Source organism: Hyperolius riggenbachi, chromosome 2, assembly GCF_040937935.1.
Source record: "Hyperolius riggenbachi isolate aHypRig1 chromosome 2, aHypRig1.pri, whole genome shotgun sequence".
Lineage (NCBI taxonomy): Eukaryota > Metazoa > Chordata > Amphibia > Anura > Hyperoliidae > Hyperolius > Hyperolius riggenbachi.
In genome coordinates this window covers 232155812-232299990 of record NC_090647.1, presented here as the reverse complement: position 1 = coordinate 232299990, position 144179 = coordinate 232155812, and the positions used below count along the sequence as shown (strand labels likewise).

General features: G+C 43.7%; 3 protein-coding genes across 3 annotated transcripts; 2 read left to right on the top strand and 1 right to left on the bottom strand.

The window, feature by feature from the left end:
• Window positions 1-29508: 29508 nt before the first annotated feature.
• On the top strand, window positions 29509-87864 carry LANCL3 (LanC like family member 3). Its single transcript, XM_068268309.1, has 5 exons — window positions 29509-30166; window positions 74730-74853; window positions 77243-77440; window positions 80775-80982; window positions 83458-87864. The coding sequence occupies exons 1-5, from the start codon at window positions 29636-29638 to the stop codon at window positions 83615-83617; spliced, it is 1221 nt and encodes a 406-aa protein (XP_068124410.1). The 5' UTR covers window positions 29509-29635; the 3' UTR covers window positions 83618-87864.
• A 17105-nt stretch (window positions 87865-104969) lies between these two features.
• On the top strand, window positions 104970-124346 carry XK (X-linked Kx blood group antigen, Kell and VPS13A binding protein). The gene is made up of 3 exons (XM_068268308.1): window positions 104970-105280; window positions 115130-115392; window positions 118691-124346. The coding sequence occupies exons 1-3, from the start codon at window positions 105036-105038 to the stop codon at window positions 119518-119520; spliced, it is 1338 nt and encodes a 445-aa protein (XP_068124409.1). The 5' UTR covers window positions 104970-105035; the 3' UTR covers window positions 119521-124346.
• A 14004-nt stretch (window positions 124347-138350) lies between these two features.
• LOC137544926 (uncharacterized) lies at window positions 138351-140984 on the bottom strand. Its single transcript, XM_068266023.1, has 2 exons — window positions 140514-140984; window positions 138351-139154 (listed from the first exon to the last, which is right to left on the bottom strand). The coding sequence occupies exons 1-2, from the start codon at window positions 140982-140984 to the stop codon at window positions 138351-138353; spliced, it is 1275 nt and encodes a 424-aa protein (XP_068122124.1).
• Between the last annotated feature and the right edge of the window lie 3195 nt (window positions 140985-144179).

Below are 144179 nucleotides of genomic sequence, written 5' to 3'. Positions count from 1 at the left end.
CGTCAGCTTATGTGTTGCATGCTGACTGTGGAGATTACACCTCCAAGCTTAACAGCTTCTTTTACTAACAGCATTTTCTGACTGTGATGAGTCCCTTATCCCATACCGCATATTCTTTGTACTGTTTTATTTTAATGATCATACGCTAGCCGGCTTATTAGCCGGCTCCGCGTATTGTGTATGTCGGCCATGGAGACAAGGAGTGTGTGGAACGCCCCCTGGTGACGTTACTATTCACGTGATGTGGTCACATGACGTTATGACGTCACAATGTTCAGTACAGAAAGCGGCTGGGACGCGGGATTAGACGACGGCGACCAGGGTGGCTGCATTAGGTAAGAGATGCGGAGAAGCGCATACATTAGCATATGAAATGAGCGGTTTTCTTTGTGGTCCGCTATGTGGATGGGAGGACTTAGTATGTGGGCAGGCTATGGATATTATGGGACGTTACTATTTGAATATTAGAGGCTGCAGTTCTCTATGCAGTCCGCCTGAACACTGCTACACTATGATTGGTCCGGGATTTTCACACTGGATTGGCTCAGGGGTCTTGTGGACACCTACTTACATAGGAATTATGTTGCCTGTCAGTATGATATGATTCTATCCAGCTTAAGAAAGGTCTTTGACCAAAACAGCGGGGCTGTCGCTGATTGGAAGATGTCATGCTACTATTTTAAACAATAAAGAGCTATTTATACTATACAAGGGGTGGCTGGATGGTGTAATGGTTAAGGGCTCTGCCTCTGACACAGGAGGCCAGGGTTCGAATCTCGGCTCTGCCTGTTCAGTAAGCCAGCACCTATTCAGTAGGAGACCTTAGGCAAGTCTCCCTAACACTGCTACTGCCTATAGAGCGCGTCCTTGTGGCTGCAGCTCTGGCGCTTGAGTCCGCCAGGAGAAAAGCGCAATATAAATGTTATTTGTCTATACTGCTGATGGTGCTGACTTGATTGAAGAAAGGACTGGTTGGAGTGTCTACTTGTGCAGAGGCACTACAAGTCCTAGCGCATCACATCTAACCACTCCGTGGGTGCTTGCTTAAAGGGGAACTGAAGTAAGAGGTATATGGAGGCTGCCATATTTATTTCCTTTTAATCAATACTAGTTGCCTGGCAGCCCTGCTGATCCTCTGCCTCTAATGCTATTAGCCATAGCCCCTGAACAAGCATGCAGCAGATCAGGTGTTTCAGACTTTAAAGTCAGATCTCACAAGACTAGCTGCATGCTTGTTTCTGGTGTTATTCCGATACTACTGCAGAGAAATAGACCAGCAGGGCTGCCAGGCAACTGGTATTGATTAAAAGGAAATAAATATGGCAACCTCCGTATACCTCTTACTTCAGTTCCCCTTTAACACTAAGACATTACATATTGTCGGCAGCTGCGCGACCAATCTCTATTGTCAGTCTGCTCACCGTACTTCCTGCGTATGCTAACGGGAGCAGATTAGGCGGGATTGGCACGCTCTGTCACATTAACTACCTTCTTCTGACGATCCAGCAACCGGTCTTTATTGTCAGTTTGCTCACCGTACTTCCTGCGTATGCTAACGGGAGCAGATTAGACGAGATCGCGGTCTGGATTGTCACATATGCTATTTTCAGATTGCGTTCTTCTGGGAAATAATCACATTATTCGATGTCTCGTGCAGTGAATACAACACTAGATTGTCAAGGGGATGTGCATATGTCACTTGCAAAGAATTATCTAACACAATTAATTGTACATTTCCCATGAGAATTTATATGCGAGAGGATTGATGACTGCTCTGCTGAGCAGAATTCCTCAGAGTTGACAGATTCAAATCAAGGTAGAAATACAGAAATAAGTGAAGCTTAAATAAAAAAGCTTATATTGATATATGATGTAGGACTTGGGAAATGCCTAATAAGAACTTTAGTGCTTATAGTGCTTTCATTATCTTAAATTAACAGTTACATGTATCTGTTGCAAGGTAATGCATACAGTTGTAAACAAACAGTTGCATAGGAATAGGGGATGCAGGGCCACTGCATTAGTGCTTCATTGATGGCGTAGTGGTAATGATCTATATGTGCTTTAAATAGTGATCATCACCATTTATAAAATGATTTCCTTACATTTTGTGGAAAGATAAAAGGGAGACACCAAGAGCCCAATATAGTGTAGTATGTACAGGATAATGTGTAAATGATAAACAGTGAGATATATATACTCACAAACAAAGGTTACCACTGTAAATGCAGGTGAGGAGATTAGACCTGTTCTTACTCAGGATGGACACAGTGTGTTTGCTAGAGAACATAGACGCCAACAGGATAAAAAGTGATAAAAACTTTAAAATTGCTAGGGAGGCAGTGGTGGACTTACCTCCGAAAAGCAGACATGAACAACTGTCTGAATCAAATAATTGTATTTATTAAGAGTACCCCATGAAATGCGCAACGCATTTTGCAGGCACAGCCTGCTTCATCAGGCAATAGAATAGGGGACAAAAAACAGTAGCTCCGTAGAAACACGAATAGCGTCTCTGTGACAGAGGCGCAATTCGTGTTTCTACCGAGCTATAGTCCATCTCTACATTTTTTTTTAGTAATTTGTTTATGGTTTACAAAAGCAATCCTGGAAGGCATCTGTACAAAGATGCAGGCGCCCCTTCCTTGTTTTCGCACTATTTTGCCAGTTGGACTGGCTTTTGAAAGTGCTTTTGAAATAATAATAATAATAATAATAAGAAGAAAACAAACCTGATAATCCCCATCAGTTAAGTCAGATTTCTACTACCTACTGTAAGTGACCACAACATAGGAGAAAATTAATTTAGCTCATTTTACTCTGTACTTCTTAGTTGTATGTGTTTACATGTATTTTTAAGTTTACCATTTTCACGATAATGGTCCTTTAGTAAATTAGTGTTTCAATCTCAATTCAAGAAGTCATATTGCAGTCAGAAGCTCTCCTGAAAACTGTTTAGAGATAATGAAACCTCTGATGGTTGTGTGAACACTTATGCTGGGAATACACCATGAGATATTTTGGCAGATGGTCAATAGATAATTTCCGACAAGTCCGATCTTATTTTCTGACCGAAAATAGAGAGAGAGAGAGAGAGAGAGAGATTGTAATTTCTCATAGAAAATGGGTATCTGCAGCATTTTTTTTCCTCCTCCCTAGCATTCAATTTCTGCAGGATTTCTGTGCAAATAGCAGTTCAATTAATTTTTGTGAAATTTTTGCTTGCAGCTTACTAAAATCCGTCAAGCAAGGGTCTAGTATCCATTTTGAGTATAATAAAATTTCAAAACAAAATCATGTCAAAAAATTAAATTAAAATTTCTAAAATAAACTTTTTAATCACAAATAGAAAAATCCTCCTCAAATATGGATGAAGAAATAAATACCGTACAGTATATATCTAAAACATCTCTCATGTGTGGTACAACAACTAAGGGCCAGTTCACACGCACACACTTTTTCCACTGTCTGGAAGTGGCACGGTCTGGTCGTTCTGGGGTCTATTAGCACCACTCTCCTGTGTCCACCTGCGGGATGATGGGAATCGCCGCACTCTTGCAGAAAAGCATTTGGACGAGACTCTGGTGGGCAGGTGATTAAAACATCTGCCTGAACCAGCCCTAATGGCCCATACTCACGGGCTACAATTGTCGCCGCAACACGCGGCGCGTGCGTGTTGCGGCGACAGGTCGCCCGTGAGTATGGGCCGTCGCACGAGCGCGCACCCCGAACTGTCGCCCGCCGCTGATGTCGCAAGGCGATTGAAAGTTTAAATCGCCTGGCGACAGTCGCCGCCGCAACTGTCGCTAGTCCGCGTCAGTACGCGGACTAGCGACAGCAACCTCCATTGAGAATGCGGAGCTTCGGGCGGGGGGAGGAGGAACGTCGGCGACAGCTTCCGTCGCGCCGCTGGTCCCTCTTCCGCGTGTGTACGCGGAGGGACCTGGCGAGGAGCTGTCGCCGGCCTGTCGCCCACACGCTCACGTGTGCTGGCGACAGGCAACTTTTGCTGCACGTGAGTATGGGCCATAAAGGTCCATACACACGCTCTTCTGAACTTTGAGTGGTGCACCATAACGACTACCATGGTGGGGGTGGTCATTATGGTCAGACCAGCGTGACTACATCAACAACAACAAATAACATTTGTAGAGCGCTTTTCTCCCATAGGACTCAAAGCACATAAGCATGGCTCAGACCATTGTGGTACAGAGGAAGAATTTTATAAGTCCGGAAATGCCAGGCTAAACAGGTGGCTTTTCAGTCTGGATTTGAATAGCTCCAGGGATGGTGCTGTCTTTACTGGGTGTGGCAGGGAGTTCCAAAGAGTAGGGGCAGCATGACAGAAGGCTCTATCTCCAGATTTTTTGAGGTGCACTCTGGGAGTGACCAAGTTTATAGAACTTGCTGATCTGAGGTTGTGAGAGGTGTGGTGCAGCTTCAGCAAGTCCTTCATGTATCCAGGGCCCAGATTGTGCAGGGATTTGAATGTCAGCAGTCCAATCTTGAAGAGTATTCTCCATTCTACTGGTAGCCAGTGCAGTGAGCGAAGGATCGGTGTAATGTGACAGTGGCGAGGCTGGTTTGTTAGCAATCTGGCAGCAGCATTCTGCACTAATTGCAGGCGACGCAGGTCCTTTTTGGGGAGGCCAGCATAAAGGGCATTGCAGTAATCCAGCCGTGATGTGATGAAGGCGTGAACTAGGGTTGGAAGATCCTCTGGGGGAATCAGATGTTTAATCTTTGCAATGTTCTTCAGATGAAAGTAGGAAGATTTAACTACGGATGAAATTTGGTTTCTGAAACTTAAATCCCCATCGATTAGTACGCCAAGGCTGCGCACAAGGTTGGAGCTGTTTATGTCCGAATTCCCAATCCTGATTGGTGTTGCTTAAGGATAGAGCTGTTTTGATGGCGAGCACTGGCTGAGGACCTCAGTTTTGTCAGCATTCAGTTTCAACCAGTTATCATTCATCCAAGCCTGTAGCTCAGCTAAGTAAGAGTTTATTTTTGGAGTAGGGTCTATTCCACCAGGTTTGAAGGACAGGTATAGCTGTGTGTCATCGGTGTAGCAGTGGTGCGTCAGGCCATGTCGTTGGATAAGTGTATCGAGTGTCAACATGTAGATTGCAAACAGCAGAGGGGATAGGATTGATCCTTGTGGCACTCCGAATTGTAGAGGTGCAGGTTTGGACATTATAGGTCCTAGGGATACTCTCTGTGTTCTGTCAGTCAGGCGCACAACGATTGCATGAAGATCCGGCGTGTTAGATTTTTAGCAATGCCCGAGCACAGCACAATAGCATTGGTCTCGCTGCTCCGACCACCAGAAACTTCTCCATTAAACACGCTCATCATTTCTCCACTGCCCCCTGCATAGCAAAAGACGCATGGTGTGCAAAGGCTGATGACACTTCTGTACAGTGTTGTTAGTGCCAGGGCTGTGGAGTGGGTACAAAAATCCATTGACTCCTCTAATTTGCATATTACAATTTTGTTGATTGAAAGTATGTAACATGAAATGCATCTCTTAACTGCCAACGCTTAGGAATTTTAAAAGACAACTGAAGTGAGAGGGATATGGAGGCTGCCATATTTATTCTCTTTTAAATAATACCAGTTACCTGGCTAGCCGGCTGATCTTCTGCCTCTAATACTTTTAGTCATAGATTAAAACTAGTCCTTGGTAAGAGTACTTGTAGAAGGTACAGACCGGAACAAAGAACATCTTTCAGGCCCTAGGCAATGTAACTGTGGGTACATGTAAGAGTGATGTGCAGGTACTCTGCAGGGGAATGAGGGGATTCTTCCTCTATTACACATTCTTCATGCACAATCTGAACATGGTGGGGATGTTCCCGTGTTTACATTGTCAACACTGTAATAATATCATTAAAGGTACTGTAGTATGTCACCCACGCACAGGGGTCCCTATTACATTAAAAGACTACGCCACATGTGATACTAAGGGAGTGGTATATTACATCAAGTGCCCTTGTGGCCTAGGATACGTGGGTCAATCCACAAGGGAGGTTAAAACCAGGCTCAATGAACACAAGAGCAACATTCAGGTACTCAAGAAAGCCGGAGAGGGGAACTTAGATAATAACAGTGTCCCCTTTAGAACGTCATTTTTTTTGTAAATAGGCATAATGTTAGTCAGCTCAGGTGGCAGATATTGGAGGTTGTTAAATTTCAGGAAGGTAAGCCCCATAGGAACACCCTCCTTACACGAGAGACTTTTTGGATGGAGCGACTGGGGACCCAATCACCTAATGGCCTCAATGAAGACTATAGTCTCAGATGTTTCCTTTGATAGGTATAGCCACTCTTTACCCTGGAAAGGGTTAAAAATCTTTTAAGTATGTGCCCGCCCCTCAATGCTTTGGGTGTGGTGTGTTGTCCAGGTCTATATATGTTGTATGATTGTGTCAGAAGTTTAAGCACTTGAGAAAGGGCCACTGCCTGAAACGTCGTGCTATCTTTGTATACTTTTTATGTCCGCAACAATGAAATAAAACCTAAAATTGGATATTACATCCCTGGAGGGTCAAGTCCTGTATAGAATGCGTTCTGCTTTTGAGACTGTATATATTGAGAGGTGTGATGGACCCCTCATCCTAATAGGACTCCCTGAAGAATTTGTATCATACATTCTGAGGCTGGTGGATCATTGCTTTTCAATCTGAACATGTATCAGGTCCTAGGCAATGTAACTGTGGGTACATGTTAGAGTAATGTGCAGGTAACTCTGCAGGAGAATGAGGCTATTCTTCCTCTATTTCACATTCTTAATGTACAATCTGAACCAGGTTTATGGGTGATAGACAACACCTCTGTGTTCAATGTGCACAACATTCTCAGTGGATTCCCTGCAGCTCTATGGGGAGTGCATATGTAGAGTATAGTACTACTGTGTAACAAAGTAAACCTGAGACAGATGAAATTATAGTTTTATACATACACAGGGCTTCTTCCAGCCACTTTCAGGCTAATCAGTCCCGCGCTGTCCTCCTCCGCCACCTGGATCTTCTGCTATGGGTCCAGGTACTTGAGCCAGTAGTAGTAGAGTAGTGCGCATGCACACACTCCTCCACTGAGAGCGTACTACACCTGCGCAGCACTATTGCGTAGGTGCAGAATGCTCCTGGCTTATGGGAGACGCACACGGACAGACTGTGCTGACTGGCTGAATTACTGGGACTCATAGCAGAAGATCCAGGTGATGGAGGAGGACAGCGAGGGACTGATTAGCCTGATGGGGCTGGAGGAAGCCCCAGGGATGTATAAAACGTATCTTTTCATCCGTCTCAGGTACTCGTTAATTCGTAATCACCAAACCAAATTTTAACAACATATCAAATTTTTTATTTCATGAGCAAAGGGAGTGCATACATTTGCATAAACTAGCATCAACGCATAATTATTTCCATCTCATTGACCATCTCTATTAGTGACACAGCTACACATCAGGCTTTATTCTTACTGCATAGATGTTATTTAGTATACAGTATATAAAAGATTCCTGTGTACACATCATACATTCAGTCACAATCAGATATGTATATCTGACGTTAAAAATAAGGGGACTGCTTTATTGAAGCAGCACAAGTAACTATTTTTTGATTGGTTTATTTTATTTTTGTGGACTAAGCACAGCTATTACTGTGTATATAAAAAATAATAATGATGACTATTATCTGAGAAATAGAACATCTTATCATATTTTCTATTTTAATTACAGTTTAAATTCATTAGGAGTCGGTGCAGTTTTTACCGACTCTGTCTCCAGGTACCCAAAAATTGCTCTGACTCCACGGCTCCGACTGCACAGCCCTGGTTAGTGCACTGTCGCCATTGGCTGATGACGCCTCTGTTGCGATGCACGGAAAGCGAGGGACGACAAGCACATCTGACTTAGCGGCTTCCAGTGGGTGGGGAGGTGCCAACAATAATGCCGTGGATCACACTTAGGCATAGCTAAAGGTCCAACATGCCAGATCTTTAGGGATCGTCATTGCGCCACTGTACACACTCTGGTCTGCTGCACAACTCTTAGCCATGGTGTCGTAATAGTCCGTCATGGTCAAGTTCAGACCAGTGTGGCAATAAGTGTCATTCTCTGTACACAATACAGTATGGTATTAGATTCCAGAAGTTTTCTGCAATGCTGTAATATGTGCCTACTGCCAGGCCAGTTTTCAGCTTGGACAAAGCTAACTCATCTAAACCGTTTGTAGCAAGTTTTTTTAACAACAAGTCAGCCTTGTCCTTACCACCTGGGAGGCTAATTAAACCGGAGCTGACATACAAAAAAAATAAGATGCTTACCTAGGTACAGGGAAGCCTCTTGATTGTCCAGAGGCTTCCTGTGTCCTCCTCCACACCACTTCCACGCTCAGATGCTCTGAACATATCTATCAGCCGCGCTTGTGCATGAGGAGGAGCACGGTGGAGTAAGAGTATGATTTTCAGGCCTCTTTCACACTGGCGTGTTGCGATAGCCTACTTTGCCACAGGCATATTTTTTCAAAACACTTCCTTGCAATTCGATTTTCAGCCACAGGAAGTGAGCGCTAGAGGCTATTAGGCTAATGATTCACTTCTTGCAAGTGAATAGCCTCTGGGTCCTCCCCCTGTACTAGGATTTGCGCTTACTTTGTGGGGTAATGTGCACTGTCGGTGTCAAGTGTTGCCATAGCAATACTCTGTTTCTGGTTACCAGAAGTTATGTCCAACCATTGGGGCCTGGAGGTGGGTTAATCACAGCAAACTGGAAGTGCATCTCCTGGTGAGACTCACATAACATCTGCTCTCTGCTCACTTCATTGTGCACACAGGCCTCGGAAGAAGCTGCAAAACGGTTATAAGGCCGTGCAACTCCTGGTGCCCACAGCTGCCTCCTCCACATCCAGCCACCATCCATGCGATAAGTAGATCTGAACGCTTATTGTACAATACTATTAGATTTGTGTAACGATTGGTGTCAGCAACCAGAGAGAGAATCTGATCCTTGGCGATCTGCAGTATCCCCAAGAATACAGATATATCCGATTATTGAGGATCTGCGGAATCGTCAATAATCAGATATGTCTAACCTCTAGACACCGGAGAGAGTGTAAGTGTTTGGTGCAACAGTAACAACTCTGAGTAAACACCACCAGAGGAGCTGGCGGCCTATACTCCTGAGGAATTCACCCCTGAGCGGTGGGTGATATTCCTGTAGCCTGTGGACCCCTGAGCGAGGGACCAAGGCTGGGTTGCAGGAAGCCCTGCTGCTAATATGTAAGGTTTTGCCCTGAACTGGGCTAACGTAACACAGTAATAACACAATCCTAGTCTGGGGTGTGAGGTCCGTATTCACAACACCCTGGAACTAGTCTGGAGTATAACATAAATGATAATACAGTTCCCTAGTCTTGGATGTGAGGGCCTTGATCTCAACACCCTGGAACTGGTCTAACAAATAATACAATTCAATTAGTACTTTAAGCTATCAAGAATCTGACTCAGTGTGGATTCCCAGCTCCAGCCGGTTCTGGCACACTGTCGGGTCTAGCTAAGGTCTGAGTGCCTTCACGCAAGTGTTAGCAATGGCAGACAACCAGCAACTGACAAGCAGCAGAATATATAGTTGCTGGACTCTGCCGCCCCGCCCGAGCCATTCAGCCAATCATGAGTCCTGCAGGAATCAGCTGATCTTCCTGATCAGCTGACACTTCCCCTGCTGGTATAAAGGTCCTGAGTTCAGGCGCGCGCGTAGCTCTCCATCTGCCTATGTGCACTAACAGACCCAGCCACACCAAGCACATGCTGCTGCATGCAAACCGCCGCGTTGGACGCGGAAACAGCCGCTTTGCTGTCAGGACATGCGGTGGCTTTTACGCATTCCACCATACTACCAGACGCGTGTCTATGCGTGCAAACCGCCACTTTGGACGCGGAGTCAGCCGCCTTGCTCTTGGCATATGCGGCGGCTTTTCCGCGTTTTCTCACAGTACCCCACCCCGAGGAGTGGACTCCGGACATCTCCTTCCAGGCTTTCCAGGATGTAAGTTAGAGAATTTTCTTTTTATCTCATACTCAGGCCGGCCATCAATCAACCCAGGGAGGGAGGGAGTGGAATCCACCTGCAGCGCTGACCCGGGCAGGGAAATTATTTCTTGTCAGCCTGTTTTTTCGGTGGTAGAATGGTTTTGGGCCAAAAACCCCTGTCTAAAGTGTCTGCTTTGGGGCTTTTGCTATCAGATTTATGCATGAGAGGTAACCGTGAGGAACAGGAACCATTAGAAATAACTGTACACTGTCCTGCCTTTCCTGCGACCTGTATCCTGGTTTTATCCACCTCACCCTTCTTTAAACAGTGCTCATGACAATGGGCTGACCAGTTCAGTAGCTGTCCTGAAGCCCAGTCAATCAGTGGAGAGTGAAGTTGTAACCAGGACATCCCGAGAACAACAGCAGAGCCTTTCATCGGCAGGACCAGGAACTGTAAACTCTCTTCATGCAATGCCCCTAAACAACATGACAGTAGGGGGGTTTGGGAAAGAAACTGGGCACTGCGCAATGGAGAGTCATCCACTGCAATGACCGAAATCTGCCGGTCGAGTGCAGATAACGGTATCCCCAAACTTTTGGCAAAATCGGAATCTATGAGGTTTGCTGACGAACCCGAGTCCACCATGGCTTCTGCGGACTTGATCCGCCCTTCCCATGTAACCGAACAGGGAAGGATCAGCCGACCGTCGTTCAGGGATGAACCCTGCTCACCTATGGTTTTGACTAATCCTAGGCGATAGCATTCGTCTGGCCTAGTGGACCCTTGTAAAGCGTTCTTCTTTGGGCTCATGCGACTCTTTTCCCCCAGACTCAACCTTGTGTACCCAATTTGCATAGGTTCGCCTGGGCGTGAGGGAGACCGAGAAGAATCGTGTAAGATAGACCTTCTGGCCACTCTACCACGAACCTGTCTCTGGTGGCGCAACCGGCGATCTATCTGTATGGCCAAAGAGATTGCCTTATCCAATGATTCAGGCTCAGGATAACCTATCATCACCTCATGAATAGTATCTGACAATCCGGCCAAAAAACAGTCTAGGAGGGCGAATTCATCCCATCTAGCCGAGACCGCCCACCTCCTGAATTCCGCAGCATAATTCTCTACCGGACACTTGCCTTGACGCAGAAGCCTGAGCTTCCGTTCAGAAGTCGAAGCGATGTCCGGGTCATCGTAAATCATAGCCATAGCCTCAAAAAATTCATCGGCTGAGGCCAGGGCCTGATGCCCAATAGGAAGACCATACGCCCAGATCTGGAAATCCCCCGACAACAGAGTCTCAATGAATGTAATTCTCTGTGCCTCGGTTCCAGACGAGTTAGGCCTTAACTCAAAGTATGATAACGCTCTATTTCTAAAGTTTCGAAAGTCAGATCTGTCGCCAGAAAATTTTTCAGGTACAGGCATACGTATGTCTGTGCTAAGAGGAGATCGCACTGATTGAAGTTCTGAAATAGCCCCAAATATCTGACATATCTGGGTCTGTTGGTTCAAAGCTGCCACGGAAAGTTGGTTTACCGCGGTGGTCAGGACTTCAACATGGCTATACAGTGCGTCCATTTGGGTTCGGTCTGCCTTTCTGTAACGATTGGTGTCAGCAACCAGAGAGAGAATCTGATCCTTGGCGATCCGCAGTATCCCCAAGAATACAGATATACCTGATTATTGAGGATCTGCGGAATTGTCAATAATCAGATATGTCTAACCTCTAGACACCGGAGAGAGTGTAAGTGTTTGGTGCAACAGTAACAACTTTGGGTAAAGACCACCAGAGGAGCTGGCGGCCTATACTCCTGAGGAATTCACCCCTGAGCGGTGGGTGATATTCCTGTAGCCTGTGGACCCCTGAGCGAGGGACCAAGGCTGGGATGCAGGAAGCCCTGCTGCTAATATGTAAGGTTTTGCCCTGAACTGGGCTAACGTAACACAGTAATAACACAATCCTAGTCTGGGGTGTGAGCAGTGCCGGCCCGCTCATGAGGCGGGGTGAAACTTTTGCCTCAGGCGGCAAATTTCCAGGGGCGGCACCCGCCCGTCCGTGGGTGCAGGGAGCCGGCCCGCCGAGCTGGAGGGGTAGCTGGCAGGACGGGGGTATTGGGCCAGCGGCGGGGAGGGGGGTCGGACCCCCCCCTCCCTCGCCTGGGTCCCCCGTCCTCCGCTCCCCTCCAGCCTAAATAGACGCAGCCGTATGTGTAAGAGGCACGGGTGGGGAGACACTCACCTCCTCCTCGCTCCAGCGTGCGCTCCACTGACATCACTTCCTGCAACGCTGCAGGAAGTGATGTCAGTGGAGCGCATGCTGGGAAGAGGTGAGTGTCCTCCCCGCCCGTGCCGACCCCCCTCCCCGCCGCTGGCCCAATACCCCCGTCTTGCCAGCTACCCCTCCAGCTCGGCGGCCCCCCAGAGCGCCGCCCCCCCCCCCCCCCCCCCCCCCGAGGGGGGGGGGGGGGCGGCAGTGGCAATTTTTTAAAAAATTTGCCTCAGGCGGCAAAAAGTCTAGGGCCGGCCCTGGGTGTGAGGTCCGTATTCACAACACCCTGGAACTAGTCTGGAGTATAACATAAATGATAATACAGTTCCCTAGTCTTGGAGGTGAGGGCCTTGATCTCAACACCCTGGAACTATGCTAGAGAATACACAGAAGATACACAGTATTCCTAGTCTGGGGTGTGAGGGCCTTGATCTCAACACCCTGGAACTGGTCTAACAAATAATACAATTCAATTAGTACTTTAAGCTATCAAGAATCTGACTCAGTGTGGATTCCCAGCTCCAGCCGGTTCTGGCACACTGTCGGGTCTAGCTAAGGTCTGAGTGCCTTCACGCAAGTGTTAGCAATGGCAGACAACCAGCAACTGACAAGCAGCAGAATATATAGTTGCTGGACTCTGCCGCCCCGCCCGAGCCATTCAGCCAATCATGAGTCCTGCAGGAATCAGCTGATCTTCCTGATCAGCTGACACTTCCCCTGCTGGTATAAAGGTCCTGAGTTCAGGCCCGCGCGCGCGTAGCTCTCCATCTGCCTATATGCACTAACAGACCCAGCCACACCAAGCGCATGCTGCTGCATGCAAACCGCCGCGTTGGACACGGAAACAGCCGCTTTGCTGTCAGGACATGCGGCGGCTTTTCCGCATTCCACTATACTACCAGACGCGTGTCTATGCGGTTCTCACAATTTGTTATTGCACTGGATATGCACTTTACCTGTCCACATGCAATTTAATATTAAAGCTATAGTGCCAGACATACATCTTTCTCTGGAGTTCATTAACTAAGTGTATAATACAAAAGTATTAGAGACACAGGATCAGCAGGAGAGTCAGGCAACTGGTATTGTTTTAAAAGGAAAAATCCATATCCTTCTCAGTTTAGGTTCCCTTTAAGTACAAACAGAGCAATAGGTAGACGTAGACACAGAGGCGTAGCAATGGGGATAGTGCATGGTGGGCTTTTATGAGGAAAAAGAGCAGACTTAAAACTTTTTAAGGAGAACCTGTCACTGATTTACATGCACGGAAATTAAAATGTTTATGAGAAATGACAATATTAAACTTTCTGTTAAATCATGGAGAAAAAAGCAGAGGGAGAGCCGGGAGCCCAATCTAGCATAATATCGTTAGGTCACCAGGACAGTACATAAAAGGCAAGAAGTATACTCTCAAACAAGGGTTGCTGGGTGAGGCAACCACTCGTCAGCGCTTGTGGGGAAGTACCGTCCCCACTCGGCCTTGTATGGTATGATGCTGGTCGCTGATCCAAAAAAAGGATTCTGTGGTTCACGGGAAAACCCTTTTAAACCAATCCCCCTCCAAAAAATAAGGGGTAAACGTTAAGTACTGTAAGAACTGGAGGTGCCCGTTTCTAATGTTGTTAAATGTACAGAGATCTCCAAAAGGCAGCATCCGACAATAGCTTATGTGGTGTCCTACCTTTTAGGTGCCGTAAACGGAACTACCCTGGTGTTAGGCACATTACTGACCTGAGGATGCTTTTTTTACCATGAAATGCGTTGTCGAGTGCACAAATACAGTAACTATTTTGAACTTTTTATCTGAATCCTGGTTCATATGTCTAGAACAGGAACCCTTAGGCCCGGTTCACATTAGCGTTCGCTATCCGGATTTTCCGGATCTGATCCGGACCGCATACTATACAAACGGAACGTACGTTCCGCATAGCAATGTAAAGTCTATGCGGACATTCACACGCTTCCGTTCCGTACGTACCGGAGCCAGATCGGATCCGGACTCCAGACTCTTTTCCAACATGCGCTATTTTTTGGGTCCGGATCTCCGGCCCACGCACCCGGACCGGAGCCGGACCTGAGCCTGACAGCACCATTCGGAACACAGAAACCAATGGGAAACGGAAGGCACAGAACACACGGCCTATAAAAACCTGACGTTCTACCCCACTTCCTATGCGTATCCAAGCGGCCATTTCGGATGGGGACACATGGGCCAAGCATGTCTGGAGTGGAGCAGCAGTGACAGACGTTCTGGAGCTGTTTGGCAGAATGTCAGAGGTGGAGGTGAGGCCTACAGCGGAGGAACCTGATTCTACAGGTGCACCAGGTGCACCTTCTGCTGACCCCAACATTTTTTTCTTAAAATTTCGCTATTTTTTGCCCACGGATCCGGATGGCAGCCTGATGCATGCCTGATGCAAACGGTCCGGATCGGAACCGTACGGTTCCGATCCGGATCAGGTCCTGATCCGATCAGGATCCGGTCCGTTTGCATGGCAAAACGCAAGTGTGAACGGGGCCTAAAAGGTAGGACACCACATAAGCTATTGTTCTATACTGCCTTTTGGGGATCTCTGTACATTTAACAACATTAGACAATTTCTAGCTTTAAAAGTTTTAGCCCTGCTCTTTTTCCTCATACCTGGGTATAATGCACTTTCATTAACACCACAAGAGAGGTTAATGTTTTGTTACTGATTGTGGCATTCAATTTCAGCGTGTAAATACGTTTTAGTTAGCTTTTGCATAACATGCCATTTATCAATGTGAAGCGTGATCAAGAAGTAAATGCAGTGTTCCAAATGAAATGGATGTTTCTAGGAAATCCTACCATAAAGCAACAGATACAATAACACAGAGGAATAGCAAGTCACATCTTGATTGTCTCCAGAGTCAATGTTGATTTACAGCATATATTTATTTTTTCCGGATCTGAATTTTGAATTCTATGAAGATTGTGCACAACAATTTCATATCTTGTTTATACACATAGTTAATGAACTCCAGAGAAAGATGTATGTCTGGCACTATAGCTTTAATATTAAATTGCATGTGGACAGGTAAAGTGCATATCCAGTGCAATGACAAATCTAACAGTATTGTACAATAAGCGTGCAGATCTACTTATCGCATGGATGGTGGCTGGATGTGGAGGAGGCAGCTGTGGGCACCAGGAGTTGCACGGCCTTATAACCGTTTTGCAACTTCTTCCGAGGCCTGTGTGCACAATGAAGTGAGCAGGGAGCAGATTTTATGTGTGTCTCACCAGGAGATGCACTTCCAGTTTGCTGTGATAAACCCACCTCCAGGCCCCAATGATTGGACATAACTTCTGGTAACCAGAAACAGGGTGTTGCTATGGCAATACTTGACACCGACGGTGCACATTACCCCACAAAGTAAGCGCAAATCCTAGTACAGGGGGAGGACCCAGAGGCTATTCCCTTGCAAGAAGCGAATCATTAGCCTAATAGCCCCAACAGTTGTGACGCGTGTGTGCGTCTGCGACAAGTTGGTACAGGAAAGGGAAAAAAGTTATGTGACTTGGTCAAAATTATTTGGTACATTGGCAGGATTGTATGGTGCATTTGTGCAATGTAAAGGAGAGTGGAAATGTGGCAGTGAGCCAAGATTACACATCGTAAGCAGCAGCCACCCACTGATTTAAAGAGACACTGAAGCGAAAAAAAAAATGATGATATTATGATTTGTATGTGTAGCACAGCTAAGAAATAAAACATTAAGATCAGATACATCAGTGTAATTGTTTCCAGTACAGAAAGAGTTGAGAAACTCCAGTTATTATCTCTATGCAAACAAGCCATTAAGCTCTCCGACTAAGTTAGTCCTGGAGAGGGCTGTTATCTGACTTTTATTATCTCAACTGTTCCTGGACTATTTACTTTTCCTCTGCTAGAGGAGAGGTCATTACTTCACAGACTGCTCTGAAAGACTCATTTTGAATGCTGAGTGTTGTGTAATGTGCACATATTATAGAATGATGCAATGTTAGAAAAAACACTATATACCTGAAAATAAAAGTATGAGAATATTTTCTTTGCTGCTAATCTTCTAGTAATTATTCATAGTACACAACCAATTCACTATATCATATATATTTTTTCGCTTCAGTGTCTCTTTAACTCCAAGTATTCACAATAAGGCAAACCTGTCACTTATAGATGAGCCTCTGGATGGTCCAGAGGCTTCCCATGTCCCCACCACCACTGACCTGGAACCTCTTCTAGCTTGCAGCCCTGCTTCCTTCTGAGTACCGATGTGCCTGCGCAGAAAGTTGTGATTTCTGAAGATGACTTTTAATTCAACTATGCACTAAATTCCTTCCTATAGCTATCAAGAATGCCAGAAACAGGATGCTTGCAACAGTTTTTCAGACCAAGGCATTACCATTTTTTACATTAAAATGAGGTCCATGTGGGAAGAGATAAGCAATGAAACACAGCAACTCAGCCCATCCACTTTCATTAAAATTGCTCCCATTCATGTTCATTAAAATCGCGGGAAAAATCGCTGCTATTTCACGATTTTAATGAAAGTGAATGGGAGCGGTTTTAAAAAACGCTAATCGATCGCAAAACACTCAGAAAAAGCGCGTCTAGTGTGAATGGACCCTAAAAAACTGATCTTGCCAATGGATTCTAATAGATCCTAAGGGGTGATTCAGCCTGCCATCATCTAACCAAAAGAGTTATTTAAGAATTCTTATTCTTCAAATCAACAGTTCCACATAAAACACTCCAAATGTGACATCTTTCTTAAAAAATAAAAACCGCAGACAAAGCCTGGTATAAGTTTTGCGGGTAAGAGACCACTTCTTCAGAGGCAAAATATTTCTAGTTCAGCACCGTTTCATTCATATGAAACCGGGACAATGACCACAAACCTCTCACTCTCCTATAGATATAGTGCCAAATTAAAAAAATCCACCTGGCTGGAGTGGAAAGCGAGAGGTGAGAGAGCCATATTTGAGGTTTCCTAATCAGATAATTTGACCTGAGTTTTAAATATAAAATGTTTAGAGCAGCAACAGTTGGCAGTACATTTGGTGTTGGTGAAAGTAATATTTCAATTTAGAATTTTCAGTCCCTCTATATATACTGTAATTGTACATATGGATATTTTTTTTTTACCAAAGTCCTGTTTTTGACTATTGCAACCACCACACCATGACTTTCCCAAAATCTTTTTTTAATGTGTACACATATGTATGTTGTTTAACTGCAAAGATGTTACAAACTAACACTGGTTCACACAATGTCGATAGCATTGGCAGGAAGGATATATGCTAGTACATAACTCAGGTACCACCTGCAGGTGAAGCAAGGAATTGCAAGCCACTTGAGGATGAAGGATAGCTCCTTTCTTGTGAACAGGGAAAGTTCAACAGTTTGCCACGTAATGCTGCCAGCAAGTAAGGCAAAACATTCCATGGTTTCTAACATGGACTTTTCTCAGAGAAACTATTAAACATAAAGTCTAGACAGACGAATTTACTTATCAAACACTTTTAATTAAACCCTTTAAGACCAAGTTATTTTTTTTTTCTTTAATAGTATTATGATTCACCTAATTTAAAAAGAAAACAACTTTATATCAGCTTAAATGTTATTAATGCATTCTATATAATGTACATACAATGTCACAAATGCTATCAAGGCTTTAAAGAGGCACTATGGCGAAAAAATGTTAAAATGTAATTATGTACAAACATATACAAATAAGACGTTCATTTTTTCCAGAGTAAAATGAGCCATAAATTACTTTTATCTAATGTTGATGTCAGTTACAATAGGCAGTAGAAATCTGACAGAAGTGACAGGTTTTGGACTAGTTCATCTCTTCATGGGGGGATTCTCAGGGATTTATTTATTTTCAAAATCACTTAGTGAATGGCAGTTGCTCTATCCAACTGCCAAAAAACTGTGTAGGGAGCAGGAAAGCTGGCCAGCATCATTATTTAAATCCTTTTTAGGGAAAATCTTTATAAAGAATAAAAGCCTTGCTGAGAATCCCCTGTGAAGAGATGGACTAGTCCAAAACCTGTCACTTCTGTCAGATTTCTACTACCTACTGTAAGTGACAGCAACATAGGAGAAAAGCAATTTATGGCTCATTTTACTCTGGAAAAAATGTACTTCTTATTTGTCTGTTTGCACATATTTTAGAATTTTAACATTTTTCGCCATAGTGCCCCTTTAACTAATGCAACATAAGTAAAGTTGCCAAGGTTATTCTACATCAATACAGGCAATAGTCTATGCTAATTTCTAATTAAGACATGACATTTCCAGCCTAGCATACCAACTGTATACATCAGAATAATATAAATGGAATACTAGCCATATTAGATTATTATCTAAGCTGCCTTGTTATCCAAAGTATACTTCATAAGGAAAAGAAATAAACTACAAATGAAATTTCTAAGAATAACCTGATAAGGGATACTAGATAGATCTCAAATCAATGAACTGCTTCCATCATGCCATGGATGTTCTTCAACAGAGATGTTATTAAAACCTTTATAAATATACAACCATACTGCCTGCAAAGAGGGATTAAATGGGTTTGTATTAGGTACATTTTGAGAGTTTAAAGGGCAACTATCAACGTTAGCTAAAATTTTAAATGCCACATATATTTCCAGTAATTACAAGCAAATAGCAATACAAAGGCTTTTTTTTTTCATCATTTCATTTGTGTGAAGAAAAATGACAGAGAAGAGTTCTCAATGTGGGTATTACTATGGAGGGCTATGTCCAGCACATCCAGCATACAGAAACAGTCCTCACTAGCAGTAATACTGTGAGTAAAATGAGGTCAGAATGAAAGAAAACAGAAATATACCTTCAAATATTGTACGTAAATAATCATCAGCTGCAGCAGCTGTGTGCCTGATCCTGTCTCTCTATGTCTCTCTGCTTCAGCAGTGTAAAGTAAACAGTTTACAGCCAGGGAGAAGTGTAACCTAACTACGGTACATAGTACATCTCCGTCTCCCCCTCCATCCGATGCCGACACAAATTGTTACAAACAGCTTATAAACAAAACATTTTTTTTCAAACAGGCTGTGCTGAGAGAAGCTTTCTAGTGTTACTGGCAAAAATCTCTAAAAGAATGTGGGGTTTACAGAAAAATTGTTTCTTTAACCTTCCTGGCTGTAAGCCCGAGCTGAGCTCGGGCTATGCCACCGGAAGGCACCGCTCAGGCCCCGCTGGGCCGATTTGCATAATTTTTTTTTTGCTGCACGCAGCTAGCACTTTGCTAGCTGCGTGCAGTGCCCGATCGCCGCCGATCTGCCGCTATCCGTCGCGCCGCAGCCGCCCCCCCCCCCCCAGACCCCGTGCGCTGCCTGGCCAATCAGTGCCAGGCAGCTCTATGGGGTGGATAGGAATCCCCTTTGACGTCACGACGTCGGTGATGTCATCCCGCCCCGTCGCCATGGCGACGGGGGAAGCCCTCCAGGAGATCCCTTCTTTGAACGGGATCTCCTGATCGCCGATCACCGGCGGCGATCGGAGGGGCTGGGGGGATGCCGCTGAGCTCGCTACATGAAAAAAAAAAAATTAAAAAAAAAAAGATTTGCTGCCCCCTGGCGATTTTTTAGCAAACCGCCAGGAGGGTTAATAGTTGTTCTTTAAGGTTGTAGTCACATTATGCGCATGGCAAAACACCTGATATTTTGCTGTGCAAAGAATCACTAATAACTATAGAGTTCTCTCAGGCTCAAAGCTAATTATTTGATTTGTTAGGAGCAGAATGAAACAGGTTTTACATCACAATGACATGGCTGCTGTGCACATTTCACAGTCAAAATATTACCTCCTACAATCGGTATAAATTTCTGAAATGCCAGGACAATTCCATATATTCTTGCTGCTACCCATACAATTAATTACCGTATTTTTTGGAATATAAGACACATTCCTCCCCAAAAAGTAGGGGGAAAGCAGGGCTGTGGAGTCGGAGTCGTGGAGTCGGAGCAATTTTGGGTGCCTGGAGTCGGAGTCAGGAAAAAATGCTCCGACTCCTAATGAATTTAAACTGTAATTAAAATAGAAAATATGATAAAATGTTCTATTTCTCAGATAATAGTCATAAATAATTTATATATGCAGTAATAGCTGTGCTTAGTCCACAAAAATGAAATAAACCAATCAAAATTAGTTACTTGTGCTGCTTCAGTAAAGCAGTCCCCATATTTTTAAAGTCAGATATACATATGTGATTGTGACTGTATATATAATGTGTACACAGGAATCTCTTATATATACTAAATAACATCTATGCTGTAAGAATAAAGCCTGATGTGTAGCCATGTCACTAATAGAGATAATCAATGAGATGGAAATAATTCTGGGTTGATGCAAATTTATGCAAATGTATGCACTCTCTTTGCTCATGAAATTAAATAATTTGATATGTTGCTAAAATTTGATTTGGTGACTACGAATTAAAGGGTACTTGAGACGGATGAAAAGAAAAGTTTTATACATACCTGGGGCTTCCTCCAGCCCCCTTCAGGCAAATCAGTCCCTCGCTGTCCTCCTCCACCACCTGGATCTTCTGCCAGGAGTCCCGGTAATTCATCCAGTCAGCGCAGTCCGGCCACGTGCCGCTCCTAAAGCCAGGAGCATTCTGCATCTGCGCAATAGTGCTGTGCAGGTGTAGTACGCTCCCGGCGGCGGAGTGTGTGCATGCGCACTACGCCCGACTGGCTCAAGTACCTGGACTCATAGCAGAAGATCCAGGTGGCGGAGGCGGACAGCAAGGGACTGATTAGCCTGAAGGGGGCTGGAGGAAGCCCTAGGTATGTATAAAACTTTAATTTCATCTGTCTCAGGTTTACTTTGTTACACAGTAGTACTATGCTCTACATATGCACTCCCCACAGAGCTGCAGGGAATCCACTGAGAATGTTGTGCACATTGAAAAAAGAGATGTTGTCTATCACCCACAAACCTGGTTCAGATTGTGCATGAAGAATGTGTAATAAAGCAAGAATCTCCTCATTCCCCTGCAGAGTACCTGCACATCATTCTTACATGTACCCACAGTTACATTGCCTAGGGCCTGATAGATGTTCTTTGTTCCGGTCTGTACTTTTTACAAGTACTGTTACCAAGGACTAGTTTTAGTCTATGACTAAAGGGAATAAATATGGCAGTCTACATATCCTTCTCACTTCAGTTGTTTTTTACAATTCCTAAGCGTTGGCAGTTAAGAGACGAATTCCATGGTACATACTTTCAATCAACAAGATTGTAATATGCAAATTAGAGGAGTTGGAGTTGGTGGAATCCTAAACTGAGGAGCCGAAGTCGGGGGATTTTTGTACCGACTCCACAGCCCTGGGGGAAAGTTAGTGCATCTTATATTCTAAAGGTGCAGCCAGGTCTCCTACCCTCAGCTCTTACCTATCCAGTCCTCCGTTCATCTCCTCCGTCCGTCTCCACCAGCTGTTATCAGAAAATGTCAACACTGTACAGGATAGTCTTCCATGGCCTACATTTTTCTTGGTTCACTGGCACCCTCTAGCTGCGCCCATCATGTGTGACCCTGGCCCACTTGCATGTCAGGCCATGCGCAGCTAGAGGGGGCCAGTGAACCAGGAATTACAGAGGCCACAGAACATGATAGTATACAGTGGTGGCATCTTCTGATTACAGCAGATGGAGATGGATGGAGTACTCAGCGCATCACTGGATGGGTAAGAGTATTTATTGTAGATATCAGTGTAATTAATGTAGCTGGCAATGTAGTTAGTGTAGACAGGAGAGAAGTGAGTGTAGCTGGGAGTGTATTTAGTGTAGCTTGGAGTGTAGTTAATGTAGCTGTGTGTGTAGTTAGTGTAGTTGGGAGTGTAGTGAGTGTACCTGGGTGTGTTGTGCGTGTAACTGGTGGGGGCAGCTTGGGTTAGTGTAGCAGGGGGGGGGGGGGGGCAGAGTTTAGTGTAGCTGAGATAGACAGTTTTGGGGGAAAAGGTTTATAAGATGCCCCTGCACCAGGTTTAGTTTTTTTCCCCTGATTTTTGCCATCTAAACCTACGTGCGTCTTATGGTCCGGAGCATCTTATAGTCTGAAAAAAAATATGGTATCTCTTAGGTTCTCTTCAGGTCTACTTTAAAAAATAATTGTAAAAAGTGATATATGTTTTACCAGAGTATTTCTACCTAAATATATCTTCAAATTTAAAGTAGCTTCTTATAATTAACGGATTTTCTTATCTTTAGATATTTGAATCTTTATTAATTAATTATTGCCCGCTACAGGGCCGGATTACCAACCAGGCAACAAAAGCAGTCGCTTGGGGCCCCATTCAGAGTCAAAGGGGCCCCATCAGCACCTAAACCAGCCCTCCGCATCCTGTCAGCGGTGGCTGGATGGTATAATGGTTAAAGGGACTCTGAGCAGTGCAGTAACTATGGAAAGATGCATATCATTTTAAAGCTCTCTTTCTCCTCTTTCCAATGATATATAAACGGTCGCCCTATGCCTTTTAGTTTTCGCTATTTTCGCGATTGAAATCGCGGCCACGGGACGACTTTTCTCCAAAGTCAGCAGCTCGATTCAGCACAATGCAATGAAAGGAACCCAGGGGGATATAATTACAAACATCATGCTGGTAGGTGTGAGGATGTAATTAATTTGTTGTGGGTATGCTTAAAGGCATACCCACGGGCACTGCTCGGAGTCCCTTTAAGGGCTCTGCCTCTGACACAGGAGACCAGGGTTCGAATCTCGGCTCTGCCTGTTCAGTAAGCCAGCACCTACTCAGTAGGAGACCTTAGGCAAGTCTCTCTAACACTGCTACTGCCTATAGGGCGCGTCCTAGTGGCTGCAGATCTGGCACTTTGAGTCCGCCAGGAGAAAAGCGCGATATAAATGTTATTTGTCTTGTCTTGTCAAATGATGCCGTGCACTGCTGATTGTCTTCAGAGCCAGGCTCTCCTCCTAGATCCCCCTCCTGCTACTGTGCGCTCTGCCACTGCCCACTCCTCCCTCCCTTCCCACAGAGAACCACAGCTGCAGCAAGAATGATAGCAACAGATGGCAAATGCTCACTCACCTATCCATGATCCAAGCGATAGAGATCCCGTCATCTGAAACCCATCTGTCTCTTCTACAGTGCAGCCGCTCGCCCTGAACTTCCTGATTCTCAGATCAGACAGGAAGTAGTAATAGTAGTAGTAACAGAGCGGCAGCACTCTAGAGAAGACAGATGGGCTCCGGATGACGGGACCTCTATTGCTTGGATCGCAATAGGTGAATGTGAGTCATCTGGTGCTGTCCTTCTCCCCCGCTGCGGCTGCCTTCTCTGCTGGACTATTGTATTCACTGGGATGGAGGCTGCATGGTGGCTGTCTAGTTTGGGAGGAAATCGGTTGTTCGGTGGTGGGGGTGGTTATGTAATTCTGTCTGGGGAACGGCTTCCGGTTTGGCGGTGTCCAGAGCTTTCTGCTATTGCCAGACTGGAGATGCTGGGGGAAAGTGCAGCTGCTGTGATATCTGGCGTCCTCTTCACAGGGGTGCCCCAGTCCTTGTGTGCAAATGTCCCAGCCATTCATCTCTAACTCTGCATTTTGCCGCTGCTATTCCCTGCATTGTGCACCCACAGAGGAAAGCGGGCTGTTGCCCATAGCAACCAGTAGCTCGGCTGCCCCGGTGTGTGCAGTATGTTGCTGTGCAGCTGCATCTTCTGATTCTATTACGACATGATGGGGGGCCCAAATCAGTTACTTTGCTTAGGGCCCCATTTAGCCTTAATCCGGCTCTGGCCCGCTACAGCAAATATCGTTAAGGTTTTTTAATTAATGATTTTAGATCCAGATTATATAAAGTTTTTCTAAACACATTTCAGTGGTCTGTTTTGAAACCCCCAGTTTGTATTAACACCCTGTGTGTGTTTATAGAGAACCACCTGTCTAATTCTCCCCCCTCAGCAAGTAATCACAAGTGCAACTTAAGCTGTCAGCTGTGTGCCGAGTTAAATGCTAGTATGTAAACACAGGAAGTTAATTCATTTTGTGCTACCATGAAACCAGGAAGTATACAGTGCAGATTTATTGTAGGAGTTCTGTAAGGCCCCATTCACACTTGCGTTTTGGTAAGTAAACAGACCGGATCCTGATCGGATCCTGACCTGATCCTGATCAGAACCATACGGTTCCGATCCGGATCCGATCTGGATCCGGTCCGTTTGCATCAGGCATGCATCAGGCTGCCATCCGGATCCGTGGGCAAAAAATAGCGAAATTTAAGAAAAAAATGTTGGGGTCAGCAGAAGGTGCACCTGGTGCACCTGTAGAATCAGGTTCCTCCGCTGTAGGCCTCACCTCCACCTCCGACATTCTGCCAAACAGCTCCAGCACGTCTGTCACTGCTGCTCCACTCCAGACATGCTTGGCCCATGTGTCCCCATCCGAAATGGCCGCTTGGATATGCATAGGAAGTGGGGTAGAACGTCAGGTTTCTGTAGGCAGTGTGTTCTGTGCCTTCCGTTTCCCATTGGTTTCTGTGTTCCGGATGGTGCTGTCAGGCTCAGGTCTGGCTCCGGTCCGGGTGCGTGGGCCGGAGATCCGGACCCAAAAAATAGCGCATGTTGGAAAAGAGTCCGGAGTCCGGATCCGATCCGGCTCCGGTACGTACGGAACGGAAGCGTGTGAACGTCCGCATAGACTTTACATTGCTATGCGGAACGTACGTTCCGTTTGTACAGTATGCGGTCCGGATCAGATCCGGAAAATCCGGATAGCGAACGCTAATGTGAACCGGGCCTTAGCTATAACAAAGAAATGTTTTTCTTTAAGGTTACTATGCTGTTGCTTTCTTTTGCAGCAGAGAGAAAGTTATGGGTTTAGGTCCACTTTAAGAATTACTACACATTCCCTGACCCCTAAATAGTAAGATAGAAAAAAAGCTTTAAAAGTATTTTTTATTCAAATGTCTGGGACTGTGAAAAATATTTGATGTTTCTACCCAAAGGTAGTGTTGATTTGGTCCAGATCTATTAAACTCTCCAATATACACAAATAACAGTTTCTAGGACCCCTAAGATATTATTTTTGGGATATAAACCAGAGAATATTTATCATATAATCTCATTTAGCACATCGCTCCTTCTGTCAATATTCATATAGCTACAAAATGGAAACAACCTAACGTATCCCTTAATCAGGTTCTCAGCTGCTTCAACCAGGAATTGACAGGTGAAAGAATCAACCTGAAAATACCAGACACACTGGCCCGCTTTCAAAAAGTTTGCCAACCTGGGCAGAAGGGTCAGACAGGGCTGTGGAGTTGGAGTCAAGGAGTCAGAGGTTTCATAAACTGAAGAGTTGGAGTTAGATGATTTGTGTACCCATTCCATAGCCATGCAAGGCCTGTGGAGTAGGAGTCAGAGTCGAGGAATCAGAGGAATTTTGGGTACCTGGAGTCGGTGTTGGAGTTGGTCGTTTCATAAACTGAGGAGTCGGAGTTGGATGATTTTTGTACCGACTCCACAGCCCTGGTGTCAGAAGAGGGAACACGCCATGGAGCGCATCAGAAGGGAGGCGGCTGCTTAGATGAGATCACCCCCGCATACACAGCAACAGCAAGCACCTCCGAGCACTCCAGAACAATTTTGTTTTTGTTTTTTTTTGCTGAATTGTTCTCACTCGTCATTTTTTTAAATATTTCAGTGAAGGTTTTTTTTTGTTCATAAGAAATAAATAAATATGAATTAAATTAATGTTCCTTAATTATGTGATAGACAAACTTATGAAATGGATTTGGGTATATACCAATATAGTCACATAATGACTATACAATATAGTCACATAATAACAACATGAACAGGTAGAGGACAGGAAATTCAGTACACATGTTTGCAGGCAACGCATGCAACATCACACCATCATAATCCAAGATATGTAATATTTGCTTGACAAATTCCCAAGATTAGTAAACGTCAAATGAGATGGCTTTTATCACTGAGATAGGAGATATATATGATTGTGTATGCCCTCCTGGTATGGGTGTTTTACTCTGACAGATCAGTGTAAGCATACAGCTTTATTTAGGCTTAGATGATAAATGCTGGCTGTGTCCCTAAGAGGGTACAGGATGGTGGTTTTTAAAATGCACTTGCTTCACTTTATACAAATAGTTACCGTATTTATGGTTTTATTACTAAAGCTCTTGGCTGCCCTGCCAAAAAAAGACTCAATAGCTTTTAAAATGGATTAGAGGTCTTAGAGATATGGCAGTGGATATTTCTAAAACTGCTGCAAAGGAAAAAATACAGTCATTCCACAGAAATATTCTCCATTTACAAAAAATATTCACCTTCATCTTCTAAATGGTATCTTGACAAATGCCAGAGGCACCTTTATAGTCTGCATAGAATCAGGTGAATTATTGATCTGCATCCCCAGCTCCCCATCTTTGAACTGGTAAATGGATCCTTTGAATATCACACCAGTAAGGAAAAACCTCCTCTGCTTCTCTTTAGATGGAGTGATAATTATCCCCCACTTTGGGATTCCATGCAGAATTAATTATGACTTTTAGGCCCGGTTCACATTAGCGGTTGTTTGCCAAACGGACCGGATGACCTGACCGGATCCGGACCGGATCCGGATCGGAACCGTACGGTTCTGATCCGGATCCGATCCGGTCAGGTTGCATCAGGTGTCCATCAGGATGCGATCCGGATCCGTTTGGCAAAAGTTACGTTAAAAACAAAAAAAATGTTGGGGTCTGGGAGGTCAGCAGAAGGGGGACCTGTGGAATCAGGCCCTCTGCTGTTTAGCACTCACCTCCACCTCCGACATGCTGCCAACATCTCCGGATCCGGATCCAGCTGTGCTGCTCCACTCCAAAATGCTTGCCCATGTGTCCCCATCCAATATCGCCGCAACAATCCCCATAGGAAGTGGGGTAGAACATCCGGATTTCTCAGCCAGTGTGTTGTGCGCTCTCCGGTTCCCATTGGTGTGTATTGGCCGGATGGTGCAGTCCGGCTCCGCCCCGGATACGGCTGCCGGAGGAGCCGGATGAAAAAATAGCGCATGTTGGAACGGAGGCCGGAGTCCGGATCCGGCCCGGATCCGGTCCGGCTCCGGCAGAACGGACGCATGTGAACGGACGCATAGGCTTTCATTGCTATGCCGTGCGTCCGTTCCGTCCGTTCTGCAAGCGGTGTGGCTCCGGTACGGCGATTCCGGAGGGCCACCGCAAGTGTGAACCGGGCCTTATCTCCATGGAGAATGTGTGAGAATGACAGCCCACTACTAGAGACACTTAGGAACCTATTTATAAAGTACGGTAACAGTGGAATACCTCTTTCCTCGGCTGGACCACTTTGCACTCCTGCACATCAAGGCGGTACACAATATTCAGTCATTTCTGGCATACTGTATTTATAAAGTGAAAGAGTTTATACAGCAATAATAGTCTCTTTGTCATTAGGAAACCCTATGCCACTAAACTAACAGCAGAAAGTTATAAATGCCATTTTACTCACATCTAGGTTAGAATTAGAGAAACTGTGCTTGGCAACAACAGGGAATGAAAATAGGAAGGTTTGAGGTCAAAGGACACAGGGCATATATATCACACTTTTTTCCTGGCAGACTCAGTGCCAGAGCTGCAGATACTAGGGCACGCTCAGTAGGCAATAGCAGTGTTAGGGAGTCTTGCCCAAGAACCATTAACAAAAAGATGCTAGTTTACTATCAACATTATTTTGAGTATTTTCTTGCTTGCTGGTGGATTACAAAGCATTTTATAACACATAGGAGAAAACTCAGGAGGAAATTTCATATGGGCCACTTGAGTTCAATATTAACCCTTGGCTCATGAATCAGAAAACCGTCAAATTCTTGCCACCATGACTTCTGATCATGAGGAGACATGTCATCTCTACTGTCTCCATAATCCTTGGAGTGCTCTGGCTTCAGGCCCATCATTTACTACTTGTCGGTGGTTTTCTAGAGAGATCCTATTATGCAACTACCAGCAAGCTTGTTTGTCATCTCTTGAATTCCTTAGTGCATGGACCCTGAAATTCGTTTGGCATTACTGACTGTCCCTATCTCTGCTTTAGGTCTACTAAATGCTGAGGTTCTAAGATTCAATTTAGAAAGTAGCAAACTGAAGTTCAAAGTTAATTTGTATTTGCTGTTCAGTGACTCACAAGCATTAAAGTAGACCTATACTCAGAACTTCCTCTCTGCTCTTAGGGCTTGTTCACACCTTGGGTGTTTTCGCAATATTTTCAGCACCGGCGGTTTTGAAAATCGCCTTAAAAGCACTTGTGCAATGAATACTTATAGGACTGTTCATATATGCGTTTGTCAGCTTCCCGCTGACCAAAGCGTTGCATGCACCATTTTTTGGCCGATTTTGCTACAATGAAAGGTATAGGAAAAATGCAAAATGCTCACAAATTCGCTTTTGTGGCGATTGCATTTGCGCTTTTAAGAATAAATACATTGTCAAAGAGTTTACTTCCAATCCTGACTTGTGTCAGGAAGTGAAAAAAGAAATCGCTCTGCAAAAGCGCTTTGAAAAGTGCTTTACACAAAATCATAGCGCGCAGGTAAGCGCCGGGAGGGGAAAATAAATCACGTTCAAAATCGCAAAACGCGGCCATCAGCGATGAATAAAGCCTAAAAGATACTCAACAGCATAATAACCTTTAAAGAAAAACATTTATTTGATACAAATCCTGAAATAAATCTACACTGTTTCTACTTTCTGTTTCAAGGAAGACATATTGGGAACATCCTGTGCTTTCAAATGAGCTTATCTGCCATGGCATTCAGGTGACACAGCAGAGAGATCAAATTACAACTTGTAATTAGACACAAATGAGGGGGATTAGACAGGCTAAACTCTGTAAATACATACAGGATGCATTTCTCTATATTTTCCTTCTGTCCTGTGCAAGAGTTCAGGTCCACTTTTAAGAAAATACTACAATCAATAGGTCCTCCACTTATCCTGGATGCAGCATGAATTGCACACCAAATGTTACATGTTGTTAAAAAAGAAGTCTGCAGCCAGGGATGTGAGAAGTTTGGAAACACTGAGGATACCAGATTGCAAGTGCTAATCATTCTTGCACGCCTGAATCACCCCACCTCCTGCCTATATATGTATCTGTACAGCGCTCCTCCCTGCTCCAGCATGCACAGACCTCGCCAACCCTGACAGCAGCATTGCTCTCTGCCACCCAGCCTCAGATCGTGCCCTCTGCAGTCACCCCATTGCTTTGCCACCTCTCATCTCAGAAGATCACCCACTCTGACCTGCTTTTCAAGATGGAGAACAAGCGCTGCTTTGCCAACCGCTTCTCTGACTACAAGGGCAGCCTGGTGCCCAGCCACGGCAATGAGCTGGGGGCTCCGACTATTCTCAAGACCATTGACTGCATCCTGCAACAGATGCCAGCGCAGGGAGGGCAGGAGGGTGGGCTGTACGGGGGTCTGGCCGGAGTGGCATACATGCTCTACCACGTCTCGCAGTGCCCTGTCTTCAGCGCTCACAAGGACACGTTCCTGCGCCGAGCCAGCTCTATCATCGAGTCGTGTGTGCTGTATTATGACCGGGAGCAGGACCGGGAGACGCGGGCATCCTTCCTCCTGGGGGGTGCGGGGGTCTATGCTGTGGCTGCAATGATCTATAAGGCTGCGGGACGGGCTGACTTCACCAAGGCGCTGGACAAATTCCGAGAGCTGTGTGACATCTGCGTCCCGCTGGGCTTCCTGGAGTGCGGATCAGACGAGCTGTTCGTGGGCAGAAGTGGCTACCTGTGCGCTGTGCTGGTGCTGAAGCAGAAGCTGGGCATAGAGGTAACAGGCAGTGGCACTAATGTCATTGCTGACCCCTGCTATCCTGAGAGACAGGTCCTGTGACATCAGGAATGGTGTATTGGTAACCAATTAGTCTATAAGCCTTGTACACAGGCTTGACCGCTGTTGCCCTAAAGGTGACCACTAATGGTCCAATTTCTAGCGAAAAATCGTTTTTCGCTAGAAATTCTGATCGGAAGAAAAATTGTTCACTACACCATCAACGAACCAATCTTTGCTTCCTATCTATCACAACCAATCAAGAAAATCCAAATTTTGGTTTGACAAAAATCCAGTCGGACAATTTTTTTTTAATAATCGTTCATAATCGATTGTTCCCATCAACTGAAATTATTTTCAACCTATCCGAACAGAATTTCTGATTGCTTAAATGATTTTTCGCTAGAAATTTCACTGTTAGTAGCCACCTTAAACAAACAAGATTGGACAGTCAAGACTCGTAAAAAAAAAAAATATTAAAAAGTGGTTCCACGATGGTAAAAGACAGCAATTATCGTCCTTATAGACCAATCCGTCCTGGCAGTGTGGGTGCGTACACACCACTGATTAATGGTCGGTCCGATCCCCTTAGGCAACATTGCTGGGCCAGGCTGCACAAACGAGAGTCAGCTGTGTAGCGGACAACGCGCTATGTCGGAGGGAAGACAGAGCGGCACGTAACATCACGCAGTGGGTGGGGGAGCAGCGTTAACAATGCTATTGGCGGTCGCTTGACGTGAGTTGATCCACTGGGCAGATCGCTTGAGGGGTCAGGGGTCTCGAGTCTCTATACACAACCCTGATAATCGACCGAGGTGGTCGTTATGGGGCTCCTCAGCTGACTTTAATCAAGCGTGTGTACAAGGCTTATGTCGTTCCTATTGTAGTTGGTATTGGATAATTACATATGATCAATTTATTCAAACTGCTCGCATGTTGCTAATTACGCACTTCCAGGTCCTTATTCTTGTGCTCCTGCTAATGATCCGATTGGTGGACCATTGCTGTGCTGTTGTTGAATTCAACCATGCTCCGACATCAAGAATTGCTTGTTTTCTGAAGACGCTGCCAAGTGTATGGAGCTTAAAAGGAACCCAAGGTGAGAGACATATGGAAGCTGTCATATGTACTTCCTTTTAAACTATATCAGTTGTCGGTCAGTCCTGCTGATCTTTCTGATCGGTAGGGTCTAAATCACACACCGGAAATAAGCATGCAGCTAATCTTGTCAGATTTGTCATAGACATCTGATCTGGAGGCGGCAGAAAGGAAAACAGGGGGAGCGGTGAGCTTCAGGACACCTCAGCGTACATGCCAGCTCCCCCCCCCCCTTTCTCATCTTAATTTGGGCTCTGGTATCCTTTAAGGGGGCTTAAAGGGACACTGAAGCCAGAAAAAAAAATGAGTTTTACTCACCTGGGGCTTCTACCAGCCCCCTGCAGCAGTCCCGTGCACTCGCAGTCACTCACTAATCCTCTGGTCCCCCGCTGCTAGCTAGTTTCGTTTTTGCCGACAGGCCCGTCAGGAGTGGCCACGCGTAGCTTTCTCCGCATTCCCGACTGTAATTAGCACTATTACGAACGCATAGATATGCGTCAATGCGTATTTTTGTACACGTTGCGGCCCGCAATAGCGCTAATTACAGTCAGGAATGCGGAAAAAGCTACGCGTGGCCAATCCTGATAGGCCTGTCAGCAAAAATGAAACTAGCTGGCGACGGGAGACCAGAGGATTAGTGAGTGGCTGCGAGAGCACAGGACTGCTGCAGGGGGCTGGTAGAAGCCCCAGGTGAGTAAAACTCATTTTTTTTTCTGACTTAAGGTTCACTTTAATGAGGCCATATTATTACTGCTTTTGTTATAAGGGTCATTATGGCTGCACCTGTATAATTGGGGATGTATTGTGGCTTCTTTTGTTGTGGCTGTACTTGATGCAGCACTGTGGCTGCAGTTTTTAATGAGGGGACATAATGGCTGTACTCATTTTAGGTAGTGCATGATTGCTGCACTCCCTATAGGGGGAAATTATTGACTGCTCGTTACAGGAGAATGTAATAGCTGCTTTTGTTATTTGAAGAACGTAGTGGCTACACTTTGCTAGACTTGTTATAGTGGACATAATAGCTGAATTTACTATAATGGCTGCTCTTGCCATGTGGAAGTGGAGTGTAATGAAGCCATTTATTACAGGAGACATATTGCTATGGTAGAACATTATGGCTGCATTTTTCATATAAAGTATTATTGCTGCGATTGTTATGAAAGGACACTAACATTTACTATAAACTCTAGTTAGTTTGGCACGAGTAACCGATAGTATAAACATTGGTAATTTGATACCCGTGTTTCCCTGAAAATAAGACAGTGACTTATATTAATTGTGCTAGGGCTTATTTTCAGAGGATATCTTATTTCTGGGGGAAACACTTGTAGTTTCCCTATACAAAATGTATATACTGCATGCCATGCTGAAACACAGGCAGCATGCACAGAGCTTGTGGTTTGCAGAAATTGGCTCTCACTTACAAGAAATTGATTCTACTGATCATGTGGGTAAGAGTCTATTTCTTGTAGGCAGAGAACTCTGTCAGGCTCCCCAGAGCTATGATAGGATAAGCTGTGTGTCATGGGAAAAAGTGAAGTGCTGCTGATGCTTATCACGACAGATCAGAAGGGCTGGCACACATTTCCTGACACATATACAGGACTGTAGAACTCACATTATACTGCTGCTCTCCTGTATCCAGGCTTTGTATTGAGCATGACTTGCTGGTGTCATGTGGGCTGCTGCTAGGGCTTACATTCGGGGGATGTCTTATATTTCATGCATGCTAGGAATTCCTGCCAGGGCTTACATTCGGGGGATGTCTTATATTTCAAGCATGCTAGGAATTCCTGCCAGGGCTTACATTCGGGGGATGTCTTATATTTCAAGCATGCTAGGGCTTATTCTCAGGGGATGTCTTACGTTAGGGGAAACACTGTATATTATGATATTATACTATTTATAACATAATGCTCACCCCAACTTGTTCTGATCCCTTCTCTCACACTAATAGTGCCCATACAATTAAAACGCTTGATTTTCCAGTTTATTTGACCAAAACAATTAGAGTGAAAATAGAAATTAATCTTTTTTTAGATCAAGAAAAAACAAACGATTATTCAATTTTTTCAATAAAAATCTGATCGGACATGTTGGAAAAGTCTGGGTGATTGTGAAAATGTATACTGAATTTTAGTTTGTATAAGAAAATGCTATTAGATCAACTTTGTATTCATATTTGATTGTTTTTCTCTGATTTTCAGAAAAATCGAATGTGTATGGTGCCTTGAAAAGAGTTTTAAAAACTATTCGACCAAATGGAATAATCAATCAGATTTCTCTGATCGAATTTTTTTTTACAAAAATTGTACTGTGTATGGGCACCATAAGGTGGTCACTAATGATCCAATCTTTTTCATCCAATTTTACCAAACCTATGTAGTACAAGGGTAAATTGAGTGAATATAATGAATGGATAATGTGCCTTCAATACAGGAATGGATCAATGAGGTAAAGTTTGTCTATCAGATGGAGTCTATGACTCATACATTACACGACAGGGATGAGATCTTCTCATGTACTTAGATCCATTGGAATATGTTTCCAGAGTCAGAAGAGTATCAACAAATCCCTTTAGACTTATAATATGACATTTCTTTCCCTTTGTGATGGGGTTAATTTACTCCCTTTGGCAAATCTTTATAATTTAGTTGGATAATGTGAGGTCAATACAGGTTGGACCGGCGTGGACCCTTTACCAGATCTTTTCTTCTTCTTACCTTCCTTGGATCTCCGGGATCCGGGGCTTCTTAGGGATCCATCTTTTCCTTTTCTTCTCTCCAGTTTCTATCTTTCTTTCTCCTTTCCCTCTTTCCTTCTTTTTTTCTTTTCTGCTACTCTCTTCTCTAGGAGCAGTACTATGGCTCCACCTCTTAATAATTGCCTTCAAGTACTAATATAGTACGGACTAACTTAAACTATGTTAATGGTTACTACACTTTACTGTTAAAAATAGGAGGTGCAATATTCTCCTTTTTTTCCTTTTTTCAACACCATTTTGGCTTTCAACTGGAGGTGGGAAGAGACACTTGGACTCAGGACATTAGTAGTATACACGTGCATACTTATGCATTCTATTATATATGATATATGATTCCTGGCCGGCAACTTCTCCCCCCTTCAAGTGCTATTGTTATGAGTATTGATCCATGTATGTTTGTATTATAATGTTTGAACTGCTCTGTATAACTTGTTCTCTATACTTAAATAAAGAATATTTAAAAAAAATATTAAAAAAAAAATATTGAATGGATCATTAAAGGACAACTATCAAAGTTAACTAAAATTCTAAATGCCACATATATTTCCAGTAATTACTAGCAAATACCAATACAAAGGCTCAGTTTCATCGTTTTATATGAAGAAAATATGACAATTACAGAGAACAGTGTTCACTGTGGGCATTACTATGTAGGACTGTGTCCAGCACATCCAGCATACAGAAACAATCTTCACTTGCTCTAATACTAGTTACTTAGAATGATAGGAAGCAAAAATATTGCTTCAGATGTGTGTAAATAATCATCAGCTGAAGCTCTGTGTTCCTGTCTGTTTGTCTCTCTCTGCCACACAGTGTAAAATAAGCAGTTACAGTGCTGCTCTGCCACCCGCTCCCCCAGATGCCAACACAAATTGTTACAAAACAGCTGGTAAACATGGCTTTTCATTAAGACTTAATTTACTGAGAGGCCTCCAAAAAGCATTTTATTGTTGCTGGCTAAAAGCTCTATAGGTGCAGTATGTGGGGTTTACAGAAAAACACCTTCTTGTTCTTTAAGACAGTCCCTTATTACATAAAAATGGTAAGATTGGATGAAAAAGTTTGGATCATTAGTGGCCACCATAATACTAATCCTGCTGCTCTCACTACACCTAACAGTATCCCACCTACTGCCTTCTAATGGAGATAACCAAAAGAACTAGTTTAATGAGAGAAAAGAGTAAAATGCTAGGGAGGTAGAAAAGGTTGCGGGAGGACGGGGTGGCTGTCATCTGGGGAAGTAGGAGAACAATATCTCCAGCCATGATTGTAAGTGATTAGTTGACTGCTAAAACATTCACAATTGAATGTATAAGACAAAAAAAAAAAAAGAAAGAAAAGGGGGTGGTCCTCCATGTATATGTAAATTATATAGTTTCAAATGGATCATCATCCTGATGTTGTTTTGCTAACAGTGTCTGATGACAGAGTTCAGCAAAGAACGCTTTTAATTCATCAATGGTATACAGAAGCTGGATCAGGGATACGTCTACTACCATCATCAGCCTGGAGAGCTCACACTGGCGGCTGCGTGGGATCGCCTCCAGTGCACTGCTGTTGCTGGCAGGGTAAAATCTGTTAACTAGCATCCTGTAGCATAAGGGACTGATAGAATCAGCTGTGTGGATATAAAAGCATTAATTGGCATAATACTATATTGTCATGTACAGTAATATGTTTCAATAAGGTTCACCCTCACTTCATCCAAGTTGTCAGGTTTGACAGTTATACTCTGATGAAATGGTTTTATATCCACTGAACTGGCTCCGTCCCTTATCCTACTGGACACTAGTTTACAGATTTTACCCAGTCATAACAGCTGAAGACTGGAGGCCATCCCACGCAGCCATTAGTGTGTAGCCGAGAGGCCTCCTGACTGATGACCATTGATCATATCGATCATAATGATGTATCCCTGATGTATACCATGGTTGAATTAAAAGCATACAACACTGCCAGCAACACAATAAGGTGAGGATGATGATTCATTTATTTGAAAAATATATCTTCATTTATACAGGGCGGACGCCAGCAACTCCCCCATCTTTTGTCATTCTTACCTATATATCAACAGATTATTAAAACCACGTGGACTCGGCGTCCTCACACCAAGTCCACATGGTTTTACATATATGCACATTGTTACAGCAGAATTGTTAGTGTAATTTTTAACTGATATTACTTTTAATAAACGGTATCACGCTATGGGAGCTCTATTTCTACGTTCTTAAAAGGTACTATTGGAAGAGAGATCGGTTTGGAGAGTCATAAGCGTCATTGCTGGTTCTGTAGGGAGTCAGCCTATAGATCTGGTGAGCAGCTTTTGATTACAATTGGTGAAGGGTTGATCCCAGTGAAGTCACGAATCCCTGCATGTAGTGCACTGGAGGTGTTATATTTATGCAGACAGTATTACGCTATGTGGAGTGTTTTCTTCTGTTGCATATAACTACTGGAGGAATACAAGGAACGGTGTGAAGGGGATGCCTGAGGGAGAACCCTGCTTAAGCACGTTTGCTGATCTGTGAAGTGGTCAGCCAAAGTATCTGGTGAGCGTAGTATGTTTCTTAGAGTACTGAAGGCCCACAGGAGACTTTTATGATATACTCAAAAGACTGGTGGTGTTTGATTTAAAGCAAGAATTGGGTCTAGGGAAATGGACTTTTAGCCTAAAATGGATTATTGAGTATTATATATGAAGATGTACCTTTGTTGAGCTTTACTAGTGGACAATGCTGGAACGACGGGTCCATTTTAGGAACGGGAAGGTTCTCTACTAGCCAGAGCCTTCTCTCTACTCACAAAAGTATCAAACTTAAAGTGAATTTTCTGACTTTACACACAGGGCTTGATTCACTAAACAGTGATAACTCATAGCACGGCAACGCTAGTGTTTTTGCATGCGTTTTCGTGCGCAATCGCAAATTTTCATGGAATTTTGCGATTGAGCACAAAAACGCTAGCATGCCGTGCTATGAGTTATCACGGTTTAGTGAATCATGCCGTGTGTGTGTGTGCGTACGTGCGCGCGTGTGTGCGAGCGTGCGCACGTGCGTGCACATGTGTATGTGTGTCCTAAACCTCAACCAATAGTTTCAGATAAATAACGTCTGGTACAGCCATGCCAGCATTCAGATTTAGTGCTAGAAGTAGTTTTTAGCCACTCAAAGGAGTGTTACGTAACGAAATGAATTTAATTCACAAAAAATGTGAAGAGATATGAGTTTTAATTGTCTGAAATACAGTGAAAATTCTTAGTAACCGGTTCAGTTTAATAATACTGTTTCTACTAAACCAAGTGAATTTTGGGTCATCTGAATGTCCAAGTCCAATTATGACTACACTCGTTATAGGGGGACATTATGCTTTTGCGTATTACAGGAGTCTGCAAAACATCCCTACATGATTTCAGTCCTTTAAAAAGAAGCAGCTTTTAGCAGACGTTCCCTGTAGCATAAAGCTCTGTAACAATGGCTGGAAATCACTTTGTGCAGTATGTTGCCACACTGCAATAATGAATTAGATACAGAGGGCAAGTGCCTCAATTAGTCCGGTCAGCTTCATTACCGTAGTCTAGAGAGCGTCCAACAGTTATTTTTGCAATGAACATTTAATCACATTCTGATTGGTGTCTGTGGGCGGCAATTATTATTATTTGGTTTTAGCACTCTTTTCGTGCATGAGTAACTGCTGAGATACACTGCGTGACAGCCATATTGGTATTACATGTGAATGGCTGCCAAATTATACTGTGTAATCACATAGTTATTATTATTTGTAAAGCACCTGGATATTATGTAGCTTTGTATAATAAATAAAATAATAATGTTTTTTTATCTTTTGTATGCACTGATGGAATATTAATAAAAGCCGACCTTTTTTCACCCGACCTCTAGTGTAGCAGAACCCCTTTTTCTACTGGATGTTCTCACGAGTTCTATGGATTCCTGGCTCCCTTTGGTATGAGTGTGTGTGGTTGTAGTGGGCCCAATCCTGTTCCATTGAAGAACCCTGTACTGCTGTGCTGAGCTGCTGATGTAAGACAGTAAAAGCCTCTCATGACCTCAGAGTTACTGCCGGAAGTAGCCATAGCGGGAAGACACTGCGAGAGGAGGAGAGCCCAGCAAGAGGAGTCTGCACGGGAAACGGGGCTACGTAAAATTACACTGGGGCACTACCTGGCTACCTATACTGCAGCACCTATAGGCTCACTTACTACACTGGCCCACCAACTGTACCTGACTATGCTGGGGCACCACCTGCACCTGGCTAATCTATTCTAGGGCACTACCTGTACCTGGCCAATCTATTCTGAGGCACCACCTGTACCTGGCCAATCTATTTTGAGGCACCACCTGTACCTGGCTAATCTATTCTGGGGCACCACCTGTACCTGGCTAATCTATTCTAAGGCACCACCTGTACCTGGCTAATCTATTCTGGGGCACCACCTGCACCTGGCTAATCTATTCTGGGGCACCACCTACACCTGGCTAATCTATTCTGGGGCAACACCTGTACCTGGCTAATCTATTCTGAGGCACCACCTGTACCTGGCTAATCTATTCTGGGGCACCACCTGTACCTGGCTAATCTATTCTGGGGCACCACCTACACCTGGCTAATCTATTCTGGGGCAACACCTGTACCTGGCTAATCTATTCTGGGGCACCACCTGTACCTTGCTAATCTATTCTGGGGCACCACCTGCACCTGGCTAATCTATTCTGGGACACCACCTGTACCTGGCTAATCTATTCTGGGGCAACACCTGTACCTGGCTAATCTATTCTGGGGCACCACTTGTACCTTGCTAATCTATTCTGGGGCACCACCTGCACCTGGCTAATCTATTCTGGGGCAACACCTGTACCTGGCTAATCTATTCTGAGGCAACACCTGTACTTGGCTAATCTATTCTGGGGCACCACCTGCACCTGGCTAATCTATTCTGAGGCACCACCTGTACCTGGCTAATCTATTCTGGGGCAACACCTGTACTTGGCTAATCTATTCTGGGGCACCACCTGCACCTGGCTAATCTATTCTGAGGCACCATCTGTACCTTGCCAATCTATTCTGAGGCATCAGAGGGGGTCAAAAAGAGGCGCAGGGAGAACAGAGATAATACGGGGAGATGAGGAGACACAGAGGGGGACAAAAGAGGCATAGAGAGAACAGAGGGGGACAAAAGAGAATGGATTCGGGTTAAAAATGGACACGGTCCTTATCTCATTTGTTAACCAGGGACTACCTGTATTTCGCTAGTATTTGGCTCCAACAACATCATGTAATGGCTACGCCCACTTTTTTGCCGCGGTGTGCTTTTTTTCGGTAGGGGGTACATTTGCCTAGGGATGGCTCACAAAGGGATACACGTGCTAAAAAGGTTGAGAACCACTGCTTTAGAGAATATTCAAGGTGATTAAATTATATACAGCTTTATAATTTGCCAGAGAGATTTGTCGGCTGCCGTAAAGATTCGTAGAGAGCACACTTCTCTTACGCCGACTGGCCGTGACTGTGAGGACGGTGGCATTGAAACGATCCGTGCGGATGGGGCTGGTGGAAGCCGCAGGTATGTATAATTCTTTTATATTAACTCATCTCTGGTTTCCTTTAACCACTTCCGGATTCTCGGTACGTATATACACGCCCCTGAATCCAGAAGTGTATACCATGGAAACGGCCGCTCGTATGAGCGGCCGTTCCATGTCAGCTCACGGAGGGTGTCTCCGTGAACACCCTGCGAGCCGATCGGCGGCTCGCAGGGTAAATGTAAACACACGGGGAAGATCTTCCCCGGTGTTTACATGTATACGGCGCTGCTGCGCAGCAGCGCCGTAGAGGAGATCGGCGATCCCCGGCCTCTGATTGGCCGGGGATCACCGGCATCTGATAGGCTAAAGCCTATCCCATCAGGCGCAGGACGGATTTCCGTCCTGCGCCGCTCACAGGGGGAGGGAGAGGGAGGGAAGGGGAAGGAGGCCAGGAAGCGCTGCGGAGGGGGGCTTTGAAGAGCCCCCCCCGCAAGCGCAAGCAGCCGGCGGCGATCAGACCCCCCCAGCAGGACATCCCCCTAGTGGGGAAAAAAGGGGGGAAGTCTGATCGCCCTGGCTGCTAGCTGATCTGTGCTGTGGGCTGGAGAGCCCACGCTGCACAGATCAGCATAAAATGTCATGGTGTGGAAGTGGTTAAAGGCCGAGTGGGAATGGTACTCCCTCACAAGCGATCATACTGGTTACAAGTTGGGCAGCCAGAAAGTGTGAGTACCCATCTTTTTGTTTTATTGACACTGATATGACCTTCACTAATTACTACATTAGATTGGGTTCCTGTTTTCCCTTTGCTTTTTTTTTCTTTGCATATAATTGATTGTTAATTGATGGAAACTTTAGTGTGAGTATGCAGTTTTTTTGTGCTTTGCCAAGCAATATCCATACTACTGTTTCAGGAAAAAATAGAGGACCATAACTGAGTGATAGGTGGACAGCAGCAGCAGGACTATCTCATTCTGTAAATGGCAATATTACTGTAGTTATTGAATCATGGTCATTGAGTGCGAAGTTTCCGTGGCAGCTAAGTATAATGGGGTGCCAAGTTTGTTTGTTCTAAGCAGCCTTGGCTGCTAAATTACAGTGGGTACCAAGCCGCATTTGGGACCAAGTGACAGTGGGCAGTAACATGCTTTGGGTGCTAAGTTGAATTTAGTGCCAAGTGTAGTGGGTGATATTTAGACCTGGGTGCCATGTGCAGTTGGTGCTAAGTAAATTTGTGTGCCAAGTGTAATGGGTGCTAAGTAGAAGTGCATACCAAGTGAAGTGGGTGCTCAGTGGAACTAAGTGCCAAGCTTAGTGGATATTGAGTAGCATTGGGTGCTAAGTGGTGGTCGTTCTAGAGGGACGGCACTCAACAGCCCTTGATGGTAGTTAAAGAGGTAAGTGGTGGAGGGTAAGATATCTTCCATAATTTATGATTGAATATAACAATCTAGCCTACATAATTCAATCCTTTTTATTGTATCGTGTGTGGCCACAATAAAGGAAACCTGTGAAATTTAAACAAATTAAAAGAACAGATACTTACCTGAGGAGGGGGAGCCCTCTGGAACCTCCAGTGGTCCCCTGGTCTCCACCAAGCTGTTCAAGAGCAGGGGTTCAAGAGCAGGGATCCCCGAAGTGCGGGTGCACTCCGCTGAAGCACAGTGGCATGGACCCGCTCGTGCTTCAGTGGAAATAACCAAGCCCTATTGAGTCCATGATACTGCACAGCTGCAGATTGCTCACGCATGTGCAGTAGCACAGACCCAATCAGACTCAGCTTTTTCTGCCAAAGACTGAGCAGGTGTATGCTAATGCGCATGCGTGTGCCATCAACAAGCCCTTGGGGACGCATCTGTGGAGGAGGCAGCACTGGAATGGCCTGGTGTCGGAGGACAGAGGATCCAGAGGTTTTCCTCTACCAAGGTGAGTACCCATTTGGGACTTCTTTTCCGTACAGGCACACTTTAAGACTGAGGTTAATGCAGCATATTAGTATTGTTTCATTTTGTTTTGAATGATTTCATGTTCACATTGAAGTACTGGTGGTGAGGATTCCCCATGTCATCCTTTTACATTCAATTTGTGGATTGTATTTCAATAAGATTTCTTCACGCTGCAAAATGAGTAATACAATATATAAATAGCCCTTCAAGACTCCTCAAACCATAATTAATGTCACAGCAAAAAAAGCTCTGTGACGTTCAGCATTTCCGTGTGCGACTATTTTTACAAACAAACAGTTTTGTGGAGCGTTCTAGAAGATTTTATTGCTTGAGTCTGCATTTGCATTGGAATGGGAACGTGAGGATTAGAGATCCCTGTTCCATGTATCTATTGCATACAAAATTGCTTCCTGCAATGCAAACCCCTATTTTAGGAATTTTTAATCTATTCTATTAGAGAACACTTGGCAGTTTAATCCATTACAGCATAATTCAGAATTAAAAATCACAGCGTGGGGATGGAGTGCACAACACAGAAGAAATATTAATTAGTTGGCCTATGGCAGATGAACATTGCACTACTGAATATCTCCGCTTATGCAGAAGCAGGCAAGACAATAGCTGCAAGCTTAATTAATAAAGATGCTTCTTTGAAGTGACTGTTACATAGCTAATTACTAAATGAAGTCAGTCTCCGGGCAGCCGACTCTTATAGCAAGACCTCTCTTTAGTTGATACGTTTAAACCAATAGCTTTTAATATGTGCTGTATTCATTTTACATTGGCATTTAACACAACATAGATTGTTTGGTAAACATTACATTGTCTGATGTGTCTTTATAATGTAGTTTCAAAGCCTTTAAAGGAATACTGTACGGGGTCGGGGGAAAATGAGTTGAACTTACCCGGGGCTTCTAATGGTCCCCCGCAGACATCCTGTGCCCGCGCAGCCACTCACCAATGCTCCGGCCCCGCCTCCGGTTCACTTCTGGAATTTCAGACATTAAAGTCTGAAAACCACTGCGCCTGCGTTGCCGTGTCCTCTATCCCGCTGATGTCACCAGGAGTGTATTGCTCAGTCCCAGTATGGTCTGTGCCTGTGTCTGGTCTGTGCCTGCGCAATACACTCCTGGTGACATCAGCGGGATCGAGGACACGGCAATGCAGGCGCAGTGGTTTTCAGACTTTAATGTCTGAAATTACAGAAGTGAACCGGAGGCGGGGCCGGACCCCGACCCCCCTACAGAATTCCTTTAAGGAAGAATTATAGTGAAAATTATATAATGAATAAAACTGCTTATTAATATTATTATTATTTACAATATCCATTTATATATTATTTAGTCAGTGTTTGCCAATTGTAATATCTTTTTTTTACCTTGATTTAAATTCTGAAATTTATCACAGGTTGCAACATGTTTAGCCCTGTCAGGGGATCTCTGCGGAATGTTCGTTTACCCAGAGCTGCAAAGCCAGTACAAAATATACCTGGTCTCTGGGAATGCTTTGGGATAATGCTAATCAACCTAGGCTAAACATCATAGGAAGAGCAGTGCTACATTCAATATATACAGCAATACATAGATATATGAAGTGTTTCTGATGCTGAAACCAAGAAAATTACTGTAAAAGTGGGTATCCTGAATAATTTGCTGCATTCTTATATATGTCTGTATAGTGCCTGTTTAAAGTGAACCTAAAGCCTACCAAAAAAAATTAGATTAACTCACCTGGGGCTTCCCTCAGCCCCCTGCAGCCGATCGGTGCCCTCGCAGCCCCGCTCTGACGCTCCAGGACCCGCCGGCGAACACTTCCGGTTCGGCCATCACCGGCCGACAGGCATGGGAACGCGAGTGACTTGCCCCTCAAACTAAACCACTTTTTGACACTTAAAACCAGCCACATATATATCAGTGGGGACATTAGTGAAAACACCTAGCCTGCTCTCTGTTTCATCTTTCACTGCTTGTTACCAGCCCTGATAAAATCCCAGACTGAGCATTCAGTCTGGCTTTGCTCAGGAATCATTATAGCTGAGTCTGTCTCCTCTGATGTCTTTTCAAGTCGAAGCCTTCCCTTTTCTGGCCCTGCTATAATGACTCAGCTATAATGATTCCTGAGCAAAGCCAGACTGAATGCCCAGTCTGGGATTTAATCAGGGCTGATAAGAAGCAGGCTGAGCATTGAAGAATGAAACAGAGAGCAGGGTATGTGTGTTCTCTAATGTTCCCACTGATATATATGGTAAAATACATGAGGGTGCTTCATCTCTGGTTTACTTTAAGTATGTTGGTACCATGGAAAGGGGACGAGTCAAAGGAGTCAAAGCATGCTTGTCCAAGATTATGGAAAAAGGAGTTTATCCCTTCATCTGGTGCTCATGAGGAGGGGGGCACCCTCGCCTGGCCCCAGAGAGGGACTTATAGTAGAATCTGGAAGCCCCCTTTAATATCAAGGAGATCCCCCGAGGTCTGCCTCCCCAGGTGAAATGAGTACAGGAGTACATTAATACCTATTTCCATTGAGGGTTAAAATTAAATAAACACAATGGAACATTTTTAAAAATATTTTAATATAATTAACAATACCTACTTGCTAATAAATACTCTTACCCGAATATCCTTCATAGACCATATTGAAGAACCCCCAATACAAGTCCGCAGCCACCACTGAAGCATAGTTATTCTCCATAGTTCCTGCTCTTATAATTTCCACTTGCTCAAGTCCCATTGGATGGAAAGTCTTGTAAATAGTCAGAATGAAAATAATGAGTCCTGACTTGCATGCATCATGGCATGCTGGTTGTATGGTATCACTTTCTAAACATTCCAGTCAATAAATTATATTACTGTTCTAAATTATGTATAGTCTTCCTATTCATTCAGATATAGAAATGTCAGTATAACTGATAATAAACTCAGACTTTACTTCCCTAGCTTGGCTTTTTAGCTAGCTGTGCTCTTTCAATAGAGATGCACAAAAAAGGAAATGTTCTTTTGCTTAGGTTTTCAAAATATTGGGGCATTTATCATTAAAAATGATTTTCAAGTGAAGTACAAATCATTGTAAAAAGCAACTAACTACAGGAGTTCTATATACAGCTTTAAAAAATGAATCTAGGCTTGCATATTGCGGAAGACACTTTTTTGTTGTTGTGTTTTACTACTGGTTTTCATGTTTTCCACACTGGGAACACACATAGAGGTTTATTCACTAATGGGGGCTGTTATGTAAACCATGTAGTGTAGTTTGCATAACTCACGCTATACAACTATGTCATGTCCAGGAGAAATGGAAAGGCATGTGATTTGTTTGATCAACCGGTGGATTTGAAAAGCTCTGATTTGCTGTGATCACATCCGGCTTTAGCAAGTGATCACAGACTACATATCTATCACCTGACCAAACTGATCACATGCTTCTCCATGAATTCCATCACCACGCACGTGCGTTTGACTATTTGCTTAGCGCTTCTTACACAAGCAACTCAATCTGAAGTGAAAATTGCATGGTTGTGCACCATGTCTTGAAGTCAAGGAGGAAAAAAAATCCCCCCCCCCCTTCTTCTCTAGAGCAACTACAGTATATGCATTCAGGGCCGGTTTAAGCAACAATGGGGCCCCAGGGCAAAATAAACCTGGGGGGCCCCCCCAACATATACCCCGGAACAAAAATCGGCATTAGGGGACCTTTTTTGCAGCTGGTATAACAGGGTGTGAAGTCCCAATCGGTCGGAGCTCCACGTTCTGGCTATCCCAGCCTGCATGGGGGACAAGGGGTTAAAAAGTTTCAGGAGGGGGGACCCCACATAATTTTTTTTTTTTAAATTCCCACACTCTAAACATAAAAAAAAAAATTGGGAAAATAGGAAAAAATGCCAGGGATCTTCATACAGCCATATTGCGGCTGTATAGCGATCCCTGGCCAAAGCGCTGCGGCTGCGTATAGACCCCCTGGAAACCCCGTCAGGAAATTTATTGCGCTTTCGTTTGATGCATGTAAAATTACACTACCGTTAGGTTTACTACTAAAAGTTACATTTACCGCATTGAAAAGTATACTTTTTTCCTTCGAAACTTTAAAATCCTTTTTCTCAAAAACTATAAGGTCTTTTTGAAAAATTGTTTTTTTCTCTTATTCCTAATGATCTTCTTAACATATCCTGCAAATTTAGGGTTTCTAACATTTAAGGTGGATTTGCTATTAACCATTAAAGTCGGCAGGTTTTTAAATGTGTATTTATTTTTTTTCCTTTGAAACTTTAAAATCGATTTTCTCAAAAACTATAAGGCCGATTTGAAATTTTTTTTTCCTCTTGTAGCCACTGGGGGCCCCTACAAGCTCTGGGGGCCTGGGGCAGCTGCCTCCTTTGCCTTAATGGTAGCGCCGGCCCTGTATGCATTATTATTGCAGAAAACATTACTGAAATAAATTACCTTCATTTTCCTCTGTCTGTCTCAGTACAGGAGATCAGTTAGCTGCTGACTGCAATTAGTAATTATTAATTGGCATTTAGGATTCAGATTTTCCACATCTACCCATTAAAATGTAAAAATGAATTGCAGGAAACTTAAAGATTTTTGGCTAGCGATGCACAAATAAGAATTGAGACATACTTTGTACAACACACAGTGTTCTGTCGCCATGGTAACAAATAAGCATAATTTGAACCCTTTTGCATGTCCCGAAAATCATAGCTGGCTGCAGTTTGAAATAAGATATTTTGATAACATTAAACTAAGAAATTTCTTGTCCATGATATATGTTCAGTGAACATAGAGTCATGCTTTAACCACTTGAGGACCCACCCTTTACCCCCCCTTAAGGACCAGCGCTGTATTATGTGATCTGTGCTGGGTGGGCTCTGCAGCCCCCAGCACAGATCAGGGTGCACACAGAGCGATCAGATCGCCCCCCTTTTTTCCCCCCTATGGGGATGATGTGCAGGGGGGGTCTGATCGCGTCTGCGTGCAGGCATGTTGCGGGGGGGGCACCTCAAAGCCCCCCTCCGCGGCGACATTCTCCCCCTCCCTCTCCTACCTCCCTTCCCCGGAGATCCGGGCTGCACAGGACGCTATCCGTCCTGTGCAGCCAGTGACAGGACGTCCCCTGTCACATGGCGGCGAACCCCGGCCGCTGATTGGCCGGGGATCGCCGATCTGCCTTACGGCGCTGCTGCGCAGCAGCGCCGTACAATGTAAACAAAGCGGATTATTTCCGCTTGTGTTTACATTTAGCCTGCGAGCCGCCATCGGCGGCCCGCAGGCTATTCACGGAGCCCCACGCCGTGATTTGACAGGAAGCAGCCGCTCGCGCGAGCGGCTGCTTCCTGATTAATAAGCCTGCAGCTGGCGACGCAGTACTGCGTCGCTGGTCCTGCAGCTGCCACTTTGCCGACACACGGTATAAGCGTGCGGTCGGCAAGTGGTTAAAGGGACTCCGAGCAGTGCCTGTGGGTAGGCCTTTAAAGAGGAACTCCAGTGAAAATAATGTAATTAAAAAGTGCTTCACTTTTACAATAAATATGTATAAATGATTTAGTCAGTTTTTGCTCATTGTAAAATCTTTCCTCTCCCCGATTTACATTCTGACATTTATTACATGGTGACATTTTTACTGTGGGCAGGTTATGTAGCTGCTGCTAGCTGTTTTGGCCGTTGGAGACAGCTGTAAACAGCTATTTCCTGTCTGTGAACCTTGTTACATTGTGGCTGTAATGGATTGCGGAGACACCGCCGCGCGGTCTGACACCGGGGCGGCTGTTTCCGCGTTCAGACCGCCGGTTTCCGCACAGCAGCATGCGTCTGGTTTGTCTGAGCCTAGTAGTGCACACAGATGGAGAGCTACGCGCGCGCGTGCTAGGAGGCAGGACCTTTATGCAAATAGGAGAGGGATCAGCTGATCAGGACGATCAGCTGATCCCAGCGCAGTGGGTGATTGGCTGAGTGGGACTGGGCGGCGCTGAGAAGCGCTGCACTATATATACTTCTTGCCTGTCAGTTGCTTGTTGTCTGCTGTTGCGAATACTTACGTGTGAGCACTAAGACCAGTCAGAACTCACAGTGTGACCTGGGAATTCACACTTAGCCAGATTATGTTTGTGTTATATGTTAGACCGGTTCCAGGGTGTTGTGACCACGGACCTCACACCCAAGCTTAGAGATACTGTGTCATTGCTGTGTTATCATTTAGACCAGTTCCAGGGTGTTGTGACCAAGGTCCTCACACTCAAGCTTAGGGATACTGTGTCATTGCTGTGTTATACTTTAGACCAGTTCCAGGGTGTTGTGACCACGGACCTCACACCCAAGCTTAGGGATGTAACGATCGGTGTCAGCACGCAGAGAGAATCCGATTATTGGTGATCTGCAGTATCACCAAGAATGCAGATATACACCCGATTATTGATGATCTGCAGTATCACCGACAATCAGATATATTGCTAACCTCTGGACACCTATGGTATTCGAGTGTTTGGTGTAACAGTAATACTTTGAGTAATGCACCTGCAGAGCAGGTGATCAGAAGCAGCCTGGAATACTGCTTATGCTGACACAGGAACCTTCCAACAGCCTGAGATTCTCCAAGGGGTGGAGTCAGGCTGAAGGTAGGAGGAACCTGCGCGGGAGTGACACCTGAAGGGTGAATGTCACTAGTAGGTCAGGAGACTATCTCTTAAGGGAGAGAGATAGTTCCCAAGGTAGAATAGATATCAAATAATGCCTAGTCTTGGTGTGAGGTCCGTGGTCTCTACCCCCTGGAACTAGTCTGATACATAACACAATGATAACACAGAGTCCCTAGTCTGGTGTGAGGTCCGTAGTCTCGACACCCTGGAACTAGTCTGAAGTATAACACAAATGATAATACAGTTCCCTAGTCTTGGGCGTGAGGTCCTTGGTCTCTACGCCCTGGAACCAGTCTGGAGCATAACACAAATGATAATACAGTTCCCTAGTCTTGGGCGTGAGGTCCTTGGTCTCTACGCCCTGGAACTAGTCTGGTGCATAACACAAATGATAATACAGTTCCCTAGTCTTGGGCGTGAGGTCCTTGGTCTCTACGCCCTGGAACTAGTCTATAACATAACATAACATTGACATCCGAGAGTATTCTAGCTCAGTGTGAATTCCCAGGTCCGTCCTGGTTCTAACACACTGTGGGATCTGACTATGGTCTGAATGTTTCCACGTAAGTGTTTGCAATGGCAGACAACCAGCAACTGGCAAGCAAGCTGTATAAATAGCTGCTGGAGTCTGCCGCCCCGCCCAAGCCACTCAGCCAATCATGAGTCCAGCAGGAATCAGCTGATCCTCCTGATCAGCTGACACTTCCCCTGCTGGTATAAAGGTCCTGACATCTGGGCCGCGCGCGTGTAGTTCTCCATCTGCCCATGTGAACTAACAGAACCAGCCACACCACCCGCACGCCGCCGCGTACAAATCGCGGCGTTGAACGCGGAAACAGCCGCCTTGCTGTTAGTACCCGCGGCGGCTTTTCCGCGTTCTCTCGTGGTGCCAGGCGCACGTCTCCGCATGCCAACCGCTGTGCTGGACGCGGATTCAGCCGTCCTGCCGTTAGTACACGCGGCGGCTTTTCCGCGTTTCCTCACAAGGGATACTGTGTCATTGCTGTGTTATCATTTAGACCAGTTCCAGGGTGTTGTGACCAAGGACCACACACTCAAGCTTAGGAACACTGTGCTATTACTGTGTTATACTCTAGACTAGTTCCAGGGTGTTGAGACCAAGGAACTCACACCCCAGTCTAGGATTTTGTTGTACTTATATGTTATGACCATTTGCTCTGTCCACCCCCTTTTCTAAATTTGAACCCCAGTCACCCAATGACCAGGTTTGAGGCTTGTGCCATTAACAGTGCAAGAATGGCAGCAATTGAAAATTAATGGCAGCCCTTTGAAAATCAATAGGTGAATTTTGAATGGTTTTTGTAGGCTCCACCCACAGTGACCCACTGTGAAAAGTTTGAGAACCCTACCATTAACAGTGTAAGAATGGCTGCAGTTTACATTTTCCCTATGCAGGGGATATCTTCTAGAAAAAAGGTGTCACTAGTAGATTGCTTCTCCTACATAGCTAGGCCATCTTTGCATACATGATGACAAGCAACTACCAAATTTGATAATTATAATAGCATGGACCTGGAGTTTATGGGGACAGTTATTTTCTGGTTCACTCTGACAAAAAGCATTGACAGATCAATGTCCACATAGAAATGGATTGCAGTGCTTTGGGTGAAATGACTTTACAGGCCTGCCCTGCAGAGTGCAAATCTGAATTCCAGTGAACATCTTTGGGATGAACTGATGGAATCACTTCATGTGGGAGTCATTGCCCAAGTTCATTCTTTGAGGCTTTCATGTCGACTAAAAAAATCTTCACAGCAAGGTTCATTATTTTTTTTCCTCAGATTGGACAAATACGGGCCATGACTCCATATTCATTTCTCTGGTTATGAAATGAAATTATCCAGCACGCATGGGAGTGATATTCAAATGCTAACAGAGTTTTGTAGATGTAGTTTGTCTGTTTTTGTATCATTATATACTATATTAACCTTCACGGAGCACTATGAAAGCAAACATGGGCCATATGCAATTCACTTTTTCAGTTGAGAGTTCACCTAGGTGATGTTTTCACAACTTGTAAATAAAATGCCTTTTAAACCACCAGCAAGCAAGAGAATACTCAAAATAATTTCAGTAGTACTCTTTCATCTACTTTTCGGAACTTTTTTCATTGCAAAGTGCTAAAAAGTTATTTTAAATTGAAGATTAAAATCATCTCCTAGGAGAAAACTCAGGAGAAAAAGGGAATTGCATATGGCCCCATATGCCTTATGTTAACTGAGGTTTATCTATATTTTAAGTGTTAGTTCTTGATGCTGTTTGCACAGATTAAGGTGCAGGTATAAAGGCTGTACTGCCATCTGCTGGACTGTCTGCATAAATGTAAGAATGACACGAGATATTTCCAAATATTGACATGCACAAACCTAGTTGTACAAACCTGGAATTTTAATATAAAAATAATATATTACAGTAGTTGTTATCATGGCTTGGTTCACTGAAAATGTATTTATTTTCTTTGTAATTGTAATAATAAACATATTACATTCATTGCACAACTGTGAATTGCAAAGGGCTCTCTTACAGTTCATATACAGTGGGGTGCGAAAGATTGGACAGCCTTGTTAATCGTCATGATTTTCCTGTATAAATCGTTGGTTGTTACGATAAAAAATGTCAGTTAAATATATCATATAGGAGACACACACAGTGATATTTGAGAAGTAAAATGAAGTTTATTGGATTTACAGAAAGTGTGCAATAATTGTTTAAACAAAGGCAGGCAAAGGCAGGTGCATAAATTCGGGCACCACAAAAAATAAATGAAATCAATATTTAGTAGATCCTCCTTTTGCAGAAGTTACAGCCTCTAAACGCTTCCTGTAGGTTCCAATGAGAGTCTGGATTCTGGTTGAAGGTATTTTGGACCATTCCTCTTTACAAAACATCTTGAGTTCATTCCGGTTTGATGGCTTCCGAGCATGGACAGCTCTCTTTAACTTACACCACAGATTTTCAATTATATTCAGGTCTGGGGACTGAGATGGCCATTCCAGAACGTTGTACTTGTTCCTCTGCATGAATGCCTTAGTGGATTTTGATTTAGCATACCTCAAGCAGCTCTGTTTGTGCTGTGGGTGGAAAAAGGCCTCCTCTGCATCACTCTCGCATACAGCATCTCCTTGTGCAAAGTGCACAGAATGGTTGAACGATGCACAGTAACTCCATCTGCAGCACGATGATGTTGTAGGTCTTTGGTGCTGGTCTGTGGGTTGACTCTCACTGCTCTAACCATTCGTCGCTTCTGTCTATCCGAGATTTTTCTTGGTCTTTCACTTCGAGCCTAAACTTGAACTGAACCTGTGGTCTTTCATTTCCTCAATATGTTTCTAATTGTGGAAACTGAAAGCTTAAGTCTCTAAGACAGATTTCTGTATCCTTCCCCTAAACCAAGATGGTGAACAATCTCTGTCTTCAGGTCATTTGAGAGTTTTTTGAGACCCCCATGTTGCTACTCTTCAGAGAAAATTAAAAGAGGAGTGAAACTTATAATTGACCCATGTGTATGTAGGTCAGGGGTCACTGAGCTTACCGAGCCAATTTGAGTTTTAATAATTAGTTATAAAGGTTTTGGAATCAATAAAATGACAACAGTGCCCAAATTTATGCACTTGCCTAATTTTATTTAAACAATTATTGCACACTTTCTTTAAATCCAATAAACTTCATTTCACTTCTCAAATATCACTATGTGTGTCTCCTATATGATATATTTAACTGAAATTTTTTATCGTAACAGCCAATGATTTATACAGGAAAATCATGCCGATTAACAAGGTTGCCCAAACTTTCGCACCCCACTGTATTTAAGGTGAAAACTCCATTATTGGTTGTGTAATATACAGATTGCAGCACTCTCCAGAGAACCTGCTTAGGTCCCCAAACAATGGAAGATTTCTGTAACAGGGCCTCCACTGACAGCATCAGAATAGCCTGTAAGGTAAACACTAAAATAGTGTGGATACGGTTACACTTTTGGTTAACAATCTGTCCCACTTCCATTGTAAACGTGTCCCATATTAGAGCACAGTGCCAGATCCCTAACAGATATGGGTCTCACCAAATAGCTGCAGAGGTGTGCAGATCCTGCAGATGATAGACTTCTTGAGCAGGCTTATGTGGGTCCCTCAAGGAGAACAGACTTACTTAGTATAAACCCAGAAGTATAATTTAAAAGATTCCCACTCACAAATATTGGTAGATATTTTGCACTTAAGTAAATAGCAGGCAGGCTGCATGCGGCCAGGTTCCTTGGGTCGACACTTGTGGTTCACTCCTCCTCCTGCTGTTGCCTAGACCTGCACCTCTCTTGCACTGTCTTCACCATTCCCACTCCACAACCTCAGACGTACTGCTGGTAGCTCACCCCTTACATGTTTTGTCCTTATAGATTATGGACTCATCAGTGACGGCACATATGAAAACTGAGGAGAGATAACCAGATAATTAACACTACAATGATTACATCTTTTTCAAATGTTAATGCATAAATCCCAATCCAATAAGCTCTCTCAGCTCTGTTAAATTGAGTGAGCAAATGCAATTCTCTAATTTCTTAGCTAAACTGATAAGATGAGACAAATAAATGTTTTGTCTGGTGGGGGGGGGGGGGGGAGCTGGAGGAAGCCCTCATTTTTATTCAGTGCACAGGGTCCCTTTAAGTGACTTGTGGTAGTTGTCTTAGCTGATAAATTATTGTATTACCTTTTTGAGCAGTGAATCCCTCAGTAGCCAAAGTGGAGTGCTAAATATCGGCACTCATTTCTCTGTACTTTCTTCTGTAATCTATGCTAAGACCTGTTGCTCAGCTATCAGAATGCAGACAGTATAACTCCTAACTTTACTATATGGGTCTGTAGAAAAAAAACAATGGCCAGATTATTTCCTGTTCTGTACATAAAGTAGTTAATCTATTTTCTGTTTACCTATGCTAAACATGGTCTATACTGTTGCCAATGCCACAAGCACTGAGTAATGAGCTGATAAGACATGGGAATTCAGCTCTCTGACTGGAAGGGGTTTCTCTGACTGAAAAAAAGATGCAGCCATGCATATTAAAAATACTGCTTTTTTATAATGCCATTATAAAATTAGACTTACATTTATGGTAAGATCCCTGTAAATAGAAAATCTTACTTAAAGAGGAGCTCCAGCCAAAACAATCTTCTTGTTTTTTTCTAGTGAAGTTAGGGAGGGCTTATTCCTTGTCATACATTTCTTGCATTTCAGGAGTCTCCATCCTCCAAAAAACAAGCCATAAATAGGTATAAACTTGAACATGTCTTCTTTTGTGTTAATAATAAAGCAATATAGAGAAAAAGCTTAGACCTATTACAATAAAAAGTCCACCTATAGTGGGTATATTGGAAGTCCTCCCCCTCAAGGCTTTTGCAAAGCAGATAAAGGCCGACAAAGGCTTGAGCTCTACCACAATTAAAATGTACATATCTATTTTGGTTGGTCATAAGATTTAACTTTGGCATGACATTGATATGTATCTACCGTAAAGACAATATGGCCTTTATTCAATTCATGTTTTCTCCAAAATTTTCTCCTACCAAATAATTTCACACCTCATCCATAGAATTGCATTTTAAGCCACCAGTAGGATGGAAAATACTCTCCTAGGAGAAAACGTAGTAGAAAAAGTGAATGAAATAAGGGCCAATGTCTGTAAAAGAATGAAAAATGTGATGTTTTCATCAGGGATTACAAGCATAGTAGGAATTACAGTACATGTGTAGCTTTAGGCAGTACCTGAGTGTCATTGCCACCTTTTACTGTTTCTATCAATGAGCAAAACACACTGCTCAGATTCCTGATGGTGCCTGCATGTCTGAGATGTGGAAAAGTCATAGGACTGATCTGGCACTGTTCCTATTGATTGCTAGATAGTAAAAAGCCCCTATCTACAAATATTAAAGTGAGTCACTCCTTGTAAGTGAAGACCATATTTAGCTTGGACGCCTTTGTGTCCTGCATCTCAGTGCATCAGAAACTTTGCCCTGCAGCATTTGTCATTTAGGTCACGATTTTACTAAATGTGACCCTGAGTAAATTTCATGCATTCAACCAGAGGTTCTAAGAACCAGATGCTTGGTTTAAATACATTTCTACTGATTAAGTATGTAAAAAAGAATGTGACAAAAATTATTTCAAAGTTAAATTCTACAACTGCTAGTAGCCCTTATGACAGTGATGAATAGAGAAGGCCTGAACAGTTCGCTGGCGGACAGTTCCTGGTGAACTAGGGCTATTCACCATTTGCATTTCACTGAAATGTTTTTGTACAAAAATTTGCGTTCACATTTTTTACTTTAAAGTCACTGGCCGCCGAATTTAGTGGTTAATATCAAAGCCCCCGTACATGCTAGACACACCAAAGTTGCAGGGTATGTTAGGGAGGACAATGGGAACAAGAGGAAACATTTGTTTCAAGAAGAGCGTATAGAATTTGAGAAAATCGATGTTAAAGTTAGAGGAAAAAAATAGCAATTTAAATGCAGTAAAATGACATGCATTTTTTTATAGACATATATGTTTAGAGTATGGGAAGTATAAAAAATGATGTGGGGTCCCCCATCCCGAGCCTCTTTAACCCTTGTCCCTTATGCAGGCTGGGATAGCCAGAATGCGGAGCCCTGGCCACGTGGCGATTCGCACCCTGAGCTATACTAGCCCACATGGTCCATGGTATGGGGGGATCTGGGGGAGATGGGTGGCCAAGCTTCCCCCTCTCCCCCAGAGCCCTTGTCCAATACATGGACAAGGGGCTCTTCCCCACCTCTGGTGCCCCAGGAGGAGGCTGGGCCTGACAACGCCCTGTGGGGGAATTAATGGTGGCAGCTGGGAGTCCCCTTTGAGAAGGGGACCCCCAGATACCAGCCTCCTCCCCAGGAGAAATAAGTAAAAGGTTACATAGTACCCCTTACCAATTTCCACAAAGAGCTAAATGAAATAAAAACATAACTATGAAAAAAAAGTCCTTAAATGTTCTTAATTAACCACAAATACTTACTTGTACCTTTAAAAAAAATGTTCCCACGACAATATCCTCGGAAAAGTCCCATGCCAATATCCTTTCTTTAAGTTGATTGAAGATCTCTGCCGCCCGCCTCCACACATGACATTTACCAACGCAGCTCTCAGCTATACTGTATAGCTGAGAGCCCTGTCCTGTGCAAAGTCTCCACTGCGGGCTTTCGCTGTCCTCCCTGCCCCCCTCCCCCACACCTATCACCCCCACCCATGCTGGCTTGTAGTGCACCCATTGGTGCACTAGATGCCAGCATGGATGGGGCTGATAGGTGTGGGCAGGTGGGGAGGACAGCAGGAGCCAGCAGTGCAGCCTCCGTCTGCACAGGACGGAGCTCTTAGCTATACTAAGTATAGCTGAGAAAAAAGCATCTTTGAATTTCCCTCCAGGGCCCCCCATTGATTCCTTAACAGACCAATGGGGGTCCTCCTTGGGATTAATAGAATAGTAACCATCAGATTTCAGCTTCCATCATGTACATGTGTAAAGCTTTGACTTTTGCTGTTGGCTTGTTCACCTCATATATAAAAATACCTTCTGCATACTATTTCTTAGCACGTATTTTTAAAAGCAGAAGTGTATTTTAGACCTGTGATTTTCAGCTGATTTTACAATCTTACCACTTCTATGTAACATGAAGGATTACCTAAAGTATCCATTCAATGTATAGTCACTCAGTTTACCCTTCTACTACATAGATTTAGTAAGATTGTACATTCAAGATTGTATCATTAGTGGCACCTTAAAGAGGAACTTCAGCCTAAACAAACATACTGTCATTAAGTTACATTAGTTATGTTAATTAAAATAGATAGGTAATATAATCTCTTACCCACCCTGTTTTAAAAGAACAGGCAAATGTTTGATTTCATGAGGGCAGCCATCTTTTTGGTTGAAAGGAGGTGACAGGTATAGCTGAGAACTGAGAACTGTGAACTGTGTCTCATGCTGAGAGCTGAGAACTGTGTCTCATGCTCCATGAGACACAGTTCCAACTGTCCTGTGTGCTGATCATTCCTCCCAGTTGCTAGGCAACGTGAATAACAACATAGAAAAAACCCATCATGCTTTGCACAGCATCAGGGAAAAAAAGCCCGGGTAGTATTCTTTGATGGGTGGAGCTTAGCTGAAAAGACAACTAAAAATGATGCTTTGGTAAGAAAAACAAAGTTCTGACGCTGTGAAACTGTTAAAGAAACATCAAGCCTTTTCAGTTCTACTGAGTAGATTTTTAGTCTGCAGGTTCACTTTAATTTAGAAGCCCATTCAATGGCAAGATTCTTGTTCATTTTTGTTTCCTACTAGAGATGTAGCGAACGGTTCGCCGGCGAATGGTTCCAGGCGAACATTGGGGGTTCACGTTCGCCTGCGGCAGGCGAACCTTTGCGGAAGTTCGATTCGCCCCATAATGCACTATGAGGGTCAACTTTGACCCTCTGCATCACAATCAGCAGGCACATTGTAGCCATTCAGGCTACAGTAAGCCCTGGAGCCCCACCCCCCCTTATATAAGGCACGGTCCGGCGGCCATTACACTCACTCGTGTGCCTGCTATTAGACAGACTAGGGCGAGCTGCTGCAGACTTGTTCTTCTAGGGACAGATTAGTTAGGTTCTTGGCTGCTTAGTTTGCTCCTGGCTGATTGTTATTGCTTTTATAGCACCCTAGCTCTTTTCAGAGCTCATCCTGTACTTTATTTTTTTTACTGTGTGCCAAACTGACACTTTTGTTGTATGCACAGCCTTGCTAATTGATAGTGTGTGTGTGCCACTGCCAGCAGCCCAGCACATTCAGTGACTGACTACCTGTGTGTGTGACAGGGAGCTGCACATTGTACTACCCAGTACTGCATATACCCAGTACCTGTTGTGTTTACTTAACCCACCTCATCACTGCATATACCTAGCTTTGTGTTGAGTGAACCCAGCTCACTGCATCCTACTACTACCTGTTGTGTTTACTTAACCCACCTCATCACTGCACATAACTACCTGTAGTGTTGAGTGAACCCAGCTCACTGCATATACCTACTACCTGTTGTGTTGAGTGAACCCAGTTCACTGCATATACCTACTACCTGTTGTGTTGAGTGAACCCAGCTTACTGCATATACCTGCTACCTGTTGTGTTTACTTAACCCACCTCATCACTGCACATAACAACCTGTAGTGTTGAGTAAACCCAGCTCACTGCATATACCTACTACATGTTGTGTTGAGTGAACCCAGCTCACTGCATATACCTACTACCTGTTGTGTTGAGTGAACCCAGCTCACTGCATATACCTACTACCTGTTGTGTTGAGTGAACCCAGCTCACTGCATATACCTACTACCTGTTGTGTTGAGTGAACCCAGCTCACTGCATATACCTACTACCTGTTGTGTTGAGTGAAATAATTTTTTCTATTTTTCAAAGTTCGCCTCCCCATTGAAGTCTATTGCGGTTCGCGAACTTTTCCGCAAACCGAACCTTCCGCGGAAGTTCGCGAACCGAAAATCGGCGGTTCGCGACATCTCTATTTCCTACTCTCCAAATCATAATTGTACAGCACAATTAAAAACTGGTGATTGTGGATCATAAAATACTATCTGCGCTGTACTGTCCCTGTTCCAGAGGGCAAAAACACCTGCTACCTATCCTATCCTATATATGTTATTCAGACACCAATGTGTAGTAAATAAGGATATTTGCATTCATAATTAGCCATTACTTAAACTCTACACATAATAAAGAATGTTCTTATAGAGAGGTGGATAAATAACACTGATTGTTTAGATCCATGCAACGTCTATAATGCAGCTAACATTACAAGATGTTTACTTATGAAAATGTAAGAAATAATATCTGTGTTTTTTTGATACTACAGAGGCCACATCACATAATAAGTACAATACGTAAAGAGAATCTGTACTTTCCGATTTGTACAATAAAAAACATACCAATCAAGTCACTGTGATCTCCTGGATTCCTCTTTGCCATTTCCGCCGCTCCTCGCTTTTAATTGCCAGTTTTAGGCAGTGTTTACAAACAAAAACCGTGGCCGCTAACCAGGAAGTGATGTTTGTGTGTGTGTGTGTGTGTGTGTGTGTGTGTGTGTGTGTATGTATACGGATCTTCTCAAAAAATTAGCATATTATGATAAAGTTCATTATTTTCTGTAATGTACTGATAAACATTAGACTTTCATATATTTTAGATTCATTACACTACAACTGAAGTAGTTCAAGCCTTTTATTGTTTTAATATTGATGATTTTGGCATACAGCTCATGAAAACTCAAAATTCCTATCTCAAAAAATTAGCATATTTGATCCGACCAATAAAAGAAACGTGTTTTTAAAACAAAAAAAAGTCAACCTTCAAATTATTATGTTCAGTTATGCACTCAATACTTGGTCGGGAATCCTTTTGCAGAAATGACTGCTTCAATGCGGCGTGGCATGGAGGCAATCAGCCTGTGGCACTGCTCAGGTGTTATGGAGGCCCAGGATGCTTCGATAGCGGCCTTAAGCTCATCCAGAGTGTTGGGTCTTGCGTCTCTCAACTTTCTCTTCCCAATATCCCACAGATTCTCTATGGGGTTCAGGTCAGGAGAGTTGGCAGGCCAATTGAGCACAGTAATACCATGGTCAGTAAACCATTCACCAGTGGTTTTGGCACTGTGAGCAGGTGCCAGGTCGTGCTGAAAAATGAAATCATCATCTCCATAAAGCTTTTCAGCAGATGGAAGCATGAACCCACTTTTGAACCAGAAACAGCGGCAGAGGTGCCTGACCTGGGCTACAGAGAAGCAGCACTGGGCTGTTGCTCAGTGGTCCAAAGTACTTTTTTCGGATGAAAGCAACTTTTACATGTCATTCGGAATTCAAGGTGCCAGAGTCTGGAGGAAGACTGGGGAGAGGGAAATGCCAAAATGCCTGAAGTCCAGTGTCAAGTACCCACCGTCAGTGATGGTCTGGGGTGCCATGTCAGCTGCTGGTGTTGGTCCACTGTATTTTATCAAGGGCAGGGTCAATGCAGCTAGCTATCAGGAGATTTTGGAGCACTTCATGCTGCCATCTGCTAAAAAGCTTTATGGAGATGAAGATTTCATTTTTCAGCATGACCTGGCACCTGCTCACAGTGCCAAAACCACTGGTAAATGGTTTACTGACCATAGTTTTACTGTGCTCAATTGGCCCGCCAACTCTTCTGACCTGAACCCCATTGAGAATCTGTGGGATATTGTGAAGAGTAAGTTGAGAGACGCAAGACCCAACACTTTGGATGAGCTTAAAGGGATACTGTAGGGGGGTCGGGGGAAAATGAGCTGAACTTACCCGGGGCTTCTAATGGTCCCCAGCAGACATCCTGTGTTGGCGCAGCCACTCCCCAATGCTCCGGCCCCGCCTCCGGTTCTCTTCTGGAATTTCTGACTTTAAAGTCAGAAAACCACTGCGCCTGCGTTGCCGTGTCCTCGCTCCCGCTGATGTCACCAGGAGTGTACTGCGCAGACACAGACCATACTGGGCCTGCGCGGTGCGCTCTTGATGACATCAGCGAGATCGAGGACACGGCAACGCAGGCGCAGTGGTTTTCTGACTTTAAAGTCAGAAATTCCAGAAGTGAACCGGAGGCGGGGCCGGAGCATCGGTGAGCGGCTGCGCGGGCACAGGATGTCTGCGGGGGACCATTAGAAGCCCCGGGTAAGTTCAGCTCATTTTCCCCCGACCCCCCTACAGTATCCCTTTAAGGCCGCTATCGAAGCATCCTGGGCCTCCATAACATCTGATCAGTGCCACAGGCTGATTGCCTCCATGCCACGCCGCATTGAAGCAGTCATTTCTGCAAAAGGATTCCCGACCAAGTATTGAGTGCATAACTGAACATAATTATTTGAAGGTTGACTTTTTTTGTTTTAAAAACACTTTTCTTTTATTGGTCGGATGAAATATGCTAATTTTTTGAGATAAGAATTTGGGGTTTTCATGAGCTGTATGCCAAAATCATCAATATTAACACAATTAAAGGCTTGAACTACTTCAGTTGTGTGTAATGAATCTAAAATATATGAAAGTCTAATGTTTATCAGTACATTACAGAAAATAATGAACTTTTTCACAATATGCTAATTTTTTGAGAAGATCCTGTATATGTGTATATATATATATATATATATATATATATATATATATATATATATATATATATATATATATATATATACATACATACATATATATACATATATATATATATATATATATATATATATATATATATATATATATATATATATATATATATACATATATATACATACATACATACACCAGTACAGACCAAAAATTTGGACACACTTTCTCATTCACAGAGTTTTCTTTTTTTTCATGACTATGAACATTGTAGATTCACACTGAAGGCATCCATACTATGAATTAACACTTGTGGAAGTATAGTACATAACCAAAAAGTGTGAAACAACTGAAAATATCTCACATTCTAGGTTCTTCAAAGTAGCCACCTTTTGCTTTGATTACTGCTTTGCACACTCTTGGCATTCTCTTGATGAGCTTCAAGAGGTAGTCACCTGAAATGGTCTTCTAACAGTCTTGAAGGAGTTTCCAAAGATGCATAGCACTTGTTGGTCCTTTTGCCTTCACTCTGCGGTCCAAACCCCAAACCATCTCGATTTGGTTCAGGTCTGGTGACTGTGGAGGCCAGGTCATCTGGCGCAGCACCCCATCACTCTCCTTCCTGGTCAAATAGCCCTTACACAGCCTGGAGGTCATTGTCCTTTTGAAAAATAAATGATGGTCCAACTAAACGCAAACTGGATGGAATAGCATGCCGCTGCAAGAAGCTGTGGTAGGCAGCCATGCTGGTTCAGTATGCCTTCAATTTTGAAAAAATCCCAAACAGTGTCAGCAGCAAAGCACCCTCACACCACCACACCTCCTCCTCCATGCTTCACGGTGGGAACCAGGCATGTAGAGACCATCCGTTCACCTTTTCTGCGTCGCACAAAGACACGGTGGTTGGAATAAAAAATCTCAAATTTGGACTCATCAAACCAAAGCACAGATTTCCACTGGTCTAATGTCCATTCCTTGTGTTCTTTAGCCCAAACAAGTCTCTTCTGCTTGTTGCCTGTCCTTAACAGTGGTTTCCTAGCAGATATTCTACCATGAAGGCCTGATTCACACAGTCTCCTCTTAACAGTTGTTTTAGAAATGTGTCTGCTGCTAGAACTCTGTGTGGCATTGACCTGGTCTCTAATCTGAGCTGCTTTTAACCTGCGATTTCTGAGGCTGGTGACTCGGATGAACTTATCCTCCACAGCAGAGGTGACTCTTGGTCTTCCTTTCCTGGGGCGGTCCGCACGTGAGCCAGTTTCTTTGTAGCATTTGATGGTTTTTGAGACTGCACTTTTTGAGATGGCCACTCGTTTCTCTTTACTTAGCTGTGTTTTTCTTGTCATAATACAAATTCTAACAGTTTATTCAATAGGACTATCAGCTGTGTATCCACCTGACTTTTTCACAACACAACTGATGGTCCCAACCCCATTTATAAGGCAAGAAATCCCACTTATTAAACCTGACAGAGCACTCCTGTGAAGTGAAAACCATTTCAGTTGACTACCTCTTGAAGCTCATCAAGAGAATGCCAAGAGTGTGCAAAGCAGTAATCAAAGCAAAAGGTGGCTACTTAGAAGAACCTAGAATATGACATATTTTCAGTTGTTTCACACTTTTTGGTTATGTACTCTACTTCCACATGTCTTAATTCATAGTTTGGATGCCTTCAGTGTGAATCTACAATGTTCATAGTCATGAAAATAAAGAATATTATATCTTTATATCTTGTATATATATATATATATATATATATATATATATATACACTAATATGTGTGTGTGTGTGTATACAGTATATACCGTGTTTCCCCGAAAATAAGACACTGTCTTATATTATTTTTTCCCTCAAAATATGTGCTAGGGCTTATTTTCGGGGAGGTCTTATATTTTGTGGGGGTAGCGAAAACCCCCTTGTGTACAGCCAGATCCCCCTAGTCTATGGCCAGATTCCCCCTTAACTATAACTAGACCCACCTAATGTACAGCCAGACTCCAACCCCTCTTGTGTATAGCCAGATTCCCCCCCCCCTTGTTTATTGCCAGATCCCCATCCCCTTAGTGTATAACCAGACCCCCCAATGTATAGGTAACCCCCCCCCCCCCCGTTTATGGCCAGACACCCCCTTAATAGCCAGATAACCCCCCCTCACCACATAGCCAGATCCCATAAGTCCCCCTCCCACCACCGCTTCCCCATGGCTGCTTTACTTACTTCAGAAAGTCGGATCCGCATGCTCATAGACAGACCCTCGGTGGCATAATTCAAACCGCAGATCAGCGGTGAAGTCAGAGCTTCAGTGTAACAGTACTTCAGTATGCAGGAAGTAAACAGAGATGCCACTTCCTGTATACGGAGGCGCTGTTACACTGAATCTGCAGCTGCCCTCACTGCAGATCCCAGCTGATCTGCGGTTTGAATAATTGCCGTCTGAATGAGCACCGGGATGCGACTTTCTGAAAGCGGGGCCGGCAGGAGGTAATACGGCGCCGTAAGGGGGGCTCAGGGGGGGGAGCGGGACTGCCGCTGTCACTAGGGCTTATTTTCAAGGAGGGCTTATATTTTGGGCATGCTGCCCAATATCTGCTAGGGCTTACTTTAAGGGTAGGTTTTACTTTCGGGAAAACATGGTATATATACATATATATCTCATGTTACAGTATACTGTTCCAGTCTGGGATTCTCACAGTTTAAAACGACACACATTGGTTCGCACGACAGCCAGGGGCCCCAGTCTCTCACTGGCTGGGGCCCCCAAACCACCATGCGATACCTAGAGGGAAGTGCGGGCAGGCCCTGGACGTCTCACTCCCAGGGAATTCACCCCCACTGCCTCTAAACTGAATGCTGACTGCAAAACACCCACATTTGCTCACTTCCAGCAAAAGCAATTTCCTACCTTTATCTGGTCTGCAGGCGCCAGTCAGCCAATCAGGTGTACTGTCATACACTCTTTGCCTGCTGTACCAAATCTAGCAGGAATTGCATAAATTAGCATTGAGGTGGGAGGCTTCGGTTGGACGCAATCGTGGATTGCATCTGTTACAGGGACGCCCCGTGTAGGTACATCTCCAACACGGTCCCCTCCCTAACCACTCACCTGTCAACCGCATCCTGGAAGCTGCAAAAAAGAAATGTAAAATTACACACATTGGTTCGCATAACAGCCGGGGGCGTGCACAACTTGTATTCATTACAACAGAGGCAGCCCATTCCTCTCTGGGTATACAAAGCTTGACAAAGAAAAGAAGATTAGATATATTACAGAGACAGTGCAACTAGAAAAGGATGCTGTAATCCAGACCACATTAGAACAGGTATAGGAACTTATAGGATAGAAGAAATAAGACTGAAAATGTTGTTACAGAGTCTCTTTAATACATTTTTTTTTTTTTTAAGAAAAAGCCTAAAAGGGATATAGGTTTAGCCAACTGAACAGTCTTCCTCTATGGTATGCTATTAACAGCCTTTTGTATAAATAAGAATTAGGCAAACAGATGGGACTTTGTGATTATGCCCTATGGCCTGTAGAATTGCAGAGATATTTCCAAATGTTAATATAAGATTTAAATACTTGCCCCTTTGATCAAAGACCGCAGTCAAATTCATGCCTAACAATGATTGTTATGACACTCTCTAGATTTGTAGACTCACGGCAATCAAATCCATTTATCTACTTTGTTATTTTCAAATTACATTGTCAATTTATGTGCTTTTTATCTGCATAAGCCGCTGGACAAAGGCTTTACTTTATGCTAAATGAAGAAACTACTGTAGTACATACAAGCAACGCTTAAGGCCCATACACACGTCGGATTTTAGCGAACGACCCGTCGTTTGAACGTTCCGTCGTTTGGACGTTTTCGCGTCAAATCCGACGTGTGTACAGACTATCGTTCGGGTGATAAGACTGGTTACCAGCGATCCGCCCGGCGGATCGTTGGTAACCAGTCTTATCACCCGAACGATAGTCTGTACACACGTCGGATTTGACGTGAAAACGTCCGAACAACGGAACGTTCACACGACGGGTCGTTCGCTAAAATCCGACGTGTGTATGGGCCTTTAGGTGTATTTAGTGTCTCTTGAAAGTAGAGGTTATTTTGTCCTTCACAATCAGCTTTAATCTAAGTACATGCCAACCTGTTGAAATGTTCCTGTTAAATGCTGGAAGATAATTGATAGAGTTTTTTTCTAGTCTAGTTACAAGGTGTTATTATTCAGTAATGAGATGGGAGTTGATTGTTTACTACTAAGCTTAGGATAGTCAGTTTTTCCTACATGTGGTAAATATTCCTTGAGGATAATTTGTGGAGAAGTCATGTGTAAAGGCCGTACTTGTGAGATTTTTACCCTAATTTTTCGCGACATCGAACAGCCTTGTTTAACGATGTTGCATGATGCAGCCACCCGCGGTGATAGCGCCTCTTTAAACGACCATCACGTCAGATGTGATCACGAACGATCATTCCCATCGCCATAGACTTCCGCACAAAAGCACCACGATTGCGTCTCACCCATCATGTAACGTCGTTTGTACCCACTGCAGAAGATGGCTCAGGGAACAAGCATTCGTCAGATCGCATGTCGCCGGAGGTTACCCGATCCATCTTCTGCAGTCTTCACATGGGTACCTAGTATTTTATTGGCTGTTCATAATTATGTGATCATGTCAAACATCTGATTCCTGTTTTGACCTACACAAGAACCAAAATTGGGACAGGATCACATGACCAACACCAGCCAAACAGATGCTTGTATATCAATTACCTGTATACAACACTCATACAGCATACTTCTCTTTATTCTCTGTGTTGAAAATTATTATCCTCCTGCATCTTTTAAACTGTAAGCTCTTTTACACAGGACACTGCTCTTCTCCTTTGTTGTACATCTCCCACTTTGAGTATTATTAAAAGCTCAACTCAACTTTTTTTCTATTCTGCTTACAAACTCCCTAGCTGTCAATTATATGGGCCTTTAGCTCTCAAAATCCCTTTTATACTTACCTTCAGGCAGTGGCGGACATACGGCCGTGCAGGCCGTGCCGCCGCACGAGGGCCCCTGAAGTTCCGTTTTCTTCAGGGGCCCATTAAGTTTTTTTTTTTTTTTTATATTTTTTTTTTATTATTTTATTCCCCCGGGGGGCCCCCCGACTCCTATCCTCCCTCCCTCCCTCACCTCGGGGGGCCCCCCTCCCGATATGCGCGGCGGGAGACATATTGGAGACTCAGCGGCTGGGCCTCTAGCGGATGCCTGGAGAGCCCTGAAGACTTCCTGCATTTGCCGCTCGCTCTCCCGCCGCGCATATCGGGAGGGGGCCCCCCGAGGTGAGGAAGGGAGGGAGGGAGGGAGGATAGGAGTCGGGCCCCCCACCCGGATAGCTACCCACCCGGCTACCTAACCACCTACCGACCCGGCTACCTACCTACCCACCCACCAGGCTTCCTACCTACCCACCCGACTACCTAACCACCCACCAGGCTTCCTACCTACCTACCCACCCGGCTACCTACCCACCCACCAGGCTTCCTACCTAACCACCCACCCAACTACCTAACCACCCACCCGGCTACCTACCCACCTGGCTACCTACCCACCCACCAGGCTTCCTACCTAACCACCCACCCAACTACCTAACCACCCACCCGGCTACCTACCCACCTACCCACCCGGCTACCTACCCACCCGGCTACCTACCTACCTACCCACCCGACTACCTACCTAACCACCCACCCGGCTACCTACCGGGCTAGTTACCAACCCACCCACCAGGCTACCTACCCACCCACCCGGCTACCCACCCACCCACCAGGCTACCTACCTACCTACCCACCCGGCTACCTACCTAACCACCCACCCGGCTACCTACCGGGCTAGTTACCAACCCACCCACCAGGCTACCTACCCACCCACCAGGCTACCTACCTACCCACCCACCAGGCGTCCTACCTACCCACCCGGCTACCTACCTACCCACCCGGCTACCTACCCACCCACCAGGCTTCCTACCTACCCACCCGGCTACCTACCTAACCACCCACCCGGCTACCTACCTACCCACCCACCCGGCTACCCACCCACCAGGCTTCCTACCTACCTACCCACCCGGCTACCTACCTAACCACCCACCCGGCTACCTACCGGGCTAGTTACCAACCCACCCACCAGGCTACCTACCCACCCACCCGGCTACCCACGCACCCACCAGGCTACCTACCTAACCACCCACCCGGCTACCTACCTAACCACCCACCCGGCTACCTACCGGGCTAGTTACCAACCCACCAGGCTACCTACCTACCCACCCACCAGGCTACCTACCTAACCACCCACCCGGCTACCTACCGGGCTAGTTACCAACCCACCCACCAGGCTACCTACCTACCCACCCACCCACCAGGCTACCTACCTACCCACCCACCGGGCTACCTACCTACCTACCGGGCTAGTTACCCACCCACCCACCAGGCTACCTACCCACCCACCCACCAGGCTACCTACCCACCCACCCACTCACCCACCCACTAGGCTACCTATCCACCCAACCACCCATGGGAGCTGCGCGCCGGATGGAGGCTGGGACAGGAGGTCTGCTGCTGCAGGTGAGTAAATGTTTTTGTTTTATTTATATTAGCAGGTGTATGTACTGGGCAGGTCTGCCACATGATTGCATGTATTTTCTTCGCAAATCTGCCGACATGATTGCATGTATTTTCTGGGCATATCTGCCGACATGATTGCACGTATTTTCTGGGCATATCTGCCGACTTGTTTGCACGTATTTTCTGGGCATATCTGCCGACTTGATTGCATGTATTTTCTGGGCATATCTGCCGACTTGTTTGCACGTATTTTCTGGGCATATCTGCCGACTTGATTGCACGTATTTTCTGGGCATATCTGCCGACATGCTTGCACGTATTTTCTGGGCATATCTGCCGACATGATTGCACATATTTTCTGGGCATATATGTGTATTTTCTTGAGAAAACCTGCACAATTATGTGAATTTTCTGGGTAAAGGGTCACCAAAACTTGGGCCCACTGTCTTTGCGTTGCACTTTTCAAGGGAACCTGAGGTGAGAATAATATTGAGGCTGCCATATTTCTCTCCTTTTAAGCAATACCAGTTGCCTGGCTGCCGTGCTGGTCCTCTGCCTCTTATTCTTTCAACCATAGACCCTGAACAAGCATGCAGCAGGTCAGGGGTTTCTGACAATATTGTCAGAACTGAGAAGATTAGCTGCATGCTTGTTGCTGGTGTAATTCAGTTTATTACTGCAGCCAAATAGATCAGCAGGGCCGCCAGGCAACTAGTATTGTTAAAAAGGAAATAAACCCTCACCCCGGGTTCGCTTTAAGTTACAGTTAGCTCCGCCCTCATCCGGTCATTGCCACGCCCCCTTTTTTTAATGCTGCGGCGCGCTTCGCACGCCGCAGGTTGTAGCCACGCCCATATTTTGACGCGGCACGCTACGCGCGCCGCAGGTCATAGGGGGCCCACAATTACAATTTTGCACAGGGGCCCACTGCTGGCTGTGTCCGCCACTGCCTTCAGGGATCCAATCTAGGGCTTGCCCTGTGTTAGGCGGTGAGGTACAGATGCTGTTGACCTCCCCACTGCGGTACGGACCACCCAAGCGCAGAGTCTAAGTGACCACGGGTCTTCACCCACGACCCCTTGAGGGGGAAGCAGGACCACAATCCCTGGAGGGGAGAGTGGTTACTTCGCTGCCTAGTGCCCACCAGGTTGCGCTTGAAATGATCCCACAGAGGGTTGGAGAACAGTTGACGTCTCGTTGAGGAGAGCCGGTAACAGATGCTCAGGGTCGTGGACAGGCCGAGTGTCAGGATTAACAGAAGACTGGAAGGTAGAGGACAAGCCGAGGTCAGGGCAGGCTGCGAACAACGTAATCAGGAAACAAGCCAAAGGTCAGGACGGGCAGCGATCAGGAGTAGTCAGGAACAAGCCAAGGTCAATACCGGAACAACAATCAGAATAACTCAGGGTACAAGGCACAACGCTGTAAGAACTAACAGCACTGCTCCAAGGGCAGAGCTGTTTAAATAGAGGATTTTGGCGCCTAAAATTACGCCTGCGCATGCGCGCAGCGCACCGTGCGGTGCGCGCATGCGCGCGCACCGCTATGCGCACGCGCGTGACCTCTTGCGCGCACTACGCATGCGCGTGACCTTGCGCGCTGCGCGCGCAACGCCGTGCGCGCCAAACCACCAGAGGAAACAATAAAACTCAGTGCACCCGCGCGCGCGCGCGTAACCACACGCCCGCGGGAACACCGGACAGCGCCAGGACGGTAAGTATAACATTGCCCCCCCCCTACAGGCAACCTCCGGGTGCCTCTTGGAACTGGCTTTTCAGGAAACCTGGAATGGAACATCTTAATTAATCTAGGTGCGTGCACATTACTGGAGGGTTCCCAAGAATTCTCTTCTACTCCAAACCCCTTCCACTTTACCAAATACTGAAGAGAACCACCCCTTCGCCTACAATCCAGAATTCTCTCAACCTCAAATTCTTCATGGCCCTCAAACAGTACAGGAGGCGGGGGGGAAACAGATCGGCCAAACTCATCAGGAACAAACTTCTTGAGGCAAGAGATATGGAAGACAGGATGGACCTTCATGGAACTTGGGAGGGACAGTCTAAAAGTCACAGGATTAACCACTTTCTCGATGGTAAATGGCCCGATGAACTTAGGTCCCAGCTTCTTTGAAGGACAATGGAGATGAAGATTGTTAGTAGAAAGCCAGACTGAGTCCCCTGGAGAGAAATCAGGACTCTTGCTGCGTCTTTTATCCGCCCAGAACTTTGCCTTTTCTTGCGATTTTAACAGGATAGCTTGTAATTTCTTGAAATTTTCCGTTAGCAGTGTAAGTCTATCTTGTACAGTAGGAACAGAGGAATCGGCAAAGGAGTCCGGTAGGTAAGCAGGGTGAAAAGCATAATTGGCAAAAAACGGAGAAGTCCTTGTAGCTGAATGGATAGAATTATTGTAGGCAAACTCTGCGGTAGGAAGAAGTGTGGACCACTCATCTTGAGACACAGAAGAGAAGCAACGCAAGTATTGCTCCAGAGTTTGATTGGTCCTCTCGGTCTGGCCGTTGGTCTGAGGATGATGACCAGACGAGAGGCGGGAGTTAATACCTAACAGTCTGCAAAGTTCCTTCCAGAATTTGGAGGTGAATTGTGATCCTCTGTCAGAGATGATTTCAGAAGGAAGGCCATGAAGACGAACAATCTCCTTTAAGAACACTTGAGCCGTAGCTGCTGCAGAAGGAGTACCTTTCATGGGGAGGAAGTGGGCCATCTTTGTAAAACGATCTATGACCACAAAAATAGTAGTAACCCCTTCGGAGGGAGGGAGTTCAACAATAAAGTCCATAGAAATCTTATCCCACGGACGTTCAGGCACCGGTAAAGGGTTCAGAAGGCCCCAAGGCTTAGATCTGGAAGTCTTTGATCTGGCACACACTGCACAAGATAAGACAAATTGATTACAGTCTTTGGACATCTCCGGCCACCAGAAGTTCCTCTGAAGGAGCGCCAATGTCTTGGTGGTGCCAAAGTGGCCAGCCAATTTGCTTTCATGACCGTTTGCCAGAACTGTCAGACGAAGATCAGGGGGAACAAAGACTTTATCTTGAAAAAGGAGAAGACCTTCACGCCAGACAAGGTTAGCTGGAACTTCCTGTGCAGGGATTATAGCGGTGGCTTGTTTGATTTGATTCAGCATATCAGATTGCAACAGCAGAAAATGATTCTTTGAAAGGATGGTATCAGGCTCTGCATGGAGTACAGAATCTTCGTGAAACATGCGGGATAATGCATCCGCCTTAGAGTTCTTAGACCCGGGCCGAAAGGTGAGATGGAAATTAAATCTTGAGAAGAACAGGGCCCAGCGAGCTTGACGAGGCTTCAGTCTTTGAGCAGAACGTAAATACTCTAAGTTCTTGTGGTCGGTGAAAATGATAATTGGATGCACAGCCCCTTCCAACAAGTAGCGCCATTCTTCGAGAGCCGCCTTAATGGCCAGAAGTTCCCTGTCTGCTACGTTGTAGTTTCTTTCAGCGGAGCTCAGCTTTCTGGAAAAAAAAGCTACTGGATGCAGAAGGGCTTTGGGACCAAAGCGTTGGGAGAGAATGGCCCCTACAGCCGTCTCAGACGCATCCACTTCCACCACGAAGGCTAGTGATGGGTCGGCGTGTTTGAGAATGGAAGCTGAAGTAAACTGAACCTTGAGCCTTTCAAAGGCGGACTGGGCTTCAGGAGTCCATTTAAACGGGGAATTGGTCTTGGTCAGCTGTGTGATGGGCGCTACAATCTTGGAGAAGTTCTTAATGAATCTTCGATAAAAGTTCGCAAATCCGATAAAACGTTGGACTGCCTTTCGATCAGAAGGCACTGGCCAGTCTAAGATTGCAGACACCTTCTTCGGATCCATCTCTACCCCTTCAGATGAGATACGGAAACCCAGGAACTGGATGTTGTCCAACTCAAATTCGCATTTTTCAGGCTTCGCGTACAGTTCGTGGGTGCGTAAACGGGACAGGACTTTTCTAACGTGAGTCCGGTGTTCCTCCAGAGAAGCAGAAAAGATCAGGATGTCGTCCAGATAAACAACTAGAAAATCATCAATAAAATCACGAAGTACATCGTTGATGAAACGTTGGAAGGTGGCTGGGGCATTGCAGAGGCCGAAGGGCATCACTGTATATTCAAAGTGCCCGAACCGAGACCTGAATGCAGTTTTCCATTCATCGCCTTCACGGATCCTGATCAAATTGTAGGCTCCTCGTAGATCCAATTTAGTGAAAACTTTAGCGGTACGGAGTCTCTGAAATAGATCGGACATCAAGGGTAGAGGATAGCGGTCTTTGATGGTGATTTGATTGAGTGCTCTAAAGTCAATACAAGGCCTGAGGGAACCATCCTTCTTCTCCACGAAGAATATTCCTGCACCTGCGGAGGAGTTAGAAGGTCTGATGAAACCTTTTTCTAGATTTTCCTGGATGTAGTCCTTGAGTGTCTGAGTTTCTGGTTCTGAGAGGGGATAGACTCGACCATAAGGAATAGCGGCTCCCGGCTGAAGATCGATAGGGCAGTCGTATATGCGATGTGGAGGAAGAGTATCCGCCTTCTTCTTATCGAACACGTCCAGGAAATCATGATAAACGGTTGGGATGACGGAGGCTTTTTCAAGGCTGGTGCACAGAAGGCGGCCAGAGTTACTGAGGCAGAAGCGATGGCAGTAAGAAGAGTTCAGAGCCACTTTTCCAGTAGTCCAGTTAATTTCCGGATTGTGACTCTTGAGCCAGGGCATTCCCAAGATTGCAGGATACAGTGGAGAAGGAATCAAGTCAAAGACAAGATATTCTTGATGATTGTCCTTGATAGTTACCAGAAGAGGGAAAGTCTCTAAGGTAATAGGTCCGGAATGAATGGAGGACCCATCAGCAAGTTGCAGGAGGAGTGGTTTTCTCTTTCTACGGCTAGGTAACTGGAGATCATGAGCAAGCTGGAAGTCGAGGAAGCAGGAACAAGCTCCCGAGTCAATGATGGCCTCAATCCTTAGATTCTCTCCTCTGGACCCCTGTAAGGAAAGAGACAAGGGTACATAAGAGGTGGACGTAGCGGATCTGGGGTTCTCAACAGGACACAAAGAATCAGGCTTACTCAGAGGACGGACTGGGCAATTCTGTCGAAAGTGTCCAGAGGCTCCGCAGTAGAGGCAGAGGTTGGCGGTTCTCCGGCGTTGCCTTTCTTCAGGTGTTAAAGGAGCCCGAGCAAGACCCAGTTGCATGGGCTCAGGATCGTCCATGACGGGAGAGCTAGGGACTGGAGCAGAGGCAGTAGGAACTATAGGAGCCGGAGGAAACCAGGAACCATGAGTTATGCCAGTCCTCTCCTGACGTCTCTCCCTCAGCCGTCTGTCAATCTGAATGGAGAGCTGGATCAGATCCTTTAAGGTGTCGGGAACTCCTACACGGGCAAGCTTATCCTTGATTGCTTCGGACAGACCTAGGCGGAATTGGGATTTGAGCACGGAGTCATTCCAATCAAGATCTCCAGACCAGCGGCGGAACTCCAGAACATAATCCTCCACCGACCTTCGACCTTGGCGAAGAGCGCGTATAGCTGCGTCTGCCGAGGCGCTCTTACTAGGATCATCATATAGCTCGGCCATGGCTTGGAAGAAGGCAGCAGAGTCTTGTAGGCAGACATGACTCTGTTCAACAAGTCTGAGGGCCCAAGCCTGGGGTTCCCCTTGCAGGAGGGAGATGATTGCACCCACACGTACATTCTCATTGGAGTAGGTCCTGGGTAATAGGGAGAAGTGCAGATAACACGCACTCCGAAACAGTCTAAACTTGCTCCTCTCCCCGGTGAAGCGTTCAGGAAGAGGCAGCTTAGGCTCAGGGGCAGGTGCGCCGGTCTCTACTGGTACTGCAGCAGGCAGAGGTACAGGTACAGGAGCCAAAGCTGGAGCCGGTGCCACTGGAGCTGCCTCAGGAGCGGGTGCAGTGTTGAGTTGACCACGAATCAAAGCACAGTCTCTTTGAACTTCTTGAACAGACACGGTTAACTGATGAACCAGATCACAGAGGGCATCAAAAGGTGAGCGCTCTCCAGAGCCGTCCATGTTGGCTGTTAGTTACTGTTAGGCGGTGAGGTACAGATGCTGTTGACCTCCCCACTGCGGTACGGACCACCCAAGCGCAGAGTCTAAGTGACCACGGGTCTTCACCCACGACCCCTTGAGGGGGAAGCAGGACCACAATCCCTGGAGGGGAGAGTGGTTACTTCGCTGCCTAGTGCCCACCAGGTTGCGCTTGAAATGATCCCACAGAGGGTTGGAGAACAGTTGACGTCTCGTTGAGGAGAGCCGGTAACAGATGCTCAGGGTCGTGGACAGGCCGAGTGTCAGGATTAACAGAAGACTGGAAGGTAGAGGACAAGCCGAGGTCAGGGCAGGCTGCGAACAACGTAATCAGGAAACAAGCCAAAGGTCAGGACGGGCAGCGATCAGGAGTAGTCAGGAACAAGCCAAGGTCAATACCGGAACAACAATCAGAATAACTCAGGGTACAAGGCACAACGCTGTAAGAACTAACAGCACTGCTCCAAGGGCAGAGCTGTTTAAATAGAGGATTTTGGCGCCTAAAATTACGCCTGCGCATGCGCGCCGCGCACCGCTATGCGCACGCGCGTGACCTCTTGCGCGCACTACGCATGCGCGTGACCTTGTGCGCTGAGCGCGCAACGCCGTGCGCGCCAAACCACCAGAGGAAACAATAAAACTCAGTGCACCCGCGCGCGCGCGCGTAACCACACGCCCGCGGGAACACCGGACAGCGCCAGGACGGTAAGTATAACACCCTGCAGGGATCAAATCTAGGGGTGACATCATTCTCTCTCTAAGTGAACCTCACCACTCTTTCTTGTTTCTTTATAACTGTCTGAATTCCACCACTATATCCCATGGGCCACAGTACTTTCCCATACAGAACAATGAAAGGTTGGATGACTGGTAGCCTTGCTCCCTGACACATTTATTTCCACTCCCAGAACACACTGCAGCTCATCCCAAAACCACGGCACCAAAGGCAGGGGCGTAGCAATAGGGGGTGCAGAGGTAGCGGCCGCATCGGGGCCCTTGGGCCAGAGGGGCCCCGAAGGGCCCTCCCTCAATTACAGTATTAGCTCTCTATTAGTCCTGTGCTCATAATAATCACTTCTAATAAATACTTTGATTAGTGGTAATCAGTAACAAGCTATTTCCCACCCCATTCTTGCACCTCTGACACTGTAGTTGCCATTGGCAGGTTTTGGTGCGTCGTATTAATTGTTATGTATAGAGTGCTAGGGGGGCCCCATTGTAAAACTTGCATCGGGGCCCACAGCTCCTTAGCTACGCCACTGACCAAAGGTGATGGTATATAAGGACATTAAAAGAAGCTTTTACTTCAATTATACCACTTTCAGCGTAAAATGGACACAATTGTTAATATATAAAATAAATGTTTACTGTACAAATGATTCGTTTCTACAGTTCTCTCAAGTAATATCTTAGCCTCATATCTTTATATTATTATATAAACACTCATAAGTTAAATTCTCACTTGAGCATTTGCACTACTTCTCTGAATAAACCACAAATGATGGACAAACTTGTCTGACCTGGTTAAATTGCAGGCATCTCTGTATCTCTGGGTACTTTCGTGGGTAGAGTATGAGTCTCACCAACAATATGAAAATATATAGTTTTTGACAATCCACTTTTCACTTATTTAAAATATGAAATTTGATAAAATGTATACATTTAGGTTGTGACAATGCAAAATGTGTGCTACCTAGAGTAATATTAATATTTTTCCTGACAGGTATTAACGCCAGCACAGATCAAGTCTATATGCCATGCTATCTTGGAATCTGGCAAGCAGTACTCAAAGAAAAAAAGGAAGCCCTTTCCACTTATGTACTCATACTACGGAACTGAATACCTGGGTGAGGAAACACAGAACAGAATCTATCGGTATTTAATTAGAGTCAGCTGGATAGCGTACTGGTAAGGCTGTTGCCTTCCATGCAGGGTTTGAGCCTGGGTATAGTCCTGTACGTAAAACAGTAAAGAATATTTGGGCAAGGCTGCAGCCCTGAAGCAAGCGTGTTTTTAGTTCGCCAGGAAAAAAAGCGCAAAATAAATGTTCTGAGTCTCATTATGTCTTTATCTCCATCCTTTCTCGCTCTCTACAGATGCAGCTTTCCACCTTGTGGGAGTCTGTGCTTAGGTCATGTGAATGTCACTACAAATCATGTGACCTGCCATCAGCAATACTTTGATGGCCCCCTCAGATTTCACACCCCCTTCCCTCATGTGTAACTCGTAACTATGACTAGACTTCAGTACACTTTAATGCAGTTGCAGTGATAGCAACTAGTTTCTAATGTTAGGTACACACCATACAATTTTCTGGCAGATTTACCTGCCAGATCGATTATTTCCAACATGTCCAATATGAATTTCGATCAATTTTTTAATCTTTTTTTTTATTTTTAATAGTTTTTTCGATCGATTTTCAGAGAACTGAACGAAAATCAATCTAAAAAACTATCGTAAAAAACTATCGTAAAATCAAAAATCAATCGAAATTCAGATCGGACATATTGGAAATAATCGATCTGGCAGGTAAATCTGCCAGACAATTGTATGGTGTGTACCTAGCACATGATTAGACAAGACAAATACATATATAAAATAAATTTATATTGCGCTTTTTTTCCTGGAAGACTCAAAGCTGCAGCCACTAGGGTGCGCTCAGTAGGTAGTAGCAGTGTTAGGGAGTCTAGTCCAAGGACTTCTTACTGAATAGGTGCTGGCTTAGTGAACAGGAAGAGCCAAGATTTAACCCTGGTCTCCTGTGTCAGATGCAGCGCCTTAAAGGGAACTTTAACTGAGAGGGATATGGTTGTTTCCTTTTAAACAATTCCAGTTGCTCTTCAGTCCTGCTGATCTCTTTGGATGCAGTAGTTGCTGGATCACACACCTGAACCAAGCATGCAGCTAATCCAGTCTGACTTCAGTCAGAGGACCTGATCTGCATGCTTGTTGAGGGGCTGTGGCTGGATGTATTAGAGACACAGGATCAGCAGGAGAGTCAGACGACTGGTATTATTTTATAAGGAAACATCCATATCCTTCTCAGTTAGGTTCCCTTTAACCATTACAGTATCCAGCCACTATTACACTAGATGGCCACCATAAGACTACCGAGTAGTGTTGTTAGTGCTGGTGACTAGTCATGTTATGGCATTTGGTCTGAGCCTAAGCAAATTAACCTCTATTATGTATGAGCTGTTACATGACAATGTACTCTGTCTTTATACCTATCAGTGAATATCTAGTACTTTAGGTATCCAAAGTAAAACCTCCCTACTTCTTATTACTCATCTTCATCAGCCTCTTTAAGTTTGAAAGTTTATTCTCCTTGCAACCCTCCACAGACTCTCCTTATTCTTCTTCTTAAAATTCCCAAGGATAACAATTCAATATTGTCTGTGATTAATTCTTCTGTCTTAAATGCTATTATAGCTAACACTGTCTCTGGTCAATCTAGAGATAGAGCAAAGCACCTAATGTACCTATTACACCAGTTACATGACTCAATTCTCTTACATTTGTTGTGATTAACATTGTCTTCCCGTACAGAACATATTCTCTGACAACACTATGTTAAATTAGTATTCTAGCACATACCTATTGCTAAGAATATCCTTAGATAAAGCAGAAATTAGTAATTTACAGGAGCGTGTTGGCCATTCTTGACCAGTGTCCCCTTTACTGGATACATTCAGTTTTCGGAGTGGGTAGATATGGTGTGGGATGATCTACAAAGCAGTTCTGATGGTGGTACTGTAGCTTCTCCCCATCAGTCACACAATGGATTACTCTATCAAATATGTTCTCTCAAAATAGCAACTATTTGCTAGAGACCAAACTCACCAAACTTCTGTAAGATTTTTAACATGACTTATGCAGAATAAGTAGAGCATGTTGCACAATAACTAAGCTGCCATTGCTTAGTTGTTGTTTTTTTTAATCAGTTTTCCTGACTTTTATTCTCATCCCTTGGGCTAATGGGTTTCTGAGTTAGTACACACATGCAACAAGTGAAGTGATAGAAATTTGCAATTCATTCTTGATCACAGATTCCGAATAAAGTAAATCCAGAGGATCAGCTTTTCAGCAAGGCAGTTGGAATGTCTGAGGAATATCACTAATGGTAGAATGCACATTCCTATCACTAGACTTTGTGTAACTTGGTTTCCTAGTCATCGGTTTGTAGCATAACAGTACTTTATACTCTCCTCACTATCCACTTTTCTGATGTTACAGGAGCAGCGCATGGCCTATCCTCAGTACTGCAAATGTTGTTGTCTTATCAGGACTACCTTCAGCCAGCTGACCGAGACCTGGTTTGGCAAAGTGTGGACTTTCTTGTGAATCAGGAACAAAACTGCAACTGGCCGCCAGAGTTGGGGGAAGTGATAGAGCGTGAAAATGAGCTTGTCCATTGGTGTCATGGAGCCCCTGGTTAGTTTGTTGACTATGTAATTATACTGCATGAAAAACAAAAGTTATTTTGGGTGCATGTAAGATTGAATCTAATACACTGTGCTACTGTGGTTACATAGCAAAGTATTGCAGCCTCTTGTTCCTTCACCCAAGTAGTTGCCTTGTCACAAGAGACCTGATTACTGAGATCCTTATGGGCTGGAAAACATAAAATTTGTTCTGATCTAAGAGCAGTCTGGTGGGACAGTGGTGGCCCTCTGTTTGGCTTCAGACAGATTTTCTTCTGTGGTATGGGACCTACTGGGAGCTCAACAGAACCCGTCTCACCCCCTGTGCCTCCATCTCTTTCTTTCCCCCTTGGTGCCTTGCTCTGTCCCCCTTTGTGCCTCCTTCCATCCCTGCTCCTCTCCCTCTGGGCACCTCCAGTAATGAGCAACCTTGTCTCACTCTCACTGTTCCCTCTAGTGCTGCCTTCTCTTGCATCATGTAATTACACGTGACATGCAGGAGAAGTCGGCACTAGAGTGAACGTTCACAATGAGACCAGCACTGCTACTTCCGATGAACAAGGCTGAGTGAACACAGGACAAGGAGTCCCCACCTTAGAACGCAGCAGGATGACGTTATCGTGACAAGTCAGCAGGTCATTTGTATATTGGGTGTTCATAAGTCTGGTACTCCCTGTACAGTAAGAGTTAAAAACTTGAGTTGTTTATCTATGCAAAAGAGCTTGTCGAACAGCTTGTTGAATTAAGAAGAACAAAGGGACACCAAGAGCCCAATCGTGTAGTATGTATGGATCAAGGGAGGGATAATGAATAGTAAGTACAGGATACTCACAAACCAGGGTTACCTCCTAGGCAACCACTGTGTAGGCAGGTGGGAAGAACAAGCCTGTCCCCACTCAGGATTAAGAAGTTGCTTTCTGTAGATTAGAAGAAACATAGAACGTTTTCCGCCCTTCCACCAAGGGTGGGTAGACAATATAAGCAGGTGAACAGAGGCGCCAAAAGAGTAAAACAATATGATAAAAGTTTTAAAACATGGATGTGGTGGAGGTGGAAGCCTAACCACTCCAAAGGACAAATGCGAGAAATACTTTTTCAAGTAACGCAACAAGTTTAACAATGATCATTAAGCGTCCGGGTCTGTACTTCGCGCCTCTGTAAGACGCTAAGTACAGACCCGGACGCTTAATGATATGTACTCCATTTTTTGAATTGCCTGATGAAGTGGTGTTACGCCCGCGAAATGCGTTGTATGCTGTTTGGAGTGTATTATTAAACTTGTTGCGTTACCTGAAAAAGTATTTCTTGCATTTGTCCTTTGGAGTGGTTAGGCTTCCACCTCCACCACGTCCATGTTTTAAAACTTTTATCATATTGTTTTACTCTTTTGGCGCCTCTGTTTACCTACTTAGCTTGTTGAATTAAGTCCACTTTCCTGAAAAGTAAATAGTAGCCAAATGCCTGTTAGCCATCAGGGAGAAGGCAGATTTTACTGCCAGAAAATTTAAAGGGTCATTTTTTCTGAGGTAAGTTGTAATCTTTACACCAATCGTGCAGGGGCACTGGAGAGCAGTCGGGGGAGTCCTGGTCCAACAGTGTGGGTGGGTCCCAGCAGCACTCAGGGGCTGAATTTACTGGTGGGGGGGGGGACTTGAACCAGTCTTAGATTAGATTTACTAACCTGGGTCTTCTTCCAGCCGCTAGCAGTTTATCAGGTCCTTTTCTGTAGTTCCAATGCACTCCAGGGCACTGCTGTCCCCTCTGAAAAATCCCTGGTTACAGCCCAACTGAGACTTCATGGCCGCTGGCTGGAAGCTGCTGCTGCCACAGGTGTCTGCCTGCCTGATCTGTCACCACACACTTGCTAGCATACTGTCATCAGGGATGTCCGGGTTGAGAACTGTGATGTCCGAATTGTGCTGAGGGCCCAACTGTGGCTTCACAACCCCTTCCTGGAACCTGCTGCTGCTGTTGGATTTCTATCTTGAAGGTTCTCAGGTAGTGTGGGGGACACATTCCATGCAGCACAATTCTTTACAAACATTGAAAATGCTGTTAGTGCTGCTGCTGTCATAATTTTATTTAATTAATGCTGTGTTCCAACCGCCAGGTTCCACGGCCTATTCTGCCATCACCAATTCCTGCTGCTGTCATAATTTTATTGCTGTGGTCCCATTACTTTTGTCCAATTACTTTTGAGCACCTGAAATAAAATGATTTAGTTGCCTCACATTTTTATTGTTTTGTTCATCTCACTGAATTAAAGCTGAAAGTCTGCACTTCAAATGCATCTGAGTTGTTTCATTTCATTGTGGTAATCTGCAGAATTAAAATTAGAAAAAAAGTTGTCTGTCCAAATATTTATGGACCTAACTGCATGTATGAAAATCGGTCATAGCCGTTATTATGACCCATAATCGTAACATAGTTTGAATTTCTTTTCGTATTTACGATTAAGATTGTAATCATAATCATGACATAGCGATCTGTTATCAAAATCTGTCATTACGACCATCACTACATTTCATTACAAATAGGCTTTGGTGGCACAGATAGTTATACCAATATATGAACAAAAGTTTACTTTTCCATTAAAGAGAACCCGAGGTGAGAGTGATATGGAGGCTGCCATATTTATTTCCTTTTAAAGTGAACCTGAGATGAATGGAAACAAGAAATGTATACATACCTGGGGTTTCCTCTAACCCCTTAAGGCTGATCAGTCCCTTGCTGTCCTCTTCCGCCTCCTGGATCCTCCGCTATGGCTCCTGGTAATTTGTCTACTATGCAGGCGCAGAGCGCTGCCGGCCATGGGAGTATGACGGGGGAGCACGCGCGGGTGGACTGCACCTGCGCTGACTGGCTCCATCTCCCCAAATTGCCTAGAGCCGCAGCGGAGGATCCAGAAGGCGGCAAAGGACTGTGAGGGACCAAGCAGCCTAAAGGGGGCTGGAGGAAGCCTCAGGTATGTATACATTTTTTGTTTCCATTCATATCCCTTTAGTTTAAACAACACTAGTTGCCTGGCAGCCCTGCTAATCTATTTGGCTGCTGTAGTGTCTTAATTAGACCAGAAACGAGCATGCAGTGAATCTTGTCAGTTCTGAAAGTGTTAGAGGCACAGGAGGATCAGCAGGACAGCCAGGCAACTGATATTGCTTAAAAGGAAATAAATATGGCAGCCTCCATATCACTTTCGCCTGGGGTTCATTTTGGAGATTCTAACATTATTCATCACATTTGATCCAGCATAGTTATGCCTTTATGGAAAGCTTATATTCTCTCAGCTGTTTTTAAAACATACATTTTTAATAACGGTGTACTGTATGTTTTGTTTCCTTTAGGTATTGCTTATCTTTTTGCAAAAGCATATCTGCTGTCAAAAAAGCCATGCTACCTGGATACCTGCATCCGCTGTGGGGAGCTGACCTGGCAGAAGGGCCTACTAAAGAAAGGGCCCGGTATATGTCATGGAGTTGCAGGCAGTGCCTATGTATTTCTGCTACTTTATAGACTTACTGGTAACTCCAAGTACATCTACAGAGCACAGAGGTGAGTGTCATCTCCCATTGGTTGTCCAGTGATGGTCTTTGGTTTTACCCAAAAATTATTTTTATACAATAAATTCTCCATAAACATGAAGCCAGCGTGTCTCTCCAGCACACCATAAACTATAGCCCGTAAAAAGATAATGTAAATCTTTTTAAAAATGCAACTAGGCAGCAATCTAATTATGTCCAATTATTGTCATTACTGTCAAGTAGTTTCAATCACAGGTAGTGCCCCAAACGCCTTTTCTTGTTTTATATTTTATTATGATTGCACTCCATATTACTTAACTGATATCTATGGTGATAGATTTAAGCAATCAGGAAAGGTCCTCATTTACTGAGGTAATATGTTTAGACATTCTGAATTTACCAGGCTGAGAGACCATTGGCCAAAATGAAAACAAATATGTCTAAACTTTATTCTAATTGTCAGATCATGTTGATGTCTTCCATAGCTTATTAATTCCAAGTAGTATATAATTTGTTGCCATATGAGTCGTCTTTAAATTCAAAGTTAGCTAGAGCAATGTTATAATCGAAAGATAAGCAGGACATTTTGAATGGAGATATTGTAGTTTATTGGGTAATCTTAAAAGATGTAAAGAGTAAGCTTTACATCTGTTAAAGAGAGGAGCATAACACAAACGGCATATAGGGGTGGCACCCGGTTATTTAACTCCAAGACCGGCACACTGCATTTGCCACACTGCCTCTGAGGACACTAATAGAGCAAAACGGATGTTAGGCATGCCGCCTCTTTCACACCGCCCCACATCCATTCTTCTTAATGGAACGGGTATGTGCTTATGATGTGTCACGCTGGCAGTAACTTGTGATAGCCATTGGTGTTTCATATAGGTGTAAGCCAACACAATAAATCTTTTTTATCCCGGGGAAAGGGAGTTCCGGAGTCCCAGTTTTATTTTGTGTTTGTAAGCTAAAAAAAAAAAAAAAAAAAAAAGTAGGTTTCATGTTTATTTGTCTCAGGTGAAGGACACAGTTGTTTTTTTTTTAGTTTTTTAGAGCCACATAGAGTAAACTATTGAACTTTTCTCAATCTATTCCCTGCACTCAGAAGTTGTTCTCTGCTGTCCAAGGGCCATATCCTATTCAAGGTGATAAGTAGCTTGCAGATGCGAGCTACTTATCACCTTGCCATCGCGCGAGGATTACCGGCAAATCCTATTGCCCATATCCTTCGCGCGATGGCCGATCGTTAGGGAGCATTACTCAGGCGAAAGCCTGAGCGATGCTCCCTGTTACCGAGCGATGGGGAGTGAGGTTTACGCTGTGGTGCTGTCCATCAGCACCACGGCCTCACTCCCCACACATGCGCACTCGTCCGCCGAACATCGCCGACATCTTCCGCCGCAGCATCTGGGGGTCTCCTTTAATAAGGAGACCCCCAGAGCTCCCCGTCGGGTCGCCGCACAGTTTAGAAGCCAGCGCGCAGCTCTGCCAGGCTCCTCTGTCATACGTACCGCCGCCGATCACCCGCCGCCTCTCGCCGCAAAATCCGTCACGTAATTACAGTGTATCTAACACTGTAATTACTGTGCGCATAGAAGGAGCCCGGGCAAAGCATCTTTGAATCTGCAGCCGGGCTCCTCATTGGTCTGCTGTCTGAACCAATAAAATGGCTCACACAGCAGACCAATGGGGAGCCCGGCTGCAGATTCAAAGATGCTTTGCCCGGGCTCCTTCTATGCGCACAGTAATTACAGTGTTAGATACACTGTAATTACGTGACGGATTTTGCGGCGAGAGGCGGCGGGTGATCGGCGGCGGTACGTATGACAGAGGAGCCTGGCAGAGCTGCGCGCTGGCTTCTAAACTGTGCGGCGACCCGACGGGGAGCTCTGGGGGTCTCCTTATTAAAGGAGACCCCCAGATGCTGCGGCGGCGACGTGCGTTAGCTAGTTTAGACCTGCTTTTTGCAGGTCTAAGCTAACGCTCATGTCTGCCGGGAAGCATCGCTTCCCGGAGACATGATAAGGGTAATTGGATTCCGTGTTAAGAACTCGCTGGGCGATTATATCGCCCAAGCGAGTTCTTTTCCGCCTGGGGGGGTCTAAAGTTTAATTAGATTAGGCGATACCCCCATCGCCTAAGTTAAGAACTCGCCAGTGCTTAGCGCTGGCGAGTTCAGCAATAGAATATGGCCCCAAGAGTTTTATGGCTTGTAGTTAGTTATCAGTAAGAGTTACCCTATAGTCCGACAGATGAGAAAGTGTAATTTGCATACCATAATTGTTAACCCATACAGGGAGAAAAAAAAAAGAAACGCAACCTACTTCTGTGTAGAAATGGCATTGTATATACACATGTTTATCTCATCATCTCACATGTCAATTCAGGTACCCTTTAACACATTTTAGTTTACAGCAAAATCGTATATCTCTGCAAATACAGCTTTTTATGAAATACATCGCTAAATGCTATTTATTGTAGTGTACATTTTTCCTCTCTTTCTCAGGTTTGCAGAGTTTTTGTCATCAGATGAATTCCAATCTGGATCGTGCACTGTGGAAAGCATTTACAGTCTATATGAAGGCCTTTCAGGAACAGTCTGTTTTTTGGTTGATCTACTACAGCCTAACCAGGCTGAGTTTCCACTTTTCAGTGTCTTTGTGTAGAGTTATCATTTGCTGTATTGAGCCAAAAAGAGATTTTTGTTTTTCTAGATTTTTCAGAGATGAGCTTTGACAATTTGTGATTTTGTGTTTAAAGGTGTGAATGGATATAAGATTTGCTTTTGTGTAAATAATGTGTTTCTACTGCTGCTAGAGGTGTAACTAGGAATGGCAATAGTGAGTGACAGTAATGGCCAAACCTTGGAAAAATAAACTATATGACTGTGACATTGAAGTATCAAGGGCATTGGAGCTGAACTATATTTTACTGCTTCAAATGATTCTCTTAATAAAGTGAGAAAGTGTCACCATGTTATGATACCAGTTAATAGAAACGTACTAGACACAAATGGGGAGAACAATTACAATAAATATGTACATAGGAAAAGACAGGACTTCTCTCCTCATGAATTCCTAGTCACACCTCTGCTACTTGTTATTTTGTCAATGTAATACGTGGACGCAATCACCAGCTGTAGGCAAAATTGCTGTTTCTCTCTGCACTAGTTTTTATAAATATAGTTCGATAGAGGAATTATAAAGCCTGTCAAAGCAGGAAAAAGAAAAGAGTACAAACAGTAAATTGTATGTGTTTTTTCTAATTATATGTGGCATTTTTTAGATGAGAGTATATGTCAATTGTAATAGTTTAATTTATTACTTTTTTCAACCCCGGTACTGTAACACAATTACAAGATTGCCTTCTCTTTTTCAGTAGTAACTTTGAGTATACTGTATGCTGTACAGATAAGCATTCATCTCCATTCCTTGATTTACATTCTAAAGGTTGCCAGATTCATTTTTAATAGATTAAACATGCAATTCGGTAAAAATGTGAAGACAGAGGCGGAAAGCACTTTTTTTCCCTTAAAGGTTAATTGGTCCAAGCCTTGTAAGGGCTATGGCACACTAGAGCGCTTTTAAACACGCTTTGGAATCAACGGTGATTCCAAAGGCGCTAGGCTAATGAAAGTCAATGGAGGCAACCCCACAGGAGTGATTGTGATTAGGGAAATCGCAATTGCGGGTCCCTGCAGCATATACTGTATGGAGCTATTCTGCTCAATACAAAAAATAGTAACATTGCAAAATTGCTTTTTAGTCACGGTACAAAAGCGATTTGCAGCGGTTTTACTAACCAAACCTAAAAAATGGACATTGCAATCCCTTGCAAATGCAAGCACTGTAATAAAATTGCTGCTAAAATTGCTCTAAAATTGCTGTACAAAACGCTAAGTGACTGTGATTAGCAGTTTATAGGGTTCTGCCTGGTCAAAGTTTTTTATTTTTTGCCTTTCCCTGAATCAGCTGAGATATGTGAGGATGCAGGGTGGAAAGGTACCTAATGTTTACTCATTTCTTTCTTTCTTTATTTTTTATTCTGGTCTTAATGGACGGATGTCTTTTTTCAACCAAACTATGTAACAGATAAAAATCTGTCAAAAAGTAAAGCCATTTTAGATCCTTTTTTGTCTACATATCAGTTGATCAAAATATCAGTAGACACTGAATGGGCGAGGAGTAAGTGGCAGGAGAGCGGCTTGGAAGGGAAAAGGGGGTATAGGGAGGGCAAGAAAAGGTACTCGATGACAACATAGATTTTTTTTTATTATTGCATTGAGGAGAAGTAAGCTAGCAATTATGGCGTTCTGATTCCTTCTGAAATCTGATTGATATGAATTGGTAGAAGGTGGCAATCCCGTTTTTCAGTATGATGTTCCTAGAATGGGGCATATAGGATATAGTATCCTATTTATGAACGGGAGTAAAATTGTGAACTTGTCAGTTATTTTTCTTGGCACTGACATTACCTTTTATAATATGAGTATGGGGTGATACTTCACTCCAGGTCATACATTGTTTTTGCTCATTTCATTTCTGCCTCACTAAACTCCATCTCTGCTCTGAAAGATTAGCCACAGCATGATAAGATTTAGGGGGGGGGGGGATCTTCATTACAGTTTATGGAAATCCTAAAAACAATCTAAAGAAATTCTAAATTATTTTTTTTTACTAGGACTCACTTCACTAAAATCACTGATAGGATTAAGCCTTTAGCATATAATAGGTGGAAGTGTAGCACTGGGCTGTGTTCATAATGTTCAGGAAGAGAGAAAAAAACGTAGTAGGCAATATTTTTTACTGTTAAACTGAATATATTTTGTATGCAAGTTTGCAAAGAGTAGAAATGATCATTAAGCTCCAGCCAGCGCTTAAATTTCAAGCAAGGTGTTATCACTAGGGATGATCAATGAGTTGCAAATGTTACCATGTTCATGTAGGATTATGTACATTTGTATGCAAATTTATGCAGCTTGAAAAAAGGACCAATCAAGATCCACCCAGGTTTAAATTGATTGTGACAGAAGCTGTCACTTGCATGCCTGAAAATTAACTCTTTCAGGTTGCAAAATAAAATAAAAAACAGCCTGGTTATTAATATGTTTTGCACTGTACAAACACATGTTTATCACATCATGTCACCTCAGGCATATGAGCACCACTGATACCATTTGCATCTAAAGAGAGATGAAGGCTCTTATTAATTTAAAGACGTTGGCTTCAATTCATCAAGCATTACCACATTCGGCAAAACAGCTGATTTTTCCAAACATTTTGTAAAATGTCAATTCATCGAGACTGTTACTGCATGGCAAACTGAAATGACCAAGCAGTGAGGTAAATTACCGACTTGTGCAGTAAACGCCTCGGCAAATGTCAATTCATGAAGATTACAGCATGTGGTAAAGCCCAGGAACATGTTCTCTAATTACCAGCAGCTCTGGTATGTCAGAAACAGTGAAGAGGAGCTACTCACAGAAGTAGAGAGGGATTACCTATAACTGACAGGAGCAGAGAGCCAATAGAAACAGCCTCTGTCTCCTGCAAGTCCCGCTGATCGGATCCAAAGCCTTCTCGGGAGGGTCAAGCTTTCCTACCCCCCCAGGTAGTGGAGGAGAGAGATCAGAACAAAAGAAGTTTCACCTGCAGCATTTCGGATGTTTAACCCTTTAGGTCCCTCTTTGAAGATGTGGAGGAGCTAGTGGGAAAATCACCTAAGCATAGCATGTGTAATGTCTCTTGGAAGTTCATCTAAGCTATGGCAATTGAATAAAATGTTAAGAAAGACTAATTGATACATTTAGAGTGAGCAGAGGGAGTATAACAAACGTACATTCTAAAGGGATGTGGGAATGCCTCTTACTATTGTACTGCCTTCACTGCATGGAACAGCATGAAACAAAACAGAGACAACTCCACACTCTTCTGCTGTTATCAAACAGGTTTTTGTGAATTGAAGCCATGGTTTTCGATAAATTACTGAACTTCTACCGCACCTATGAAAATCTCGATGAACTAGCAAAAAAAGTCTAATACCGAATTTTTTCCAGACTTTTTTTTATTGTGCAGCCTTTGATGAATTGAAGCCATTTTCTAAAAGTGCCAGAGCTAGATCAAGTTTTGTGTAAAGCTAACTAAAGTTACATTGATTTCCCTGTTGGATTCCAGGCAGATTTGATCAATATGATCACTTGGACTGAAAGTAATTTCAATCGATTTTGGGCTGTATTACGTTTGCCTCATAATAGCAGTCAAATTTTGAAAGATCCAGCCCAGGTTTGCTGGATCACTTAAGTTTTCCAGTGTTCATTAATGTTTTCCAACCTTTAGTAATGCAACCGGTGCCTGAACTGCCTGACAAGTGAGTAGTTCAGTCTTCCATATGAAAGAGCCCTTATACAAGTCATGATTTTCTACATTGCAGCCTACATGAACAAACCACAAGAAATAAGAACCTGCTGCAATGTTAAAATGCGACCTAAAGCTTATGATTTATGTTCTATTTTGTTATATGTAGAGAAATAGTACAATCATTCTATTTATTGTAGGCTTGCACATTAGGGGCATGATGCACAAAGCAGCAGTAATGTAATGTACCACAGCTTGCATTAATTGCACAATGCACGCTACTTTGCTGCCATTGGTACTAGTAAGATTGCCATGCGCAGTCTGCACACAGGAATTTTTCCGCTGCTCCATACATCTAGGCCCTAGATAGCTTAGAGTAACCTAAATGTAATACTAGCAGTCACATTAAGTATACAAATAAATGGCTAATAATGTTTGCAAATTTGTTTCCTATATATTGTTTTATTTTTCTATAGTTGCAAAAGGTTGGTTGTTAACAGGGTTTTTTATTGCAGATTTGGATTATTCGCCATCTGTTAATTTCTGTGCTTTACAGATAGTCTGAGTATAATTTGTACAAATAATAAAGGTTTTGTACATGGTTGCTTTGTCTTATTTGTGTGGATTGGCTCTTTTCTTCCCTCTTATAGCTAGGCTGCAGTACTTCCAGCTCATCCTCTCTTCCAGTTTTTTTCTTATTTGAAATGTTGAAAGTGGAACTTAGAGAGAAGCAGCTATTTCTTGTAAAATCATTTATGTTGATTTTCATCTACAGAATACGTAAAGCAAACCTGAAGCCTAAAAAACCTTATGATTTAATGAATTGCATGTGTAGTATGGATAATGAATAGAACATTAGTAGCAAAGAAAAGAGTCTCATATTCTTGTTTTCAGTTGTATAGTTTTTTTTTCTGTAACATTGCATCATTCTGTCATATTTGCAGTTTAGAAACCACTCCCTGTCTTTTAAGCTATAAAACAAAGCAGAAATAATGAATGTTTGAACTTTCCTGCAATAAAACCTTATCAAGCTGTCTCACACTTTTTCTTGCTTGTTTAAATGGACACTATTAACTTACCTGGGCCTTCTTCCATCTCCCTGGACTCCTACTATGCCCACGACATCCTCTTGATCCCCTCTGGTCAGCTGCGGCAACCCCCGCAAAGCTGGGCTGTCCCTGGTTGCGCTCCTGTGGTCGGGAGCATTCTGCGCAAGTGCAGTAGCAAATTATGTGTACACTCCTGCCCACGGATAAAATCTGACGTTTTTTTAACTCTTCCTGTACTGGAAAAACATGAGACTTTTTTTTTTGCTACTGATGTTCTATTGCTTACCTGTATTCATTACCTCATACGTTTATTTTCACTTCAGGACCAGCGTAGTCTTTTTATATCCACTGTATATTAATGTTTACATTTTCTGAAATCAACAAAGCCCTGCTAAGATTTAAACTTCATACTTTACACTGGGGCTTAACTAATTGGCCTTTAAAGGCTCTCTGAGGTGATCAAAATAAATGTAGTTTTCTTACCTGGGGCTTCTAGGGTGTCACATGTCACGTGTGTCCCTAGCCACAGCTCCAGTCTCCTGGGTCCCGCTGGCAGCCTGTCATGTACCTGGGATGCATGAATCCTCAGTGTGGCCAGATGGGTGCAACCCTGGAGTCCAGGTAGGTGCACCTGAAGGTGACTGCTGAGTGCGAATGGATAATTCAATGCGGGGTACAGGTACAGCAGACAGTAGACGTAGTCGAGGATAAGCCAGGAATCCATTAACAGGAAATCAATCCGAAACAGGTGAGGTACAGGAATGTAAGTCAAACGGGTAGTCAAAGGATTGCCAAGGATCAAAGCCAGGATATCAATTCATAAGGGAAAGTCTCTTAGGACACAGGGAACAGGGACTCAGGAAACCTGATGCTCAGGCAACCAGACCTGAGACCAGGAAGTACTTATAAAGCATATTGCAGGAAGTGAGCTCACATGCAAACAGGGATGCATAGCAGATCCCAGCCACTAGATGGTGCAGGAATGTCTAAAGGTCCTGGAAGGGAAAACATTTCTGTAGTCAAAGTCCTGAACTGATGAGTTGCCCTGGGCAACCACTTGCTGAGGCGTGACACAGCCTCTGAAGGATCTATGACCCCCAATGGCTTGGCATCTTCTGTGCATGTGCGGGCGAATGTGCCCACGTCATCGGAAGCGTACTGCAGTGGTCACATTCTTGTGTGGGAGGGGGCGCAAACCGTTGCAGAAGACGCCGACCCTTAGGGGGTTGGTGATCCTTCAGAGGCTGCCAGCGGGACCCAGGAGAAGACCGGAGCTGCAGCGAGGGACACAAATGACTTCTAGTGGCTGGAAGAAGCCCCAGATAAGTAAAGCTACATTTATTTTGTTCACCTCGGACATCCTTTAAGGATGGGAATTAATGGACTTATGTAGAGCTTTGGAAGGAAAAAATGTCTCCTTTGTTAGTGTGAAGATTTTTATTTATCCAGGTGACAACTTTTTCTCTTCTAGAAAAGATTTAATCTTCATTTAACATTTAATGTAGGAGATTCCAAGGAATTTTATAAGCACAGGTAATGAATGCACTTAGTGACCAAAAGCACCAACATCAGGACATCTGAATTTCCCACTAAGGCATGGTGACAAATTTAAACGAGGCCCAGCAATAATTCAGCAGTCTGCCAGAGCTTGTTTGGATTTGCCTCTGAGATTTTTATTGGTACAGATGAATGGGCTACTGAAATGCCTTGGAGGGAAACGCATACATCCTGATGCTAGGCCACTGGTCAATTTGTGTCAGGAACTGATGAGTATGGTTGATGGGGTGTGCTCTGCAATCAACACAGAAGACGCAGAGAGGATGTAACGATTGGTGTCAGCACGCAGAGAGAATCTGATTATTGGTGATCTGCAGTATCACCAAGAATGCAGACATATACCTGATTATTGATGATCTGCAGAATCACCGATAATACAGATATATTGCTAACCTCTGGACACCTGTTGGTATGTGAGTGTTTGGTGTAACAGTAGAGCAGGTGATAATCGACAGTAAGGAGACAGTGCTCTGAGAGCACGGGAACCTTCCAGCAGGCTGAGACTCCTCAAGGGGTGGAATCATGCTGAAAATAGGGAAGGCGAGAAAGTGAGTGACACCTGAAGGTGGCTGTCACTAACTGGTCTGGAGACTATCTCTTAACAGGAGAGATAGCTCTCGAGGTCGGACTCGCCTGGTCGGCAACACACTGACAGATAAGGTACAAAGACAGAAGGCTGATTCGGTATCCAAGGCAAGCAGGGTCTGGCAACGGAATATCAGATATGCGAGGTACCGAATCAGAAGACAGAGGAGTAGTCAGAAAAGCAATAAGTCATAACAGATATCAAACAATGCCTAGTCTGGGTGCGAGGTCCGTGGTCTCAGCACCCTGGAACTAGTCTGAAGAATAACACAAATGGTAATACAGTTCCCTAATCTGGGTGTGAGGTCCTTGGTCTCTACACCCTGGAGCTAGTCTAGAGTATAACACAAATGATAGTACAGTTCCCTAAGCTGGGTGTGAGGTCCTTGGTCTCGACACCCTGGAACTAGTCTGAGCATAAACACAAATGATAGTACAGTTCCCTAAACTGGGTGTGAGGTCCTTGGTCTCTACACCCTGGAACTAGTCTGTGCATAAACAGAATAACAGTTCAAGTAATCTGGCTAAGTGTGAATTTCCAGGTCCACCTGGTTCAAACACACTGTAGGATCTGACTGAGGTCTGAGTGCTTCCACATAGTGATCGCAACGGCAGACAACTAGCAACTGACCAGCAGAAACTATATATGGAATAGTGCTCTCCAGCACCACCCCTAATTGCTCAACCAATAGTATCCTGCTCAGGAGTCAGCTGATCGGCGTGGTCAGCTGACTCTCCCTGCCTAGTATAAGAATTCTGCCTCTCAGCGCGCTCGCGCGTGTATTCCTAAGCCTGTGTGCACTAACAGACCCAGCCACACCAGACACGCTGCCGCGTGCAAACCGCCGTGCTGGACGCGGAACCAGCCGCCTGACTGCTGTTGCATGCTACAGGGCTTTTCCGCGTTCCGCCCCGCCACTAGACACACGCTTCCGCGTGCAAACCGCCGTGCTGGACGCGGAATCAGCCGCCTCCTCAGTGGCACACGCGGCGGCTTTTCCGCGATCTCTCACAGTACCCCCCCGAGGAGTGGACTCCGGACATCTCCTGCCCGGCTTCTCAGGATGTAAGTCATGAAACTCCTTTTTCAACTCTGCATGCATGCGACATTCTGGCACCCAAGTTCTCTCCTCAATGCCATACCCCTTCCAATTAATTTTTTTCCGGGGGGGGGGGGTGTTGCTGCGTGAAGGGGGGGCGGTGTTTGGACGTTGGGTGGAGTGGACAGCGGAGCGGGTTACGGGGGGGGGGGGGAAGGTTGCTAGGGTGCAGTGGCATAGCTTGCATAGTTGCCCCAGTATAGGGAGTTTAGTTGCCCCAGTATGGCTAGTATAATGCCCCAGTATAGCTAGTATAGTTCCCCAGTATAGCCAGTATAGTGCCCCAGTATAGCGCCCCAGTATAGCCAGTATAGTGCCCCAGCAAACGATGCACAAAAAGAGATAGGAATATATATATATATATATATATATATATATATATATTATACTGGTTTGCTGTGCCTATACATGCATGTTTATTCTGCTTTGCAATACAGTGGTGTGAAAAACTATTTGCCCCCTTCCTGATTTCTTATTCTTTTGCATGTTTGTCACACTTAAATGTTTCTGCTCATCAAAAAACGTTAACTATTAGTCAAAGATAACATAATTGAACACAAAATGCAGTTTTAAATGATGGTTTTTATTATTTAGTGAGGAAAAAAAACTCCAAATCTACATGGCCCTGTGTGAAAAAGTGATTGCCCCCCTTGTTAAAAATAACTTAACAGTGGTTTATCACACCTGAGTTCAATTTCTGTAGTCACCCCCAGGTCTGATTACTGCCACACCTGTTTCAATCAAGAAATCACTTTAATAGGAGCTATCTGACATAGAGAAGTAGACCAAAAGCACCTCAAAAGCTAGACATCATGCCAAGATCCAAACAAATTCAGAAACAAATGAGAACAAAAGTACTGTAATTGAGATCTATCAGTCTGGTAAAGGTTATAAAGCCATTTCTAAAGCCTTGGGACTCCAGCGAACCACAGTAAGAGCCATTATCCACAAATGGCAAAAACATGGAACAGTGATGAACCTTCCCATGAGTGGCTGGCCGACCAAAATTACCTCAAGAGCGCAGACAAAACTCATCCGAGAGGCCACAAAAGACCCCAGGACAACATCTAAAGAACTGCAGGCCTCACCTGCCTCAATTAAGGTAATTGTTCATGACTCCACCATAAGAAAAGACTGGGCAAAAACGGTCTGCATGGCAGATATCCAAGGCGCAAACCACTTTTAAGCAAAAAGAACATTAAGGCTTGTCTCAATTTTGCTAAAAAAAAATCTCAATGATTGCCAAGACTTTTGGGAAAATACCTTGTGGATCGACGAGACAAAAGTTGAACTTTTTGGAAGGTGCGTGTCCCGTTACATCTGGCGTAGAAGTAACACAGCATTTCAGCAAAAGAACATCATACCAACAGTAAAATATGGAGGTGGTAGTGTGATGGTCTGGGGTTGTTTTGCTGCTTCAGGACCTGAAAGGCTTGCTGTGATAGATGGAACCATGAATTCTACTGTCTACCAAAAAATCCTCAAGGAGAATGTCCAGCCATCTGTTCGTCAACTCAAGCTGAAGCGATCTTGGGTGCTGCAGCAGGACAATGACCAAAAACACACCAGCAAATCCACCTCTGAATGGCTGAAGAAAAACAAAATGAAGACTTTGGAGTGGCCTAGTCAAAGTCCTGACCTGAATCCTATTGAGATGTTGTGGCATGACCTTAAAAAGGCGGTTCATGCTAGAAAACCCTCAAATAAAGCTGAATTACAACAATTCTGCAAAGATGAGTGGGCCAAAATTCCTCCAGAGCTCTGTAAAAGACTCGCTGCAAGTTATCGCAAATGCTTGTTTGCAGTTATTGCTGCTAAGGGTGGCCCAACCAGTTATTAGGTTCAGGGGGCAATTTCTTTTTCACACAGGGCCATGTAGGTTTTGAGGTTTTTTTTCTCACTAAATAATAAAAACAATCATTTAAAACTGCATTTTGTGTTCAATTATGTTATCTTTGACTAATAGTTAACGGTTTTTGATGAGCAGAAACCTTTAAGTGTGACAAACATGCAAAAGAATAAGAAATCAGGAAGGGGGCAAATAGTTTTTCACAGCACTGTATATATATATATATATATATATATATATACACACACATACTGGTGTGTTGTACATACAGTGTCAGGCTCTTAGCGTCAGGCTCCCAGTGTCTGGCTCCCAGTCTCCCAGCGTCAGGCTCCCAGCGTCCGGCTGGCTCCCAGCGTCAGGCTCCAGGCTCCCAGCGTCAAGCTCCCAGCGTCAGGCTCCCAGTGTCCAGCTCCAGGCTCCCAGTGTCCAGCTCCAGGCTCCCAGCGTCAGCTCACAACTCTAATGGCGCCCTGCTCTGCGACCAAACTCGCCGCAGTGATGCCGCTTGAAGAAGAGTGTGATTGGCTACAACTATGGAGGGGGCGTAACTGAAGGCCTACGAGCGCTGCCGTGATTAGCCCCACTGATGAAGGAGGCAGGACTGGCGCCTCCGATATGCAGTTCTTCGCCGGCGCAGGAAGGGGGTTGATTGGCCACATATTGAGGGGGCGGGACTGGCGAACCATGACGTGCACGGCTGCGGCCGTGCATTACAACTAAAAATGACACTTTTGAAGTAAAAAATCGGTCTGAAGCCGCGGCCCACTGTAAAATGTCCTGCGGACCACTAGTGGGCCGCGGACCACAGGTTGGGGACCCCTGGATAAGTGACATCATTGATTTTCCTGCTCACAGGAAAGGGACCCACAAATCTGGGACCTAACTTGGGAGACAGTTGCTTCAGAGCCAAATGTCGTGTGGACACCCAGACCAAGTCGCCTGGAAAGAATTCCCATTCTATGGAACGTCTTTTATCAGCTTGTTTCTTCTGACTCTGGAAAGCCCTCCTCAGATTTCTTTCTACCATTCCCCAAATCTGCTTCAAGGACCTCTGCCAATCTTCCAGGGCTGGAAACGGAGTGGCAGCCACTGGTAGTGTGGTGAACTTAGGTGACCTTCCTGTTACCACCTGCAATGGAGAAAAACCTGAGGAGGAGCTCTTCAAGTTGTTGTGTGCAAATTCTGCAAATGGCAGGAATTTGGCCCAGTCAGTTTGAACATCTGATCCAGGAAATTATAGACCTGTAAGTTTAACATCAGTTGTATGCAAACTATTTGAGGGGTTACTAAGAGATACTATACATGACTTCATAGTAGAAAATAATCTTATTTCTCAGCATCAACATGGGTTTACTAAAGACAGGTCCTGTTTGACTAACATGCTCAGCTTTTATGAGGTAGTGAATGCTAATATGGATATTGGGAATGCTGTAGATGTGATATACTTGGACTTTGCAAAGGCCTTCGACACTGTTCCCCACAAAAGTCTGGTGCAAAAGTTGAGGATGCAAGGACTGGGGAAGAGTCTGTGTTCATGGATAGGGAACTGGCTAATGGACAGAAAACAAAGAGTTGTGGTCAATGGATCGTACTCAAAATGGGAGACTGTTAGCAGTGGGGTCCCACAGGGGTCTGTTCTGGGTCCAGTGCTCTTCAATTTATTTATTAATGACCTAGTAGATGCAGTAGTGAGCAATGTTGCTATTTTTGCAGATGATACAAAATTGTGCAGAATCATCAACTCTCAGGAAGATAGTGTCATATTGCAACAGGATCTGGATAGGATGGCTATATGGGCACATACATGGCAGATGAAATTCAATGTTGACAAATGTAAGGTCATGCATTTTGGACGTACTAATGGTCTAGCACCATACAAAATAAATGGGATACAGTTGGGGACATCAAACTTGGAGAAGGACTTAGGAGTACTCATTGACAACAAGTTAAATAATCGTACTCAATGCCAAGCAGCTGCAGCTAAAGCTAACAAAATTTTGGGATGCATTAAAAGGGAAATAAAAACTCAAGATGCTAGCATAATATTGCCCCTGTTTAACTCTCTAGTAAGGCCACATCTGGAATATGGAATTCAGTTCTGGGCACCACATTACAAAAAAGATATTGCAGTTTTAGAGCAGGTGCAGAGACGAGCAACAAAATTGATGCGTGGGATGGAAGGTCTCACTTATCGAGAAAGGTTAGATAAACTGGGTTTATTTAGTCTAGAGAAAAGACGCCTTAGAGGGGATCTAATTAACATGTATAAATACATCAGAGGGCAATATAATACCTTGGCGGATGAGCTTTTTGTCCCTAGGCCTTTTCATAAGGCCTAGAGGACATGATCTGCGCATGGAGGAAAAACGTTTTAACCATTTATTTAGGAGAGGGTTCTTTACAGTAAGAGTGATTAAGATGTGGAATGCATTGCCACAGGAAGTCGTTATGGCAAACTCTATACCTGCATTTAAAGGGGGCTTAGATGCTTTCCTTGCGTTGAAAGACATCCATGGCTACAATTACTAGGTAATGCCTAATGATGTTGATCCAGGGATTTTATCTGATTGCCATCTGGAGTCGGGAAGGAATTTTTCCCTTTAGGGGCTAATTGGACCATGCCTTGTAAGGGTTTTTTCGCCTTCCTCTGGATCAACAGGGATATGTGAGGGAGCAGGCTGGTGTTGTACTTCATACTGGTTGAACTCGATGGACGTATGTCTTTTTTCAACCAAAATAACTATGTAACTATGTAAAAAATCTGCCACATAACATCTCAGAAACTGTTCCAGAGACTGATTGGTTCTCTCGGTCTGGCCATTGGTCTGTGGGTGGTAGCCTGATGAAAAAGATAACTCCATGTCTAACTGATGGCAGAATGCCCTCCAAAATTTTGAAACAAATTTGGAGTCCCCGATCTGACACTATATTTTCCGGGATACCATGCAGCTGGAAAATATGTTGGATAAAGAGATCAACCAATTCCTGGGCTGAGGGGAGTCCTTTCAGGGGGACAAAATGGGCCATCTTGCTAAAACGATCGACTACCACCCAAATGACCGTCATGCCCTCAGACCTGGGGAGTTCGCCCACAAAATCCATGGACAGATGGGTCCATGGTTCACTTGGGACTGGTAATGATTGCAATGTCCCAACAGGTGCCTGACGGGAGGGTTTGCTTCTAGTATTCTCTTACATACTCTTTGCAGTCGGTTGCCAATGATGGCCACCAGGCACATCTTGCTATGAGGTCCTGAGTTCTGGTGGCCCCGGGATGCCCAGCATTCTTGTGGAAATGAAACAACTGCAGTATTTGTAGACGAAAAGGCAGTGGTACAAACATGACCCCTTCAGGCTTTCCCTCAGGTACATCCTGTTGGAACGGACTCAATGTTTTTGTCCAGTCCCTCCAGGTCTCAGTGGCGGCCAGAACCACTTTCTGCGGCAGAATGGTTTCTGGGTCTGAGGGCTGTGCTGTCTCGGGCTCAAAACTTCTGGACAAAGCATCAGCTTTGATGTTCTTACTACCCGGGGTATACGTGATTACAAATCGGAATCTCGAGAAGAACAATGACCACCGAGCCTGTCGGGGGCTAAGTCTCTTAGCGCCCTCAATGTACTCCAAATTCTTGTGGTCAGTATAGACAGTAATGGTATGTTCTGCACCCTCTAGCCAATGTCGCCATTCCTCAAAGGCCAACTTAATGGCTAGAAGCTCCCTATTGCCTATATCGTAGTTTTTCTCTGCGGGCGAAAACCTACGTAAAAAATAGGCACAGGAGTGTAACCTTCCCTGCAACCCAGAACGCTGAGACAGCATAGCCCCTACCTCCGAGGCATCTACCTCCACGATAAAGGGGAAGGTGGTGTCGACATGTCTCAAAATGGGTGCAGTACAGAACAATTTCTTTAGAGTGGAGAAAGCAGCATGGGCCTCAGGGGACCAGTGGTGAGTATCTGCCCCATTCTTTGTGAGACTGGTGAGAGGTGAGATCACCGTAGAGTACCCCTTTATGAACCTTCTATAGTAGTTAGCAAACCCCAGAAACCTCTGGAGAGCCTTCAGTCCCACAGGTTGAGGCCACTCTAAAACAGCTGAAACTTTTCCAGGGTCCATGGAGAGGCCAGAGGTTGAAATTTTGTACCCCAGAAAGGCAACAGAGGTCACCTCGAAAATGCATTTCTCCAGCTTGGCGTACAGCATGTTTTGTCTCAACTTCCGTAACACAAATTTAACATGATCTCTGTGCTCTGAGAGGTTAGACGAGAAAATTAGTATGTCGTCTAAGTATACCAGGACGAATTTGCCCAACACCTCTCTAAATACCTCGTTAATCAGCTCTTGAAAGACGGCCAGGGCATTACACAACCCGAAGGGCATCACCAGGTACTCGTAATGCCCGTCGGGTGTGTTAAAGGCCGTCTTCCATTCATCACAGCACCCCTCAAATCCAGTTTTGAAAAAATCTTAGCATTGGTGACTTGAGTAAGCAAATCGTCTATTAACGGCAAAGGATAGCGATTCTTTACTGTAATTTTATTTAAGCCCCGATAATAAATGCAAGGCCGGAGGCCTCCATCTTTCTTTTTCACAAAAAAGAACCCTGCCCCGGCTGGAGATCGAGAAGGGAGAATAAAACCTTTAGCTAAGTTTTCTCGGATGTATTCCTGCATGGCCAATTTCTCTGGCCCAGATAAGTTATAGAGATGACCTCTAGGGGGCATACAACCAGACCTGAGATCAATGGGACAATCAAAAGGACGGTGTGGAGGAAGTGAATCTTGGTTTTACCAAAAGTTACTTTCGCAAGACAATGATGATAGCATTGGGCAGACCAGCTTGTTAGCTGACCCGTAGCCCAATTTATCTGAGGCGAGTGAATTTGTAACCATGGCATGCCAAGAATGATCGTGGAGGTTGCCATTCGTAACACAAAAAAATGATAACCTTTCTTTATGCAACACCCCTATTGTGACCCCCAAGTCTGGGGTCTGGGAAAGAGGGTGATTACTCTGCAGAGGGGAATCATCCACCGCAGTGACCCGAATCTGTTGTTTTAGTGGGGAGATCGGAATCCCCAATTTCTTAGCAAATTCATAATCCATAAAATTAGCTGCTGAGCCAGAATCTATGAAGGCTTCAGTGGTCTCTGTCTTATCCTGCCAGGATATAGTGCAAGGGAGAAGGAGACGTTTATCATCTAGAGGAAACAACCGTTTGGGACAACTTTGAACTTTATGACCCTCCTCTGCACAGTATAGACAGAGCTGTCTTGTCTCTATGCGCTTCTGCTCCACCTGGGACAACCTCGACCGCCCAATCTGGATTGGTTCTGGTGGAGGTGAATTGGGTGGTGATGTATCAGATGGAAATTAATCAGTTTGAGGCGCGGTGTAGGAAACATATCTCACATCGTTCCCACCCCGAGTCTGTCTCTGATAACGTAGGCGACGATCAATTCTGATGGCTGATGAAATGGCCTCATCAATAGACTTCGGCTCGGGGTGACCCAACATCAGATCAGAGACCGCGTCTGACAACCCTGATAAAAAACAGTCCAGAAGTGCGAATGAGTCCCATCTAGCTGAAACTGCCCATCTCCTGAACTCAGCCGCATTATTTTCCACCGAACCCTTGCCCTGCCGTAAAGTCTTGAGCTTCCGCTCAGCGGTAGAGGCAGGGTCCGGGTCATCATAAATTATAGCCATAGCTTTAAAAAATGCCTCAACCGAGGCCAGAGCACTATCACCTGGCTGGAGATTATATGCCCACGTCTGGGAATCCCCTGACAATAGTGTCTTGATAAATGTATTTCTTTGTGCTACAGTTCCTGAAGAATTAGGTCTCAACTCAAAGTATGATAACACTCGTTTTTTAAAGTTCTGAAAGTCAGATCTGTGGCCAGAAAACCTTTCAGGTACAGACATGCGTATGTCTGTGCTAGTAGGAGATCGCACTGCGTCCACAGCCGTCTGAAAAACTTGCACAGTCCCAGACAAAGCGTTGATTTGGGTCTGGTGACTGTATAGCACTCGGACGAAAGTTTCCACCAAGGTGGTGAGTGCATTAAGACGGCTGTGAAGTGCGTCCATTTGGGTTTGGTCTGCCGTTCTGTAACGATTGGTGTCACCACGCAGAGAGAATCTGATTATTGGTGATCTGCAGTATCACCAAGAATGCAGACATATACCTGATTATTGATGATCTGCAGAATCACCGATAATACAGATATATTGCTAACCTCTGGACACCTGTTGGTATGTGAGTGTTTGGTGTAAGAGTAGCACTTTGAGTAATGCACCTGCAGAGCAGGTGATAATCGACAGTAAGGAGACAATGCTCTGAGAGCACGGGAACCTTCCAGCAGCCTGAGACTCCTCAAGGGGTGGAGTCAGGCTGAAGATAGGGAAGGCCAGAGAGTGAGTGACACCTGAAGGTGGCTGTCACTAACTGGTCTGGAGACTATCTCTTAACAGGAGAGATAGCTCTCGAGGTCAGACTCGCCTGGTCGGCAACACACTGACAGATAAGGTACAAAGACAGAAGGCTGATTCGGTATCCAAGGCAAGCAGGGTCTGGCAATGGAATATCAGATATGCGAGGTACCGAATCAGAAGACAGAGGAGTAGTCAGAAAAGCAATGTCATAACAGATATCAAACAATGCCTAGTCTGGGTGCGAGGTCCGTGGTCTCAGCACCTTGGAACTAGTCTGAAGAATAACACAGATGGTAATACAGTTCCCTAATCTGGGTGTGAGGTCCTTGGTCTCTACACCCTGGAACTAGTCTAGAGTATAACACAAATGATAGTACAGTTCCCTAAGCTGGGTGTGAGGTCCTTGTTCTCTACACCCTGGCGCAAGCAGCCGGCGGCGATCAGACCCCCCCAGCAGGACATCCCCCTAGTGGGGAAAAAAGAGGGGAAGTCTGATCGCCCTGGCTGCTAGCTGATCGGTGCTGCGGGCTGGAGAGCCCACGCAGCACCGATCAGCAAAACCACCCCCTGGCACAGAAGTGGTTAATGTGCGTTACCACCCTTTTATTTTGCCTTGTGTTGTAATGCTGCGTTGTGACTTTAACGTCGCATCACAACACAACGTCCTACAGAGAATAAGCCCTCAGAGGTATTAGTGAACTACGTTCACCTGGACTTACACAGCCCAGTTGCAGTCATCATACAATCACATTGGATGGTATATGGAGTCCATTGCCCATACTGTGGGTAAATATATGCATAATGATGGGAAAGGGTTTTTATAGGAGACAGCACTGTATTGTTTCAGGTGATTTACTCAGAAATAAATTATTGCAACTTTTTGCATGAATGGCCATATGAGATTAAAGTATCGGTAATCTTTACCACTATTTTGACCTAATTTAACCTTACCCTCACAAAGAGCCTTCCCCCCGATTCCAAACCTTAAGACCTCCTAACCCACCCCTCCCACCTTCCCAGTAGTGGTGGTAAAATTTACAGATATTCTATGTTTTAAAAGTGTAAATTACTGTAGTAAAATATCGGTAAATAATACTGATATTTTAATACAACGTAACCTAGCACTATTCTCACACAGGAACCCTGCCTTACCGATGCCTAACCTTAACCGCCCCCATGCCTAACCCTTAAATCCCATGCTTAAACGTAACCATACCCTCCATGCCTAACCCTTAAAAGCAACCCCCACACCTAACCTTAACTGACCCCCACCACCAATTACGATAATGTTAGGGCGCCACTACAGGTGCCATTATACTGTATATTGCAGCTATACTGTGAAATGGGCGTGATCTGCGTGGTTCGTAGGCGCTCGCCATATAGGGAGGCCCTGATGCCACCTCAGCCGTCTTTTTGTTACCACTAATAGCTGGTAATTGCAGCAATTAACATTAGAGTCTATGGCGATGCCTTTTTACCTGCTTTGTATTGTAGACAACCTGTAGCACCTTGTTCTCAGGTAAAACACCATTGTAGCTGTGCCTGCCAATAGAGCAGGGACCATTATTTACCCTTGGCTATATTGTCCATTGGAGCAAACTAGGGTCTGCAGTACCCTTGGCTATATTGTCCATGAGACCAAATTAGGGTCTGCAGTGAGGCTGGCTGAGCAGATCTTAATGTTTCTGCCCTTCAAAGTAGATGCATCTACCCACTAAAATGATGAGTAGCATATGTTCCTGCATTATTTGCAGCCAGAAAAAATCTGTAATATTATTACATTTCCACAATACATTACAGCACTGACATACAGTATTGTATCCCTGACAGAAATTTCACAGTGCCTAGAATAGTTGTCATAATACATACTTGTGGAATGTCACACAAGGGTGACACTAAGGTGCCAGTGTTAACGTAGAGCTGCAAAAACATAAACTGATCTAGAGCAACCTCATACAACCTTACAGGTTAGCTAATTAGATGTCTTTGAAAATGAGTAAATATACTGTCCAGTTCAAAAATATTACAGTAGCTGCAGTCTTATAATGTGTAAATAATCAAATGTACATTGAGATATTTTTTCTCTCCAAAATGACAGTAAAATAAATTCATAATTCATGGTATATTTAAGACATCATCTACTAGCCCTCTTTCACATAACATGTATATGGAGTGTTTGGGGTGACTGTAGAGCCACATCCTACAGAAGGCTGAGTGTATAGCTGACTACATTCCAGGGCTACAGTACAGCTTCCAACATATCCCATCATACTTTCCATTTATAAACTGCCCGAAATTGATCAAAAAATGTTAGGTATAATAGACATTTAGCACATTCCATTCAAATGACAGAATTGGCTGGAAAAATATGTGTATGTCTAGCTTTACTCCTTCCTTCACCTGTTAGCCTCAATAAAGCCACCTCTCTTCTCTCATCCTCTTCTTCCACCACCTGTCCACTTGACCCTATCCCCTCCGTCTTATTTTGTGGCCACTTGATCCCTGCAATGACTAAGCTGTTAAAGGGAACCTAAAGCGAGGGTTCCATATTTATTTCCTTTTAAGCAATATCAGTTTCCTGGCTATCCTGCTGATCTCTTTGGCTGCAGTAGTTTCTGAATCACAAACCTGAAACAAACTTGTAGCTAATCCAGTCAGTCCTTAATGGGATTTTTAATCCTGCAAAAAAAAAAAAAATCATTTTTACTCACCTGGGGCTTCTACCAGCCCCCTGCAGCCATCCCGTGCCCTCGCAGTCTCTCTCGGATTCTCCTGTCCCCCGCCGCCAGCTACACTCGATTTCGGCCGACAGGCTCACTGCGCCTGCGCAGGCCTGGCCACACGTAGAAGTAGACCTTCTACGCTTCCCATCTGCAATATCGCTATTGTGGACGGGAACACGACGGGACGGGAAGACTACACGTCGCCAGGCCTGTCGCTAAATCAAAAGTAGCTGCAGGGGGCAGGCGCATCCGAGAGTGACTGTAAGGGCACGGGACACCTGCAGGGGGCTGGGATTTACATGAAAAGGGCGCCGGTAAAAAAGGGCGCCTGGTGGAGCCCATATATACCAACTTTGGCTACAAAAAAGGCGCCTGGTGTAGCCCATATAAACTTCGGCTAAAAAAAAGATGCTTGGTGTAGCCCATATAAAAACTTCGGCTACAAAAAAAGGCGCCTGGTGTAGCCCATATAAAAACTTCGGCTACAAAAAAACTCCGGGATGTGTAAATTACTTTTCCCCCTCCAGGCTGCCGTGGATAGTGGGGGAATAAAATAATTCGGCTTCCATCACTTGTAGCCCATATAAGAACTTTGGCTACAAAAAGGCAATAATATGGGCTACAAAGGGGCACCCTACTGTAGCCGAAAACCTTGTAGCCGAAAAAAATATGGGCTACAAAGGGGCGCTCTACTGTAGCCGAAAACCTTGTAGCCGAAAAAATATGGGCTACAAAGGGGAGCCCGCTTGTAGCCTATATCAAAACTTGGGCGCCCTTTTCTACACCTTGTAGCCCATATTTCCAGAAATAACATTGATGTCTATGGCGGCGCCCTTTTCATACAGGCAGCTCAGGCGCCCTTTTCAACCGATACCGGGGGCTGGTAGAAGCCCCAGGTGAGTAAAAATGTTTTTGTTTTTGCATTCTTAAGGGCTCGTTTACACTAGAGGCAAAATCGCCCTGAAAGCGCTTACACCATTATTCTCTATGAGACAGTTCACATCTGAGTTTCCGCTCCGCTCAAAAAAGCGGTGCAGGGGCCATTTTTGAGGCGTTTTTGCCTCTATGGAAGGTCACAAAATCGCTTTGTGTAGCAATTGTGTTAGTTTTTTAAGAATAAATACATTGTATTTATTCTTTTCCGTATCAAAGAGTTCACTTCCTGACTGACGTCAGGAAATGAAAAAACGCAATCGCTCTGCAAAACCACTTAGAAAAGCGGTTCACAAAAAAAAAAAAAACAGCGTGCAGGTAATCATGGGAATTGGAATTAAAAATTGCGCCAAAAACATCAAACGCGGACGGACACGGGAACAGAATGCAATGTGAACAAAGCCTAAGTGTATCTTTAAGTCAGAGCACCTGATCTGCATGCTTGTTCAGGGTCTATGGCTTAGACTAGACTATTAAAGGCAGAAGATCAGCAGGACAGCCAGGCAATATGCATTGTTTACAAGGAAATAAACATGGCAGCCTCTATATCCCTCTCGCTTTAGGTTCCCTTTAAACGCTTCCCTCTCCACTGTTTTTCACTCCTCCCTTACTCACCATGCAATTTTCCATCACATCGACAGGAAATTTCAGGTCATTCAAATATTTCCATGTCCGATCTGCCTCCGATCGAGAAAGGGAACAATTTTGAGATCAATAATGCACAAAATCTATTTCTTTCTCAATCATAAGAAGATTGAACATGCTAGAAATTATCAAATGATGGAAAATTTCCCATTGATCTGGGAAAATTGCATGGTGCGTACTGGGTATAATACCATTCTACCCAATGGAGGGGGGACTGTGATTGATTGATCGATTTACGCAATATGGGATTCTTGTACTAACATTATGCTGGGAACACACCATACGTTTCTCCGCTCGATAGATGGGTTCGATAGATAATTTCCGACATGTCCGATATTCCTACCGATCGTTTTTTGGGTCGATTTCTCATAAAAGGGAATGGAAAAAGATAAGAAAAACAAGCGGAAGATAAGAGAATCAAGCGCAGAATCAAATGGAGAATCAAGCGCAAAAAACGATCGGATGGAAAATCGATCGGAAAAACGTATTGTGCATACCCAGCATAAGATTATCAGTAGTGTCTGTAAGCAGCCTTGCAGGTAGTACGCTGTGGAATATGCTATGACATTGCATTCTCCCCACATCTGTTATGTTATTATTCATCCACCACAAAGGAGTAAGCAGGCTATAATGACAATACATAAGCACAGACAGGCTGGCTGGTGTCTATTTAAAGACTTTACACCTACACTGTGCAGCAGCAGCAGTGCAGTGCTGGGGAGAGATAGACTCAGGATAGATAGTGGGGGAGGGAGGGCAGGGCTGGGTGGGAGAGCAGCGTGTGCTTCTCACTGACACAGCCCAGCTGGAGCAGCAGCCGCTGCAGCCCTCTGTACACAGTGATAAGCCAACATGAAGTTCCCTGGCTCGGTGCTGGTGTCAGTGTCGCTGTTTGTGGCAGAGACAGTGACGGGCCTGTATGTAAGCAGCACATACATCTCGGCCGGAGACAGGATCTGGCAATCCTTGACCCTCCTCTTCTGCCTCCTGCCCTGTGTGTTGGTGCAGATGAGCCTCATGTTCCTCCACAGGGATCTAAGCAGGGACAGACCGCTGGTGCTGCTGCTGCACCTTCTGCAACTGGGACCCCTAGTCAGGTGAGGAGGGGGCATGGCAGGTGACAGGAGGGGGCATGGCAGGTGACAGGGTGGCTGGCGGCTCGGCCTGTACTGACCACACAGCAATCACATGACTGATGCATGGCTTTGTTATGTCCTCTCAAAATACAGTTCTATTATTTTCCACCACTTTCCAACATATACTTTCATTGTATGCCTAGACCAAATGATTGGCTGCATTTCATTCACTTCCTCTGAAAACACTGTATTGGTGGTCGTGTATTATTAATCATCACAATATACACTGTTGTACTACAGGTAACCTGACAACCAGCAATCTCGTTCCCAGAAAATGCAATATTAGTAGCTGCTGGTGGAAAGGGTTGGGTTGTTTGTCTGGGCCACACAGAAGAGAACATCATTTGGTTTGCTATTGATACAAAAGAACACCATAATATAACATGGACATATTACCTTTATTTATTTTATTTTTTTTAGAGTTGGACGCTACATGCTATTCCGATTTGCGATTTGTAATCGGTACTGCATGCTGCGTTTTTCTTCTTGTTTTGATAGCGTCTAGGGAAACTCCCACTGTTATGTAATTAAATAGATTTCAGGCCCCTGCACACTGCAAATCCGATTTGCGATTCCGATTCTCCCTGGATGCTATCAAAACGAAAAGAAAAACCCAGAAAAAACGCAGCATTCAGTACCAATTAAAAATCGTGAATGTAAAATCACGTCAAAATCGCAAATCAGAATCGCATGTAATGCCCAAGAGGCCTATGTAATCGCATCGCATGTAATGCGCAAGGGATATGGAGGCTGCCATATTTATTTCCTTTTAAGCAATTATTATTGATTTATAAAGTGCCAACATACTGTATTCCGTGGTGCTGTACAAAGTAAGAAACAAACATGGGGTACATAATAACACAGACATTGGTATACAACAATGTACAAAATTGGTAACAAAATACAGAATTGATACAAATTACAGAATTGGTAATTAGAGTGACAACATGATGATGAATAAAATGTATAAAAAAAAGTCCAAAACACAAAAGGGTGAGAGAGCCCTGCCCTCCAGTTGCCTGGCTATCCTGCTAATCCTCTGCCTCAAATACTTGTAGCCATTGACCCTGAACAAGAATATGCAGATCAGGTGTTTCTGACATTATTGTCAGATATGACACTATTAGCTGCATGTTTGTTTCTGGTGTTATTCAGATACTACTGCAGACAAATAGATTAGCAGGGTGGCAATAAATATGGCAACCTCTATATTCTTCTCACTTCAGTTGTCCTTTAAACCTCATACGTTTGCTTGCAATAAGCAGGTGTTTTGTGTGTGGGGGAGGGGGATAGGGGTGACAAGGTGTGTAAAGGTGCCATACACTTATCGAATTTTCCTGTCAATATCCAGTATTTTCCCCAAGCAAAATAAAATGTATCCTACATCACTTTAGTTGATGTGCAAATTAATATAGCATGTCCAGGCCTATAACTGGGGCATCCCTGCTCCTACTGAGGCAGGTAATTTGGATGCTGCCATAAACCATATTGTTATTTGCTGCTTTAGTGGTGCCCAGTGTACATTTTGAGTGCTGGGTGTATAGCCAGTAGATATTTATTATGTGCAGGACGGGACAATGTTAGCTGTAGGTTAACAAGAGAGTTAGTGTTAGGAGTAACTAAGGGGACAGTTAGTGTGAGAAGTAGGTAGAGGAAAGGTTAGTGTGAGAAGTAAGTTAGGTAAACCATGATATCAGCAGTATTGGTGATATTCTACTAGCAGCTTCACGTGGCACCCCAATTTCCAGGTGCACTTTTACCATGTATGCGTTATATTTTAGTGGATCGCAATCAGTAGAAGAAGATAGATCGGCGCACGATAACACGGTGGCACTGGGGATGTATATGGTGTAGTAGCTGTTCCTCCGAATGGACCAGATACAAAAGTGCAGTATGAATGGCCTAACAGCCGTTTCACAAGTCTATGACCTTCTTCTTCAGAGGATCCATGGATTTTTGTCTCTGAAGAAGCAGGTCATAGGCTTGTGAAACGGCTGTTAGGCCATTCATACTGCACTTTGTCATGTTCATGGGGATGCTAATAAATTAAAGAGAACCTGACCTGAAAATGTAAAGTCAAAATAAACATAAATACGTCATACTTACCTATTGTGTAGTCTACTCATCAATCTCTTTCTCCTCTCCTACCTCCTGTTTGTCCACTGTGATCAATGGAATTTTCTGTCCTCCATTTTGAAAATGGCCATTACCCCATAACAGCTTCCTAGACAGCACACTGTTAAACTGTAATATCCCCCACTTGAGCCATAGGGAGGCATGGACATTACCTTGCACATTCAGTTGTAACTGACAGCTGCTGACAAATAACTGACAGCAACTGGTATATTTCAGCTCTGACAAAATATTGTCAGAACTGGAAGGGATCACTGTAAGAATAAAACGGTGAGCTTCTGAGAGGAACTGGCGGTGAGGTTAGTATGTAATATTCATTTGCAGCTACATCATGTGTTTATTTTAAATAATTTTACTCAGTTCAGGTTCCCTTTAAGGTGATTGCAACTGCTGGAGTTGGTGCCCGGAATACTTTCACTCTTGAATTGCTATTTTAGAGGATATTGGAACAGGAGCCCTGATTTAAAGAGGAACTCCAGTGAAAATAATGTAATAAAAAAGTGCTTCATTTTTACAATTATGTATAAATGATTTAGTATGTGTTTGCCAATTGTAAAATCTTTTAAATCCCTTATTTACATTCTGACATTTATTACATGGTGACATTTTTACTGTTGGCAGGTGATGTAGCTGCTGCATGTTTTTTTTTTTGGCAGTTGGAAACAGCTGTAAACAGCTATTTCCCACAATGCAGCAAGGTTCACAGACAGGAAACTGCCAGGAGTACGTACTTTTCTTGCTTCTTGCGGGAGGGGTTTCAATACAATATCAGTCATACAGTGCCCCCTGATGGTCTGTTTGTGAAAAGGAATAGATTTCTCATGTAAAAGGGGGTATCAGCTACTGATTGGGATAAAGTTCAATTCTTGGTCGGAGTTTCTCTTTAAGTGACAGACTGTCAGTTGTTTACATAGGGCACCTGTCTACACTAACTGGGCTGTTATCACAGTTCTTTTAGGACAAGGCTCTGGGCCTTCATCATGTGGGAGATGACAGGTTACTATGGATTACTCAAAGCTCTGGTGAAGTGAGAGGAATATGGAGTCTGACATGTTTATTGCCTTTAAACAATGCACATTGTCTGGCTGTCCTGCTGCTCCTCTGCCTTTAATAGTTTAACCACCTGAGCGGTCTGGACGAGCTGAGCTCGTCCAACACCGCCGGAGGTCGCTGCTCAGGCCCTGCTGGGCCGATTTTAATCAAATAAAGTGCAGCACACGCAGCCGGCACTTTGCCAGCCGCGTGTGCTGCCTGATCGCCGCCGCTCTGCGGCGATTCGCCGCGAGCAGCGGCGAAAGAGGGCCCCCCTAGCCGCCTGAGCCCTGCGCAGCCGGAACAAAAAGTTCCGGCCAGCGCTAAGGGCTGGATCGGAGGCGGCTGACGTCAGGACGTCGGCTGACGTCGATGACGTCACTCCGCTCGTCGCTATGGCGACGATATAAGCAAAACAAGGAAGGCCGCTCATTGCGGCCTTCCTTGTTTATTCTGGGCGCCGGAGACGATCGGAAGATCGCCTCCGGAGCGCCCTCTAGTGGGCTTTCATGCAGCCAACTTTCAGTTGGCTGCATGAAATAGTTTTTTTTTTATTTGAAAAAAACCCTCCCGCAGCCACCCTGGCGATTTAATCAGAACGCCAGGGTGGTTAAGTCATGAGCTTGCAGATCAGGTTCTCATACTGAAGTCTGACCCGAATAGCTGCCTGTCTGTTTCAGATGTACCGTATATCCCCCTCACTTCAGGTTACCTTGAAAGTGTTCATTAACTACCAGGATGTTACAGAGAAGCCAAGTTGGCTGTATGCTGTTCTTACTATAATGTTAGTTCATGGCTTCAATTCATGGCTGGGCTATCTGCATGGAGTTTGAATGTTCTCTACCTGTGTGTGTGGGATTCTTCCAGTAGCACTGGTTTCTTCTTACCTCCCAGGTACACACTACTACAGTTCCAGGCTAAATGACTTTGCCCTAAACTGTAGTTGGATGTTAGATTATGTCTATGGTTGGGATTAGATTGTGAAATAACACTTTACACAAATTAATGAGTGTACTCTAAAAAGCCGTGGAAAATAGCAGCACTATATAAATGCATAATAATAATAATAATTTGCTGCTAACCCTTAGCAAAATGTTAAAGGGCCACTATCGTGAAAAAAATGTAAAATGTAAAATAAATGTGTATGCAAATGTATAAATGTCTCTGAGTAAAATGCACTCTAAATTACTTTTCTCCTATGTTCCTGTCGCATACAGTGGGCAGTGAAAATCGGACAGCTTTTGAACTAGTCCATCTCCTTATGGAGGGATTCTCAGGGTTTTTCTTCATTTTCAAAGCACCTACTGACTGATAGCAGTTGCTCAGAACTACTGACAAAATAGTGTACAAAAGCGTAGGGAGGCTGACTGGTATCTTTGTATAGATCCTTTCAAAGGAGTACATTTGTAAAGGATAAGGTAGGGGAACACACTTGTCTCTTTTTGTGTGCGCTTTCTGCACAGAAAAATTGATTTAGACGTAGAAATCATGTTCATCTATTGGCTAGTTCACACTTGAAAGCGTTTATTGCGCACAGAAAAAAAACCTGACAACCTGCAGCACAATTCTGCACTTTGTCTGCGTTTTCTATATCAGTTAGATTAGCTGTTGTAAAAAACATGCTTGTCACCTGCCTTTAACTGTATCTCATGGGAGATTCTCAGTATCTTCTTTAGGGCCAGTTCACACTTGCTTAAAAAAAATTTCTGTTCGGGATGTTTTTTTTAAGCTCCGCTTTAACGCAGGAAGCGTATCCTTTGTTAAAAATAGGATCCACTTCCACTAGTTAAAAAACATGGATCTGTTTGCTACAGAATGCAAGACGGAATGCAAAGTCCCAACTTGGCATATTTTCCTAGACTGGCAGGACAATGTGTCCAATGAAAGCCTATGAGAATGGACACTGTCTGTTCTCACCAGGCTAGTCACCGAATTCGTGTCGCCCATTTTGATAGACACTGTGACGTGACTACGTGTCCTGCTGCCTATCGCTGCTGCTCAGTCCCTTCTAAACAGCCCGATGGGGATCTCCATTGGGCTGCAAAAGACCAATGGAAATCCTCAGCAACTGGCAGAATTCTCATTGGACCAATGAAAATTCTCCCTGTTGCTAGGTAGAATTGGCAGGCTGCAGCCTGTGGAGAGCCCCATGCTTCTCTGGCCTCTGGGCTAGTAAGAATGGACCAAGCAGCGTCGGCGGAACAGGTGAGCGGCATAGGGGCGGACGTGATTGATGCAGGAGAGAATGTTCGGACGGGGTGCGGATGCAGAACAAACGGGTTTAATTGTTACATGTGGATGTAAAATGGACGGATTGCATCTGCCTCGCGGATGCACTTACCATTTCCATTCTGCATTTGCTCTAGTGTGAACCGGCCCTAACTGTATGATAAATAAAGGCACTTCTGAAATGCTTGGTATTTTCATTGTAATCATCAGTGTTGCTAGGCAATCAGCATGTGGTCTGTCACTTGTCTTCCCTTTCTGTTGCACTTCTTAGTAACTTAGCAGCATGAAAAAATAAACAGCCAGGACATGTTTTATTTCATGCTGTTGAAACAAAATGAAAATAGCACACTGAAACCAGGCAAGTGGTCAGCATAACCATGTAATGGTCAGATAGTCTGTTGTTATTGTATATTCCTGTTCAGTATATAATCCACAATGTTGGGACAAAAAACGCCGATCCGCCGATATGAACTGGGTTCTGTAATTCTGTGGGAACAAGTAAAAAATAAAATTGGACTCGTAATTTTTGAGAAAATCGATTTTCAAAAATTCAAAGAAAAAATGGCTTTTAAACTTGTGTAAGCAGGTACAGGGGGCAGAGGTGACACAGAGGGGGACACTGGAGGCACTGAGGGGCACAGAGGAGGTACAGGGGACAGAGATGGCACAGTGTTCCAACTTAAGAACAGATTCAGGTTAAGAACAACCCTACAGTCCCTATCTTGTTCGACAACTGGGGACTACCTGTACATGTTTGGAGCGACACAGCTGCCAGCTACGTAGTGGACTCCAGGGCCGGTGCTACCATAGAGGCAAAGGGGGCCATTGCCCCAGAGCCTCTAGGGGCCCCAAGGTGTCTCCTCTCCAACCTAACTGTGCTCCCCAGAGCCCTGCAGAGTCTTTGGCAGAGTAGCGCCTTACCTGTCCTGGCAGACACGCTCCTTTTTTAGTCTGTGGTTCCGTGCACTTCTATCTTTTAATCCACTGCTGGCTACTTCTTCATAATAAAGTGCCGGGTCACAGAGGAGAGATGCCCTTGCGAGGATGAAGTTGGGGAGTGCATGGAGCCATGAACTGACAGATAGTTAAGTTGGGGGAGTGACCTGGGGCATGTCAGCAGCTGGTTCAGGGGTCCTTGGGGGAACATTGGCTGCAGCATAGAGCCCCTAATGCCGCTTCTTGGTCGGAAGGGTGTCTGTTGGTGGAGATCCTGGATTAATTTTGCCCAGGGGCCCCAGTGTTTCTGGAACCGTCCCTGGTGGACCCTCTGTGCCAATGAAGGGTCTTAGCAGGTGTGTATCTGCAGTTGATTAGCCTGCTCAGCCACAGGACAGATATGGACAGAATAGTGGCATAGCTACAGAGTCATGGGCCCCAGTGCAAAAGTTTACACTAAAGCCTCCCCTTACTGTATAATTTTGTTACTGGGGACCCCTAGAACCAGCTATGGCATTTCCTGTATACAGAGCTAGGGTGGGGGCAAAGGCCACTTAATACCATTATAAGTAGGGCACAAAGGCCACCTAATATTACTATAGTGGGGGTAGGGGTCCAGAGTCACCTATTACTGCTATTTAGGGTAACGAGACCAAAGGCCACCTAATATTATTATATGTGGTGTTAGAGATTGGGGGGGGGGGGGGGTGTTAATGTTCATTTTGTCCAGGGTCTCATTTCACCTTAAGAGCAATTTTACAGAAAATAGTAGTAGGTGGGTAAAAATAAATCGATACATTACAAAGTGAGAAGTTAAAAAATAGAAGAAAAGTCATGAAATGCTTGATATTCGCCATGTAATTTGTTTACGTTGTTTGATCCACAATGAGCCTGTGGGTCATCAGCTTTACTACTGGCAGATTAGAAAAAAACTAGACAGCACCAACTGCCATTATCTATAACTCAGCAATTAACAATGCAATAGGCTAAAAGGTTGTTTTTTGTAGATATACTTATGTATAGAGGGAGATACTGGGTGCTTGGCAGTTGGAAACAGGCGTTATTTCCCACAATGCAACAAGGTTCACTGACAGGAAACTGTCATGACCATGGTCATGACATCACACTGTAGGAGGGGTTTCACTATACCCCTTTGATGATCTATTTGAAAAAAGTAAAGCTTTCTCATGGGAAAGGGGGTATCAGCTACTGACTGAGATGAAGTTCAATGCTTGGGTAAAGTTCCTCTTTAAGTCCCGGACTGCACTTCTTCCCCTAACCCTCTTCCCCTTAAAGACAAAATTCTTAAAGACTGTAGCAATGAGAGATGCACATACAACACCAATGAATGGTCATAGCAGTGGCAGATGCATGGTCCTAGGAAGGCCCTTTGGAGCAGAGATCTGGTGGTGTTTGCATCCTCCACATTCCCTATTCCTGTGCCACTGGGATAGAACATAAATCAGGTGTATGGGTACAATCGGCAGGGCTAAGTTGTGTACACAAGAACAAAGGCTGTTGCACAATGCGATTGGGACTCGATCCCTTGAGCGACAGTTCTGAGGCAAAGGGCTGTACAGATGCCTCTCTCTGCTATAGCAAAATATCATGTGTGTTTCTATAGGGAGGGGAGGAGGGATGATGGCGTGGCACATGACGGAGTGGATTCTGGTGGAAGGGGTAAGTGGGGAAACAGTGGGGCAGATTTATTAAAGCAATTACAACTGTTTTTTCTACCTTTATCCTCCCTATTTAATCACGATTAGAAGAAAGTAGTAATCTGTATGTGTTCTGACAGTAAAAAATACTTACAAATAAGAAGACTACACTAGATTTGCATGAATTTTCTGAAATGCAGACACAGTACGGCCACATTCATGCTTGAAGAGGAGCACAGTCATGAGCTTGGAACTTCTCTGTATTTTTGGGGGATGTGGGACGAGACTAAAGTGTCTGCAGGAAACCCATGCCTGGATGAATTCCACAAAGTGTCTGGAGCAAACCCAAACGTGGAGAAATTCCATAAAGTGTCTGGTCAAACCCATACCTGGAGGAATTCCACAAAGTGTCTGGAGCAAACCCATACCTGAAGGAATTACACACAATGTCTGGAGGAAACCCATACCTGGAGAAATTACACAAAGTGTCTAGAGGAAACCCATGCCTGGAGGAATTCCACAAAGTGTCTGGAGCAAACCCATACATGGAGGCATTACACAAAATGTCTGGAGGAAACCCATACCTGGAGAAATTACACAAAGTGTCTGGAGGAAACGCATACCTGGAGGAATTCCACAAAGTGTCTAGAGCAAACCTATACCTGGAGGAAGCCCATACCTGGAGGAATTCCACAAAGTGTCTGCAGAAAACCTATACCTGGAGGAATTCCATAAAGTGTCTGGAGGAAACCCATACCTGGAGGAATTACACAAAGTGTCTGGAGCAAACCTATACCTGGAGGAAGCCCATACCTGGAGGAATTCCACAAAGTGTCTGGAGGAAACCCATACCTGGAGGAATTCCACAAAGTGTCTGGAGGAAACCCATACCTGGAGGAATTCCACAAAGTGTCTGGAGGAAACCCATACCTGGAGGAATTCCACAAAGTGTCTGGAGGAATGTCTGCAGGAATTCTGCTAGCAGTTATAGTCTGGGCACTGGGACAGAAAATGAGGGAATGTTCCCGGGAGGGACATACGTTTTACTCTTGTTAGGGTCTCAGGCAAGAACAAGTAAGATTTGCTTTCTTTCTTGATGGCGCCAGTCACTGCAATAAGAACTTCAATGCATCCCTGCACTGCACAGAACTAGGAAAACATTATGGGCAGAGTTCTACTTTAAGAGCAGTAAATCCACGGAAGGGTCTGCACACCGGTTGATTGCAGGAGCAGTGTAAATTTATTGTCCCATCAAACACGCATGAACAAATGTTCGAGAAAGGGAACCGGATTGGCCCTAAAATGATTGTCGGAGAATGGTCAGATGTCTTTTCATTTGTGTTTGATGGGACAATAAATGTACACTGTTCCTGCAATCAGCCTGTGTGCGCACCCTTCCTTGGAATTATTGTGACATTTGATTCTCAGTGCTGACTCCCATACAGAGGTGTGCGATTCTTTCTCACATCTACTTTAAAGAACAACTATGGATTAACATGTTTTTTAGACTAGGCTGAGGATGGCAATTTAGAAGTGTATGGGTACTTTTAATGCAATCTTGTGGTTTTAAAGTCCTTTCCTGACTGTTTTGAATTGAGTGGGTGGCTGACATTGAAGGCTATTCAAATGCAAATTAAACTCCATTCACATGTAAATAGAATGGCATTCCATTGTTTTGAATATGAACTACACACCTGTAAAAAAACAGCTCTTCTGTAGTATTATGTTGGATGCTTTTCTCGATTAGAAATAGATTTATTGTTGAAGTTGAAAAATAAAACTGTCTCAAGAAAATGAATTCAGCTGCTGTGTTATTTTGCAGGTGTATTGAAGTGTTCTGCATTTACATCAATGCTGGTAAAGTTGAAGAGCCCTATGTTAGCATCACCAGGAAAAAGAAGCTGCCGAAAGGAGGCTGCACTGATGAAGTGGAGAAAGAATTGGGTCAGGCAGAAAGAAAACTGTTTACACACAGGTCAGCCTTTGGCCGGGCCTCTGTCATCCAGGCTTTCCTGGGCTCTGCCCCTCAGCTAACCCTCCAGCTGTACATATGTGTGCTACAAAGAAATGCCACAATATCCCTGTGTAAGTAAAGTTTTCATTGAGGAAGGCCATGTGCTGATGCTAAACCCATTAACATGATTGGGATCGGTTTTAGCTTGATTTTTTATTATTTTTCAGAGAAGAGGAGAAACGGTATAGTGTGAAATCATTACGCAGGATATTGCATTTGTTTTTAACTTTTACACATGGCAGGAAGAGTGCTTAGCAAATAAAAATGGAGGCCAAAGTATTTGTTGATGTGACATTCTATTACTGATTTACTAACTAAAAGATTACAAATTGCACGTTTTTCAGCTATAGAATGAATAGGGAATGCTTTCCTTACGTATTACTGGACATCAGACTGCCTAGTCTGCAAGCCACCAGTATAATTTATTTAAAAGAAATTAGCAGTGCCAATGCCTGGCAAACACTTTTATTAAACTGCATGTTTGCAAGTGCACACGTGTACATCTTGCCCTGATATTATAGAATAATTCCTTGCTCTCCAATAGGGTGGACAAGTTACCCCTATGAAAAGGGGGGCAAATAAAAAGCTACCAATATCCAGGTTACTGGTCAAAAAGGGTCATTTCTGACCCCATACCTATGTAAACACAGGGTTAAAAATAAAAGAAAAAAAACTAACACACTGTTAAAAATATTTCCCTCATACCTGCTAGTAACGTGCATTCAGAACATAGTTGTGTGACGAAAGGATTAAAGACTACTTCCAGTGACAAAGACAGCCTCTCATGTAAGGCTCATTGGTTCATGCTGCCAGGATCATTGGTATCAGGGGTTAATAACTCACACGCTGGTGCGTAATTCATTAAGCAGGTGAAGCTCCGCCCCCCATCCATCGACAGGATAGTCGCGGCTGTCCAATTAGGACAATGACCAATTAGGCTGCAGTAGCGGCAATGCAAGTGGATGTGGCTAGAGCTTAGGAAGACTGTAAAAAAAACAACCACGACTTTGCCGACTAGAAAGGGGGAGGTTTCTGACATTAATAAGTTATAGGTGAGTGGGTGAGTTATTAACCCTGAGACCCACTAATCCTGGAAGCCTTACTTGGCGGGCTTTGTCTTTTTCACTGGACATACTCTTTAATCGCTCAGGTTGAGGGAGTTTTAGCTGAGTTTATATGACATCCAGAGCCTTCTTTTCAATGCCTTCGTGCAGTCAGCATAGTTTTGATGTGATCAGCTAAGTAGAAGGCAGATTTCAGCTGTATACCACAGTGTAAGCTATCACTCTCCTGGGACTGCAACCTGACTGGCACTACAGCTATGCATGGCTTCATTGCTTTGAATAGGGAAACAGTGACAGTGCATGCGTGGGCAGGTTTATCTATACATTGCTGGCCAGAGGTAGTAGCCCCCCTGTGTTGAATTTGCAGTGACAAACCATGTTGTTTTTTCTCTGCTTTCCACAGAGCCGGACATATTTAGTACTTAAGAAAGCTACTGTCCTGCGGTAGTTGATCAGTAGTGATGGTCAATGAAATGCAATTAAATCTGAGTTGATGCAGATTTATGTAAATTATTTTAAGTCCTTAAAATAGGCACCATCATAATTACCTTGTCTTTATTGATTGGTCCATTTCAAGCTTCACACATTTACATAAAAAGGTGCATAATTCAGCACCCACCCAGAATTAGTTGCATCTCATTGACCATCTCTACTGATCAGTAAGGCTCGGCCAGCCCTAGCACATAACGTAGCACATAACGTAGAATATCAGCTTTTAGCCTCCTAAATTAAGCTGGCACCAGCCTAGCCTAAGGATATGGTGATTAACTAGAAAAAAGTGTTGTCACAGTCTTTGCCAATAAATGATTTTGCAGCCTGTGTTTTCAATGGAGGTACGTGTATCTTTTACATTCATTTTGATTTGATTTGATTGATTTTAATTGTTTTACCTTTTTGGGTGCATCTCACGGTTACAGTTCTGAAATATTCACCGCTTAGTGGTTTTACCTTGTGCTTTTTCAGTTCATACAATCCATATCTTAAAAGTAACTGTGTATAGTTTAATTAATATATATTCCAGAGGTTAAAATGTTTTTTTGAAGTGAGAGCACCTTTCTGGACCAACACTGGTGGGGTCAGCAACAAAATGTAAGCATTATAATAAATGGGATAAAATTTCAGTGTTCCCCAACCCTGTCCTCAAGGCCCACCAACAGTGCATGTTTTGTGGAAATCCACACAGGTAGTTAATCAGCTCTGCTCAGACACTAATTGCCACACCTGTGAATGTTTGTGGTTTTCTGCAAAACATACACTGTTGGTAGTCCTTGAGGACAGGGTTGGGGAGCTCTGGGATAAATAGTCAAATATAATTTGTTCTTCTTATCTAAAGTAGGATTTTTTATTTTAAAATGATAATGGTGAACCCTGAAATATTGTGTTTATTTTTACATTTTTACCTTTTTTGTATTCTTTTTTAATGCATAAAAAATAAAATAATTCTTAATGAGAAAATAGTCACCCAAAGGCTATATACATCAATAAGGTATCATAATTAGTGATTAAGTTATTGCTGAATCAAGAGGAATATAGATGAAAAGTAAAAATGACGCTGGCCCACAAGGTACAAACACTCTCTAGTAAGTACAATGTTATAAAAATGTATATATGAGTTGTGTTCAACACACAGGCCTCAATCCACGGAGCATTATCAAACGTTTATCAAACACTTTGTCAAACGTTTGAAAATTTTCCTCATGGGTAAAATCTCATTTTAAATTCACTAAGGTGTTCTATATTTATCAAATGTTTTACCGATAAAACGTTCAACAATTATATAACACCTTAGTGAATTCAAAATGAGATTTTACCCATGAGGTAAATTATCAAACGTTTGATAAAGTGTTTGATAAACGTTTGATAATGCTCCGTGAATTGAGGCCTAAGTACATATTAAAGGAGTACACCGTTACTTGCATCATAATAAACACCTTTTGGCTCCCTGCACACTGCAAATCCGTTTTGCAATTCCGATTCCGTTTCCGATTCCGATTTTCAATTCCAATTTTCCTTGAATGCAATCAATAGAAAAACGGAGGAAAAAACGCAGCATGCAGTTACAATTAAAAATCGGAATCGGATGTAAAAACCGATTCAAAATCGGAATCGGAAATGCATGCAGTGTGTAGGGAGCCTAAAGGTGTATACTTGTTTTATTGATTTATAGGCCAGCTGTTTCCTTGTAAGGCTTTTGAATTGTTATTATTTCAATTTACCATTTTTAGTTTGACTATAATATGAGCTATGTGACTTCAAATGTAAAACAGAGAAATGTATTGAGTTTCTATTGGTTATATCATTTCAGGTATCTTCATGTGCATTTCTTTACTCTCCATTGTGTATGGAGCATTACGCTGCAATATCCTGGCCATAAAAATCAAGTATGATGACTATGACATCAGTGTTAAACCAGTTGCTTATATCTGCATTTTCCTGTGGAGGAGTTTTGAAATTGCAACCAGAGTGATTGTCCTGGTCCTGTTCAGCTCTGTCCTTCCAATATGGATGCTGCTAGTGGTGTTATCCAACTTGCTGGTGTTTTTCTTCTACCCGTGGGTTCTCTACTGGAAGAGTAAGAGTCCTTTCCCAGAGAACATAGAGAAGGCGTTGACCAGGGTTGGCACCACTATAGTCCTCTGCTTCCTCACTTTTCTTTATGCTGGGATTAATGTGTTCTGTTGGTCCGCTGTTCAACTCAAACTTAATGACTCAGACCTAATCAACAGGTCTCAAAACTGGTATTGTATGGCGGTGTATTACATGGTGAGGTTCATTGAAAATGCTGCCCTGCTGCTGCTGTGGTACACGTACAGGACAGATGTGTACATGTACGTGTGTGCACCATTACTGGTGCTGCAGCTGCTGATTGCTTACTGTATGGCAGTCCTCTTCATGCTTATCTTCTACCAGTTCTGTCATCCTTGCAAGAAGCTTTTCTCCTCAAGCATCTCTCAGGGGCTCTTGTCTTGCTTCAAGTTCCTCTGCTACCTTTGTATTCCTTCCAGAGACCCAAACAAGGGGGATAAATTTGGAGCCAAGCTGTCCGATAGTTCGGATATGAGTGAACACATGAGCTGCAAGGCTGCGGAAGCTCAGAATGGAAACTCAAAGCTGGATGTATCTTGCAAGCCATAATTCAGATCTTGTGTGACATGGACTGTAATAGTGTCACTGCTCTTCCTTCTCCATAGAGTACTTTCACTGATGTAATTATACTCTAATGCTGATAGAATATATGCAGCTTTTAGGCCTTAATGCATGCCATAGTTACTTGATGTAGGAATTTGCACTTGAGCTAACATGAATGACTTATCACTTGCTGCCTAAAAGCTGGTCTGTCCTACCTATATCTGAGAGGGATGTGACAGATGAATGAATGTATAGACAGTAATTATTCAAACTGACTGAAATAGATTGTATATTATATTTTATAGATAGATTTAAAATGTGGATATTTATAATTAACCATCATCATTTTGTAAATGCTGTGTTCTGAAATGCTGCAAGCCTAATGGTAGTGTATGACTGTTACTGTATGTTTCATACATTGGGGATAAAGTCTCTCTGCTAATGAGAAGTCTTGCTCAAATACTTTTTTGCAAGCGTGCAAAAAATAATTTGGTGGCTCCCGGACTGCTGACATGGAGGCTTAGATGTGTCCACGGTTGCCTAAACAACAGGAAAAATAGGGATCAAATGCGTCCTTTGTGCAAACAATGGTAAATGGCAGTAAACAACGGTAGCGGCCCTGCCCATTCATTTGATTGCTTGACAAGAGTCCATGTGAACCAGGCTTTAATCTTTATTGAACAAGCCTAAACATAGCTAAGATGCTACCCTTGATTCAGTTTGGACAATGCTTTGATTAAGCAGCAGGGAACTGTTTAGGTAGGAATTTAAAAGTGGCCATACATCTCTCGACTTGGCTGCCGATCAACCATCCGATTCGATAATAATATAATATAATAATATACTATATAATATAATAACTACTACACTATCAGGGCATTTGGGGTCTGAAATGTTTCTCAAGTGATTGCATCTGATCCCTATGGATGGTGGTCATTAAAAGTGTATATGTATCTTAAAGGACTTTCTGAGGCAAAGTTAAAAATCTATTTTATTTACTCACCTGAGGCCTCTTCCAGCCCCTCGCGGCCATCTCAGTCTGTCGCTGCAGTGGTCTCGGTGTCCCCGCTGGCCACCTGCAATGATGGTGACCCATCGGGTCGTCTCTTCTGCACCTGCGTCCACGTCATCTGGCAGTATTTGTGTGCAAGCAACTTGGACATGCGCAGGTGCAGAAAAGCCAACCCCACCAGTGGGTCACCATCATTGCAGGTGGCTGCAAGGGGCTAGAAGAAGCCCCAGGTGAGTAAAAGAATAGAATTTGTTATTTGCATCAGAAATCTTTTAAGGCTAGGTACAGGTGACACAAAGGGTTAATAGACTAGGTATGGGGTTAACACTGAAGGGGAAACATTTTTTTTTACTTTTGACACTGGGGCATATTCACTAACCAGTGGTTTAACTGCCTTGTGCAGGCAGCGCATAGCAGTTTTACTGATACCTATGCCACTGACGTAGCATGCGTTGTGCAGATAGGAGACCAGAATTAGGTAACTAGGCAATGTCCGTATTGCTAATGTAACAAGTGTTAGCACGCATTACACAAGAAAGGCGGGCATTACCTAGGTAACACGAGTCATGCTAATTGGGAATTGTGTGCCATTTCAGTGGTGCCAGTACCGGCAAAATTACCATGTGCTGCATGTATATAGCAATTTTTTGGGCTGGTTAGCAGATATGCCCCACTATCTGGCACTGCTTTCACTTTTATTTTAACTTTTTAAACCTTTTTTTTTTAACTTGTACTGAATTATTGCTGCTATTTGCTGTATAAATCAGTCATTCACTGTTAAGCTGGTGCATATGCGTTCACAAGTGTGGGCATGGGCATCGCTCTCGCCTTGCAGCGCTGGGTCCCTGGTTCGAATCCCAGCCAAGTCAACTTCTACAAGGAGTTTTTATGTTCTCCCTGTATCTGTGTAGGTTTCCTCCGGGTACTCTGGTTTCCTCCCACATCTCAAAAACATACAGATAAGTTTATTGGCTTCCCTCTAAATTGGCCCTAGACTACGATACATACACTACATGATACATACATAGACATAAACAATGGTAATGATTAGATTGTGAGTCCCTCCGAGGAACATGTAAGTGACAAGACAATATCCTTCGTACAGCGCTGCGGAAAATATCAGCATTATATAAATACTAAATAATAATAATGGATATGTGCACGAGCGTTGTGAGTGTGCTTGTATGGGAACGCTAAGTGATGGCTTTTGTTCCTGGACTTTAAATTCATGTCCAGGAACCTGAACTGGTTGAATAGAAACAAAGCTAAAATTTGAATCTGCTGTAGTCCATAAGAGGAAACAGGTCAAAGTGTAAAGTGGTTAAATACTAGCTTTAACTCTTGTCACACTGTGTCCATTGCATTGCAATGGATAATATTGTTTTACAATGTGATGCAATGATCTTCCTATGGGGCTATCACATTGAGTGCAGTGTGGCACGTTCAGTTGCAATAATGCAGTGTGTTTTCAGTGGCAGTGAGGCATACTTTCATTGCACTGTATGCCTCACTGTATGGTTGCACCACAAGGGTACTGCTTGATGAGACTTTTTGCTATGGTGAGTTGTGATCGCAATACAATTTGCATAATGTGAAAGGAGTCACAGACATGGACATTTTTACACACCTAAAATGATCACATACAGAAATGGAAATCCATTCTTCACAAAAATGTATTTGTTGTGTGTGTGCACCAGGGAGACAGAATTCAAGCAATGTTTTAATTTTACAGTCACACGGAAATCATTTTCTGACTTGCTTCTGAACATGAATTCTTGTTTTTGTTTTCCCAGTTTTTGTGCCAGAGCATTCTAGTTCCCTATTATAACCTATTTATTTTCTGTGAATGGAGATGCCTCAGTATATGGAGGAGACCCTGCAGCCCCAGGGGAACCCAGGGTTGTGAGGGAGCCCAACTTCCTAACCTTCATTCCTACCTATACAGAGGCCACGCCTCCAGAGCAGATGTTTTGACCATACTTGTTATGGGAGGGTGTGATCTTAGCGGTTACACGTGTTATATAAGGAAAACAAAAGTTTGCATTCTTAAAACAGAAAGAATTTGCGATAATTCAGGTTGGAGCGAGCTTGAGATGTCTCCCAGTGCATCACTGCTTAATACGGTATATGCAAATGAACCATTGTTGAAACAAAAAAACATTTCTTTGTTACAGCTGATACAAATCCTAAAATAAATATATATAAGGAAGGAGCAGTGAAGGTTGGGAGGACCCATACAAGCTTTCCTTTGGGGCCCATTAGTTATAGGTACACCTTTGGTTGTTAAGATGCTAACTAACATTTTTCTAAGCCGGATACAGAATTAATAGTTGTCTGTGCTTATTCTCCTTTATGGATAACAGAGGCGCCAATAGGATAAAAAACACTAAAAGAACTTAAAAACCCATCTTGGTAATAGAGGAGGCAGTGGTGGACTCACCCCCTCCAAGCAGAACACACGACTGTGGATTTTCAGTCAAAACAATTTTATTGGATACTCCAAATAAAGTGCAACGCGTTTCACGGGATACAAACCCGCTTCATCAGGCAATAACAGATAGGAGTAAACAGCATCTGCCAGTATCATCAACACTGAGCGCCTCTCAGAGTGCCTCCTCTATTACCAAGATGGGTTTTTAAGTTCTTTTAGTGTTTTTTATCCTATTGGCGCCTCTGTTATCCTATTATCTACATCAAGTCCACCCTTGGTGGAGGGTTGTACCCTTCCTTCTTCAACTACAGAGAGCGACTTTTTAATCCTGAGTGGGGTCAGGACAATCTCCCCACCTGCTTTGACAGTGGTTGCCTACTTGGTAACCCTGGTTTGTGAGTATTAAATTAATATTATTACTCTATCAATTATACCTTACCAGTACATTCTACACTATATTGGGCTCTTGGTGTTCTCTCTTTTTCTTATTCTCCTTTATGATTACTGCAAGTTTTTTCTTATTATTATTATTTATTGTTTTCATGAAATAAAAATGGAGTTATGTTGTGTCTTTTAAAAACGCCATCATGTAACAGTGCTTTGAAGCATGTACTTGAGTTATGGTCAGCCAATGAATAGCTCATACATTGTGTGTTAGCATCCTGTTCATGTTTACACAACTCACACAGGATCAGAAGTCTCTGCCAGCCATTGCACTCTTCTTCCTCTTTTCACTGCAGGAGTCCATATTTGCAAAGCTGCTTAGCAGATTTATTAGCTGAGTTAAATAGCTCAACAAAACAGTACTTTTACGTACATCCATGTGCTAGCTTTAAATTGGCACACACAAAAGAGCATCATCAATCAAATGACATTACCTGGCGCACAGAATTGATTAGTTGTTAAAACAATGTATACTCACACACACACGCATACGCCAATATTCCAAATGGTGATGTGACTGAAACACTGAGCAGGAAGTTGGAAATGGCATTTCACATGACATATACACACATGCTCTGGAAATCACACATTGAAGTTGTTTGAACATCATTGTATGCACCGTCAGACTATACAATATCTGCCCAATAATTGTCGATCGACCAGTTGGATCAGCTATATTGGTCATTGTCACTAAAACTCATTTTGCTTCATTTTTCGTGTTGATTGTTATTCGTCATGATGACATTATCTGATGTTTCAAATGACTTTTACCTGAAGTGTGTACAAGGCTGAAATGTTTAATGTGAAAGTACTATATAATTTTAAAGTTGTTAATTCCTCCTTACAAAAGGATGGCCATGGCTTCTCCTGGGTTTTCAGAACAACTGAAAGCCCAGCTAAACCCAAAACTGAAGATGTTGGAAGACATTAAATTCTGAAAGCACATGTTGCCTGCTGTCAATTATTACTATTCAATTTTACATTAAGTTTTCTTATATAGAACTTGTGTTATGCAGTTGTGCTTACCTACACCTGCACACCTATTCACATTCCCGACCTCTATCCTGTCTGTACAGTGGAGTGTAAAGTTCCTGTAAACTACAGGTCTGCGTCAGTAGGCAGTGCCAGTAGCGTAACCGCACAAGCTGCTGTACATCTATTGTGCATACAACTGAATATTATGGATGAGGTGTGTGAAGATCAGTGCAAGTCAGATATGTGTAGAATTGCCCATGCACAGCATAAGCTCTTGTATGTCCTGCATGACAATAGTAGCAAAAGGTTTTCTGTCAATAAAATGAAATGTCTGAAGAAGGGGGTGAGTTCCCACGAAAGCTTGCATAACTAAACTTTATTAGTTAGCCATTAAGAGGTTGTTGTTGTTTTCTTCCTATATGTCCTGCATGGAAAAGAAAATTGCCACTATTTTATATTTATCATCTCTTGTTTCCCTGTCTCTTGTGCAGTTATTGTATCTGAATGAGCTGCCTAACTTGCTTTCTGAGACAGCAGAATGACCAGGAGGTGCACAATGAAGCAAGAGCAGCAACATACAGCAGTCAGGGAACAGGGTACATGTGCAGGTGATAGGTTCATGCTCCACCCTTGTCACTGCCTGTCACCACCCTTTGCCACAACCTTTCTACAGTAAAGATGGCCACTAACGGTCCAACTTCTAGCGAAAAATCGTTCCAGTGATCAGAAATTCTGACCGGATGAAAAATTGTTCACTGCACCATCAACAAACCAATCTTTGCTTCCTATCAATCACAACCAACAAGAAAATCCAAATTTTGGTTTGACAAAAATCCAATCGGACGACTATTTTTATAGTCGTTTGTAATCGATTGTGCCCATCACCTCAGATTATTTACAACCAATCCGATCAGAATTTCTGATTGCTTAAATGATTTTCGCTAGAAATTTCGCTAGAAAACTAATGATACAATCTTTTTCATCCAATTTTACCAAATGTATGTAGTATAAGGATAAACTGAGTGAATGTATTGCATGGATAATTTAGGCCGTGACATTATGTTACATAGAAATGGTAAGATTGGATGAAAAAGATTGTATCGTTAGTGGCCAGCTGTTTTGTGATCTGATTCTAATCGCTAATGGATTGTATAACACAGGGTACAGTAAACTAATGAAATGGCATTGGCCATTTCCATTAGTGCAATCCGATTGCGCTGTGATTTTGTCCTGAGTGTAATCATTGTCCTGTCGCGTTTGGGATGTGATAGAGCTCTACTATACTGAGTATAGTAAAGGTGGCCATACACTGGTCGATTCGCCATCACATTCGACCAACAGATAGATCCCTCTCTGATCGAATCTGATCAGAGAGGGATCGTACGGCTGCCATTACGGCAAACAGATTGTGAATTGATTTCAGCATGAAACCGATCACAGTCTGTGAAGCTGCCGCCGCCCCCTTCCCCCGCATACATTACCTGCTCCAGCCGGCACGTGTCCCCTGGTCTCCGCTGTCTCCTTCTCCGCTGGATTCCGGGTTCCGGACCGGCTGGCTTCACTTCTTTCTGTCTGGGGGAAGTTTAAACAGTAGAGAGCTCTCTACTGTTTAAACTTCCTGCCGGGACAAGAAGAAGTGAAGCCTGCTGGACTCGGAGCCCAGCGCGGAGACGGAGCAGCGGTGACAGTGGGGATACGTGCCGATCAGGTAATGTATTGCTGCTGTATTGCCTCAGTCGTCGGGCATTAGAACGCCGCTATCGACGCACTCCCGACCCGCCAGCGATCAAGAAAAATCTTCCGCACAGACAGCTCGACGGAAACGATTGATTTCAAATGGAAATCATTTGTTTGCGTTTGGGCAACAATTTCACAGCAGATTCGATCACAGTGATCGAATCTGCTGTATATCGGTGGGAAAATCGTTAGGTGTATGGGCCCCTTAACTCAATCGCATAAGCGGAAATTAGTTTGAAATGCGATCGCAGCACGATTGCAATTGTGTTTCATAGTGGTAAAGAGACCTTATGCTGTGAAATGCAGTCTGGTTTATATTTTACCTAATCTACGTGGTTTGTTTTATGTGCTCTGGAGATTTGGTTTTGCAATTGGCAAACAGTGCTTTTAATGTGTAAATACCTGTGTACACTCATCTATATTGTCAGGCAGGATGAATGTAGAGGGCAAAGTATGTGAAGGTTTCTAGTATTAGAACATCCACTTCATTTATGTTTGAGTAATATCTGATTTACATTTGAATGGTGTTTGGTCACAGTCTCACACTGAATTCAAAACAATCAAAGACTATAGGGAATGCTGTGTGTGGTGAAATGGGGAGAGATAGAGGCCAATAATGTTCCATAAAACCTGATTCAAAACTAAAACTCTATATTTCCAGCATGCTACGCAAGCTTTCCTCCCTCCACAGCTCTTTTCCATAGGTACAGTAGGTGGGACCTCATTCTGCCACCATATGGCCATCTTACCCACTGCTAGAACCATGACACAGATTTCTATTTTGGTGATTCTAGCTTGTATTCACGAATGTTAATATCTAAAAATATGTAGGCAAAGAATAGCAGGGGTCTACTTATAAGAAATGGCTCTTAAAGCAAACCTGTGACTTTGTTAGGAGAAAAATTATGATACCTCAATAGAGGGAAACCGCTGGAACATCCAGATCCTTCCCCTGTCCCTCTCTACCTCTCTGATTCAGTGGTGAGACCCCCAAAGCTACCAGCCTCACCATACAGGCACTGGCACAGGATGTCTTGCACCTGTGCAGCAGCACGAAGCTGCCGTACGGGCATAAAAAGTCAAGTCTGTTCCACTCCATGCTACTGCGCAGTCAGCCAAGCTCTGTTGACAAGCCCTTGCCAGTTGGATTCAGGGGGTCCCAGTTCTGGAACAACAAGAAGGAGGGGGCAGGGGAAGCCTCCTCCCACCACTTATGTGAGTATTATGCTGCGTACACACTTGCGATAACGATCGCTCGTAAAGGCCAATTAACGATCGCTCGTAGTCTCTCGCACGATTATTGCCTAAAGTTCGTTCATAAGCGATCGTTAAGTCAAGCGATGGAAGGGCAATGATTGCTTGAGAAAATTTTCCAAATAGTTGGATATAATCGAGCGATTGTCGCCGTTAAAATGAAGTGTGTATAGCGATCGTGCGAGAACGATCGCTATTTCATGAACTGCGCAGATGCGTTTAACCTGGGAACGTACGTATTTCCGGGAACTTTTGTTTCGTAGCGATCGTTCAGTGTGAGATTTGAAATCATGATAAAGAATTGTGCACTTAACCCAAATGTTTATTAAAACATTATTTACTATTAAACAGCATACAATGCACTAACATAGGTATGTATGTATAATGTTTTTGTATTGTTTTGTTATTTTTCTAACATGTACACACTTTTCTGTTGATATGTTTCTTTAAATATGGCCTCTCTCTCTCTCTCTCTCTCTCTCTCTCTCTCTCTCTCTCTCTCTCTCTTTCTCTTTCTCTCTCTCTCTCTCTTTCTGTATTTTAATAATACTCATGAAACGTGTTGTAGGCTTGTGGGCCAAAAATTTATTTAAATATTTTTTTTTTTTAGTAAGACTATTTTTCAAAAACAGTTAGCAACAATAAAACAGGCCCAACATGGGCAACCATGTGTAATATGGCCAACATGGCCTACATCACAAACACATTACTGTGCAGCAGGCTTTTTTGTGTGTCAAGTGTCACCCAGGGTAATGGTCTAAACATGCCCCCCCCCCCCCAACATGGAGGCCAGTTCTAGGTGCCCCCTGTATAGGTTAGCTAGGTAGGTCACTGTAGTGAAATTGAGCCAGATAAGTGACTGCAGTATAAGTTAGATACAGGGCAGTTTCTAGGCTAAATTTCACCCAGGGCGAGGGTGTTAAAATGCCCCCCCCCCCTTCCCCACCATGGAGGCAGGTATAGGTGCCCACAGTTTAGGTTAGCTATGTAGGTGCCACCAGTATGAATTAGATAGGTAGGTGACTGCAGTATAGGTTAGCTAGGTAAGTGCTTGCAGTATAGGTTAGGTAGGTACCTGTAGTATAGCTTAGGTAGGTGCTGCACTATACATTAGGTAGGTAGGTAGGTAGGTGCTGCACTATACATTAGGTAGGTAGGTGCTGCAGTGGTGGTAGGAGCGGACATAATAGTAATAACTCACCTTTCTTCATCTTCAGCCGAATAGACGATGTCACTCTGCTTCAATATACTTCCTGTCTCGGCATCTGTCTCAGTAATAGCGCCCCCTGTGTTGACATGTGGGACATTATCACAGGGGGCACTGTTACTGAGACAGATGGTGAGAAAGGAAGTACATTGAAGGTACGTGTGATCTGCTATTTGGCTGAGCAAAGGTAAGTTATTAATATTATACTTGCTTCCACAAAACCCCTCTGCCCACCCAGAACAAGCACACCTGGCAATGGCACCTATCACACGCACATAGAAAAAGTTTTGATGTCCACATGTCATCTCTGATGTGTGTGGTAACCAAAGTTCTCATTGTTTGTGGAACAGTCTTGCCACCTTGTCTCTCAGGGCTTGCACCTCCCTCTGGCTTCTGCTCATTGCCTCAAATGCGTTGGCCTTCACCACTTCCATGTTAAATAGAGCCGCATCCAGTTCATCAAGCAGTGCAGTAGCTTCTTCATCCTCTGTGTTATTGAAAGCAAATTAGATAAGTTCAAGTTAGTTTTGCAATAATGATGTTGTGCGTGTGTTGTATTAAAAGCTATGTTATGTTTTGGTGTTATGTTGTCTTAATTGTAAACGGTAATATTCTTTGGCAGATGAAGTTTGTATGAAACATCAGATTTGGTTACATACACGTCCAGTGGGTGTCGCTAGCACTCTGACAGGGGCAGAATACAATGTCATTGACTTTGTTGCTACACACTGCAATCGTGCCCAGCCATTGGTGGATATGAACCTGTCATATCCCACCTGACCTCTCCCGTCACTGATAAAGACACATTGTGTTTGTCTCTTGATCAGCTCATCCCTGGGATGCCTTTATGTTTGCAATCATGCCTGTGTAGCTGCTGTGGGTACGGGTTAAAGGAGAGGAGAGACTCACTTTCCTGCTCTGTATGTTTCCATTGGCATCCCCTTTCACTCTGTCCAACAGCGTGGTGTCAACACACACAAATCATGGGGCTGTTAAGTGTATTGGATTGGGTTTATAAATGGAGCTGCGCTGGTAACATCTAAATTCTTGTACGCATATACAGCTGTTCAATAATGTCCATGTACAGTTCTAACAGTTCCTGAAAGTGGTCAAGCACCCACAGTAACACACAGTTCACTGGGGTGTTGGTTGTGCAGGGTTTCAACAAGCTAACTTATTACAAATCCAGATAGACCACCACCATACCGTAACCAGAGGCAAGATATGGTCCCTGTACTAGATGCCTCTTCATCGCCTAGGGGGGCATCTGGTCGTCCACGCCACTGTATGTAACAAATAAACTCTTCTAGAAGCGTGGCCGTGGATGTCACCTTACACACCATACACACCAGAAGACATTCTTTCATCCATACAGTGGCAGGGGGCATCCAGATGTCCACATAGGCGCTGAAGAACCATCTAGCAGAGGGACAATTTGATGAGGTGAGTGCCCACTGCTTATGGGGTGTTTGTGGCGTATGTCGAATTTAAATAAGCTATGTTGTTCAATCCCTGTCCAAAATAAACCACACAGAACTGTGTGTTACTGTGGACCTTTGACCTCTTAGATGAACTGCACCATCTGTAAAGGGACATTATTGTGCAGCTGTATATGTGTGTTCGAAATTGTGGTTTGCTATGAGTCAACTTTCATCTACCGCCTTCATGATGTCATCAATACAGAATCCACAACGTACACTCAGTTTGTGGTGTGATGGAGGGCTAACAGGAGGTGTTTTGTGCTTATCAATAATGGAGCCTGGCAGGTGAGTAGTGGCTGCTGGGTAAAGGGGGGGACATGTTGACCCATGTTTCTGAACAGTGGTAGTGCCACAGAGCAGTTCCTCTGGCTGCTTACAACATCACTAGTACTCCCCTGCTGCAGTTCAACTGGTTGGTTCCTGGGGGTGGAGTTTACACTACCAGTATTCTATATTTATATTAAGAATTCAATAGTGCATAAGCACAACACCATATTTCTCCAGGTCTTTTTTTGGTTACATAAAGGTTACTTACGGATGGTGATGGCTCTTGAGGGTAACGCACCAGAGGAAGGTCCAGCCTCAATCGATGTCCCACCATTGTTTTCGTCTGTAGAAGAGTAGTGAAAACATAATTGGGATAGATATATGAATGTATGTAACACTGAAGCACTGTTGTCATATTAATAATCTATATTTCACAATCAGGTTAGTGTCTGAGTTTGTGTTCAAAACATGTCTACTCACACATGCAGCTAATAAAAGTGCCTTGTCCCAAACACCAAAGCCAGAAAGTGTTTTTATTTAATTTATTTGTTCTTTTGTATCACCGGTGAGAATGTTTTGTGTGTTTTTTTCCTTGTAGTGATATTTCCGTCAAACAGTACTCTTTAGAAAGGCCAAGTCATGCATGATACTTACCATTGTTCTGACAATGTCCATGTCATGGTTTCATACAAAGTGTTGTGTGGTATTCATAAGAAAACATTAAATTGCCAATGATTAGAGCATATTCATATTGGTTTCTGAGCATTAATCTATATTGTGTTTCATACATTGCATTTGTGTTTAACTTACCATCTATCGCTTCCACTTCTCCAGACCCACCTTCCACACACTGTTCCTCTGCCGTTTGACTGCCTTCAATGTCCTCTGTCATAAAAACATGGAAATGATGTTATACATACTGTGATAGTTCACTTTTCGTGTAAACACACACACAATGCTGCATGGGCAACCAAGTGTTTTTGATGTACATTAGCAAGCTAGTGTATGAAGCTCTTTAGTCAGATCTCTACAGTGTATGTTATCTTGGCCAACCTATAAAAAACAATTACATACATAATATGTAATAAAGATACAGCATGGATGTATACACTATGTGAGATTATTGTTGTTCAGTAACATTTTCGGGTCTGCATGCATAACACACCTTAATAAGTTAAGGCCCTCGTCAACCATTAATCACCGCCCTTGCTCCTGTGATGATCTTCCCAAACAACCTCAGGTCTGGCCACCACCCAAGGCTGTAGTGCTTTGGAAGTGTTGTGTTGTGCCTTGATTATGTCACCAAAACAGGACCCAACAATTAACCACTAACTCGTGGAGTTGATGGACAGAGCACCGGTAAGTCTTGATAGTTGCAACAACATCCTAAAGGTGATTTGATCCTATCCATTCCTCCCTAGTGAGGCATATAAACTGTCATCTGTGTGATTGTCCAGGATGAGATGTTGACCACTCACATTTCAGAGCCTTGCTAACAATAGCTTGTCCTGTTGCCTGGCCATGTGCTTTTATTGAAAGTTCTGGTAGTTAAATATTTTTAGTGGGAAGCACGTTACGTCTGGTATTATTTAGTTCACAAGTGTGTCTGACCATGATGGAGACACTGCACATACACGCAACACTCCAAGTGATTGTTGATCTTGCTCATTACATCATCACTGTGCTGTTGGGCTCTGTGTGGGTGAGCTCCCTGTTGGTACCCCAGTTGTGTGTGTCCATTGACAAATCATGAACATGCATGAGCTGTAGCTGTGTAGTACCTGCTATGGTCAGCATCCCAGGGTGTATGGGATGTCAAAGTAGCTCCAAGGAAGATTTGATGTTGCTGCTGATGCTTATGTGAGTGAAAGGTCACAATCACCCTTGCAGTTCTGTTTACTTTGGACTGGTGTGAATTTCAAAGTCCTAGTTTACATCCCATTGTCGCCATAGTGTTTTCCTATCTCATGTACTCCTGCTTTTGTATTACACTATCTTCTGGGTGTCAACTGAATGGTCTTTCCCTGTCGATGGTGTTCCGATGTGGTGAATGAAGGAGACAGATGGTTTTCATGATTGTTGGATCAATCCAAGTGTGAAGAGGTCCCTTGTTCTCCATGGCCCATTGATGTTGTGTGTTATCCTATGTACACTTTTATTATGTGTGAAACCTCAAGTGGTACGCATTTTCACACATGCAACACATGAGCAAGGACAATGTGTCAAAATGTAAAGCCTAACTTACCAACATGAACATCAAGGCCTTCCTCAGCATGCTCCGCATCCTCCTCAGTGTGTTCTTGTGTATCTGAATGTCATTAAATTTAACAAGCATTATTAGCGTGTAATCTTTTGTGTTTTGTTAATGTACAATCATCGTGAATAAATGTCTAAGTACCGTCATCATGCTGTTGCTCAGCTTCTTCATTGTCAGCCTGTTGGTCGACATCTTCTTCAGGCTGGGCTTCCCCAGATGCTTCCTGCCTCTGTTGTCGGCGCAGCCTCCTTCTCTTTTCCTTTCGTTCTGTGGGTGTGAAAAATGCTTTCATTAAATTGGGTTTGCTTTTGTGTTATTAATGGCTTTTGTTAAGCATGTTGAATGTAGAAAAAGAAATAACACACCAAAGTGTCTTAATTCTAGTCTGTCAACTCTGTTTTGCTAATGTAATAGCACATGTTACGTCACGACACTTTCAGTGTATCCCCCTACAAAAATATGTGTCTGAACATGTGATCCCCAAATATGTTTTAGGAGGTTGTGGACTTTGGCTTTAAAGAATGTGCAAGGGACATCATTCTGAATCAGTGGCATCTAAAGTTTAGGTTGCAAATGGCTTGTTTGTGGGTCTGCAACAGGGGCACACAAGGTGTGTTTTCTTTAGGACAAAATTTCCATACAAAATACGTTATAAATATTAGTCTATTTAGCTAACTGACCAATACTAAGAATGTGCGGAATATAATACATTATTTATATGATCAATAGTGACCATAGTGACCATCAAAGTGTACAAACAATATGTTGCATGCATAAACTGATGCTTAACCTCTTATCGACCGCTGTGCTAAACACCCCTAATGAGCTAAGCATTTTTCGGAATCTAGGCCACTGCAGCTTTAAGCCCAAGCTGCAGGGTTGCACAACACAGCACACAAGTGATTTCCAACCCCCAACCTTTTTTGAACCACACACAGATCTCTCTGTTGTTGTGGTGTGATGGCTCACTCCATTTGTTTGGGGTCTTGACCTATATTGTAGTGTGCCTTTCTGTTGGGTTTTGTGGTAAAATAGGTAGTAGTTTTAATTGTATCCCTCCCTCCCTCCTACTAGCTGCTCAATGGTGTTCGCCTGGCATAGTCTGCTGCCTATGAGAGCCAATTGCACTCTTGTCCCCCAGGGGGACAGGCATGTCACACGTTTGGCCCCAGTACAGCGCTTCTGTAGATAGCTGTGCTGTGTAACGCTAATATCCGGCAATTACGCCATACAACATGACAGAGAGGGAAGCCGGGGCGGGCCCCAGCGGCACGCAGGCTGCGGCTAATCTCCTGCATACGGTGGCCCCTGGACTGGAAGAGGATTGGCGTTTGGCCACGGCCATCGTCGTGACGCAATCAGCAGCTGGTTCTAAAAGATGTGGCACATTACATCTTTGGAAAATGCCGTGCATATACATACCTCACAAGTTTTGAAGAACACAAAAAGGGACACTTAAGCCACGCCCCTACCACACCCCTGGCCACACCCTCACCACCTATTGAGTCGCGCATACCATAAAGATTTCTTAATAAACATATGTGGTTTGCTACATCAAACCACACTGGTCCTTTCTATCCTAATTCATTGTCCTTCATATTAAATGTTCAAAAATATTAATAGCTCAATTTAAATGTTGAAATGGAATGTAACAGTCAATGAAGGACATTTTTAGTTTCGAAATGTATTACTTTACATAGAAAGAGGGACAAAGTCCTGAAAGAGGGATAAATGAGGGTGAAAGAGGGACAGAGGGACAGGGCTCCTAAAAAGGGAGTGTCGCTCTGAAAAAGTGACAGTTGGGAGCTATGCATATATGTGAAGAACTTAAGACAGGGAATGTATTGTGAACAAGCTCACATGGCTTTTATAGATTTTCATTGCATAACAAAATTGTATATAACATAATAACTGATGTACTTACTGTTTTTAATAATTTTGCGGTGAATGTAGTCCAGGGTATCACGCTCTCGCAGCTTCAGGTCGGACCACCTTCTCTGCAGCTGGCTTTTCTCCCTGGTGGTGCCATATTTATCAGCCAAGGCAGAGATGACATGGTCCAGGATCCTGTTTTTCCTGGACACCGGCTCGCTATAAATCTCCTTCCTGCCATCATAGTCATATTTCTCCAGGATCCGGACCATTTCGGTCATCTCTGGCCTTGACATGGGTGTGGCTCGCATTGTGGTTGCTCTTCTTCTACCAGCCATTTCTTCAACTGGGCAGCCTGTACTAGTGTAAAGTTCCTCATGGAAGTGACAACACAGGAAGTTCCCGCCGCGGCCCGCCCGCCCACCCATAACGAACGTTATATAACGTACGTTGGCGTCACGTTATAAAATATATATAGCTATCGGCATGCAGAGCAGTCAGACCGAGAGCTCAGAAAGGTAAGTGCGTTTCTGAACGAACTTTCGTACGAAAGTGTACGTTCATTTCATTCCAGAAACACAACACCACAGCCAAACAGACCCAAACACAAACAGGCACACACCTCATGATTGTAGCTTTATTAGTAGAGATGAAGGTGTATATGTATATATGTGATTTTGTGACACTTTCTCATTTCAGTACATCCAAAGATGCAGATGGTGTTGCGGTTGATATCTTCACCAATCCTCAAATACTGCAAGAGTTCCTTGAGCTGTACCGTAAAAATACATGCCTATGGAAAGTAACTTCCAAAGATTACTCAAATCGAGTTAAAAAAGCAAAAGCACACAATGAGTTGAAAACATTTTGCCAACAATTTTATCCTCAGGCAACTGTAGCGTATGTACTTAAAAAAATTAAAAATCTACGGACTGTATTCAAAAAGGAACTTAACAAAGTGCGTGAATCAGAAAAATCAGGAGCAGCAGCTGAGGATATCTATGTACCACGATTATGGTACTATAAACTCCTCACATTCACAACAGATCAGGAAGAAGGGAGAGATTCCATCAACAGTTTAACAAATGCACAGTCAAATTGTGAAGATCACTGTTTGGAGAGTTTGAGTGAAACTGGTACTGAAGATTCCCAGAGTACAGAACCAAATGTCGATTATGACGAGGTATGAGTAATGACAGAAATGGATTAACAAATATTAACAAAAGGTGAAACATCTTGCATATGCTAACATAAATGCAGTGTTATACCATTACATAGTAAGTGCTGCAGTTTCGACAGAATGATATATTCTTGATATGATGTGCATGGCTGATATGATGAATACTATACTGTTCCTTCTGGATTTGGAAACAAAATGTAATGTTGCCCATTACGATCAATGCAACTTTCAGAAGGACACATGTCTCCTTGTAACATAATATTTCCTTATACACACAGATTTCTGAAACACAAGTAACTGGAGATTTTGAAACAACTCACAGACATCCTCTGAAGAAAACAAGAAAAACTAAACATAGTCTGTTGACTCAGGAGTGTCAAGAGGCTATGCAAAAAGCTGCTTCTCTGCTTAATACCAAAGATGATGAGTGTGATGCATTTGGCAACATTGTTGCTACCAAATTGCGCCTCCTAACACCAGAATTGCACTGTCAAGCTGAGCTAGACATACTATCTATGCTCAACAAACTACACATCACTATGGTAACACAACATACACAACCACCTGTTCACATGCATATGACTCAGAACCAATTTGCAACACACACTCACAGGGAACAACCACAAACAAACACTCGCTTTGTTCCTCAAGCAGCAACCAACATCAACCCACACTTAACAAACACACAATACCAACACAATTACCACCACCAGTATACTTACACACAACACACTTACAACCCTGGTCCCACAAAACCAACTAGTTACAACCATTTACCCACCACAGACAAACATGACTTATCAAGTTTTCAACAACAACAGGAACCTTTGTGGAATGTGGATAAGCATTTTCAACAGCTGTAATTGTTGCATTATTGTTCATTTGTTTTTTGTTTTTTTTTTGGACATGACCATTTTGAATGCAAAATGGCCATTGTGAAACATTTCTTTTCCCACAACACCAAATAAAAATTAGCAAGACAAGACAAACTTGCATTATTCGGTTGTAGATTTGTAACTTTACAATGACCATACAAGAAAAGTATGTGCCAAATGTATTCTTGGTGTTTCTAATGACTATCCAAATATAGTGTTGAGCATGGTATAGTAAAACAATTATAAATAAAGATATACAATGCTGTGTGTATGCTTGAGTAATGTCCTTTCACAATTAACATACTAACGGGTCAAATTTACAATTACACCATGTTGATTGAACATTAACAAACAGAGAAGGAATGGGAGTTTTCCAATTAAATGAATAGCAGTTGCCTGACTCGCCTGCTGATCCTGTGTCTGTAATCCCTTTATCCTCAGCCCTGCAACAAGCATACAGATCAGGCCATCAAAATAAAGTCACACTTGATTTTACCATGCTTGGTGCAGGTGTGTGATTCAACCACTACTGCAGGCAAAGACATCAGTAGAAGTGACAGTGAACCATTTTTTGTAATTAAGGAAACATCCATATCCCTCTCAGTTAAGCTTCCCTTTAAGGTAGCAAGGTGTGTGTGGTATAGGCAACACACTTCTCCCATGAATTTACCATAACACAACATGTTTCTATTCGTTCCTAACATCTCGCTATGAACATTCCATAGTATTGACATTGCAGTGCAGTAAGCTGTGTTATGATACTTCATATGGAAGATCAACCACATCCCAATGTGAATTTAGCCTAAAATAAAATGTGCATACAGACATCACACTATAGTCTTCATAAAAGGATAGTTCACTGTGCTAATTGCCACCACAACATGTTGTATGAGAGCCCTATGTACACACTGTATTCTATTGTATTGGTTAACTCACCATCACATAAATATATTTGCTAGATCCTGCACACAAACAGGCTGCACACACTCAAAATAACCTTATGTGGTGCATATCTGGTGCTGATCACACAAATTTTGTGCAAATTGCAATCATAGTCTATGAGCTCTGCAGATCATCATACAGACATGATGTAACTGACCTTAATCTTCAATTCAGATCCAGCATGAAGGATTGTAATCTCTGCAGCTGATGATCTGCTGTGCAGAAGAATGCCACTCAAATCATGAATGCCGCTCAAATCATGTGTGTATGATGATGTGAACATCGCCGACTATGAACACTATTAGGCGAAATGCCTAATTTGGTACACAATAGCTTTTGCAGATACAGATCTTTGTAGTGTGTGCAGCATCTTGCAAAGGTATTTGTCGATGGGGAGTTCAGCACCATAGAGTGTGTAGGCATGGCTCTCATAGTACATGAACGGTGGTAAGATTGTGCTGTGATGTCTATTTTCTAACACTATAGTCTGATGTGTGTAGGGACCTACAAACATTTGCCTGCATATCCTGCATATAAAAAGTTTTTTTGCTGTGGTCATTACAACACCAATGCTGAATCAAACATTTCCAGGCCTGACAAGCAATGTGTGTTTGTTTTCTATGAAAACAACAACACACAATACAAAATACACTTGAAAATGTTGTCCATTTGCCTAACTATGGTTAATATAACAAAGTTTCCCATATTGAGAGCTGTGTAATAGCTCCATTATGCACTAATGTGCATTTCTACATGTGTGGATGTTGAAAATGTGTACGACACCATTCTCCCAACTGAAAAATTAAGCTTCAGGTTTGTTGCAAACTTTTATTTACACAAAAGAGGGAAAAAAAAAATGGTTACACCACCACAAGTGAACAAACAAAACAAATTTAAGAAAATCAACCTATCATATTGTTTTGCCATGTAACTGCACCTTCCCCATTAAAATAAGAAACATAGGCATCTCGATTTTCTTTAGAACCATATGTTGGATTCCGTGGAGGCAACGGCTGAAGGTTCGTAAGTGCCAAGGGCTGGCTACGCCATTCACCAGGTAACAGGCTGAAATTTTCCAAATCCTCTCTGTCAACAGAATGTGGGGGCATGTAGGTAGATGACTGTTGTCTCCGAAGAAAGTTGTGGAGAATGCATGAGGCATACACTAACAGATCTATCTTGTCCATTCGCAAATTGATCGCGGTGTGGAAGATCCTAAATCTGTTAGCTAGTATGCCAAATGCATTCTCCACAACTCTCCTGGCTCTAGACAAACGGTAGTTGTAAATTTGATGCTGGGTTGAGAGATTTGTATGTGGGAAAGGTTTGAGGATATGTGGATGCAGTCCAAAAGCATCATCAGCCACGAAAACAAAATTAAGGCCTTTTTTGGTTTGTGCCGTTGTTGGCAATGACAGCTGTCGATTTTTAAGTCTGGTGTTAAATTCAGTCTTCTCTATGACCCCTCCATCAGACATTCTGCCATTTCTGCCAACATCGATGTAAATGAATTCATAGTTGGCATTTACAATGGCCATCAAAACGATACTAAAAAAATGTTTATAATTAAAATAATAAGATCCACTGTTTGGCGGTGGGGTAATACGGATGTGTTTCCCGTCAATCGCTCCTCCGCAGTTCAGAAAGTGCCAAATACGCTCAAAATCCGATGCAAGGGTTAACCACTCCTCTGATGTCTTGGGAAACTGTGGATTTAGACAAAACATTGAACAACATTAATACCACCAAACATGTGTTTTTGCTAAACATAACAATATTCACATAGAACATGTGTTGTTATTTACAGAAACATAGCAATCACGGCTAAAATGGTACACATAACGTCATGTTCAAAGCCATAGCACATGGACAAACAGGCAGCAAAATAACATAAAGAAAATAGTTAACATAGTTGGATTAAAACCAAACTTCCATTGAAGTTTTACACATGTGTTTGCCTCCAGTACTGTCTGCATCATACACCTCGAACAAGCATGTAGTCATATTACAAAAAGGAGTGTTAGGTATATGGAGGATGACATTCATACATTGTTGTAATCTAAAACAGTTTAGGCTAAACACTGAAGGGATAATTGTATGTAGTTCAACTACATATACACATCAAAGATGTTAGTTCTATCTTGAACCTATTTATAAACCTCCCATGTAGTGTGCAAGCCATACCTACACAGTCTATTGTATTGAGCAGAGTACTCCACACAACAGATGTTTGCAAAATGCTGTAACACATCAACAATATAAACCATCGGCCAATACTCTGTTTGTGGAAAAATACAGTCCCTGCAAAATGCATTCATACTCTATGAGATCTGCAGATCATCATACACACCTTGTCTAGTAGACAATCATCTGGACATCAGAGCTACAAGGATGGATTTTGTAATATACAGATGATTGTAACAAAAACAAGGTGTGTATTACAATGGCCAGATATCATCTAGTACAAATGCTTACTTATCTTGGCCATCGTTACCACATCTTCCAAAAATTTTTCTCAGATGGGTGGAGTAATCACCTCAATACACTACATTGTGTAGGTATGCCTTGCATACTAGTAGTTGTTAAAATGGGTCAATTATTGATGTGTGTGTGTGTGTGTGTGTGTGTGTGTGTGTGTGTGTGTGTGTGTGTGTGTATAATAATTACTCAAACACATTATATAGTGCATGCATGTTCTGAGCCTATGTTACAAAGTATTAAAGGCACAAGTTCTTCAGGATAGCTAGGCGACTGGTGTAGGTTCAAAGGTAGAAAATAGTGCACCATTCACATGTATGACTACAGCTCTCATGTATGACTATCTGATTTAATTGGGGGGGGGGGGGGCAGGCAGGCTAAAAAAATGCTTGATGTGGACCTTTCAACATCAAAATTTGGACAAAAATACGCATTTGAGAGCCTTTTACAATGCAAGGAATTACAATTACATCATAAATTGACAGACACACTGTTGGCTCTTATAACAACAACACCTACAAAAAACACTAACAGAAACAACACAAAAAAAATAAAATTAGCTAAACAACATACAAACACATACTGACCTTCATATACTCGTTCTTTAGACAGTTAATTATAGCCTCACACGTTTCAGGGATAATCAATCCAAGTGCCTGTGGGGATATTCCGGTGCTAAATTTAAGGTCCTGTAAACTCCGGCCTGTTGCTAGATAGCGCAAAGTGGCCACAAGACGCTGTTCTGCAGATATGGGCTTTCGCAGCCATGACTCCTGCTTGGATATATGAGGACCAACAAGGGAAAGCAGGTGTTGGAAGACGCTATCACTCATCCTCAAATAGTTTTTGAAATCCTCTGGAGAAGAGATTCGTAACTCATTAAGCAAATTGACATCACTAAATTTGTGACGTTGTTCCAGCCAAGATTTGCACCAAATCCGCCTTTTCTTGGGTGGTGCTGAAGCATCCAGCTGGGTAGCAACTTGCCCTAACAATAATACAGCAACTGCAGCTCTTTTCTTTGCTGGCAAATGTGCAGCCTGATTATGCCTCGACATGTTGTAGCGATGAGAACGGAAAGAACGTTCCTCAGAACGTTCGTTTATATAGTTAAGGTAGTAAGCACGTCATTTCCTCTAATCTATCGCGCATTATGCTTACATCCGCTTCGGGACGTAACGATCGTTCTGTAACGGCAAAAGATCGCTACAGTGTGTACGGTCGTCGAGCGATCATCGCTACCACGTCATATCCGTGTGCGCACGCAACTATTCTTCCTGTTTCGTTTCGGCGACAACAATCTCTTCGCTACTTTCTCAGTCGCCTGATTTGCATTTACTACCTGCTCGTCCACCTATCGCCCGTCGCGGAACGATCGCTTGTAACGAACGATCGTTATCGCAGGTGTGTACGTACCATAAGAGATGGCCATGTCTAGGAAAACTCATGTAGAAACATGTGATCAGTTTAGTCAGGTGATAGATATATGTCTCTGATTTGCTAGTCATGATCATGTGTTAAGGTAAGATGTGATCACAGCAAATTAGAGCTTTGCAAATAACATGCAGATCGCAGCTGTGGCACTATTTGTAAGGAGTTTGTATGTTCTCAGCGTATATGCGTGGGTTTCCTCCGGGAACTCAGGTTTCTTACAACATCCCAAAAACATACAAATAAGTTAATTAGCTTCTCCTAAATTGTCCTAGACTATGATACATAAACTACACGATACATACATAGACATACTGTATGTCTATGGTAGGGATTAGATTGTGAGCCCCTCTGAGGGACGGTTAAGTAACAAGACAACTATACTCTGTACAGCGCTGGGGAAGATGTCGGCGCTATATAAATACTAAATAATAATAATCCAGCTAAGTCTTAAGGAGAACATTGCTTTTAGCAAATAGTTTGCAGAATGAGTATGACTATTCACAATCTACACACACTGTGCAGACAACATGGCATTATGTAATTTTTCCAGTGGTATTTATTGTTTCAAATGACAACTCTAGGCTTGAATGGGAGCCCTCAGTCTACTAATACACAAAGACCTCCCATGTCATAGCATTTTTGCAAACACATGTATCTGGGGTAATTTTCCATTAGCGTCATAAGCAGATTAAAAATTAAACCAAAAATTCTATTTCAACTAATTTGTTGTACTACAATATCACATAGAACCAGCAGGTGGTGGTGTGGACAAAATTAGGAATTGTATCTTTGAGTCATAGTGAAGCAGCCATATAAGGAGAAGAAATGAAATGTATTTCATCAGATGTAATTTCTAATAAAGTTCTTTTGACAGTATGTCACATGTAAGTGTGTTTTTGGACATACTTCTTCTCCACTGCACTAAAGCCTGGTTATCACCGTGTCATTCTCTCTTCAGATCCTATTTGACCCCTCGGTTAGATCTGACATCAGTCAGATATTGAAGAAAGGTAGAGTACACATGTATGCTCATTTTTTCTAACTGGATATTAATCGTAAATTAATTGTAAGGATATACACACGGAATTTAGCCAAAATTGTGATCAGTATTTTCCAGCATGTCTGATCTGCTACTGATCGAGAAAGAGATCGATTTTGAGCTTGGGGTGGGTCGCTGGCATTATGCTATGTCTACACGTAGCGATTTGGCTTATCAATCGAGCCGCTGATGCGGCTTGATTGATAAGATCAGACAGGTCGGATCTCGCCACCGCCGATTTCCTACTCGTTCCCCATGAGGGGACAATGGCAGGGAATCGAGCGGAACATTAGCGGCGCCGGCGGGAACGAGGGCGGATCCAATCCAACGCACGCATGGGCGAGCGAGGACGCAGCGGGTACGCGCGGGGATGCGGAAGAGGCGATCCGGCAGCTAATCGAGCCGCCGGATCGCTCCGTCTAGATTAGGCTTTAGATTGTATCTTTTTTTCCCAATCTGATTATTTTCTTGAAAATGGATCTGAAGTGAAAATTGCATCATTTGTATCTTAGGTTTTACAACCCCCTGAGCAAAACTAGACCCCAGCCCCTTCCTCTTTGTTTTAAACACCCCCTTATCCCCTCAGATGTGTTAAAAAAAAATCAGAAAAACATTGGATCAGGGCAATGGGCTTTATAATTATATAGGCAGAGGTACCATAAAAATATCTATAAGATACTGATGTGGTTACATAAATATTGTATGCATGCTAAGCATAAATGGATCCGCAGTGATTGATGGGTACAATGTTATAGGTGCTGTCATTCTAAAAAAATATCTGTAGGACAAGGTCTACTGGCCCTTTGATCTATACACCCTATGCGCTGACAAGTTAAATTCATGAAGATGATTAAAATAATGTGACAAGTAACCCTGGGATACATATCTGCAATATAACAGGCCATCTATTGAGTACAATGAACGATATAATGCTTTTTGAACTGCCGTATATGAACTATGCTTGAAGCCTTCTCTTTTCCCGTGCATATGCTTATGAGGTTGCTAAGCCCGCCCAGAGTTACCAGCCCTAACCTCCCCTTGTCTGTATGGAATCCACACCCTGAGGAAGCGTCTAATAGTGACGTGAAACATTGGTGGGCGAAGCTAAGCAGCGTGCTCACTGGGCTGCATGAACGCGCAGCAAGTCACGTGAGCTGGCGTTCCATCTCTCCCGGGTGATTCCGCCATCACCGCCGCCTGCAGCTATTCCAGCCACTCTCCCCGATTCATCCAACGGGGATACAGTTACAGCTGATGCTTTACATCCAGTGCCGCTGTCGGAAATAACAAGATGGGACGCCAACTGATAAGGTGGTGAGAGCCCTCCTATTCAAGTGGTTCATATGTATCATATAACTACATTTTGTCTGCGATGAACTGCTTTACCTGTCAGTCCACCCAAACACTGATGATTCTTTGAGAATTCATATGCACTATCCACAGGACATATACCCTTTGGAACTTTATATATAGGGGGCCCCCACCTTATCCATTCTAACATAGCACCAGTGTGATTGCGCGGGGCATATGTCAGTATGATGGTGTGTGTGATCTCACTGTACATGCTTGTGCCCTATTATGATTTTGCAGCCACTGCCTATAGCAACATCATCCGCTTCCGTATGCAACTTTAACTTTTGAATTTGTGTTGTAATGTCCCTTTGCTATTTAGAATCTTGAGACTATGTGTTACATTTGTACATCAATAAAATGATTTATCTTTGTACGCTAAGGTGGCTGGTGACCCATATATATTGGTGCTATTTTTATATTCATAACT

Coding starts and splice junctions, on each gene's coding strand:
- XK (XM_068268308.1), top strand. CDS start 105,036: ATGAAGTTCCCTGGCTCGGTGCTGGTGTCAGTGTCGCTGTTTGTGGCA. Junction 105,281..115,129: donor CAACTGGGACCCCTAGTCAG/GTGAGGAGGGGG, acceptor GTTATTTTGCAG/GTGTATTGAAGTGTTCTGCA. Junction 115,393..118,690: donor AAATGCCACAATATCCCTGT/GTAAGTAAAGTT, acceptor ATATCATTTCAG/GTATCTTCATGTGCATTTCT.
- LOC137544926 (XM_068266023.1), bottom strand. CDS start 140,984: ATGTCGAGGCATAATCAGGCTGCACATTTGCCAGCAAAGAAAAGAGCT. Junction 139,155..140,513: donor TAAAGAACGAGTATATGAAG/GTCAGTATGTGT, acceptor CTAAATCCACAG/TTTCCCAAGACATCAGAGGA.
- LANCL3 (XM_068268309.1), top strand. CDS start 29,636: ATGGAGAACAAGCGCTGCTTTGCCAACCGCTTCTCTGACTACAAGGGC. Junction 77,441..80,774: donor TTGGTGTCATGGAGCCCCTG/GTTAGTTTGTTG, acceptor TGTTTCCTTTAG/GTATTGCTTATCTTTTTGCA. Junction 80,983..83,457: donor TACATCTACAGAGCACAGAG/GTGAGTGTCATC, acceptor TCTCTTTCTCAG/GTTTGCAGAGTTTTTGTCAT.